The sequence below is a fragment of the Styela clava genome, chromosome 1 (genome assembly GCF_964204865.1).
Source record: "Styela clava chromosome 1, kaStyClav1.hap1.2, whole genome shotgun sequence".
Classification (NCBI taxonomy): Eukaryota; Metazoa; Chordata; class Ascidiacea; order Stolidobranchia; family Styelidae; genus Styela; species Styela clava.
This window is the reverse complement of record NC_135250.1, coordinates 11,923,910-12,068,088: the sequence shown is the minus strand read 5'-3', so window position 1 is coordinate 12,068,088 and position 144,179 is coordinate 11,923,910. Positions and strand designations below refer to the sequence as shown.

The 144,179-nt window shown below is 35.6% G+C and overlaps 6 protein-coding genes across 11 annotated transcripts in view; 4 read left to right on the top strand and 2 right to left on the bottom strand.

Moving 5' to 3' along the window:
• LOC120341931 (uncharacterized) overlaps positions 1-5,180 on the top strand; it is a 13,849-nt gene extending 8,669 nt beyond the window's left edge. The window contains exons 5-10 of one of the 2 annotated variants that reach the window (XM_039410535.2): positions 1,887-2,201; positions 2,286-2,510; positions 2,606-2,758; positions 3,188-3,318; positions 3,637-3,757; positions 4,200-5,180. In XM_039410535.2, the coding sequence (XP_039266469.2) occupies positions 1,887-2,201; positions 2,286-2,510; positions 2,606-2,758; positions 3,188-3,318; positions 3,637-3,757; positions 4,200-4,497 (1,243 nt within the window). In that variant the 3' untranslated portion in view covers positions 4,498-5,180. Of the gene's footprint in view, positions 1-1,886; positions 2,202-2,285; positions 2,511-2,605; positions 2,759-3,187; positions 3,319-3,636; positions 3,862-4,199 lie in introns of both variants that reach the window. The other variant, XM_039410545.2, reaches the window with a different exon arrangement.
• Positions 5,181-10,530: 5,350 nt separating this feature from the next.
• Positions 10,531-12,779, top strand: LOC144424941 (uncharacterized). The gene has a single exon (XM_078114140.1). It carries the CDS (start codon positions 10,770-10,772, stop codon positions 11,865-11,867), a length of 1,098 nt encoding a protein of 365 aa, XP_077970266.1. The 5' UTR covers positions 10,531-10,769; the 3' UTR covers positions 11,868-12,779.
• An 11,101-nt stretch (positions 12,780-23,880) lies between these two features.
• Positions 23,881-98,022, top strand: LOC120344003 (microtubule-associated serine/threonine-protein kinase 3-like). Of its 5 annotated transcripts, none has more exons than XM_039413087.2 (32): positions 23,881-24,037; positions 25,479-25,645; positions 27,898-28,016; positions 29,967-30,093; positions 30,862-30,978; positions 36,532-36,721; positions 37,147-37,392; positions 43,202-43,325; positions 43,415-43,525; positions 70,912-71,077; positions 71,625-71,764; positions 71,998-72,053; positions 83,550-83,644; positions 84,981-85,213; positions 85,614-85,713; positions 86,259-86,407; positions 87,192-87,371; positions 87,459-87,557; positions 87,689-87,972; positions 88,290-88,386; positions 88,948-89,198; positions 89,663-89,940; positions 90,750-90,865; positions 91,269-91,377; positions 91,718-91,827; positions 91,902-91,966; positions 92,165-93,509; positions 94,235-94,516; positions 94,709-94,843; positions 95,046-95,292; positions 95,495-96,156; positions 96,460-98,022. In XM_039413087.2, exons 2-32 carry the CDS (start codon positions 25,501-25,503, stop codon positions 96,667-96,669), a joined length of 6,588 nt encoding a protein of 2,195 aa, XP_039269021.2. In that variant the 5' UTR covers positions 23,881-24,037; positions 25,479-25,500; the 3' UTR covers positions 96,670-98,022. The 5 variants fall into 5 exon arrangements, with proteins under 5 accessions (XP_039269021.2, XP_039269013.2, XP_039269028.2 ...); XM_039413079.2 differs by having other exon boundaries at positions 86,229-86,407; XM_039413094.2 differs by lacking the exons at positions 23,881-24,037; positions 25,479-25,645; positions 27,898-28,016; ... (4 more) ...; positions 43,202-43,325; positions 43,415-43,525 and adding an exon at positions 56,094-57,296 and having other exon boundaries at positions 86,229-86,407.
• A 6,601-nt stretch (positions 98,023-104,623) lies between these two features.
• LOC120348171 (U5 small nuclear ribonucleoprotein 40 kDa protein-like) lies at positions 104,624-133,367 on the bottom strand. The gene is made up of 2 exons (XM_039418298.2): positions 133,353-133,367; positions 104,624-107,158 (listed from the first exon to the last, which is right to left on the bottom strand). The coding sequence occupies exon 2, from the start codon at positions 107,136-107,138 to the stop codon at positions 106,086-106,088; it is 1,053 nt and encodes a 350-aa protein (XP_039274232.2). The 5' UTR covers positions 107,139-107,158; positions 133,353-133,367; the 3' UTR covers positions 104,624-106,085.
• Positions 118,326-128,826, bottom strand: LOC120345924 (hepatocyte growth factor receptor-like). Its single transcript, XM_078109796.1, has 8 exons — positions 126,007-128,826; positions 125,607-125,794; positions 125,183-125,308; positions 124,326-124,454; positions 123,771-123,910; positions 122,217-122,330; positions 119,727-121,904; positions 118,326-119,487 (listed from the first exon to the last, which is right to left on the bottom strand). The coding sequence occupies exons 1-6, from the start codon at positions 128,292-128,294 to the stop codon at positions 122,220-122,222; spliced, it is 2,982 nt and encodes a 993-aa protein (XP_077965922.1). The 5' UTR covers positions 128,295-128,826; the 3' UTR covers positions 118,326-119,487; positions 119,727-121,904; positions 122,217-122,219.
• Positions 133,368-141,536: 8,169 nt separating the features above from the next.
• On the top strand, positions 141,537-143,827 carry LOC144425754 (zinc finger MYM-type protein 1-like). Its single transcript, XM_078115339.1, has 2 exons — positions 141,537-142,959; positions 143,127-143,827. The coding sequence occupies exons 1-2, from the start codon at positions 141,537-141,539 to the stop codon at positions 143,825-143,827; spliced, it is 2,124 nt and encodes a 707-aa protein (XP_077971465.1).
• The last annotated feature ends 352 nt before the right edge of the window (positions 143,828-144,179 follow it).

Here is a 144,179-nt window from a genome sequence, read left to right as displayed (position 1 = left end):
TACTTGTTTGGTGTTATTTCGTATAGTACTACAATCCAAAAAATACCTATTTCCTTTCAAACAAAAGAATGTATGGGTGGAATGCAACAGAGATAAAAAGTTTATCTCTGCTTTGGATTCCCAGTCTAAGATCATATTTACTTGAACACATGATCATTTATTCACATTCGAATAGAGATTTTGAATAAACGAGAAATTTCTGAAACTTTAAGTGCCTAGGCGCAGTCGCAGTTTAAGTTTTTTTTTTTGTTATTTGATTAGTGGGCAAGTTTTAATAGGAAGGTTATCCAAATTTTTGTCGAAAGATTTATTTAAATTCTTAAAAATTTTCGCCTTAGCAGAAATACAAAAAAAATGAGCAACTCGCACAAAAATACCGAACAAAGACGTTGTAGTCTAACCGTCTGCTTTCTATTGTCTTCCCAGTTGTTTTTTCGTGTCAGTTTACGACTGACGACAATTGGTACTCACGCCGATGTATCCTCTTCCTGCATGTTTGCTAACTTAGTAGTTTCCTTTTATTTAAAAATGTGAAAGATTCCACAATGGGTGATGTAAGAATGATAAATTTGAGTGCGATTTTTCAAAACTTATTCAGTAGGATTGAAATAGATAAACAGCAGTTGGTTACTGTTAACAAATCAGTTTTTCATTTGAATGTAAGCGAGTAATTATCAAAAGCAGGATAAGTAGTTCTTTGCTTGCATATACATTGCATGGTGGACTTTCACACTATTCAAATAAAGTAACCGCGTTTTTGAGACAAATGTACATACAGGACTGTATTTCTCTAGTTGATTTGACTGGCATGAGGTTGTCAACAAATTTCGACTACACGCTTGATAGCGAATTCCCAGTATGTGACTATATCACAACAGTTAAGCGAACTGGGCTAGCTGTTTAAGCTCGCATTGGTACATTTTTTTTAAATCTTCGACACAAGCCATCACACTAGTCAAATTGTAATATAGGCAATTGTGAATTTGAAAGATTCCGTCCCTTCCAAAACAGTAGCAACCTATGTATAAGTGACTGTTTGTACGTAAATATGTTCGACACCGTTGTGTAAATTGGTTGTTTTGGTGGGTTTTGTAAGAAAATTGTATCCGTATATCAATAATTTTACCATAAATTCGATTCCCAAAAATGACCATAGGTATTTAACCATATTATATATATATATTACCGAACACAATTCACCCACGGTACTATTTTCCAAGCCAGTTGTTCGCACACACTGTTTTCGCGTAAAATCACCTCTTAGCAGTCGACTCAGCGTAAAAGATCAATTGTGATAAACGACTGCTTATAGCTTGGAATTAAAACAAACCGAGTCGGACTAATGTTGCACAAATTTGAATTAAAGAAATGTGTCTACTAAGGATGAATGAATTATTCACATCAAGCGCGAGAAATTCAAAAGTCGAGTTAAAAGCTTTCGTTCTTCGTGAATCCGTCTTAATCCAAAGACCACTGGTTGCAGCTTTATGAATTTTTTATGTCCTTTTGGCTAATTAATTCCTGATCAATTTGGATTCTTTCACCCGAGCTAATGCCGTAACTAAAAATTCATCGAATGAAGTGAACTCTAACTTGGATTTAAACTTGCAATTTTGGTCGACAAAATTAAATTATTCAAAATACCACTGGATGACGCAACGAATGAAGTAATGTTGGAATACGTCAGAACAATTAGGCCCCCTTGCATGATTATACATGGTACAGAAGTGTGTTTATTTTGCGATAAAGCATCATTTATTTTCGCTATATTAACATTTTGATGATATATAATATATGTATATAAAGTTGAATTGACATTGATACTGTTTAAAAATGAGAATGTGAAATAATTTTACAAGAAAATTCAAATTTTATTTATTTTTTAGGTATATCCCCATTGGCATTGTTATCTACGTGTCTGAAATGTCTGCTACCAGAATCAACTGGGAAAATGTTGGTAACACACAGCAAACAACGGAGATTGCAGATTTTGGTGGAAACACTACTGCTAATTTGGGTGACGTCACAGAGATCAACATCGCCACCATGTGGTACCTTCTCGCCGTTTTGGCGAGCTTAGGATTGTATTGTCTCGTTCTTATGCCTCTAGCTGTCAGCCTGATAACGCTTTCCAATCCTTTTGCATTACTCGGATTTAGATCAATAGCCCCACTTCTCGCTGCTACCACTATAGGCTTCAGGTAACGGTTATTACTTAGAGAAACAGATTTGATTTGACAGCTAGAGAATATATTCTATGATTCTAATGCTGCCCTTTATTACAGTGACTTGTGTATACCTATCACCGTGCGTTGCCTTCTCAAAAGAAAAGGAACAACGCGTTGTTGCATGCCCCAAGAAAAAATAGACAGTCGCATATCTAGGATATCCGGTGTGATGGGTGGAATCTTTCACCGCGGAGGTTCTGCAATCGTTATCGTCTGTTCTACGATGTTTTTGTGTCAGTTGGGATATGAAGAAATAGGTGCATTCGGGATGGTCGTTATGTGGTACGTTTGTGGTGGTTATTGCGCTTGAAAATGCAATTTATAAAACTCTATGCTGTCCATTAGTTGCTGTTTTATAGATAAACGTTTTATTACAGTTTTTCTGCAACTATAACCTCTGTGACGTCGCTTGGTGGAAGATGGTTTTACGGCGGAGATCCAACGATTAGAGCAATTGTTATTGGAATGACAACTGCTGGTGTGACGTCACCTTCGGTAATTCCAAGAACAATACTCACAATGTGGCTTATGTAAGTTTTAACTAATAACTAATAAAACGAGAATATCGGTCAGAGACCAAAGACTTATCGATCGAAAGTTAGGGGATCTCCCAAAACAGCGCTTTACTCCATAGTGACACCTTGTGTCCCATCACTAATTAGTTAATAACTCGCTAATTATACGACATAATTCGCCCGAAATCAATAGGCGTCTGGTCCGAGATATGATGAATGCACATGCAAATCTGGAGCAGATTCAATTTCGCTTTCGTGAGATATTGCGTGCATCTAACAGACAAACAAACAGACAGACAGACAAATACCTATCAACATACTTACCGATTAAAATCGATACGTAAAAATACCCAGTAAGATTTGTATTAAGTTTATTTCCTCATTAATCGACAATTATTGGCTTGTAATAGTTTGCTTCCTATAATTTTGTTCTTATTTGTTCAGTTCGCGTCTTGCTGCCTTCACTGACACGATTATAGACTTTTTTGGGGCACATTTACTTCAAAGAGCCTGTACATCTGAATTAGAAAAAATTTCAACTGTGAGAGTGGAATCCAGCGACTCCGGAAGCAGTGGTAAAACTTTAGAGTTATTGGGAACTCATTCAATGCCATGAGTTAAATTCACTGAATCAGTTTTATATACAACAATATTGCACTTTATGAATTTTATAGTAGATACAATTTTTATAGTAATGAGTTACAACGTGCAGGTGTGGATTTTAAATTGGGAAAGAAATATTAAAATCTACTAGCAATTGGTTTTTCTGAAACGGAAATCCTTGTCTCAATATTGCCCCTGGCGAGTTCAACAAAAAGGCATTCACTTACGTGTCTGAGATAAATATTATTTCATAATCGACCATTGCAATCAGTTCTGCTACTTTTTTACAGATTCAAGTAACCTCGATAACAAAGTTGCCGAGATTACAAGTTCAGTGAACAAAAGTCCTCCTGTACGGACAAATAGCGGCGAAATAAGTGACTATGAAGATGCCCCTCTATTGTTTAGCAGGTTATTAAATGCTACTGTTCTGGGAAATACCGAAAATCGCCCCGGTTATGCCGTTGTGCAATATGATCAGAATGGCAATACAAGTTATAATGGGTCGGCCTAAGGTAGGAATTGTCCAAAGCTTGTCACGTCGCATGTGAGCTATTTCGTGGGTTGTTTGGAATGGTATCAATGCACGGAATTCAATTTGTTGTGGTTTGTATTAGTGCATGTTAAGAAACTTGCATGTTATGTTGTGGGGTTGAAAATTGAAATCCATTTTTATTTTTTCGGACAATAGGTGGAGGTACGTCATGAAACTTACAACTGTCACGTTTTAACTACTTCAAAATCATTTCCTCTGTCATCCCAATTTGCTGGATCAAATGCACTGGAAAATATATGTGGCATGTATACCTATTTCTGATTCAAGGTTAGAATAACTGAAACCATTTTATTTCAGAACGGAAAGGGAGGGAAACGAGTCCAGCTCCGTAAACAGTCATAATGACGACTCCGTATTTCTTCCAAGTAAATCTCATACCTCTCGAAATCATCTTCAAGCTGATACAGGCGTAACAAGCCACACTAGAAATCTGCAACAAAGGCAAATAGCGTTGGCCAATCACGGACTGCACTCATCATCTGCAGCAAACCAAAATATAGCAAACACAGCACGTGATCTAGGGCCGAGACAAAGTGAAGGTGTATCTAATCCAGCTATAAATAACAAGGATGAAATATCATTTGTTACTTTCTAACTTTTGGAAATATGAAAAAGAATTGTCCAAATATTCATTTTATCCTTCATTCTTCAACAATATTTCATTTGATATGTCGCCCTTGAGTATAATTTGATAATCCCGTGTCACAGTACCAAATGAATCTCCCAATTTCTATTTATTGATATTGAATTGTTATGTTTTTTTAACTTTTTGTATTCCTTAAAGTTTTTTCATATTTTCTGGCACTATATTGCACGAGTATAAACGACCAAGTTTTGTAGAACGATTCTCTTATTGTTTCAAAACTCGCAATTGTTGCTTGAGTCAGTCGTAGAATGTTGGAGATTGTATTCAAAAATGTTTTTATGTTCCTTCCCCACATAAATATTTAGAAAAAGTGAAATTATCGCGGACCAAAATAAGAACAAGGAAAATTCAAATTTTATACGAAAGTTATTTATAATGAAATGATAGTAGGCGTTTAGTATTTCACTTCAATGCACGTGTTATGTCTAGTCTTTCAGACAAGACTTTGGATGATTAAATCCCACATTACCGAAATTTTTATAAGCATTTTTGAATCCACAGTTGCTCTTTCGAAACTGTTACCGATTACAGCAGATCGAGAAAATAAGATTGAATCATGTTTTTTGGTTATGTTGTTATGAATTTGTTCTTGTCATTTTTTTCGCTGAAAAAGAAATTACTTGTATTTCTTGTTCCTTATCTTCGTTTCATATGCAACACCAGGAAATACCCGCAGAGATAAACTATTCAACCAGGAACGATAATTAATTTGCACATACAGGACGTGAATCATGAGAACGTAGATAATTGACTTTCCAGTAGTGTTATGGACGAATCATATCAAAATTTTAAATGTTTGTTTAAAATTGTGTGATGACTGATGAGCATTTGCCTGACTGATGAAATTTGCCCGCAGATTTCAGATGAACAATATGAGCATCTTCATATCATGCCCGGAAAATTCGCGCAGATTTCTGCGGCGAATTTTCCTAGAACCGCTTCATATACTTCGATAAAACTTCAATTCATGTGTAGTCTCAAGAAGTTAGAAATCAATGTAAAGATTTGAATGCCATCCATTTATTCGTAAATAGTGTAATATGTTAGTATAGAATTGTTAATTCGAACTGAATAATTGCGCAAAAGACTATACTTATGTTATAAGCGCTATGAAAAACATAACAACAACAACAAAATAGGCAATTGCTTCATTATATATCAGGGGTGGCCACGTCTTGAGTAGATCGCGTCGCCACTCCTGAGAATTTGGTAACATACCTCAAAATATTACCTTGAATCAGTTTCATGCAGCGTATGTTGTGTGCTTTTAAAACAGCAATAATACAGTACTGTGTACACGCAAAATACGATACAGTATACACATATAGTATTTATGCCCGGACAAGGCCAACAGAGCATAATTATAACGTAAGAAAGGCAAGTTTCGCCGCTACCAATTTTAAGAAATATCTTGTGCCTTGACCAGGGTTGCCATATTGGCTTTTTAACGCCAAATTTACCATTTTTGGCTTTTTCCAAACATGTTTGGCGTTCGAATTTCCGTTTGGCTTTTTTAAGTCTATTCTATTGTCTGTTTTTTAAATAATATGAAATAAGATATTTACTGTGCAACCATTTAGTCTATGGCTTAGCTACATAACTTTTGGATTTCCCCGAGCATTGATTTTCTTGATATTAATTTAAAGCTCAACTATAATCAATCAGAAAAATTGCGATTTCTGCAGACGCTTAGACAGACTTCCTGCAGGGTTGTAAACATTGCCTCGTTTTTATAGTTTTGCGTGTTATTTGTCAGTTTTTAGTTCTGTTTCCAAAAAATAGTTGTATAACTTAATTGTAATTATGCCTTCCGAGGAGCTTTAGTTTAGTTGCAGAAATCAAAATGTGTGATGTGATGATCAAAACGATGTGATTACTACGCTAAAATTAGCTTTCGGCTGTACGTGTCACGTGGTAGATATTTTTTTAATAAAAATGATGGTTTTAAAATTTTAAAAATTAGTACGGTACGGTATAGGAAGAACATTGCAAGACATATCGAGAGTTTAAATAGAAACGTGTAGGTATATCACATACTGTAGCGGCACCCTGTATTGTATATATTGAATTGTGAAATAATGCTGTCCGTTTGATATTTCTTTTTATTTGCTTTTTTTATTTTTTTTTATATAGATGTGTCGAATGTAGACTCTGGTTCTGCCCTTTATTTAATCCCTTTTGCTTTTAAACCCTTCATCCCGCCGAAGTGGAAATCGCCATGATAGCAACCGAAAATACAACTTTCAATGGGAAAAGACATTTGTGTGTCTCACTAAATGAACTGATGGCTCTACATAAGCATATTGAAAACTGTGCAAACCCATTATTGTGCCAATGGTTTCAAATCTGACAAATCATACATCGTCACGCTAATAACCGAATTGCGTAAGTCATTTTTAGCAGTTTTGAGAAAAACGTAAAAAACTTCCTAATGATATTGTTTTGTCATTGAGAGTCAATAATTTGCCATGGTTCAATTTTTTAATCGTAGTCGGATTTAAGTTAATTTGTATAACGCAGTTAAGTGACGTCATAATGGCGCACTGTGACTTAGGCAGAAATGTGTCTATGACTTGGCGACATACGCAATTTTGCAACTTTACTATATGCACCAGTCCTGAAAACTAAACATTCCAAAAACGACTGTAATTTTCAGTATCTACAATGTCTAATCCCCAAAATAGCAAAACAGTTTCAATTACATTATTTTTTATGTTTAAAAATATATATTTCAATAATATAACACGTTCTGCGCACCCACCGAAATAAGACTAAGATTAATTATAAAGAATAAAACAGCAATGCACCCAATATAAAAGCCTACCAAGGTGAATTGGACTCGGACAGTGAATATCACATGTGCAAGCATTCCTATACTGTAGTATAAATTCAAATTAATACGCGTTAAGCTAGAATTCGAGATGCAAAAACTCGAAAATACTTAGCCGAGGTTATTTTGCCTTCGTGACGTCACAATTGTCCCAGATAATTCATTATGACGAAACAATTGCACAAATGTGCATGTTATACTAAATCCCCATTTTTATGGGTTTCGGAATTCTTAAAATAAAATCTGAGTTAACAGACAGGTGCGCAGCATTACATAAATACCTATTTTATAAAAAACTCAAAATCGCCAAAAATGACTTACGCAATTCGGTTATTAGCGTGACGACATCATTTTGTACTTAGTAAAATTGTTGGCTTTTTCTGACTTTATTATGTCTTGATTCGGCTTTTTTTGATCGCTGGTACCCGGCAACCCTGGCCTTGACTGACGAGATTGTACAATAACTTCTGCAGTATATGCTAAAGTATTTGTCTCACTGGCAGTGGCATCAGAATGCCCATTTTTTTCTGATTCCAAGCGAGCATAGAATCGGGCTAGGAGGAAATTGTAAATTAGGAAGTTTGGACAGTCATGTAACATTTATGGCTTGGGAATATTTATTTTTTACTGTTTAAAATAGGATACGTGGATACCAGGCAAGATTTTTTGAGGATTTTTCAAAACTTACGACTAAAAATTAGGCAGATCTTAATGAATGATGAAGCATTTACTCATCAAATTAACTGGGACGTAAAAAACGCGAATTTTTATGGCGATTTCATTAAGAATGCTCCCAAAGAACCGAGCAGCGGTGGAATTTTTTGTATGCGCCTGTGCAGCTATCTGCATATTCAAATTCATTTGTTTTTGTGTATGACCTTATTACCGATCAGTCGATCTCGAGCTATTCTGGCGATTTAGTCGATCGCGGTCGCAAGTATAGGTTGGCCACCTCTGTTATATATCATGGTCGGGAATTTACACCATGAACCTGAAAGCCACTCATATATATATTATTTAAGAAAATAACAGAATGACAAAAACATGATTTACTTGTCAATTGCATTTTTATTCGGAAAAAGATTGCTCTGACGGCGGCAAAAATGTAGAAACTTCAAACAACTGCCGATTACCAGGTGCAAGGACATCGCCGACAACATTGCCCACCTTTCGGCAAGAATGAATGAAGAATAATTGAAAGTCGGGTCAAACTATTTTCGCAAGACGTAATCGGTGTTTGACATTTCTGACTCAACATAAACCAACATAGAGTTCTTAGGAATGTCTTGCAATACAACTTGTTTTCACCATAGTCTTTTCGACTCCGGTTCGACATTACTGGCTCAACACAAACCTATTGGTCTTTTTCCTATAGCATTTCCTATTTTGGCTTGCGACCTTGCTATAAACAAATTCGAATAAAAATTGCGTGCATAGATAGCTTGAAGAGAATGTAAGATTGTAGCCGGGAAATAATTTTTGAGCAACTTTTTTTTATTGGCAACTACAATTTATTTGCCTGCCTACCATTGTACTCTTATCAGTAAGATATCTGTTATACCCTAGAAAACAGTCCTCATTTTCATTTGTAATAAGTATTTTTAATTTCAAAATACCCAGAGATGAAATTATGACGAAATTAGGTGCTTTCCAGGCATCGAGAAGATCTCGGTCAAAATTCCCGGGCATTTGAGCGATTGTCGAAGGCTTGAGTTATATCACGCCAGTGCACTGTTTAAAACTATTGTTCCGCGTATGAAAATTTGACTCATTATAGTCGACGACATAACCTGAAAGTTCATTTCAGTACTTTTGAATAGTCACACATATTTGTATCGCTTTTGCATTGTCGATGTTTTTCAAAGCTGTCATATTCAGGGACATGTTTATTGGAGTATATTCATTTTTTATTAGAAATAGTGATTCATGTTATACAGACATTTAGCTAGAGTAGAGTACTGGAGCTCAGTAAAAATGTAGGGCAAATAAAAGTAAAGTTGTGAGCAATCATGAATCTTTTTTGGCTTACGCTTACGCTAAAATGTATTGTTTTCCACTTTCACAAATTAAAAACAACTTCTCAATGTTTTTATGCCTTATGTATGTTATGTGTTTCATATATTAAATTCATCCATAAACTTATGTTTCGACTAAAACTAAGTATTTTTGCGTTTTCTGTGGGGACTTCCAAAAAATACTGTTCATTCGTCTTTGGCATATCACACAATATATGACTAAATTGACCGGGAAACCACAAGTCCCACAAAACGGGTAAAAGCACGGTATATCACACAGGAAATACGTGCGGTTGCATCTCTGTTGAGAGCGCTAAAACAAAAGTAGGCTATTTCCATTCAGTCAAAAAATAAAGAACGCTGATATTGCTGCTTCATTATCTTGCTTTTTTGCTGTTTGTCACTGCCAACGCAATATATATATATATATTAGTCACGTACTCTATTCATATATATATTTATTTTATTGTGAGGCATTCACGTTACAGGGAAATGAGTTTATTGCAACCTCAGTACTTTGGCAACTATAGTTATTATATATAGCACATCTATATCCTTCATTTTTACTCAATATTATGAACTCACATGATATCTAGCGTAGCCTACAAAACACGTTACCGGTATAATGTTGATATCATTATCCCCAGAGCCTTCTGGTTAAAAATAGTTTCCAATAAAGAAGTTTTTCTTAGAAAGGTTTGAAAAATTGAACTTTGTCGAGATTAAACGCACTCTTCCTACATGGCACGACAAGCCAATCTTTAGTTTATGCCGATGTTGTGTGAGCTGCATTGAGGGTGATATTTACAAATGAGGTTAGCAAAGGTAATCTCATCAGTCTTGGTGAAACCAATGAGCAGCGCATTCATTAAATGTGCTTTCGTTACTTCGTGTCATGTCAGAATGCTCGGCGCTGTAGAATGCTTTCATTTAAAAAAATACATAATCCATTGTGAGTTTATCTGGTTTTTGACATATTTCCAAATTACTGAATCGGGAGCAAATGATCGTATCGCCATAGTAACATAGTGAGTTTGTTAACATAATACATTTCCAAAACTGCAAACTTTGCAGTGCAATCGAGAAAATCAGATTTACATAAGCAAATATTTTGCAATAATTATCTGCTGTTCAGGTAGCTTTCTGGTGATGAAATTACGCTACAAATAAATTACCTTATGCCTCATCATGTACGCGGTATTCCCGTCCCCAATTTAGTAGGTACATTCCTTTCTCCAATAGAATATTATGATGTCCAACTGCATTTGTAGAGTTGAGCACAAAAGGCATAGATGAAACGAGAAAGTTATGAATAAAATACTTAAGAACTATGTATTGTATTTTAGAGTATATTATTTTAGTACGATATATATGAGATGAATTCCACAGCGTCTCACCCGAATACTACGACCGAGATCAATGAGCCAATTCAAGCATTCCGTATACTGGGAGAAATTTTCAACCTTCTTCTTTTAACTGCCACATTATGGATATTGGGGGTTATGATAGTATATGGAACGAAGAACAAAAGATGGAAAAAATCTTCCGGCTCTTCAAGTTTGAATAGCGGTGTGGCTTATGTTTCTTGTGTCATCGTCGTTTTTGCGACCATTACAAAGCTCATATTTAGCGCAGTTTTATTCCACATGCCCGAAATGATGGATACGACTACTTATTGTGAGTTAGTTATGGACATAGACAACGGAATAACATGCGCAGTTCTTGTCTGCATATATTTTTTTCTCTGGATACGACAGAAACTTATTTATCTTCACCCTTCCGTTCTTCCTCTGGCGGGACAGTATGTGAAAGTAGCAAGCTGGCTGTCTGCATTATTTCTGGCAATAATTTTCGTAATAATTGGGTTGTATTTTACGGTTCCAGAATCATATGTACCTCAGAGTCATGGATGTGTCGGACGCCCCTTGAATGATTTGGCAATTACAAGTATTCATCTCACACGTGGCGCTGGATTTGGCCTCCTGGCCCTGGTATTTATTTTGGCCCAAGTTACACTCTTGTCCTTATATATGTATCCTATGTTTCGAAATGATGTAGTTCTGGACGAAGCAAGGAAGCAAGATGGTGGATTTGCTGAAGATTTTCACGCGACCTCGGTGTTTACAACCTGTCGGCGAATAATAGCTGGATATCCATCGAGGTTAACCATTCCAGTTACTATTATTATAAGACGTTCAGTCATAGGCTGCTTGATTACATGTGCTGCGAACTTGATTGCAACACTTTTGGCGGGCTTAGCATCGGAACACATTCCTCAATCAATGATTGATCCATTGGTCAATCTAGCTTTATTTGCTGCGCTTGTTTCTTGCATTTGGTCATTCGGCAACAATCGTGAATTTCTCATAGTGTGCTGTGTAAGTTGTAGAGTATCAATACGCACTCAAAAGATGACAAGGTATCAACGTCGCTCTCAAAGTCTACATGGAAATGAGGAGATTGCTTTGGATTAATGTTATGTTGGTGAAATGGGATAAAATCAGTGGTGGAATTCAATTTTTTTGTCAGTCGGTTCCATCACAAAAGTCATATTTTTGACCCGGTTCTATTCAAAAAATCATTGACACTCATGACAGTAACCAGTAATGCTGACCGGTTCGCTGATCCCATAAAATTGCGGTTCTATAGAACCGGTACAAACCGGCTGAATCCCACTACTGGATAAAATGTAGTCAGACTGATTTTGTAATAATTTTTTATACGCAATAGGCATATGATCTGTTACAGACAAAGTTTCTTTGTTTTATTTTGCATATATTTGACCCGGGGTTATTTCGAGAGAAATCGGTCATTGCACTTTTGTCGAATGACCGCTAATAAACTACTCCCTTCAAGGCGATAGCACCATCTGTTCGTGGGTAGGAATAGGCCTGTCGGCGGGAACAAAGTCTTTTATCGATTTTTCTTTTCTCTCGTTTTTGTGTTTGTTTATTATTTCAAATCATTGCCAGTCGGCTGTTTACAATTTATTTGTGCTAAGAGTTTGCCGGTTAGTCTGTTAGTAATGCTAATTCATATGCCGTAATGAGCGGATTTATTCGCTTGTCTTTAAGTTAAATAATAGGGTTTGATTTGTTTTCATATTGTAATGTTGCTATTGTTTGCATCTTTAGAATTAAGTATGTTATTAACCTGCCTGTTGGGTTGGTCGTAAACTTTAGCAACCCTCAACATACAGACATAACTTTATTTGGACGTCTACATTCTACAATACTGTGATCGTTTGTGTCTCTACAATACTGGAATTATTTGTTCTTATCATCACACAATTTCGTCGTTTATTTATTCGTCTATATCGTACTTGTGCATGTAGACTGGTATTTTATCGACTGCATTACATTTCGTTCATATTCAAAGTTGTGGAGTTGTTAATTATCGAGTAACCTGGCAGGTTATACATCAGGGGAAGTTAATAGCGCGAAGTGTCACCGCCCAACACGTTATAGGCTTCTTGTAGAGCCTCATCATAAGTGTTAAGTCGCTTATAATCTACATGATCTATGTATATTAGACTAATTGTTTAAATGCTAAGTGAGCACTATTTTATAATATTTACACAAATCTTGGTATTAATTGATCAAAAATATCCAGCTTATATCATTTTCGTGAGGGAACTGCCAGTCTAACGAATCCGGCGAATCAAAGACGTGTATGGAATGTGGATACATGGTTAGAGAATTTGAGATTTTCAGATACTTCATAGTAATAACAAAAAACTTGAACCGTTCATTTTGGGTATATATATATGAATTCCACCAACATACTTTTAAATCGTTTTTTGGAAAGCACGGAGCAAGTTTTGAGCGGTACTAAAGACCGTTGAAAAATACTGCAGTGTCTGTAGACGATTGCGTTTAGGTGGGAAAAAGCTCGTTGACTCCGTGACATGACAAGTACCCATATGATGATGATAGAATATTTACAGTTTAGCCGTCTTAGACGATAACTTGAACACTGTGGTCCTGCTAAAACGCTTGTTGCAAGAATTGGCCAGTGAACCATGCATTGTTAATTATATTTATTTCATCGATTCAGTGTAATCTAATGCAGTGTTTCCCAAACTTTTTTAAGCGATCCGAGGATATTTTTGCATTATGAACGGTATGTACAGGGGCGTGCTAAACTTTTCTGTTGCCCGGGGCGAGTTTCTAATAATGATGCCCCTTATCCCTAACTTCAAAAAGAATTTTAGTGATAAACAGATTATAGATGTCGTTATACTTAAATGAATAAATTAAAGGTCAAGTAAGATATAAACGTTTGTTTTATTGAAAAAAATATTTAAACAAAGCAACAAACCCACATGTATAAAATCAAACAAACACTTATTTCTAAGTCTAATCGCTACTTTGGCGGGAACAAATGTCTGAACGACAGCAACTTTCACTTCACTCGTTAGTACTTGGTTGTGTTTTCGAAATTTCTAAAGGAATCAAATAACTCAATAATCAGGTGACAGCACATTTGCACCCGAAAACTGCACCCAGGACAGTTGCACCTATAATTTCCATCCATAGATTTCACCACCCGCATATATATATATTGCACTCGCGGACATTAGAATCCATGCTTGCATCCACAAACATTTGCACCCATGGACGTTTGCCATGTCCATGGGTGCAATCTGTATGTGGGGGCTAAAATCTGCGGGTGCAATTGGTCATGGGTGCAAATGTCCGTGGGTGCAAAAGTATTAGTTTAAGCGCTAACTCGCGAAACCACCTTTAAAATGAGCACCAAAAATTCAATGGTCGGGGAAACATCCATTGTTGACTCACCATCACCACAGTCAGTCACACAAGACTAAACACATGATGTCAGCTTTTAACAAAAACACATCGGCTTTTCGCCCCCTTTGTGGCCCCTTATGTGTAATTTAATTATATGAAACAATAAACCACATAAGTGTAGTATCCATTAAAAATAATCACAACCAACAGTAAATAAAACAACTTTTACGAACATTTTTAGATTTTTTAACTGTTATATATAGCCGATATAGATATCGGCCGTTTACTGCCGATATGATATATCGGCAAACACACAACATCGGGCCAATATAACGGTTGAACTCTAATCCGGAGGAGTGTGACAATAAAGAATCATGCCTCCAGTCTCAACGTGAATCGAAATACCGAAGGATACAAGTCACAACTGTAGTTTGCAATTTTACCGGTACCTAGTAGTCTACCGCAGGGTGGTTCAAGGTTGCTAGGATGAAGGACCGCAAGTCGGAAAAAACCCCAAAAGTGATCGAAATATCGCGAGTTTACTTACTTTTAATTTAATAAACAACGAGAGTTACCGTTCTAATCAGACCATTATTATGCATGGGTGGCGTTTTTTTGAAGAAGATATAAAAAGCCTTCAATTATTTAATAATTAATATCCTGAAATTAACGTTGTAGTTTCCGCATCTCGCGTTTGATGTCGCTTCAAATTATATTCTTTCGTGATAGATATTACTTGAAATCAAACCAGACACTGTGTGACAGGCAAGGAAATACGTTTCCACCGTGTTTTCCTTATGCCGCTTTTTTGTGACGATCATTTTATTACGAATTGTTATATTTGAGTAATTTAAAAACTTGCAGCGTGAGCAAGCTTAGTGCCATCGTCAAATAACCACCAAGTTCGTCTAAGTTGGTACTTCGGGACCTTGCTGAAAAAAAAACTGGATTGCGCGGCGTTAAGTTGACTCTGCGTTTCGTCACTACTGTCACATGGCCCGCGCTTGAAAACAGAGGAGTGTTTTTACTAAAATAAAGGCACAAAGCGTTAGAAAAAGGGGTTTGAATATCGGCATTCCAACCTCAGTTGGAATATCTAAAAAAAACTCCAAAATGCTCTGCTATTAGATACAAATATACGCTAAAATTGTTCCGTGGGCCGCACGGAATGTATCAGCATGACAGGGTTTGGACCACCCTGGTCTACCTTATCAAAAAACTACCGACTTCGCTGACCACTAGATCGTTGAAATGCGATTGTGGAACCGCCAAGTTCATTGGTCCAATGGTTGAAGAGAAAATATTTTTTTTCAAAACAAAAATGCAGCAACAAGGAGAATACTAGGAAGAAAAACAATGAAAATTGAAGAAAACGACTTATGGGCCTCCGCCGTGTCCAATAAATAAGTTTCAGTGTTTATTTTTATTAAAGAAGGAAAATATGATACTTGAAGACGAAAAATAGGCGAAGATTTTGAAGTTTGAGTCGTATGGTGAACTCGTAATATTTTAAACGAGAATATCGGTCAGAGACCGAAGACTTATCGATCAGAAGTTACTTACTTACTTTTACTCCATAGCGACACCGCGTGTCACATCACTAATTAATTATAAACTCGCTAATTATACGACATAATTCATTCAAAATCAATAGCTATCTGGTCGGAGATACAATGAATGCGCATGCAAAATTTGGATGTGATTCAACCTCGCTTCCGTGAAATATCGCGTCAATCTAACACAGTGGTTCCCAACCTTTTTTATGTCGCGGCACCCTATTTAGATCTTTAAATATGCGCGGCACACCTATCATAAAACACGAACATTTTTCACTCATAAAGAGTGCGATATTCGAACTAGAGATGTACCAATACCACTTTTGTCGCCGATACCGATACCGATCCGATACCAGATAAAAACGCCGATACCGATACACCGATACTACAAAAAGGCCGATAATACCGATATTCCGATACCGATACTATGTAAATATTACTTAATTAGGTGTGTTGTGTAGGGCAGACGGGTTGAAACAATGGTCTTTGAGCGTTGTTCATAGTACAAAATATTTCAGATCGAAAAAAAAGATATATATATATGTCGCATAATATGAAATTAATGTTTGGTATCCATATGCTTTAACTCAGTGGTTCCCAAACTTTTTTGACCATCGCCCCCCTAAAGTAGTTTATACAACTTCATCGCCCCCCTGCACTACAAAAAAATATAAAGTCAGAAACGAATTTATTACAGACCAAATAAGAAGACAAATCACAGTTTATAGTGTTTTTCAATGAGATAGATGAGCTTGGTGTTCTTCAGCGAGTTTTTTTTTATATCTAAAATTACCCCATTTACTGATGGAAAGGTGATTTCATTGTTTTAATAGCAATAGTAGCACGGCTGAAAACCTCTTTTTCACCATATAATAGGTCGGAAATGAAAGAATCCAGGGTCCTACCTCCTCAAAAACCGCCGTGTACTCTTGCCTTATAGCATTTCACTTCCTAAATTCACCCCATTTCACATTAAAATAATAAGAACAAAGTTAATTTTCCAAACTTATAATAATGATTTTCGTACATTTCATTCATTCGTACAGCCTGATGACCTGCACCAAAATATTTCGGAAAAATCCCCGATTCCTCATCCTATCACGGCCTTCAGTCCATAATTAACCAGCCATTTTTTTGGATTCATGGACTCGGATGTGGAAGAAGCCGTGACTGACTATCGGCTACGGCCCAGGGGTCGGCAAATTTTATGTCGATCGCAGGACAAAATTCAGGGTTGCTAGTCTTTTGCGGGTCGCATATATTTTTTGAGAGTTAAAAACGGAACATACGCGAAAACTGCGACAATCGTGAACTCAACTCAGTCGTCTTATTAAAAAAATTTTACAATGACATTTAATGTGACACTGTCTTGTTGCTGAATCACGCTGGATAGCTTTACGACGCCAAGATTGAAACATTTTCTAAATGGGCATCACCAAACCCACTTCTTTGCTTGTTCTTTGTAATGTTCATTTTCGAAAATAATGGTTTGCACAAATATGTACTTCCAAACATCGAAGTGAATATTTTCGCACGATTTGTGAAATTTTGATAAATATATATTTTCTTTAAGAAGATACATTCTTACAAAAATCAAGCATGATGAATCTCCCGAATATGAATATGAATTTTATTTCCTTATTGCTTTGCAATATATTCGAATATTTCCTGCGCTATTGAACCCCTGCACTCAGCATCAACTTTTCTGCGTGTTTCCATTTGTCTAATTATAATTAAATTGTAGGCTCGTTAAACGAGTGGCTGTCCACTAAATTGTTAGGATATAGTATAATTTACTCTAAACGTGTCTCACGATAAATTCTGTTACGTAAAAAAATGTAATTTACTCCTCGAGCGTAGATTATAAATAAAAAATTTTCATCGTCAAAACCGCCGTTTGGATATTTCCCCGGACATAGACTTCCTTGTTTACTTCGTGACATTGGCCAATCAGCAAGATGCAAAAAACGTAACAATGCCCCCTTTCGCAGGCGCTCAGACACTCTCACTCGGACAGATTTCAGGGGTGGTCGTGAGCACTACCTCATTTTCACGTTTTTGAATTATATTCGTTAGTATTTAGTTGTTTTTCGGAAATTTAAATATAAATCAAATAAGTCAATGATTACTTTGTCTTTCTATGAGTTTCAGTTTAAATACAGCAATCAAAAATTAGTGTAGAAATAGCTGTGATAGACTAGGCTAAAATTCTTTATCGGTACTTTTAAAAAACAGATTGTTAAATGGTGTGTATTAGAATGATAGTTTGAATCAAATACCCCATTTTACAGGCCACAGCTCGCGAAACCACTCTTAAAATAAGCACCGAAAATTTTAAAATGGTAAAGTATGGAAAGAATTTTCCGCGGTCAAAGGTCGGGGAAAGGTCCATTCAGTGAATCGTCCCGGGCCAGATTATTTTACTTCGGCAGTATTTTGCCGACCACTGGGATACGCAAACTACCTTACCTTACTGCAAAGACGAGACCAGTAATCCTTTCGCGTGTGAATATCGCCCACATGATTCAAGTCTGCGAATGCACACAAAGTACAGAATTAAGTGCGCCGAACATAAAACAGCTTTCGCGAAATCGCCCCCCTATCGCCCCCTCAGACTTTTTCGCCCCCCTCTGTATCGTTTTCGCCCACTGGGGGGCGATATCGCCCACTTTGGGAATCACTGCTTTAACTGATTAAGATACATTGTACAGTAACGCTAGTAATCTCGGTGTTCAATTGAAACTCATAAGCCGGGATGTCCAATATGAATTTAATGTTAATATCGCGACCTTCAAAAATCGTTATTCGTGTTTAAAAGAATATCGAATATCACCCACACATTCTAGAGCCGCCGTCCTTCGATCAAATTAAAAGCTTTTTTCAAATATTTCATTTCGTGGCTAATCGTAATCGTCGACGCAATAAGTAAGTCCAAGCCCACATGAAAGCATATCAATCAGCACCGACCAAAAGAAGGCCTACCTATAACCGTCGAGGACGTTTTTTTACTTTACTATTTTATATTATTATACAATTGCTATCATATATTTTGTGACAAGCTAGGGCTAGGCGGTCATGTCAATATATCTATAGAGAAATTGTGTAGTTAAACAAAATTAATACCTGCGTAGAGGGATAATTGTGTCGGAATTTAGTTTATTGATGTCGACGGACTAAATGACACTCGTACTTGACGACAAACAGTCAGAATTTATAGCCGTGCCAAAAGTCCATGTGCCGTTAAGGACCCCAATTCCACTGTATGATTTAAAACTGGGCGTCTAATTGCTTTTTGTTATGTGCCGTGTTGATATATTTCTTCATGATTACTATGTAATATTAAAAATGTCAATATAAAAATTTGACAGCAAAAATAGCTAAATTAGGTGAACTGATAAATAGCTAAAAACACGTGAATCCTATTCTCTCGCGGGGGTGGGGACATGTATGGCTCATAGCTCACGATCTCTCCAGACAAAAAATAAATTAAAAAGTAGTATTCCAACTTATCTTTAAAACATTCTGGACCATATCAAAAAGGTAAATATATCGGAAATATCGGCCTTAATCTCACCGATACCGATACATGGCCGATACCGTAAAAATGGCCGATATTGCCGATTCCTATACCCGATACCGATACATCGGTACATCTCTAATTCGAACGCGAACAAATGGTCAATAGTTACCGAGATTACAACTGTTTTCTCACATCAATGTAAACGAGAGAGTCTTCGGAGCACTTCACATTATGTTAAAAGTTGCGTGGCCGCACGGGTAATACGTGGTCTTCAAACGCACGTAGAGGGATAACGCGCTTCGGTTTTGCTCGCCCTTCTCCGTTCCACGTTAGGCCCTTATTATTATCTCATGTATTCTCACTTTTTCACAACCTAATTCATTTTTGTTACAATTCAATATGTTTCTCCCATTGCCGAAATCATTCAATAGTGTTGTTGTCGGCACTTGCGAGAGAAATGAAAGAGGCAGACAAACTGTATTTCATTACAACAATTAATTATTATCGCTAAAAACACTAAATAGGTTTAAAGTTGTTATAAACAATTTTCACCACTGGACGTATCTTTTCGCGTTATGAATTTCGTGCAAGTCCAAGCATAATTTGATGACAAAGATCATAGCATTTACAATGTAGAAACACTTATTCGACTTTTCAGACCGCATAAACTATCCAAAAAAGATAACCGTTTTTGTGTTCGAGATATTAGATAATCGTCAATTCCACTACACTTTCGTGAAGTAGTGCAATTTACTATATTCATGAAGGTTTTATTAAGTTCCATTGCATCAGTGTTTGGACTACCACGCGTTTCGCCAGATTACCAATTACGCCAGATGGCGTGATTGCAGATCGCAAGGCTGGGCAAAATAGTATCTTTTCATCGAATCGAATAATTTTAACGAATTGTCGAATATCGGGTTGAATTCGGGATTTTATTCCGATTTTTATCTTTTGGATGGGCTTTGATCTTTTTTGTCGCCGTTTGTAAATTAACTGTCCCAATTTTAAACTGAAAATATTATCATTTCTGATGCCGGAATGCGGATATTTAGGAAGACGATAGTTGATTTTTAGATTTTACTTTTCTATTGTGGCTGTTTCATTTTCGTATTAAATAGTGAATAAAAACTCTGCAAAGTCATTGCGTGAATTCTGAATGCTATTTTGAGTTCAAATGAAGATTAAATAAGTCGGCAATAATGGCAATTCTACTAGTCAAACAATAATTCCTTGGTAACATGGACATCCACCGTGGACACACAAATTGGAGAATTTCCCACGGCACCCCTGACAATATCTTACGGCACACCAGTGTGCCGCGGCACCCCGGTTGAAAAACACTGATCTAACAGACATACAAACAAACAAATACCTATCAACATACTTACCGATCTTAAGATCGACTCGAAGTAATAAACGCCGATAAACTATATAAAATTCTGCTTTAACAATTTCTGTGGTGCCCCTCTTTGCTTGGTGCCCTAAGCACGTGCTCATATTTTTAATGGTTAATCCGTCGCTGGGTCGACCCAGTTTCGGATCGCGACTCATAGGTTGAGGAACACTGATATAATAAACGCATATACCGACTCGTGCCTGCGAGATAGAGCAGCTTACCAGAGACTTATTGGTTCCTCATAACCGACAATTGATAGTTAACAAAGAGCCGATTAAAGTTACCAGCTACTGGTTGGAAAATCGGGCAATATATAGTACATTGTGCGAAGTACTATGAATGGTCACATTGCAATCTCGTTCACAATGCAAACATACGCATAAATACACACAAGACTGCGAAAACAAAATGATAAATTTTTGGTCCGATCGATGCTATTCTGAAAAGAACAATCAAGATGTACAGAACGCACTTCGATCCAACCGAACCGAAAAGATTATTAAAAATCTATTATTGCTAAAAAGTTGTTGGAAAAGGCGTATGAGGCATGGCTCCCGAACCCTTTTCGAGCTTTAGAGTAACTCACGGGACACTAAACTACATGCAACATTCTATATACAGCAATTGGTTTAGTAAAATCAAAATATTTTAACCGCACTTTGCCGAGTTTCCAGTAATTACCAATATCACACTGGTATTCGATAAATATTTTGTTAAGATATCCGCCAGATCCATCGGTATAGGATATGGCTGAATAATAAAAATTGTTTGGCGACTTGAAATTATTAACTGTAAGTGGAAGGTTTTTTTGAAGGCCCTGGCAACCCGCCGATGGTTACAAGTTTACAATCATTATTGAAAAACTGAAAAAAGAGTTTTAAAGTTCTACATTATTTTTTTCATTATGAACATCTTACTGTTAAATCATAAATAAACAAGAATGCCCAGCATTTTGAACATTTAATTATCGATGACTTGTAAATCATCAATGTTTTAATCAAAGTTCACAAGACAAACCGCTGATACACGTGTGGGCGCAGAAGAACAGAGGCGCGAAGTTTTGATTGACGTTCGATGTTCAGCGTAGTAAATATTATGATTTTGCAGCCGGCATGTGAGATGTTTAGCATGCGGCTGCGCTGAAGATTTTTCGTTATAGGCCTATGTATGTACATCTTTTACAGTACCGTACTACGATACTGGAGTGGGTTAAAGAGGCAAAGCCCAATCAAGAGAAGTCGTTAGAGTTGTGGAAACCGGCACTTTGAGAAGAGGGATATACCGTGAAAGGTGTTTGTGCGTAGGCTCTAACTATGACATGTTGTAATTCTATCATTCTGGATTGAAAATATTTCCGTATTATTTACCAGTAGAACGAATGTGTGGAAAGTCTCATGAAGTTAAAAAGGGGGGGGGGGTGGTGGTAATTAGCCAATAATTATGAGCAAAAGCCATTTATTTACATTTAAATCGAAAAATGAAACTTAATAGCTAGCCTATTGAGTGAATTGAATAATGTGTCTAACTATGACTGGGTCCAAATTGATGGCCTGAACTCAGGGTCTTATGTAGTTTCGTACCTAACGTACTTCTAGTAGGTGTAGCATAAAAATTTCATGTGTCAATCCTAACCCCCACCTGACCACACCATCCAAAAATTACATCACTTCGACGTCACAGTGGCGTAATAGAGCCCTTCAAATTATGCGACTTGTCATCCAAGACGCGCAGGTGAGAACCCGAAATCGAACAGCCATTTCTCTCGTTTTCTCGTCGCAACGATCCCGATAGGAGAGAGATTTTATTTTTATACAAAATACATATCTATTATACATAATGCCGGTATACACAAGTGCAGTTTTAAGTATTCTGTGGGGTCTGCAGCTGCCGCAAAGCCATGGCGGTATTTCCATACCATGGCCGCTACAACCAAACCTATGGCGACTGACTTTTTAGCTGCCACAAACCAATGTCGAGCTGCCGTTACCACGGCAGCAAATTGAAAACCAATGGCAGGTAAAATTTTGCTGCCGTAACCGCAGCAGGTGGGCCGTAAAGATAGGGCTGTCCCTTATGGTGACAAATATTGGGTAAGTTGGAACGTTTTTCTTTTGGATACAATTTTGATGGATTTGGGGTTAGGGTTAGGGTTTAAGTAGATATAATTCCACATGATCAATTAAAATCTGCTACTTTAATTTGTGGATATACCGTTAATACTGATTACTGAATAGCGCTATAAAACCATGGCAAGAGCTGCCGCGGTTCGTTCGTGGCAGGAGCTGCCATGAAGTGGTAAGAACTGCGCCTCGGTATACAGGTATAGGTATCTGTTATATTTAGATTGCCTTTATGCATTTCACAATCAATTCTATGAAAAAATATTCAAATATTCCTGCTAATTAGTTGTTGTATATATATATAGGATATGATTTACGTATTTATTTTGGGGGAGAGGAAACCTGATAAGACGACTTAATAATAATCATGCGGTGAACCAAGTCCTCTCGTCCGGCGAGGAGTCCAGTATATCTCTCGCACATAATTACTTCACGGGGCATTCGAACCTGCGATCCCACGCAGGGCAATCTGAGCAACGGTAGTATATATATAATCTTTGAGCTCTTGGATTGTGTATTGCTGAATTAATTGTATTGTTGCTCTTCTCAAGAATATTGGATATGTTTTTTTACGAGAATCATAAAAGTAATGAGAATCAATTTGCTCTCATGAATCTTAATTTTTAAGTGTACACATTGACATTTCATGATATTCAGTAGGCTATTGAATGAAACTATAGACTTACGTACAGAGAATAAATAGGTAATTATATTTGTTACATATTGCCATTCTGGTCTCGTTGGTAGATTCTAGTATATACCAAATATAGGTATAGGCAAATCCCCCAACTGACTAAAAAGTATTCTCATAACCCAGTCAAAGATACCTCATATTTTTCTCATTTTCTGATTGTGCTACCTCTCTTGGAATAAAATGCAGCCTCATCTTTAGCTGTTTTGGTTTGACTATGGCCAATATATGGGTCACAAGTTCAATCAAGATTAGGCTTACGGTAATATATGTCAGATTGTGACACTAATTGAATTTTTGCTTCGTTTTTGTAGCCTTCCTAGATGGCAGTGAAATAGTCAAATCCTTTTATTTTACATTATATGGATGTGCATAAATAATGCTAATCAATATTACGGTACTCAATCATAAAACATCTTATTCATTTTTTTTTTATATTTCAAATTGAAGTTAGCTGATGGTTGGCGTTATTAGATGTTAGATCTGTCCCCTATCCGGTGGACAACTGGTCAGCAAAGGAAAGAAGTTTGATTCTGAAATGCACAATGGGTGTGAAATTTGTAGACATCCTTTGATATGTGGGGATTCCATTATGTGTAGAGCATAGGTAAGAAAATTGAATTTTACTATAAAAATGGACAATGCTATATTATCTCTAATAGCTCATTGGCTTAGTTTGATTTTTTGTTTTGCACTGAATTTTAATCAATAACAATAAATTAACAAATTTTGGACAAGCTGAGAGTATTGAATTGAATTCTTTTATTTCTCATGCTGGATTTTATGGCATGGATACAGTGGTGTATAGCTCTTGTATAGCTATTCAGTAGTAAGTAACACTTCTGTGTCAATCTAGTTTCGGGCATGAGGATATTCTTTCAGCAAAAATTTATCCGTCCATGCTTTATATATCAAACAAGAAAAATGCAGTAGGCTACATTATGATTTGTGTTACTCCGCATTTAATTATTTTTTTATAAAGCTTTGTTCAAAATGAATTTAGATGTGGCAAAGTGCAAATGAAACTACCAAAAAAAATTGTAGTAAACCCCACATTTTAAAGGCTCTTTGCAATGCATATATTAGGATCGGTTCCATTACATTTGAACCCACGTACATTTGAACCCATGACAATTGCACCTGTATGCTATTGCACCTATGGAATTTTTTTTGTTTTTCGGATAGTTGAACCCATACTAACCCTAACCCATGGGTTCTAGTACCCGCATATAGATTGAACCCGTGGATATCACATGGGTTCAAATGTACGTGGGTTCAAATGTACGATCACCATTAGGATCATCTATATAAAAAATCATTTGGTAAATTATGTATCAAAATTACTATATAGTTGGTAAGAAAATAAATGACATTAATCCTATTATATTTTTGCTTGCTTCATCATTTTTTACTATTTCCATAATCAATCAAAGTTATGATGTCATCGGTTAGTAAATTATGACGTAATTGTTCAATTAGAATTTAACGCAATATTACTGCTTACTGGTATATTATGTCATGACGGAATGAACATGCATTGATGCATAATAAATAGTTAGTCAAGTTACTATTGTTGGTATATTACATGCATTTTTATTATCAATCTACATAAAACTATTCAAAGCTCTATCTTTAGTTGTTTTTACATGAAAATTTCAATCAATATATACAATTCAATTCATTTACATGACCTGTTTTTGGTAGTAGAAAAAATGATACAAAATGGAAATTATTATCTACTGTTTCAAGTATAAATCAAATTATTTTTCTTCAGCTGCTTTGTAAAAAAAAATATTTTTGTTATAATAATTTCAATATTCAAAAATATTGAAAATATATCGAGTGACATGCTTGTTCACATTAGTTCCACCACTCAATGTTTCAAGTTCATCTGGTTGATCAGGGATAACTCAATTTACTAATTTACTGTTTTGATGAAGAGATATGGAATTTTTTTTCCATGCAAAAAATCTGTGACATTAGTATGGATGTTCCGATAATTTGCATACAATTTTTGGCATTAAGTCATGGCTTTTCTATTTTTTTAGATCAGGACGAATCAACACAGAAATGGCAAATGCAAAAAATGAAACTGTAAAGGTTGTCACAAAAGAGGCAGGGTCAAAGTTTATTGAAGAAAACGATTTGGATTTATTTTCACTCGAAAATGAAACGGACTGTGTTAGCAAAATGAAGCAACTGATCAAAAATAATGGTAATTCACAATAATATATCAATAATATGATAATAACAATACATTAAAGTAGATCTATCTTCATCCCCTTATCTCAATATTTTACAATTTATTGCTGTTATTTAAAACTAAAAAAGATAATAGCTTTACTGCTGCTTCATACTGTAACAAATGCAAATGCATTGTAGGTAGGCATTGCATCATTATCATATTGCAGTTCTAAAATTGACTAGGTTTTTTACTCTCTGTATTCTTGATTCAGTCACATTTGATATTGGACCTTTTTTATGTATGAAAGTTTTTTGATTCAGTTCAACTTCGTGAACATCTTTGCTTGTCCCCATCCCATGAACTGATTTGAAAAAAAATATATTCAAAATACCGGCAGTTATTACATTTTCAATATATTTTTGAGGAATTTGAAGCTGACTTTTTTGCATATATGCAAGATAATATTCTTAAAATAATATAGTATAATGCACCACTTTTCTGCGGAAAATAGTAAAAATAAATTTCGCTTTTGCAGAGAGATTGAAATCAAGCTCCGTGCATATTATATTTTCCTTTTGTTTAATAATTCATTTCGTGGCATTGTCTGTCTACCGGCATAATAGTATGAATGTCAAAAATTTGTTGCATTAGCTTATGAATATTTAAAATAGCAAAATGAATGTTTAAGATTTATTTACCAGGCGATGATAGTTTTGACATTGTAAAACATAATTTAAAGTTGAGTTTAAAAACAAAATACACAATTATAATTAGAATGATTTAGATACTTTAGAAATTAACAAATTTTGATAATCAAAATGTCTATTTAACTTGGGAAAGAAATAAAAAAAATTATGCTGCAAAAAATGGCATCCAATATTTTGATCTATAGTTTTGGACGTCAACCGTCAACAAAAATTTCATGGAAAATGACATCTGTCATCACAAATGTGCTTTTTATGCAATTAAAAATAATATAATTTATTATTTAATTATTAATAAATCATTTTTGAAATTCTTATTCAATCCAAATTTCATATCTTTATTGTTTAAAATTCTATTTTGTATTGTCGGTATCTGTATGTGTAGGCTACATATTTTTTTACACAGCTCTTATTCACTTCGAACAAGGCCCTATACAAGCTGACACTTATCTAACTGACGCTTTTCACTCCGAACAAGCCCTATACAACTGACACTTGTCTAACTTGAAGCCTTTTGCTCCGAACAAGGCCCTATACAACTTATACTTGTCTAACTCGACGCCTTTCGCTCCGAACAAGGCCCTATACAAGCTGACACTTGCCTAACTTGACGCTTTTTGCTCCGAACAAGGCCCTATACAACTGATACTTGTCTAACTTGACGCCTTTTGCTCCGAACAAGGCCCTATACAACTGACACTTGTCTAACTCGACGCCTTTCGCTCCGAACAAGGCCCTATACAAGCTGACACTTGCCTAACTTGACGCTTTTTGCTCCGAACAAGGCCCTATACAAGCTGACACTTGTCTAACTCGACGCCTTTCGCTCCGAACAAGGCCATATACAAGCTGACACTTGCCTAACTTGACGCCTTTTGCTCCGAACAAGGCCCTATACAAGCTGACACTTGTCTAACTTGACGCCTTTTGCTCCGAACAAGGCCCTATACATGCTGACACTTGTCTAACTTGACGCCCTTCGCCCCGAACAAGGCCCTATACAAGCTGACACTTATCTAACTTGACGCCTTTCGCCCCGAACAAGGCCCTATACAAGCTGACACTTGTCTAACTTGACGCCTTTCGCCCCGAACAAGGCCCTATACAAGCTGACGCCTTTCGCTCCAAACAAGGTCTATACAAGTAGACATTGAAATTTTTCAGGTTTAACCATGCCTACCCAATTTATTACGCCCTGGGTGAGGTGAGTGGCATGGGTTTTGAACCTGAGATGTGTAATCTGTTATGCCAATGCGATTACGTCTAACGCTTTAACCACTAGGCCATCATGTCGCCCAAACTACTCGTATCTTATATTATGATTAAAAAGATTGATTGCTACCTATGACTTCCTACCCTTTATATAATAATCCAAACTTTCTTCGTTGATCTGTCAATTATCCTCATTATTATTATTATAGTAGCAAATCTAACACACTGAGGTATAATTATATGGTGTTGCTTCAAGGAGTTACACATGAAATATGCTTGATCTGACATAATTAATAGCTCCTTATATAAATATACTGAAATGGTGTCTTTGCTTTGAGTTAATCTAGTTTTAATTTCATTCAACAGAAAGCAATTGTCGCGTAAGGCCGTCGTCTCTGGTTTATAGAAGTTGTTTTTCTGTTCCATGTGATCTCCCTATTCTTCATTCTATGCACGAAGAGGAAGAAGATATTGAAACATTAGAGGTTTGTGATTTGTTGTATTTAGCTTAAAGATATAATAACGAGGGTTTTAAGACAACACACTAAATACTAAAATTTAAAAAAAATTTTATTTGAAAATATTACTAAGAAATACATGCATGCATCTTTGAATTGAATGATCCAGATTTCTTATAGGTCAAGTTTAGCGAATGTTAAGGCCAAATTGATATAATATTATTCTTTATGCTGGTATCTAATCATAGTTTGAAGCAATATTTCGATAAAAAGTTACAGAGAATTAAAAATTAAGAATATATTTTTCCCCCTTTTTTTTAAAGCAGATTATTCAAGTTTTGCTATTTTGGGTTAAAAAAACCTTTAATTAGTTTTCAGAAAAAATTTTGAAAATATTGTACTCCTTTCTCAATTTGATACAAAAGCGAATATCAATTTTTGGATTCCTGCCGCAGAATATTTGCCTTTTACTGCACTAGATTTGTAATACAAATACTTGATATGTGGCAAAATTGAAAAGGGAGAGTGAATGAGAAAAAACTTTGTATGGCATAATAAGTTGCGGTATGCAAAATAAACCCAAGCAATTTGAAGCTTTCAAATACCAATGCTCATTTAGCAAAATAAATGGTCAATTAAAGGCATAACTAGACATTGCATGATAATGTAAAAAGGCTAATATTGGGAATTAGACATTTTCATAAAATTGAGCTTCTTGGTATGAAATTAAAAATGAAAAATATATATTTTTGCTATTTTCTCAAACAGCTGTTTCATTTTGTTGGTTTGCAACCTTTGTGTATACTTTTCGAATTTGTTTTTCAGATTATTAGGTAATGGTTGAGTAGAGAATTACTATTTTGATGTTCAGTTTCACGTTCATGAATTTGAATATTGATGTAATCAATATGAAGTACTTTTTTCACTTTTATTGAAATTTAAGATTGATAATAATGCGAGAGATTTAGGCATTAGGATAGGTGATAATGCATTCAATTAATATAAATTTTGATATGTTGATAAAATACCATTCATAAAACCAAAATTCTGTTTTTTTTTGAAAATCTGCTAAAAAAACTGTAACAAATTTCTGGAAGGCATTAAACTGAGAAGCACACATCCTTTTTCACCAAATTTGTAAGAATATGAATTGAATAGTGACTAAGTGATTAATGTACATTTGATAGTAACTAATATTGTATTGATTAAAACAGAAGGGATATCATTCTGTCTTATAAGCTATTTCTAGAATTGTGTAGAAAATTTTGCCTGTGGTATGTTATTAATGAGTTAATTGACCAATTATTATCGTTATTTTTGATAAATATAGGATAGCTGTAGTGTTCATATGGGTACATTCATGTTAGTTATTCATAATTAATTTGAAATTTGGACTAATTAAATTTTTGTAGTATGGTGAGTAGGGAGGAAGATTTCATATTCGATATACAAGGTGTTGTAGGCGTAGCAAGCAGTAGGGTATTAAAAATGTCAGGTAATCATACTTTTGGATTTTTGTATCTTACTTGAATGAAAAGTATGGGATTGATATTTTTTATTGCTTTGATACTCCGCTAGTCAATTAATGTCAGGAGCTTTAAAAATTCTGTTTACTCAAATTCAACATTTTTTAGTTCAAGTCAGATTTAGGATTGTGGAAAATATTTTCAATTTTTTTTTGTTAATCGAAAGGATTTTGGGGCCTTCTGACTTGAAAATGTTCAAATTTGAGATTCGTCCCAATTAGTCTATTGTTACCTGTATAGATAATATCTGCCTTTTTCAATGTTGGAAATTGACAATATGTAGAGATAGTTTTCACAATGAGTAAGTGGAATATTTTGAATTTATTTTCTGTATAACGAGTTTCATGTTTATTGTAGGAAAGTTGTGAGTTCGCTATCCATATTTGTACCGAAGGCAAATTTGGTTACATTTACTGTTATTTCGAGACAATTTTGTTAATTTTTTTTTTAGGAGAATGAAAATAGTAGTAAAATGGAAAATTGCAAACGAGAAAGCATGAATTTTTGTGGAAATATAGAAGAAGAAGGAGATGAAGAAAGTGAATTGAATGAAATTAATAAGCAGAGCACAAACAAAAGTAACTTTGAAATTACTTTGTTTTCAGTTTGCTATTATTTTTTAAAAGCCCAATCATGTATTTGTGAATTAGTTTATTATTTCAAATCAATCAATTGTTGTGACATAAAGGATATGACGAGAATGTCAGAATTTTACTCAACCATGATAATGGCTTTGTGCAATCATGTGTAAAATAAGAAGTCTTTCATCTCGGTCGCAAATATATGTAGATATCCCCAGCTACTATGAATGCAAACATATTGGCTGTTTTGATTAGTTCTCAAGTTTGGAATTGAATTGATCATTATTATTTTGAATTGAATATAACATTGAATTGATAAGTTTTGAATTTTCAAATTAAGGGAATGTTGTATGGGAAAATTACATATTAATAAATAATGTGCGGTATATTTATATAAATTATTTTGGGATGTATTGTAAATTCAAGTTGTTTTACAGCTCTAGGATATCCTTTTACCATGATCTCAGATCGTAGACATAATAATTGTTGAACATTGGTTCATTTTTTTTGAAGATACTTCTAAAATTTGTGTTATGTCGAAATGAGTCGATGAGTATAATATGTAACATTGATGTTATGTTGTTAGGAAAGAAACAGACTTTCAAATTGACTTTCTGAAATCTTTATAGAGTTAATTAATTATTCTACAGCTGTGGGAATGTGTACCTATATCAGTAAAAAAATATTACAAAATATATGTTACAATAAAACATTTTATCATCCTTATTCTATTATACTTATACTTATTCTTTCTCAATTCCAAAGAGCCAGCAGGTCATGAAAATAACGCTCTACAAGATATGACTCAGAATGAAAGTGGAAGTAGATCCTCTTCACCAACTCTGTTTGCAATGTTCCACAACTTCAGAAACAGAAGCCGGAGTGAGTGTTGTTCAGTAGCGACCATAATTTTTTTGCAGCGATTTTTTTAAAAATTCGATACTGTATATTTAGATTTTGATTGCGTGTTCTGAAAAATTGGTATTAGGATTATTGGATAGAAACCTGCACCCTAAATGCTCTTACCATAAAATGCTTCAGAACAATGGTTTTCGAACTTCATGATTCGCGACACTGACACTCTTTTAAAAAAATTTAGCACGCCAAAGTGGCATGCTCTTTTGAATAAAAAATACAATTTTTTCCCATTTTCCCATTAGTTATGTTATTTGTTGGTTTTAGTAGTAAAAAGCAAACAAACGGAAGTGAAAAAATAATGGCATTGTGGTCAAATCACAATTTACTTGGTATTTTGTCAATGACTGTGATGGTGGCCCTCGTCGAACCGTGATTCCTTTATAGGGCCAATGGCCCAGTTTGAGAAACCCAAATTGGCAGCTCAATCATAGTCAGATACGGATAAATGTCAGCATAAACTGTTCCAAAGCAGCATATGTTAAGGTTCACCAAATAGTTTTACACATATTTAAAGTATCTTGAATACTCTATAGGAACTACTACCTACTACTGTTTACATTATCTTAGTCGTTCTTACCGTAATTAATTTTTTTTAATTAATTCAAATTTTTTATTGACCAAACGTCACGCCACAAAGTTGCGTCTCAATTTTTCACTATTCAAGTATTTCCGATTGAGCAATGTCCATTCTTTCAAGTTTATTTATGGCATGATCCATAGATGGTCGGTACACTGTTTCAGAATATCTTCCTTGGTTGTGTAAGAATTGAACAACATTTATGGTTAGGATTATTAGCTCGGGAAGAAATAATTATCACAAAAAACATGGCATGGACAAGAACCGCATATAGGTCACAAAATATTTAACTATGTAGTATTTATTTTATTTTTTTGAGGTTTTACATACCACGACGTTCAGCATTCTAATTTAGAAATTTCAATTTAGCCGAGATTTAATTAACGTCATTCCCATGTAACCTTTTCCGGTATAAATGTCATAGAAAATCCCTTGTATCAACAGTGTTATGATTTTATGTGAGAAAATTGAATTGATTACGTCTAAAGAATTTATAATATTGAGAATTGAGGAATATATAATACTGTATCTGTTTTAAAGTGGCTTACCGCCACATACCTTTCAGCAGTATTTTTGACTTTTCCAATGCAAGGTACCTTTTCGATGGTATGTTTGAAAGTTGTGAACCCTTTCAAAAATCCATAGGCTACTTGTTGCTATATTCATTATAGTGTAAAATTGGTGTTTCCATGGCTTTCTCTAGCAATTCAACAGATACCGTATAATTACTGTGTTCGCGCGCTAAACTGTGTCATAAAATTAGCTGAATTGTAAAAATCACGAATTGATTCAATATTGTTAATAATGAAGTAATGTTCGTCGTGTCATATTCAGTGAATGATTACCATTTTACCATACGCTTCACCTATCCATATGCACGCAACATTATCTTCACTACTCATGCTGATTACTTTGAATTAATAAATCATTTCGTTTTTCCATTAGCGCAAATTCTTCGGTAAATGTTACATAAAATACGCCCAACTTTACATCGTAATTTTAACGGAGGGTTTATTTATTTTTTATCTTCTAGTAAGACCGGGTAACATCATAATTTGAAAATTCATAAATTTTTTTTTTGATTTTTATCAGAAATTTAATCCAAGATTGATGGGCATCTCTGTCCGATATCATATACTAATATTAGTTCAAGTAGCATTGTAATCATCGCAGATATGGAATCCATTGTGGAATTATACTTGTTTCGCATTCGAGGGTTTATCTGAGTATTACGTCTGAAATATCTCAAGTCATTTCAACTTTTATTTTTTTAAATTTCTGTTATCTTTAATCAGGCATGGGCCAATTTTAGACATAATCTACCCTAGGGAATGAAGTGTTTGAATAAACGGATGCGCTGATAACAATGTTGGTATATCCATAATTGATATTGTCATGCTACGCTGTTATTGATGGCTCCCAGTTCTATTATATATTAGTATGAGATAATGGTACGATGAAAAACGTAAAACAGATAATATACGAGTTTAATAGACATTATTACTCCAATACATACGTGAAATTTATAAAATTTTGTAACGAGAATATGCGCGGCGCATATATTTTATCGTTGTACCAATACGTCATTGATTCATTATCTTAGGGCCGTACAATTTCTATATAATTTTCCAATGACATCGACGAACTGATTACCTGATACTCCGAACTCCGGAGAACTAAATTGGTCTTCAACAGATTTTGTAGTTAACAGATCATTGTTGGCATTGTACGGCGGATGACTATTTCAGACATGACTGGGAACTTTCTGCCAAAAAGTATCCTATACGTATTAGTAATGAGGGAATGACAACCAAATAAGCAGTGAATTGTTCAATCAAAGGCGTTTAAGTTCTGTGAGACCCTCCCGACCGTTAGTCGATCGTGCCTTGGAGATAATGCAACGAGCCAAAGAATTTCATCATTCACAACCATAATATTTTAGCTAGGATCGACAGACCGAAGACACCCTGTTATTAACTAGAAACATCTGTTAACAATTTCTTTGCATGTATCGGTTATCGATTATTTTCCTCTTCATAATTTTATTTTTTCAAATTTCATCTGCAAAATATCAGAAGTGCAGTCCAAGTAGAAAATGTAGACAATGCATTGCAACAACTTCGTAAATTTCCAGAACAATAAAAACTGAAGTCATGCCCTTTCGTTTCAGGGCTGCCTTTGTTCATAAAACTACATTTACGCATATCGTACGCCATAACGCCACTGAAATATGTGGTCAACTGATCCACGTATGTTCTCTATTCAATTACCATTAAATAATGACATAATCGACAACTCCTCTCATCTTGTCTCGGGTCACCTTATGACCTCCTACTATTGTAATACAAAATGTAGATAATGTTACATATTTGTATGAATGTCGCTATACGAAATATTTCCTATTCATTGACACAAGGGACAGATGTGTTTTATACGTCATTAAGACAAGCCAGATATCGCGAATTATAAATAAGAAGGTCCTCTGCTCAAAACGTTTTCTTTCTGCTAATGTTGGATTTCTTAAATTCATACCACTATTTGCTGTGTTATGCCACTTGACTAGATAATGTTTGTTTCCATGACCGTTGACCCCATGAATATTTCTATATTTATCATCGCAAAATTTTTGATGCTTGTTTTAGAAGTGTTTTCGCGTGTTGGGGCTTAAAAACTGGTTCACGTGTTTTATAACTATCGTTTTAATTCAGAATATTCAACCAACATCCATTAAAGTACTGGTCGCCTAAATTTAGCCCTATCAGCTTGATATATTGCGGCTATTTCGCCAAGTGGAAACGCAAAACGAGCTAATTTTCACAACCATGGCTGAAAATTTACCCAAGTGAAAAAAATGTCTGAGCAGCTGCTAGAGTTTAAATTGTTAAGTCACATTTGGCATCTTGCTCTTTAGCCAATGCTAAAAAAACAAACAAGAAGACGAGGTTAGGAGAAACGTCCTTGGAGATTTACTATATGATTGACCATACTCACATATGAATTGAATTTGCGACTACTTTTCTTACCATGGTACTATTGATTTCATAGTAATCGGATTCACCGCAAAATCAAAGGATGTGCGTCTTAATTTTGCTGGCGGCCAAAGAGTTGAGATTTATAGTTTGTCAACTTTTCCTCACTTCAAAAATAGTAGTTAACCATTTCCCAATGGTGCGTTATATCAGTTTCCCACACACGGAAAAGCCGAATTGATTGTTGCTTCACTAAGTCGTTATGATTGCAACTAGAATTTTTGAAATAATAATTGCAAACACTACGCGCAAAAATTGCCAGGGATAATTATCGTTTTATCATGTGGTATCTCTATTTTGAATAAAATACCTTTTTCACCGGTTTTCATACAATTCATTTTGTACACTATAATTTCATAATGCAAATCGGTCGAGATTTCAAGTTCCATGATATTCGTTGCAGAACGATAGATTTTTATCGTATGCCGGCAAGCAAAGGGCATGCTCTTTCATTGTAATCACTCATTCTATGTCTGTAATTCTGAAATACGCCGGCGCGGTTTATCATAATGTAATCGTGAAATACATCAGTTTTGCCGTTTTCAACACTTCCATAAATTAAAAAAAAGTTTCCTATGTACCATAGATGGAATGGTATTCAAGCGCTCCGATTCATCAAACGCCCTTACACGACTATTCCCAAAACTCGGTAATATTACCATGTCGATGTTGGATATGATCAATCATTCGGTATATGTTACAAAGAGACGGCTTTTGTGTGTGTTCAATACAATGTCGGTTTCATGCTGGGTGGTTTTGTCATGGAAATGTTCAAAAAATGTCTGCTGTAAATTGTTTTCGTTCTAGTATGGGCCGACCATTATTCATTCTCGAAAACGAATAAATTTTCACCGGATTTTCAATATGTATTTTCCCCCCAAAAAAGGATATTTTGTTCTATAAGACTATAAGTTGATGCGTAATCCAACTTCTCGGGACAAAAATTATTAGAATTTTTTTTTTCAGATTTAAACGACCTAATTTAATAACTGTGGATATTCAATACTATTTACTCATTGTATATTATCTTTTCTCTTATATGAAGTTAATAAAAATTGAATATGAAAAAAGGTCACGTACAAATATACCTAATATCCCGTGGAAAGTTAAAGTTATTTCAGTTCAAAGTTAGGGCGGTGATGTCGCTTCCCAAGCGCTTTTTACCTAAACTCGCCTTGCTAAGAAAACCAAATTCAGTTGTACGGACAACAATACATCAGCTGTAAGGGATCATTTATTCACTTCTGTGTGAGTATCGTAGCTGATTAATATTACATGATTGTAAACGGCGCCTCGCGCGCATCAAGTAATTCGAGTCACTTTTTGATAATCGAAGACATGAGGTTAACCCCACGGGCTTTGGTTAACTGCTTATTGGTCACGTGGTTGATGGAATGCAAAACTAACGATTGACGAGAATTGTAATTATGACGGTCATTGTTTGTTAATTAAAAGACCACACACTGCCCGGTTATATGCACAAACCGATTATGTACCACAGATTAGGATATAGCTTGTTTAGTTACTTGTATCGTCCTTTGTGTTCTGTGTATATACCAGTATTTTAACGAAATTTTTTTTGAGGTAAAACATAACTGCAGAGCCCCACCCAAAAGCGATGGCTTCAGCTACCCACGTAGAAGAAATAAGTGGTTTAGCCCTGTTTTTAGTAGAAATATAGTATCAATTGAAAAAAAAAATCTTTCATAAAGGTAAGATGTTCTTAGTTGTCAGACAAGTCATATTTTAAACTGCGAATCATTGTTTTAGATCCTCTTGCTACAAACCAGATGTCAGGCAAATCGGGTCTCTATTCTATTTAATAATTCCAATGATTACATGCATTGATATTCCTAACCTAACATTTAGTACAACTTCTCTGTAAGAATTTAACGTATTCTTTATTTGTAGGTCGCATCACCAGTAGTCCTGACCTATCTCGTTCAATCGCTTCATTCAACATGCTGCGCCAACAACAGCAAACCTCAAATCCTATACAATCATCACTTCCAAATCGAAACCAACATGGACAAGTAGTTCGAAACACTAGAGTCAGACACAGTAGTTACGAATACTCACCTAATTCAGATAACGGTAGTAGGTTCGTATATTTAATTATTTTACCCTGTTCTGTAGTATATTGTTTAATACTGACATGGACAATCTACGACCCGCGTGCCGAATCTGGCTCGTTGGGTAATTCAATCTGGCCCACCTGATGCTGTGACAACCAAGCTAAAACTTGATGTTTTAGATAAAAATAGCTTAAGGAATTTAGTTTTGGCGCGAGGCTCATTGTTTTCCACTTTTGCTTTTGTAACAGTGTAAATATTCTTCACAAAATGTAACTTTTTACGTCACACTCACATGGCGCGCCAGTCCGTCCATGTGAGCAAAATTATTGTCTCCTATGGTCCAAAAAATTCTGCCATTCCCTGGTTTTATATACCGTTATATGGTGTTGTCATGAGACTTGCACTGTTTATCTGTACATTTACGTATATTCATAAGTTATTTATTTTTCAGTTTCAGTGGGAACGATCAAAGCCCCGTTTTCCTTCGTTCATTGCCTTACCGTAGTAAACGAATTCGACCCCGAGTTTCCGAATCTCTTCCTTTTACTCACGAACTATTTATGTTGGGAAGACGACGGAGTTCATCACCAAAACCTTTTAGTCAGTTATCGAGATTTCATGATCATCAGCATTACCATTATTATCACCAACACCACCCTCACAGGCGATCATCGGACATCAGTCCTCTTCACCAAAGGTAAAGTTTTACTCGATATTTTGCTCTAAATAATACATTGTATTTCGCTAGAGTTATACCTATAACTAGCTATTTTGGACTAGTTTTCGATAAATAGCTAGCTAACTAGAAACAATTTAGATTTGAATACTAGCACAAAACACTACAATGTTGTTTGGCTACTTACATTTCACGTCGAAACAACACGTAAATCGTCGGTATAAGGATGTTTTTATGATATTAGTATAATCGATTTTACGTATATTTTTGATGGCCAGCATTCCAATTTTCTCGTTGGTACAAATTAACTTACGCAAACGAAGTTTAACACTACCTTGTTACAGTATGGATAAACAGGGTGACACAAAAAACAAAACCCACGAATTTCTTAAATACTATAACAAAAATGATGAAAATGCATTTAACATTTGAACTTCTGTCCGTATAAGATTATATCCAAAACTTCCAGTATTCTAGGACGCTTCGTACAAAAGTTATGTTTTTTAAAAATATGTTCAAAATGAGTTGGGTTTTGTATTTTTGAGACGAAGGAACCGTTTTACTCTCTGGTGGCGTCGCACATTCGATGTCGTCTGTCGTTAAAAACTAATATGCGTCATTGTTATGTAATTTACTTTCGCACGCTATTAATATGCATTCATATGTGCATTGTCGCCTGTAAAATAGACAAGACAGTCTCAAGGGTTTAGATGGAATCGTTAACGGTTTTGGATGATATCATTAAGTTGTTTTCTTTTCAACACATTGGTACCTATAATATATGTTTGAATCCAAAATTTTTAAACATTGCATTTGAGATACACTCGTGAAATGCTATTCCAGCAAGAAACAATTTCTGTGAAAAAGCAAGTTCCTTAGGTTACAGTTGTCACAAAAGTTGCTGATTTTTGTAAATCAACATTTCATATTCCATGAAAAGTATATTCGTGATTCATCAAGATCCCTAGCGATTCAGGACCAAGCAAAACCCTGGACGCGAAATACCAACTTTAAAAATGTAGCGATTTATTGACTACTCGACTAATTTTTGTCAAACTTTTCTCCTCCGGAAGTAATCAAATCATATTGCTTATAATACTACATTATAAAAATCATACATGTTAAATGTCAAAAGACCGTTTAAATTATGCCATAAAATAAACAAGTATTTATCAGCAAACGTTACGTTGCCGACTCGCCGTCGCGTAAAATATGACCACTTTTCAATTTATCTAGCCAATTTTTGCTATTGAATTTAAAATTTGAGTTCGTCGAATAAAGTACTAGCTTAGTCCAGTCACGATCTGAACTTAACCAGGTTAAATTTAGCTGATGATATGTTGAAACACGTCAAGTATTCAGTTCCAAATTTGGATCGCACTGAAAGAGCTCTCCAGTAGTGCTTTTGTGCTGAGCTATTGTCAAACCACCCCATAATCCAATGTAAGCCGATCTAAGCCTCAACCGTTTTTGCTTAAGTCTTTCAGAACGTTAAGGACATGTCCTTAAACATGTCGAGTGTGTCTCTATTGATTCCCCACACTCAATATTTTAGCTCATTTCATATTCCCGATTGTATTTCATAAATTAAGATAAACAATCAGAAGTGTTTCAAGGCTGAATGTTGAGAAATTCAAGATCTGACATTCTAGTCGTGACTTTTGACTAATGGAAATTATCGTCTGACGATTTAGAAGAGCTATGGCCAGTAAATGAGGCAATCGCATCAATAAAGCTATTCTGCTCTTTATATTTGGTACACGATAGTATACTTACAACTGCAGGAAAAGCGATTACCATTAATATTTCCGAACTACATTTAAACAGTTGAATATTATTGATGTTTCCAATCTATTCTACTATATAAAATGAAGTCCCACTCAGGGATGGCCAATATCGAATAGTTCACTATTTCGAATACATTCGAAATTATTTTTTTCGAATATGAAATTTCGAATACTTCGAAAATAAAATCCACTAATTGAAGCTCATCTAAATGTATGTAGGAATTTCCATATAATAAGCAATGGAATAACTGCTATCTACAAGTTAAACCTAGCTATATTACCAGGCATTTCATATTTGCAGATTATTGCAGTATATATTTTATATACCACTAGTAATGTTAACGGAATTAAATTAATACGGCAATAGTGGTATCGATGATGGATTTGAATATTTGCGTAACACAAAATCATCTTAGTAAAACGCCCATACTTTTAAATACCAACCATTATCCGAATTATTTGCCAAAAAGTTGGATAAAGTATGAGTTATTTTTCCGACTTGTGACAACTTTTTCGTGAGTACAAAAATACGAATCAAAAATTAATTATATTCGGGAACTTTACCACACATTTTAAGTCCGCAGATCGCCGTTGTATGTCTGAGTAATAATACTTTTATTATTTTATAAATATGAAAATAGGAATCAAAAACTATTTATAATTGGGTAGTTTACCACACATTCTAAGTCCACAGATCGCCGTTGTATTTTGTAAATACGAAAATAGGAATCAAAAGTTAATATTAATCGTGAGTTTGCCACACAATTTATGTCCACAGATTGCCGTGATATTGTGCCGAATATATTTAGTTTTTGATTCTTATTTTACGAAAAATTGTCACAAGACGGAAAAAAAATTTATACTTTATCCTCGCTGTTGGGAACTAATTTGGATAATGGTTGCCATTGGTTTGTATTTAAAAGTATGGACTTTTTACTAGGATGATTTTGTGCTGCGCAAAATAATCGAATCCATGACCGATACCACTATTTAAAATGCCTGACCGTGTTAATTTAATTCTATTATCACAACTCAAATGTTGGTAAATCGGGCAGTTCACCACACATTTTAAGGCCACAGATCGCCGTTGCATTTTAGAATTATAACAGTTTTATTATTTTGTAAATACGAATCCGAAATTAATTATAATTGGGCAGTTTACCACGTATTTCATGTCCACAAATACCGTGGTATTTGGTATTAATACTTCCATTATTTTATCAATATAAAAATGGGAATCAATATTTAATAATATCGGTCAGTTTACCACACATTTTATGTCCACAGATTGTCGATACAACCATGAGTTACATTGAACAGAATTAAATTAATACGGCATGACATTTTAAATGCTGGTACCAGTCATTGATTGGATTATTTTGCGCAACAAAAAATCATCCTGGTAAAGGATCGATACTTTTAACTATCGTTATCAGAATTATTATGACTTGTTTTTCCAACTTGTGACAATTTATTGGATATCGTAACAATGACGGCTATAAATACCGTATTTCCCGGCTAATAAGTCCACATGGCAAATAGGACGATGTCTATTTTTAGCACTCAAAAAAGTTTTTTTTCCATACAGGCCACCAATAAGACGGGTAGAAAAATTGTGTCCCTGTTGTTCAGTTATGCTGATATGCGCTAATAATTTTATATGTTTAGAACCAGATCAAGTTAGTTTGGTAGAATCATACTTACAGAATTAACTATTTTTAACAATTGAGCGGTAAATTTAAATTGTAAAACGGTAATCATTTTGGACAAGTTGAAATAATTTTGGAATGTGATAAGTAATACACTGTACGTCCACGGGTTATTTCACAGCTGTGTTTTCCTGTCCCTGTCGTGTTCTGCTGAATCGGCAAAACGAAGGGGTCACAAATCACTTTCTCGGTGGCCGTGTTTCTCATATTAAAGTAACCATAACCGGTCTGCGATTAAATATCATGATTGGCAGACCCTAAGACCCAAATATAAGGTTACACAAATCATGCTTGAGAAGACTCATGCGAATAAAAACAGACCACATAGAACTACATACTTTCTCAATTAGACGCCCCCCTAGAAAAGCGACTTATTGCCGGGAAATACGGTAATTGTCAATTTTTCGACGTAATGGAAATGAATTTGTAAATTAAAAGCCTCGTAGACGAATGTCGGCAATGTCCACCAACGCAAACGTGCAAATGTGTCGCAACACTATGCGACGTACGGTCGCACAGAATATAAACAATCAAAGTGCCGATCGTCATTACAATACGTGAGACAGCGTAAAAAGTCGTTTAAAGATTCCCATAAAACGAAACACCACGATTACGGCGAAAAGTGGCTACTATTCGGAATTATTCGAAAAGCAGCCGAAAAGGTATTCGAATACTTTGATATTCGAATACATTCGAATATTCGATTCGTTTTGGACAACCCTACAGTCCCACATCTCCAATTGCTCTCAATCTAATAGAATTGCTTATTGCCGCGGCATGGAAATGTGTGCTAATATTGCTGCCTGTTATTGGCAATACAAAATTCAATTGGAAATCGGGCATTTCAGTTCCAGTCCATGGTATTTTAGACGCGAATATCAGACATACGTTAGGGTTCGTGCTTCTTCTTCTCGTTGCTTCGTGGTCTGACATACGCTTCTTGCTTCGTGGTCTGAAAATTATGTTGCGTCGTCTATTTAACGTCCGTGTTTATTGGCTCTACTATGTGTCGAGGTGGCAATTTTTCTTTTTTTTGAGGTAATTTTATGTATTTCATTATCATAAGATACAATATGCTATTTATTATTCAACCAAAGTTTGCAACCGACTGCCGATACTGAGTTGGAAAAAAAATCCAATGAAAGCATGTCAAACCACTTCTTCACTGCAGTCAAGTTCGCGTCGCATTCTAAACGATGTCTTTATACATTGGTTGTGTCGCCAGGGGGAGACACAGAGTCACCCTAAACCAAAGCGTATATATAATATAAGCGAGGCAACGCTCCGCCATCTTGTGCCTATTGTTCTCGGCAATTTAACTCGGCGCCTTATGAGAAGTTCCAACACAATTATTGAAACATATCTATTATTTTCACTAATATTTTAGATAGAAAAATTTTGAAGGTCGCGTTTTGAAGTAGAATCATAGCCGAACATGCTTATATCCTTTCATGCTGGCCAAATTACATTTATAGTACATCAAATTGTCTTTGAAGACATGTATACCGGTTCCGAGTTGCTTCCGAAGTAAATAGGCCATTCTAATCGTCATAATTAACCATTTGACAATGGCGTTCCTTATGACGTCACAGATGAAAAGTTGTATTTATAAGTCGAAATTACCGGCCGACCCAACTTTGCTTCAATGGCCGTTTCGATTTTCTGGTTAATATTTTTCGTCCGTCAAGCTCCATACTGCCTTAATGCTCGGCTCCGAGCTGCGCTAGAAGAACAAATGACATTGTAGGATTGTTGCGGAGACATTTTACTGCCTCAAATTAGCGTATCACTATAAAATCTTTGAAAAAAAGGCCAAAAATGGTTCTACGCTGTGTTTGGTGTCAAATTTAACGCATTAGATAGTTTTTTATTATTAATTGCGTTATATATTTAGATAGCATATATCTTATAGTTCAAAATCCACCTTTCAGTTTCATTCTAGCCTTTATAGCAGCGAACTTATTCAATTCGGTACAACAACATGACAAAAATTTCCCATAAGACTCCATTGTTTCGCGTTCACCAAATATGGCACAAGATGGCGTCCATGAACCTGTTTAACATTAGGCAAGTTGGTTGCCGGCCGTTGCCCTAAACAAGCGTTTTCAGCGTGTGGTCCTAGAAGCCTTCGCGTTGTCTGATATTACCGGATATACAACACGTTGTTTCGGTGCAAACATTATAATAACGAATGAATAACATTCCAAATTTTTTAATTAAGCATACCGGGTTTAAGCCACGATTTAGAAATTTGCGCATTTTATTTGAAATATTACTTTTCATCTTCTGTGGTTGAGCACACTTGTAGTACAGATTTTAATTCTTACTTTTTAGTATTCTTCTGTCGGACGAACTTCATGCATTCTTGACATCATGTAACTGTGCAAGACTTCGAGGAGTTTTCCCACTCAATTTTACTCTTCAGCAGTTTCGCGCACTTTCGGAGGATGATTTACAGGTCAGTTGGTATTGGTAAACCGTATATATAACGACTACGCTGTTAGTGCAATTTTGTTGAGTGCTTTCTGACGATCTTCTTCTCTACAGGAGGAGTATGGTGTGAGTGAGATAAAAGATAGAGAAGACCTCATGAGGGCGGTGGCGAGATCGAAAGAGGTTGCAGACGACGACGAGGAAGAGAAAGAGAGAGAACGGGAGGTGAGAGAAATTTAAATAAAAATTCATTGATGGAACATTATTGGTTGTTTCCATTCTTACGTTGATGTTATTGGAGCAGTAGTTTATCTCTCCCCATCTGTCTGGATAGAAAAGGGGAAATTGATTGTATTTGATGTTGGGAATGTGGTGAACGTGGATATCAATGGAATCGACCATGGTTTTTAAAACTGGGTATTCGACTTCTTACGGGGTTACGGGGAGATTCTCTGGATATCATTCATCTGAAGTAAGTTGAATGCAACTTTTTGCTTTGGAAGGACCGACAAGAGTTCATAGTATTTGAAAGATGGTCACAGATTATAAATAGAAGTTACAGAACCACTGCACTGTACTGGAGAATGGGTGGGTTGGGGCAAGTGTTGAGAGGCTTTGAGAGGGGGTCACGCACCATAGGGAGTTCGGAACCACTGCACTAGACATCTATCGTCCACTCACGTTAAAAAGAGCTGGAGAACTGGAACCATGTTTTCAATTGTGACGTGAATCCTCACTACATCTATTTTGTTAATTATTGGCGTCCCAAGGCAGAAAAAAACCCAAGGACTTTCTTTTCAGTCACTTGTTACATGGACTTTGTACTCATAGGCAACACAAGGTTCGGGGTTCCAAACGGAATCTTGTAGAGAAATATAATTTATACTTTACTTTGCTTCTTATTTCACTTTTACTGTTTTATTCTCGAACTCATGTGTAAGCTTCGATATATGTCGAGAATGTCAGACATAAAAAATAGCTGTGATCGTTCCATGATATTGACAAAAGAATGAATATCACCAAAATGCAAAACACATGACACATGCCAAGTTCAGTTCATTACAAATCATTACAAAATCGCTAAATAATCTAGTCTATTTTCGTACAAACGAAAACTAAAAAAGTGTATTGTAAGATTATTGAGTGCAAATACCAGTAGAATATTGGTTATGATGGTTTCGTGCTTTATATTAGCCTACTGAAAGGTTACAATTTCGTAACAACAATTTGATTTATTTCAAGTCGTGTTGAAATGCCTGCCAATATATCGCAATCAATCGATTGTAATGGTAGAAATGAAATCCGGTCATCGGCTGGACGATATGGGCTGAATGACATGCAAATTTATTTTTGTTGTAATACGCGTTTGATTAATTGAATGTTCGAAATATCATGTAATAAATATTAAAACACGAAAAATTTCACTTAATTTTTTGTGTGATTGTCCAATCATATTCAATTTAATAATATCCTTAGCTATCAAATGTTTGCTATTGCCGCGAGTAGGTTGCCAGCAATCCCTTTTCCTATTAGAATTGGGTTCTTATTTTTGTGTCAGGCGCCAATATTAACCGGCCAAACTTTTATTTGAAAACATTCAATAATTCAAGAGATCGTGGCTGTGTACAGTAATAAAGAAACGTTGAATTACATGGCAATTTTACAGTAAATGATTGGTTCATCTTGCATAACACAGAGATCCTATTTGAGTTAGCAATATCAAATATGGATTGGTCATGATGCACATTCTTGTTTCACAGATGTTACTAACGTAACTAACGAATATTTGACAAATACTGTCACAGCCACTACATTGGTTCGCGCCAAAATTACTGATAGATGCGAGTTAACTTTCTGATTATTTATTATGTTGTCACTTGGATATAGCAGTTTTCCTCCATCGTTCGATTAGAGTTTCGTCACGTCAGGCGAGTTGTGACTCCTAAAATAGCAATCGACATTTTATGACGACCTTAGTGATTTTGGTCACTCAAACTTTCACGCGATGTGTTGGTGCTATTTATTATATATAATTTTTGCGTTTCTTAGTTGGTTTACCACGTATATTTGAGTTGTTAGTAATTAATATGCTCAGTATTAATATATGTCTACAGACTTTATTATTAGATATATGTATCAAGATTCAGAGAGCTATCTAGAATGGTTTCACCACGCTTTCATTAGTCAAGAGTGATTTATTTGATCGCTTCGCTTTGTTTTTAATGGCGGAAGTTATCGTCGTTCTCACAAGCCACACACAAGCTGTTTTCAGGAGAAATTATTTCCCAAAGTCAGGCCAGCCTTTTAACGATATACAGGGGTTCATAAAGTTCCGTTACAATTTCAATGTTGTTATGAAATCAGTTCCCAAACCAAACCCGCGCTCGGCCATTATCTGTGTTTTGCTGTGACTGCAGTGATTTTCTTTTCACTCCCATGAATAGTCTCAAAGATTTCCATCTCATTGACGATATTTCACAGATCTAGTATTCGATGCTGCTCATATACTCGCCATTGTTGATAGATCTGTAGTCTATAATCTATATGATATACAGTCGATAAATTACTAATGCCCAGATATGATAAGTATGACGTAGCACTTTTTCTATTTTCTATCTGGTTAATATGAAAACGGAACTCGTTTCCAGCGCAGTATTTTAGATTTCCTAACTTTTTGGACGCTTATATTCATTGGATCAATTGGCCCTTCGGATCGTTTTACTATTATGTTGTTGTTGTTCTGTTGGTTATTTTTTGTCGTTGTTATGAAAAAAATCTCTATTCTCATTCTCTAAATAACCAATTGCTTTTGAAACTTTCGGTGGTTAAGTGTTTTTATCAGTTATTCCGCATTACTGATATCATTCCAGGAACCCGTCTGCAGATTCACAAACTAAATAGAAAGATTGTATTTTTCGCTAGAATGCGCTGTATAATTTTTAACTATGGGAACACGTTTTTATGACATCGTAATGGCTGTCTTCCACTTTTATGACATCGTGAGGGCTGGTATGGTAGTCTACTGTGACAGATTGCATACCCGTACTACGGCGTTTTGAACTTCGTATTGAGCATCGCTCTCGTGTTTTTTATACATAGAACATTAGCAACGAACAAGGCGCAGTACATGCAACCACAGATATCTAGCGATATGTAAATAGCTATTTTTGGAAGGACTGGGTCTTGGCTGGTGTATTCACGGTTTGAAATTGCCATCTTAAAATGTCACTGCTTATTTTATATTACCCTAGTTACCGATAATATCAATCCCCTTATCACAATCCGTCGTTTGTTAAATTTTTGTACAACTAAAACACAATTACCATAAAATTCCATTCAATTTGACTAGTGTTATTAGTATCATGTCGAAGCAACGTGCATTTTTCGTGTTTTTTTCTCGTTTTACCCAAAACCTAACAGAATTGCATGGTCGAGTTGACTGACAAACCAATGCGTTCGCTTGTGCGGAAAATACCGTTTAACTCTCTGCTGTTAGTTCCCGTTGTATGACTAAAAGTTTCAAGATGATTTTTACTCAATTTTTTGGCATCATATTATATTGTATAAAACAATAATTTTCGCTGCAAATCATTGAACGCATTTAGTATTATTCTTTCGTCATAATGCCTAATACAGGATACTCACGCATTGTAAAGGGTTAACATGCCTGCTTTGAGACTCATATCGCCCACAAGATTTAAAGATAAGCATTCATTCACGCGAATCGTACAAGCTAAATAAAGTTTTGTGAATGGTCGCGTTGTACTTTATTTACTCGGCTTCACTGGGAGACTAGTATGATTGGTTACAAGGAGAATTTAGATTGATATCATGAGCACAGGGAAGAGATTTATCGCTGGTATTTTTTCTTACTGGCATTTAGACATACAGTGGAGAATAAGATATCGCGGGAAAGCAATTGGCAGGGTAATATCTGAAACTCGATTTTTTTATAATTTAACCTACGGTACTTCGTGGCGACATATATCACGAATGTTTGGTTAAAATCGCTAATAGTAAAACTGTGCAATGTACTTTGCGAGAAATCCTCATGTGGGACCAATAATGAAATCATTGATCGAAGTTTTATACCCGTTCCGACCCAGAAAATATGATCAAATATAATTTACGGTACTTGAAAGCATTATTCTTCAAATTGACTCTTTGCGTAAAATTACTCCTTTTCCTGATACTGCAGTCGGAATGTAATGGACGCTTTGAAAGATAAATCAAATGAGCATCGCGTCCTTGGATATGGTCCATGGCACTATTACTTCAGCAACAAATTTATTGTAATACGTAATAAGTTATTTGATAGAGATTATTACCAATTAAGATCGTAAAGGCACTTTTCGAAACTAGGAAAGCCAAATACATTATCTGGGAAGTGTATAGAGAGAGTTCAATGTAATATTCAAATATTGGCAACGATTATAATGAAAAAATTCAAGTTTAGTCTGTGTGTTTTCAGTTATTCCATCGACGATTTGTCTGAAGGACTCCAACATAATCTGAAATAAAATTATATATCCGATTACGTCTCATTGTCATTTCATGATGGGGATGGGTTTTTCATGTAACTTCCATCATTAAATCGAAATTGTGAACAAAACTTTTGCACTTTTCATTTCCCGCTTATTATTCACCACGCAAATCCCAATGATATATTTTTATTTCGTTCCATGTCGCAATGGTCGTATCGTATGATATCGTACTTGATTTTTTGAGGCCGTAATGTTAAAGTGGTGGATGACCTCGGGCAACTATTTATTTGCATTTATTTGTGTATATTTTATTATCAAATTTTATTTGTCCACGTATAAGGTCGTTTTCTGGGGCGTTTTATATTTGATTTGATACCGAGGTTTTTGTTTTTTAAAACATAGTAAAACGCCATATTTCACAGGCACGAGGAGATATTTACTGAACGATGATATTTTATTTTCATCGTTGCAAATTAAAGACAGAAGATTAAATGTTATTCGTGACTAGAAATTTAAACAAAAACGGTCTTGACTAATTAGGACGAGCTATACTGTAACATTGTAGACGAAATTGTAATCAATCATTAAATATTTAAGTTCAAAATATATTACATTTGTGCAGTCGTATTATTTCGCAAATGCACATTGTAGTACGCTGCACTACAAGTAATAGATAGGCCTAAACATATAGCGATCCATTTTTTCACAAACTCTTTTATAAGAAAATCGATTGATTCTATTATATGTAACTTTTAGTATCGGTATTGATATTTACTTATATAATAGTGGAAAGTGGGCGATTTTTGACAGCTCTGTATTTTCAGTGAGTGAAAAGATGACGAATTGGTCTCTGTACATACATTTATCTGGACTTATACGGTGTATCACTTTCAATATTTTATTACCAAAGCATTCGTCCATTTTTTAATTCAGGTCAGCGATTTGTGTGGAGTAATTATATAATTTATTAATATAATAATAATAATAATACAATGTTTTTTTGTTGTTGTTGTGGTTTGAATAATTTTCAGGTGACATTCGTCGTTTTAATTAAGGTTCGAATTTTGTACTTTTTTTTTCATTTTTCCATTTTCAATTTGGCACACAATTTATCGTGGAGCTACAACAAAATGATCATAATTGGTAATATTCATTTTAAATAATAAATCTCGTTTTTGAAAGTTTTCGCAAATGGTGCATAAAATAGAGCTAGCAGTCATTGCCAATCAAATTGATTGCAGAAATTGGATGGATCGATCATTTTATATGGTTTCCCTTTCTTTGTTTGGCTAAATCGTTTCAAACAACAAGGTATCAAGCGCATTTACATTGTGACCTCCCCCAAAAAACAGAGCCCATGTCATTCGTAACATATTATAGAGTGAACATAACATTTTTGCAAAGAGTCCTAAATTTCCAAAACGTTTGGGTACAATCTGACGCAAACAGAAGATTAAGTATTAAATAAATTTTCTTCATTTTCATAGAATTACTTTTGGGTATTATTTTGGTTTCACCCTGTATTTAAATTTTGTTTGATAGCAGCTGTTAATATTAAGGTTGCTCTACAATTCAATGATACCATTCAACCCATGCCTTTAAACGGCTGTTAAAAACTATCAAATTTAAATTTAATTCCTACACGAATACCAAATTCTTTTCTTGTCCCCACTTGACCAGAGCTTGAGTGGGGTTAAGATTAGCGGTGATGATCGATTTTAATTATGTGTGGCTCAGGAGAAATGATATAAAACGCTAAAAAATGATAAGCAGGTATTACTATCCTTTATATTGAAATGTGAAACAACGTCCGGATATCTTTCGTTACTTGGTTTTTAAAGCACAAGGGAAACTCGTGTTAAATATTATGCCTACTAGGGGGAAATGCAGACCAGCGTATGTTCTTTTATATTTTCGTGGAAAATGTACCACGCTTTGAACGGACTATTAATTGCAAAACGATTTCGGATTATGCAATCTGGCTTCTGAACCAATATATATATTCAAACGAGAAGACTATTTAGTTGCGCTAAATTTGAGTGCTATAGGTTCATCTTGTTAGCAATATAATGCATTGGGGGAATGACAAACACAGTCAGTGCAATCTAGGTCAAGTTCAGGCTCTCTAAATCTTCTGGGACGTTATTGAAATATTTGGACTGATATTAATATTACCCGGAGAAAAACGCGTAGACTGACAAATTTGAGTTGAAGCGGCGCAGCGCTAAATGATATTCCATTTCGCTTGCATTGTTGCATTGTGTGAAAAAGCCTAATATTTGTAGACACAAAAAATGATAAATATAGTACATGTACATTTAGCTCCGAACGAGGCTCCGAACAAGCAGCCATTTGTAGTTAAAGATATGTAAGCAGTTACTGTTTTTGGAAAGACTGAATTCTTTATGGTTAGGCATCGTCTTCCCAGTATTTTACACCCTAGTTCAGGAATACATTATATAGTCGATTATATGTATTATGACATCTTTTACTGCTCTGTTTCATTCGTGCGATGCGCCAATTTCATACTATCTCTTTGTAGTCATGGTACGCTACGTTTGCGAACCAAACCTCAACTCGACTCTTACGCACACTTGAATTTCAAAGAGGTGAAGTAAATTTTGTCAATAAATAAACTCGATCTTTAAATAAGAACACCATTGTCGTGGTTTCGGTTTTCTTCTTTAAGGGTATTGAATTTAAATTTAATGATTTGCCCTCTGTAGCAATATATAGTGTTACCTGTAATTGTGGAGAATAATCATCCTCAGTGAAGGATATTGGATATTGATATGCAACAAAACTAGTATCATAAATTTGAATTTAATATTGACAGAAAATTCAAATTAATATACTGGTGCAAAGTCAAATTGTTGCAATTTGTTTCTGGTATTCTTCATTCTCTTATCAAAAGCGAAATTTTATCAGAATTTTCTTCGTGTTCGTAGAAATAATTGAGAAATTGATGGGCGCTGTTTTTTGGGGGATCGCGCTGTACGAGGACAGAACGCGCATACAACTATAGTGTGAGTGTTTGGATGCATTTAAATTGTGAAATCATAAAAAAAATTATGTCTTTTGCTAACATAAACGATACGGAACAGATTGTATGCATGTGCTTGTCGAAAAAAATTAATAAAAGAAAGAAAATTATTTTAATATGTATTCACGTTATTATCTTCGTCGGGATGCAAGTCATATTAAATTTCGTTTCGTTTTTTATTTCGGCTATTATTTTTAGCATGACAAAATACTGTGAAATTAAGATGAAATCGTTCGCCCGCGGGGCTTCATTTCAGTATGGAGAAATGCAAAATGACCTGCTATTTCAGCCTTATCGGATTTAAACCATCTATGCCGTTGGATATATGATATTTGTATTTTTTAAATCCTAGTGTTGTAATTGATTTTTTTTGTGCATTTATCGATAATTCACTGGTCAAGTATGATTCGTAGGTATGTCGTGTCCTAACGGCACGACTCATCAACCACGTAAACTTGGCCGAGCGTTTGTAACGATATGAAGATAAATACAGATTCGTGGAATTGTTCAGTAATTTTCCGATTACCGCCATTTTTGTGGCATTTGTGAGGTTCCGCTAAATAGAGTCGAATGAATCTAAATGATCGTCTGTCGCGCTTTTCTGCCAGTGTTTTGTTTTGTAAATAATATCCGCGAAATCAGACGTATAATTCTTGATATTTCGCTTCTTCACTTCAAAACGTGATGTATATTTGTGTTGTTCCTAAAATTTCTGTATTACTGGCTGTGATAAATTGGACAGGCTATAACTGAACCTTAAGTATGCCCTCCAAGATGCATGGTGGCTCAGCTAGGCTTTATTAGAGTAAAACTGCGGTACACATGTTTTCATCTTAGCCTCACGCGAAGTGGAATCCTTTATTTATCATTTACACCTCAACTCATTTTCTGTTACAAATGTACAGGTCAGTGACCTTTTAATTACTAATAGCAACCGCCTTAAATATAAAATGAAAGCATTGTTGTTTCTTTCTTGGCATTACCAATCATTGGTCATACGAGATCTCGCCACTTTTTATGATTCAACACGTCACGAGCTCTCGCCTACATTTTCTGTGGAAAGTCATTTATATTTTTTCTACAGTCATCGCCAATTTGCTATTTACTTCGGCTCGTAATAGACAAATACCGATCTCTGGCGAAAAGCGCTCACAATTTAAAAAAATTAAAAAAAATTGAGCTTAAATTCCGCATTTAGTTGGGTGGGGATAAATTACTGGAGGAATTATAAATTTATTGACTTATAATTCATTATTTTACGCACTATCCACCATATTAAGACTACAATTTTAGCGATCACTTGGATTTTCCAATTGTTGTATCATTACTTCAAAATTTGAAATTTTTTAAAATTTATAATCATGAAAGTGTATATCAAATTTGCTATGTAACTCGGATATAGCTCTTTATCATTCCGCAAAAAATAAATGTTAAGTTTACTTTCAATATTTGATCAGGAATTTACGAACCTGAATATGGAATTTAAACCACATCCTCCCATGTTATGTCCGGATTTACGACCAATACTAAGCTTGGGCCCATCGTTTAGTGAGAGGGGAAGAGGATATAAAACAGCGCCCTGAGGTAAACGAAATCCCGGTGCTTGTGCCATATTCCATACCTGATTTACCAAATAAAGAAACCGGTGGCTCCGTGACGTAAATTGTTGAAACTTCAGACATTTTTTTAAATCGCCAAGTGTAAACTGATATTTGGTCTTTTGTAAAACATCTGTCCATATATATTGTCCGAATATTTAATAAACGCTTGTCAAAACGTGTCAGATTTCGTATTTCATTCCGAGGTTTGTCTTTCAAGCTTGATTTATCGTAGGACTGTGTGATATGAAGAAACTCACAATGACAATGTATACATACACCTTCATTCATTACCAGATGTCGACGATATTCAATCGAAGTTTTATTTTCAGGATTCATTTCTATTCAGGAATGTAACTGAGTCTGTCGAAAACTACGGTAATCATGCTATAAACTTGATGACGTACGATTCAAAAGGTTTAGACGTTCAATCATAAATTCTAAATATATTTACTATTACATGTTTCCTGTTTTGATGGATCTATGTTGTAACAGTGACGTCATCACCCGAACCGCGGAATGCGTGAAGCGAAACGTACAAACATAATTTCAAGCTTTCATTGGGCCCATTTGAGTAATGTTAAGGTTCCAGAAAGGTTTTTAATACTGATTACGTTCTAGCTTACAATTCGCGACTGGATCAATCATGGCTTCAATTTTTAAAATTCAAATAATTTTTATTGCTTTTAAATAAGTTCTGTCGTTTTTCAATATACTAACAAAAAATTACCAAATTTTGTTGTGATACAATCACACATTATGAATAATATATTACTCTATACCGCAGGAATTTACTTCTTGGTTACTTTCCCCCCTGTTACAAAATTACGACATAGCTATAAGAAATATTTTGGCAGTCTGGTAATATTTTCTAAAAATTCTGTTAGAATTAGAGATAAGAATCATTCCAGCTCTGACTGTCATCAGCCGAGTTAGAGAGACGTTCGGGTAGTTACCGCGTTTTTCAAAATTCGACTGTCAGTTACAAATGGAATTATTTTAGCATTTGTGTATATTAATAGTCATATGCTATCGATTAGTACGTATGTAGGTGTAAAATTGAGCAAGATCGAATTGTGACGGTTTGAAATGAGGTTTCTTTTGCTTTCGCATTCACTTTCCCACTTTGAATAGTAAATTAAGTTATTATGTGACGCGCTACTTTAGGTTTAATATAAGCATTGTAGAGTAGACACACGTGCGCGGTTTCGACTTTAACGCATAAAAATGTATTCGTAAAAAAAATCATCAGTGCGTTCATTTTTATGATTTTCAAACGAGAATTCGCGAAGTAATTGTCCTTCAATACTTCTTTGAATTACAATGGATGGGTATGCATCAGAAGTTCAATTTAACGCACAGGCGTAGTATATTTTTAATTTTTAAATATTTTTGAAGGTCTGAATTTTTCTGTCTTCATCAGATTTTTTCATTTTCGCTCCCGCGTTCACCATCGAATTCATTCGGAATAATCCGAAAAAAGCTGAAGCTGTTCATTCTCTCAATTTTGGAATATATCATAATGTTATAAAAAAGTGTAGTTGGATATTTCAGATTCGACGTATCTGGCTATTTGTTTGGTTTAGACGCCATTGAATGAACGCTCTACGGGTCAAGTGCGAACTTCCTTTTTCACTTTCTGACGAAATGTTTTACTTGATGACGTATGATTCACTGCCGTCAAGAATTTCGATTTTGAAATCGCATTGAAAGTTCCAGTATCGAATTCATTTTCAAATCGTAAATCGCCTTAAAAAGACATAAATCGTTTCTTTGAAAATGCATCCCGATATGTGGTGTTCGTGACTGACTTTGACCCGTGTATGCATTACTGTATAATTTCACGATCTGAAAACGTAGGTCAATTATAAAGAGTCCAAGAACGTGGTTCGACGGCTCTTCTATGAGTGGATTATGCATGGGGAAAATAACATTTTATCGGCTTCTGGAGTAGTTTGTTTTACGAGTACGTTTTGTGTACTTTAGGCGAGTAAATTCGAATGTTAAACAAATGATTGCCTGTAGTAGTAGATGACTAACTAGGCAACAAATTGTACCAAGCTCAGAAGTCATGGTGAAATTATTATATAATAATAATGTCTACTCTAATGAGTAAAATTTTCCGTCCCATGAATCACCTACCATTTTTCTCTGCTAGAGATGAATTGAAACTCAAATTTGTCACCCAGTTACTACTGGCTTACGCATATTCACGAAAGGACACGGATCAGTCTTTGGTTTATTTGGTACTTATTTTTGGATTCATTTTGGTAGTGATTTAATTACAATTTTCACATAATTTTTCTTCAAGCATGAAATTTGAACGAAATCTATATAGTAGGTTTCTATACAGGCTTTGTTACCATATTCTTATACTAAGTACTTCATGTTAGCAAAACTCTAAAAAAAATTACGATATGGAATTTTGGTAATTTCGTGTTGGAAACATAGGGTTAGCATAAATTAGATAGAAAACCATTTTCGGTTGCTATGATGGGCTTGTTTGATGAAAAAAACGAGTAAGCCTAATATTACTTTCCCTGTTATTTTCTGTAATATTCCACGGTTTTAAGGATTAAAAAGTTTGAGCTGTTTCGCGGAGTAAATTGACAAGATAATCTCCTTGTATGTTTGCAGAGCGCTCAGACACGCTTCGCAGATAATAATACTTTATTAACATGTTAAACTCGCATCCTCAGAGCATGTAGTCTTTTCCATTGCCGAATCGGACAAGCGGAACCTTATCGTGACGTGTGTAATGGTCCACTGTCACACTGATCCTCAATTTTAGTTTTACCAGGATTCTCTATCACCCTACCTACTACCAAGTCTACTTTCCGATTAAATTTCTGAGTCGGCTTATAGACTTGTATGATTATGCAATATGGAAAATCGTCGCTTGTAATCATTTGCTTAATATCAAACCATCGCGCCATGTAGTGAAAGATCCTTGTATATTTTTATGAATGAAAATTGTTGTCAGGATGTATTTTCATATGGCGACGAGAGAGTTAACTTTCTTTGCGTAGGCTTCAACGTCTGTAAAAACACAGGTTTTTCATTTTACCATCGTTCAAGCATATGCCACACTTAAATTACATTAATACTGCTTGGCCGATGGTAATAATATCACACGTAATGTAATGCGACTAAATAGTCGATTATATCGAGTAAAAAGTTTTTTCATCCCTCTCAGGCATAATAGAGAAACTAAAAGAGTGGAGAGCCATACCACTTTTTCAAGAAGTTTGACGAGTACAGGTAGCTCAATATAGATTCGAGAATTGGCATCCTCGACAGTGTCGGTTTTACGCCTCAATCGCCGTTTCGATTTCGTTTTATGCATGGCATTAGAATGAGCTAGAAGCTCTATCGGTCTTCTTCTATAATTTCGCTTACGGAATTGACATGCTGCAGTTCATGTCTGTCCGTATAGCTGTATAGAATTATTTTAGTGATAGTACTCAGTAGTTTACTGTATTGTTTCCTCGGTGTTTGTCAAATTCAGGGTTGGGGATTTAGTACTTTCAGATTACAGTACTTTTGTTCATTTTGTAGTTTTTAGTAGAGGCTGCGATATTTCTCACATGTGTCAAAAATTTGTGATATTCTGGGGATAGCGACCGCCGGAGTTTTACAAATTGTGTATGAAAATGTTATCCATATTGATTTCATTTTCCTGCTGCAGAGTATATGTCAGAATGTAATTATATATAGTTTCAAATTCTAACTCAATTTGAGTCCTGTAGTCTGTCCGTCGTTCATGGAATCCAACTTCGACGTTCAAAATGAACAGTAATGTAACGAAGCCGTCCTTGTTTAAACGTCGTCTGTTATCACCTCATTCAAAGGATGTATACCCACATAGAAAAGGCCTTAGTTTGCCCCGTCAGGCAGCTTTTGACTGTGCTGTTGAAGACAAGATTTCATCGGGTATGGATATGAAAAAAGAACCTTCGGTTGATGAAGTGTTTTCTGATGTTGCAAATTGTGAATTAAATAACGTCCCACACGAGGCCAACAGGGCTGTTGAAATAAATAATTCGAATAGCTTTTCAAAAATCGCCTCGACAGAAAACGGGAATGATAAAGAAGTAGAGACGAGACCGAAGGCTGAAAGTAGACCGGGTACTCCAGAACGACCCCCTGCCCATCCTGATTCTGATTCGCCATCGAGACGCCGAAGACGTTTGGGATTTTCTTCGCCTGCAAATGAAGGTGTGGAAAATCGACCATTGGCATCAGAGTTTTCTAACTGCCCAAAACGTTCAGTTTCTCTCCCTGGCCGAAAAATAAAAACGTCTGAAACTAACGAAATGACTTTCCAACCGTCGGAAGATGAAGGAACAGAAGAATCTACAAGAGATATTGGTGGCAAGGTGGATTCAAATGGGAATGATTACTCGAATGATAGCAATGCAGTGCCGAAAACAAGGCGCCCTTCAGACCTACCTGCCCCATTACCCAGTTTGGGTTCACCGAAATCCACCTCTGAAAGACCAAGTCGTTCGTCTGCCACCACACCGACCCACCACCCATCTATGGTTACGGTTCAGCGTGCTTCATCACTTTTAAGTCCCAGGCATAGCGGGCCTGTGGCGCGTTTATCACGACTGAGGCGCCGGCATTCTACTGTTGGATCTACCCCTATTCATCGTGGAACTGCTATCCCTGGATGTAGAGGTCTTCCCACCTCTCCATCTCCCCTTTCATATTATCACATATTTGATTCGCCTTCTGCTCATATTAAAACTCATCGACAGAATTACAGTCTCCCGATATCACCACTTGCATCGGGCGAAGGAACTTGTTTTGTTGGCTGCAGATCGCCCAGACATTGGATGTCGGGACGAACAACGACAAATATTTTCGTAAGTAATTTTTTATTGTTATTAGTACATTTTCGAGTAACCATGAAACTTTCTTAGCTGATTCGAAAAAAAATTGTGTTAGGGCTGAAATAACAGAAGTTGGTATTGCAATAGGCCTAAGCTAAAGTTGTTGAGATAAGATGATACAAATTCGATATTTTTTCTGTGCAACCCGTAAGAATTATCGTATGCTGTATTTTAAGGTGTTGACGTAACGGCTCATACATCACACTTATACCTCTTAAATTAGATAATCTCTTAAAGGTTGGGCAGATTCCGTCCACAGCCTCTAACCTCAGCCGATGAGCGTTTTATATAATGAGCACGCTTAACGTAAATATATTCAGTCTTTTCTTGTATGGTATTTTTATTCAATTAGCAAAAATGGCGGTAAGATAAAGAATAACCTTTTCCTTTGTAGACCATGCATGCGAATGCAATGATTCGTAGTTGATAAACGTGTTTTCTAACCTAGTACCAAGTATGAAATAGTTTTAAAACGTGATTTAAACCGCAGATATTATCTCACAACAAACGGGTTTTTATTTTTGGAAAAAATAAAGCAGTAAAACCTGTTGTACAGATTCATATCTTTTGCATTATAAATGTAAAATTTCAGAAGAATTGTGCGGCTAATATTTTGTATTTTTCAATTTGTAACTCATAAAATAAACACCAAACTTACTTCAAAATATTCAATGTAGAAGAAAAAATTCCACAGAAAATTTTCTACCGGCCATACCTCACGTCGATGTCCTCAGACCATTCTGAAGCACCCTCCCTTTCTCACACTCGAAATATATTTCAACATTTGACTTCCACGTTATTGCGGTCAGTTGCAGCTGTCGGATTGCTACCTTTTGATATATCAACGCTACCTTAATTTTAAAAGTCTCACATCATCTCAAAGGATATAGATATATACGTGGTTATGTTGGTATTTAATTAAATCTGCGTAACTTGTCAGAATCTGCACGTCACTCGATTCTTGGATAGGAATGATCGCCCGGTCATTCAACGTTTAAAATGTTTTAGATGACAATTCCCTTGGCGCATTGAACGTGAGATCCAGGTTGTCCAGGCAAGATTTGAATACGGGAATGGACAATATCTAATAAATTACTTAGAATCAAATTAAAAATAAATTTTATTCCAGAAAAACATAAATAGTAGAAGATATTCTAATTAATATTTTGTCATTGGGGTCAACCTTCCAGGAAAAAAATATGTAAAGATCTGTGGTAAGACATTCAAATTAATTCCGTCACGATAATGTATTTCTAATATCACACTGTATCGGGAATATGCATTATTGCTAATAGACTCTATAAGCGTTGAAAGTTTTGACATATTCATTGACATTTTGGCTAAGAAATTGTTTATTTCTTTTATATTCCCCATCGATTTCAAACCTTGGTGAACTTCTGATTCGGGGAACGTTTTGCGCGCTTTAGATCTGAATCTGCAATTCAACCACCGATATACGGCGATAGATGTGCGAGCTACTTACATAGGCCACGCTTGACAGGCGTTGTGACCCGGAACATGTTTGTCGACTGGCAGATCACGTCGCTCGAGGCATTGAGCAGCGAAGTTTAAATAAACCGCGGCATTCGTCTGCAAAACGAGACTCGCCGTCTGTACGATACAAGGGTTACTGTATAGCGCGGGTCGCTTCGTTATTAATCCCTCGATTTTCTGGATGGAAACACTGTATAGCGCAGGTCGCTTCGTTATTAATCCCTCGATTTTCTGGATGGAAAAATGAACTGATTTATTCAGCAGTCTGTTGCCAGTTGTTGTAATGATGTAATTGTCTGTTGTAAGGATAGGAGTTGGAATCATAACTTTTGTTTTGCAGTTTGATCAATAAGTCATATTTTACCATACTCACACAGATACTGGGGTACTCACTCATTATTCACCTATCTATGTGTTATTTATCGTATTACTTTAAAATACCAGATTTATATTTCTGTGTGATAGGCGCCAACTTTTTCTGTAATTTTTACGTCATCTAGTTTTTGAGCTTTTCGCTATCACCTCATATAATTGTCATCGACATCATACTTGTTGACAGTTATCACATGCTTGTACGGGTATGCTTAACAAGTTCATGCCATGAATAAACCATGCTTGGTGACGGCAGTTTATCATCTGTAAATACTGTAAAAAAAACTAAGCCGCTACCATTAAAATATAACAATGGGCTCTTTGTTATTACACCGCACCTATCGTGTTATGCCAACTAAGCCGACATATCAAGTTTCCAAATATTTTTAAGATGTATGTGTACGGATCATATCCGACCATGAATGTTAATAATTTAAAAAGTGGTCTAGATTTAGGTATACTGTATAGTGTTAAATGCTCAATTATTGAAAAAAAATGATTTTTTGGGAGTTCTTTACGACGGTATTGGAGCTACTTCAGACTGGACTAGCTAAATTACTGAAGTGGTTTTTGAAGAAAGGTAATTCAGCGTATCAAAAAAGGAACTTTCAATAATCCGCTTCTCTAAGCCAAAATATTTAGTAATTCGTATGGGGCTTCGATTTCTAAATCAGGTAGATTGTAATTACCTGGTATAGCATAAGTAACTGTTTGACGCAGTTATCGTTGCTATAGAAAGGGGGATGTTTTGCGGTGCCGATCGTTATGGACTCATCTGAAGCAATTGCCATTACCGTACTTACAAGATAGCTCATATACGACACCTAGTGTTAAAAGTACATTTCCTCATTTTATTATTTGCATTAGTTGCGAGTTTACTTGAAGTTGTGATTTAATAAAAGTGATGTAGCCTTGTATAAAATCTGAATATCACTCTCTCATTATTTCAAATTATTTTTGGTGTTTGCCTTGTAGACGTTTTTATCTCGACGACTGTCTCTATCGTTGTGCCACAATCCAGATATAGAAAATGACACCAAATACGACTGTTAATATCATTAAATATTTTTTTCAGTTTATACCTAAGTGCATCTGATCTGATGGCTGCCATCACTGAAACTGAAGATGCAAAATTATCTTAATCAAGTGTATTATGCTTCGAGTGATGCTCATAAAACATGCCTTGTCTATTCCTCGGCATCAAGTTGACCGCGCTATTTCAAATCCGAAATATTATGTTCGATTGAATGATTTACAAGTTTTTGGGTGACATTAAAATGTAATTTGCCGCTATCGCTATCGTACAATCGATTAAGTATAACACGAACATATCTCATGGATGAAATATTCGATTTTCATTTTTGTGGTGTCTGGCTGATTCCATAACTTGTCATATTTCCATCGCGAATGCGCATTGTGATACGATACATGCACATGCATATTTTATGAGCGCTATATATTAATATATCTAAACCGTGGCATTATCTCAGCGTGCTGTGGTTGCTCCATGATTTTAAATATCAAGGCATTGAACCGCAATTCCAGCGACTGTGGATAAAAATCCAGACGGTAATATGGATTTTTTTTGCTACAACTGGAAATGTGGTTATTGCATGTTGTTTCACAAGCGTAGCTGTACATTTCACAGTTTGTTGTTTAAGCTCTAGTCATAAATATTTCTCCAATAACGGAAAAGATATTGGGTTGGTTTATGGAGAGTTACAGTATGATGACTTGAGGCAATCGAGTTTATGAGTATAGTAGTGCAAATAAGTATAGTATGCGAAATGACAGGGTGGCTCAAAAAGCATTTGGAACATATTAAAGAGAGAACATAACATTTGTACAAAGAGTCCTGGATTACTGAAACTTCCATCATACACAAACAGACGTTCAAGTGTTAAATAAATTTAAGTAATTAAGAAATTTATGGGTTCGTTTCTTTCGGGCTAACTTTACCCACCTTTATGTATATAATTAGGAAATATAATACGATCGAATGGTATTGGAAGACACCAGTTATGTTAAGTTTATAACTTGAAATTACAAATATTTTGCATAAAGTTATTGTTGTTGAATAAATGTTGGCTTACTCAAACATCTGCTGTGATATGACGTATATGGTAGTTTATTTTTGGTGCCGTATTGACTTGTTAAGCAGTTTTATTCGTGAATGCGTTTGGTCCATGCCCACGCCATGTCATGAAATATATGTCATGTATATTCAGAAGATAAATCTTACTCACAGCGGTAACATTTGTCAAAAAACTTTTATTCGAGATATGGATGTTTTCGCAAATTGGTTTACTCTTATCCTCCAACCAAATTAGGCTACCTTATTACATCGCAAGTCGTGTAACGAGTCTTCAATGTCTAATGAATGTCAGATTGTTTTATTGACTAACGAGGATGTATCAATCAAAATCATTAAGTTCTTTGAATAGTACGAAAATGTGGGACAAATTACTCAATTAATCATGTTTGAATACGTCGTGGGATGCTGCAGTCCACGCGCAACATGAAAAAAATCTAGTCAGTTTAGGGATTGACACATATTCTTGATTTTGTAGACGATAGAAGGACAGCAAATACTATCTAAAAACACATATATTTTGACTGTTATTGCGAAGGCAATCATCAGTAATAATGTGTGTAGTGTAATGATCATGCGGAGTCAAATTTTTATCAATTTTTACGAGTTTGTGTTTGCTAAACAAGATGCTACATTACCTATTTTGAACCGAGTGAAATGAAACGACGCGTGCGAATAATATCTTTGTTGGTAGTTGATCAGAAGGTTTCGGAAGTTTCTACATTAAAATACTCTGTAAAAAAATAATATGCAATTACTTGCCGAGTAGTCGTCGTCGCATATATAGGAAATAAATTCGAACAAGATTAAGTTAGATTAGATTGGTTCTTAAAAAAATTCGATTGGTTGATAAAAAGATTCCTTTTGTTTGGTTTAATTTTTTCTGCTCAATTATGTATGTATGGAGCTATGTCTATACCTCGGTGGCTACGCCAAAATGAAGGTAATAGTGGCGACAGAGTAACTTACCATGGAGCTCATGTTTGAATATCGAGATTGAATAATCATGTTTTAACGAGTATATTAGGAACTAATAACCTTCATCTAAATTCTACGTCTTATTGCTTCGCTGAAGGGATTTCTTCTTCGCATTGATTTTTTTTGGGTGCGCTCGCACTGATTCTGCAATAGGGCGCTTACCGCTAATTTGCGCATGTTTTTCCAGTACGTTTCCAAGATTGTAGTTTTAGATTTTTTCTAGTTTTGCTTATATAATTTCAATCAGTTTTTATCAGCTTTTTTATTATTCGGAGACTGATGCAACTCAGAGAGTGAACTTTTTCATTATGGTTTTGATATCACTATATTTATGGTTTTATAAACAATTGCTTAATTTATATTTAGTTATTATCTTTTCATTGTCATGACGAAAAGCGTCTGTGTATATCCATTCAAAGCGTGTTAGGAACTAATAACCTTAATCTAAATTCTACGTCTTATTGCTTCGCTGAAGGGATTTCTTCTTCGCATTGATTTTTTTGGGTGCGCTCGCACTGATTCTGTAATAGGGCGCTTACCGCTAATTTGCGCATGTCTTTCCAGTACGTTTCCGAGATTGTGGTTTTAGATTTTTTCTAGTTTTGCTTATATAATTTCAATCAGTTTTTATCAGCTTTTTTATTATTCGGAGACTGATGTAACTCAGAGAGTGAACTTTTTCATTATGGTTTTGATATCACCATATTTATGGTTTTAGAAACAATTGCTTGTTTCATATTTACTTATTATTTTTTCATTGTCATGACGAAAACCGTCTGTGTATATCCATTCAGAGCGTGTGCAAAATTTTCCATCGCTGCATCGGCATGCATTCATGAATTTTCCCCAAGACAATAACTGCCAAAGTTAGCGCATTCGATCGACAGATGACAGTTGTCTTGACGTGTGAGCCCAACACGATGACATCTTTGCGTCAATATAATTAATATTTAGTCTGTGGCGAACGGAGGTGTGAATGTATCGGATATTGGTACTTCAAATTCTATCTAGGCAAGGATTCATAGTTTGTGAGGAATTGGTCTCATTTTGATTGGTTGTTAGTCAGATGTAGTTGGCATTGTCTTGTTCAGATTTAAATATAATTTGTAACACCCTGATATATGATATTAGTGTGGGTTGGTTGCGTACATATGAGGTATATTTATTGGCAATGAGTAACATTGAATATGCGGTTCAGAAGTCTTGGCGAGATGTAACCATTCAAGTAAATAGTATTGCATATCTTATCACAGTGACCCATTGAATAATCAGGTCGTAACTCTGCATTTTGTTGTACCGTATAAACTTCTCAGAATATTTTTGGATTTGTAACGTTTTTTCAGCCCAAATAAGTTGTTGAACGGGCGATCAATAGCACACGAGTTCAAAAAGTGACAAAATTGGCGGAATGCCTATAGTTATGTACAGACATTGCCGACAATTATTGACACAAAGGCATGGTCTGGAAAGAAGAAGTTTGGCGTATAATTTTGTTCCGCTTCAAACTCTAGCTGTCCTGCGATCGATAACGAACTGAATTCATTTGATATATGTGATTGTCAGTAGTAAAATTTGTCACTAAACCAATATTTGAATATGCATGTAATTTTACATCTTTTTTTCTGGATTTTTGATCGGCCATGACTAGGAAATAGATAATCGACGTTAATAACTCACAATAAACTGGTTATGACAGAAAACCAATATTTTTGCAAGACGCTCGACGATAAATATACTAGATTACGTTATTCAGGTGGAGGCAATTGTTTCAAAAAACCACGACTCACGAGTCTTCATTTGTGTGCACAACCCTGGTTAATGTTTGCAGTTCTCTGGTCGTAAAAGTTTAGCGAAGGTCTGCCTTTAGTTAACGCAATGATAGGCAAGTTGAGAGACCACATCACGCGATAAGTTAGTTCGCTTTGCTGTGTAAGCTTTGGGTATATAAATTAACAAGTCTGCTTTTGGTGGTTTTGAAATATTGTTATCTAGTTGAAGATATATATTGATGAACAGTTAGCATTTAATTGAAATTAAGATTAGATGGAATATTTGTATAAATTCTCTCACTACTCTATTTAATATACCGGCCAGGCCAGCGGGGACGTAGAATTTAAGGTAATTTTTTACTGGACATTCAAGAAATTTCATTGTTTTGTATCTTTTCCCTTTTATTTTCAATGGTGAGTTAGATACAGGCCATAATGTTTTCCATCCATCATATTAGGCCCATATAGATTGGATGGTAAATTCATCGCCAGGCACTTGCTAAAGGCAAAATACCCTAAATTCCAGCACTCTATTATATTCACGCTTGGTGCAAATGAGGTAACAAACGGAGTCTTGTTGTGTGACGTCATAACATTTCAAAATATATTCGTTTCAACTTATCACCTATGATTACGTCAGTGAAGTGATACTCGCAATGTAACGCTCCCATGGCAATGTTTCCATTGGAACGGGATCAACTGAATCCTACGGTCAAATAGCTGCCATATAAGACCTCCTCGGATGACGTCATTCAAATGGCGATTGCGACCGTGTAGCCGTCCCCTACGCTAAACGGGAGCGACACCACTGTTTGTTTGCTCCACAGTTTTAGAAATCACCAAATATATACCTGCATTCATTGCGCCGATCAGATTTTTGACTAGATCCGTATATTTCATACCTTTCAATCGACGGTGCATTATTACTCTTTTTACATGACTAATAGACATTGCAATCGATGCGCTGGGCGAGGATGATTTATAGGCCTCATTATTTTTGGTTTATTTGCCTGTAGCATACGCATTGTACAATGTAGTTGAACAAATAATTGTTAGCGCCGGAACTCTTCCGGCCCTAATCATGTGCAATTTTCAATAGTGCATTCTTAATTCATATAATTAGTATGCAAAAGCAGTTATGAGGTTCAATTCACTTGGGAAGTATACATATAGACAGTAATTCAGTAATTTAGATATTTAGTAGGTGGTTATGCAGTTTTTATTAATTTTTCATACATGAATTGGTACTATCAGATACAGCGCAGTGCAGGCCTAAGCGGTATCAAAGTTTAAAAGATTGATATACAGGATGATCCCCCCCTAAAAAAAACAGGTCATTTGAGAATTGTCTTATAGAGAACATATCTTTAATGCTTAGCGTTCTTGTTCATTAAAACTTATGGTTGGAATCATACAAAAACAAAAGATAAAGTGTTGAATAATTTCCTAATTTTTTTCATAGAAAAAGGATAGTAATGGGTTCCCGTTCATAGGGGTTACTCTGCATATTGCTCTAAAATGAACAGTTGTACTAATTCACTATCAGAATTACAAATACCGTAGTTCTACGTGATTTTAAAAAAAACTTGTAGCTGGTTGTAGCTTATTTGATCTGACTTGACGATGTGATGTAATATGCAATTTAGTAGTCTGTGGTCCAATTTGATATATAATTAATGTTCGACGTTTCTTTTTTTTGCTCTATATTGCCTCAGCTTGGTTTAGGGATTGTTCTTTAGTAAATAACACAAACTTCCACCGGTACATGGATACATTTTTCGCTGTCTCATGCCTTACGCTTGGAATTATTATAAGCGTATTTTAGGAAAATAAATGCTGCTAGAAATGTTTTCGTGAAAATTATTCTTCTGAAATGCAATTAGACCGACCTATATGTAAAAATATAAGTTCCCTATCACACCAGTGAAAAACGAAGGATAAAGACTGATTTTAAATATGGAGGTCCCTTGCATAAGTAACCAGAACGAAATCGATTCCTCAACACTAATGATGCGAGAGCGCTTGGTCGATAACGACAGCCCTGTTGCGAGACCAACCGCTTTGGAAGTCCGCCCTATATTTGAGAACGCCATCAAGACAGAAGCAGAAAGAAATCTTTCCAGTGGCTCAGAGATGATGATGAGATCCAATAATCGCAGACATTCACTTTTTTTTGTTAATTCGTCTGGAAATTGCGACGCATGTATTGTGTCGCCTTCTGGTGTTAGACGACGGAGCACCATATTGGAAGATAGTCCTTTTCAATTCGGATCACGTGCCGTTAGAAGATGGAGCAATGCTCATTTAGCAACGTACACGGCACCCGCTAGGGGTCTTTCGCCTCAAAAACCACGTCCTCGTTCATTTCGAAGAATGATTAGTATGCCACTAGAATGCCAGGAAGATATTTCCCAAACTTCTCAAGAGAAAAAGAGTGAAAAAGAAACTATTGAAGAGTACAAGAATATTAAATCACATAGGAACAGTGCACCCGTGACATCGACGCCAAATTCATTGAGGCATCTACGAAATGCCTCGTTACCTACCATTACTGTCACACCTCATAGGGTAAGTTTGCCAGCGATACATGTTTTAGTAAATTTTTTATTTTATTCTGCCCCTCTTCTTTTTGTAATTGTGAGATAGTGAGTTAAATATATAAACTCTATGAACAAACATATAAATGATAAGAGTATAATGTATATATTTAACGCCATCTAATGATTAACTTATTGTCAAAAAGGATTTTGTTCACAAATCTACGAAGCGCCTTAGTTACTAATCTTTCTGCGAGCGGTGAATGTGAGCATAAAATTTTACTTAACTTTTTCGTGTTTTATAGATTTTAATTATGGTCAATACAAAACGACCGAACGTTGCTTAATGGCATTTTCCTTACAAGATCGTATTCTGTATTAGTGTAGACTCAAGGTTTGTGCCGTCAAGAAACTATTAAATCTTCATTGCTTTCTCACAACCTGAATTATGCTCTCCTGATTACTTGTCTTGTCGTTGTATGTTCCTGTGAAATGGTTGTGTGCTCGCCCCAATAACACTTCCCCTTCATCACAAAGGCGCGAAAACGCGACCTTGGCATTTGTGCTTCAAATGGGCTCCAATTTGATATCACTTGGATTATTTATCGTCTTACGAATAACCCGGTATTGTTTAGCCAACATTTCGTGTATTCGCTTGAAGATCAGAAAATTGCGTGTTACTTCTTTGGGTATAATCATCGTCATACATTTAGGAAATGCCGATTAATTTAGTTTTCTCTCACTTTCGTACCATTATTGATTCCGTTGGTGTTTTTAGAAGCAGTTTTCCTATTTCTTTTAGTATGATGTTTTAGAGCAAACTGCGTGTCTAATAGAACTCTATTAGATACTAAACAAACTTCTTTTCATTGACATTGCCATATCAGAACGATCTTTTTTGAATCGATATGCCGCAACGGTTTGAGGACATCATCGAAAAATCTCTTATATTCGCAAAAAAAAAAAAAAACTGCTTTTTTTTATTGGTCTTTCCGTTTCGAAACCAACATAGCCATTCATACACACTCGCAAATTCACTCTTTTTGCGCCTCTGCCAACACAAGGAAATGTATCATCGCTTTTATTTTTAGTTAACCCAGTATGCTCTTAGCAAACACCAATGAATCACTTGTGATATATCGCACATGCGCTGTACAGTTAATCTGAATCACGTCTCGCTTTGTCGTATCATTATGTTGCGCTGAACTGTGCCTCGTCTACAGCTACTTTGCTCGTTTCTGAAGCTAGGCTTTTTGAGATATTTGCCCTTGCTTTTCTGCAGTTATGTCGTGTGCTTTTGGAAAGATGCCAAGATTGTTTGGGGGAAAACTATGGATCGCCCGTCGCACAGTATTGCAGTACAGATCGATATACAGGTCGCAAATATCGTTCTCAGTATTTGCTAGCGGAAGGTTCGACTGTTGTTCTTTCTACTGTTATAGGCGGAGGTAGTATCACGCTTTCTGATTTCAAAGTAGCTCTGAAAGAAAGAGCAGTTTATTTGGTCGAATGTTCGTCAGGGTTACTCCTGGTTTATCAGGAAATTTAATATTTTTTTGAATGCCATATCTTGGCGTATGTATGTATGCGCAAAGCAAACAAAAATTCAAAAGAATAGATTAGAACTTATAACGGTGATTGGGACCATTCTGTATTTTGTTAAGATTTATTTGTAAAACCCTTATGAATTACGGTAAAAAGTTCATACATAAACATTTCATGAATTCAAACATAATAATGAAAGTGATCTAGTGTTGGGTGGGTATCATGCTATGAGGCGCAGTAACGTTATGTCTCGTACTTCAGTAGAAATTCATTAGTGATATTTAGTATTAAGTAATACCATTTTGACAAATTCACTTTGCATTAGGGGCACATAATGTGCTTAAGTCGTGGTTCAGTTTTACGTAGTGATGGAATTCTCTTACTAATCTAATTTCGCATTCAAAGGCACGTAGATTTATCCCGACGAATAACAGGAACCCTTGTAATGCTATTTTGAAAGAATTCCCAATTTTCTATTTGAATAACGACGATGTCCCACGAGACTTATGTGCATGCCAATTTCACCTAAATTGAGACGTCAAACCCGAAGACGCGACAGAGCCAGTTTGTACATTCTTGGACTTGGTAGCTTAAAAGTAAAGTTCGTTCGTCAAAGCATTTAATGATGCGTTCGATATCATCATGGCGGTTGTGATGACATGAGACTGGTTTAGTTTTTAATTTTCAGTCGCTTTCGTTTTACGTTAGTACCCGATCTTGTCCTGCTCACATGCGTCGCGTTTTTATGGTACATTCTGCCACATGTAAAAATTTCTGACCGAAAAAAAGAAAATGCATTCACCTCCTATAGCTCAATAGTGCTCAAGCCAATGCTTTTTTTGCATCGAGTACCAGCATGATATGTAAAATATTATTTCCTTCCGATTATTGTTTGATTGAATGGCGGCTGTTATGCGTAGTCTGGTGCAATAGAGCAGAATGTGTTCCATTCATTGGTATTTTAGGGGCATTCTTCACCGATATGCATGTGAAATATCACTGTTATTTGCCAGTTTGTAGGCTGGTTTTTCAATGCTTTGTGTGTGCTTATTTATTGCTCTCGAGTGCAAGAGCATATAGCAATTCCTGACGTCAAATAATGAGTACTTGACCTATAAAAGAACAGAATTGTTTGACGTTCGTTTCAAGCTTGACTTCGTTTACTTTACCTCTGGTGTAAAGTGTCGTACATTGCCGAGTTCTGAAGTGGCGTGGTTCATAAATATTACCGTTTACCAGTGAAGTTGTTAACGCAGAAACAGGCTTTGGTTGCTGTAGACTTGTCTTTTAAAACAGATTGATATCGACTACATGCACAGAGTCTCAGTCAGTTTCTTAGTAGCTAAGTGCTGTATCAATATCATGAATTAGGAAATGCTCTTAGTAATCATGTAATGATTATGATATGGCTGATTTTCGTCTCTTCTGAATAAGTTAGTTTGGCCCTAATGAAGTCGTAGGAAGTTATAATATATGAAGCATCGTTTAAGTTTGTGTTTTACGTATCATAAATGTAGTTTAGTTTGTTGGAATGTATGTATATATAGTAAAATCATACAGCATGGTGATTGCAAATACCTTACAATCTACAAAATGAAAAGACGTTGTTGAGGATGTTTTAACAAATACGTAATAATGGATCGAAAGAACCGGGTTTTCAATCGTTCAAGCTCCTCTTTGAATGTACCTTCTGGATTCAAAGATAAGCCGCCTTCTCCAACCGCGTTTCGTTTTTTTCGTTCAATTTCCGTAGACGGAGCTCCCGAAACCGACAATGTAGATTCTGGACCCACATCTCCAGTTGCTTTTTCTGCGCCACCAACAGCCTCTCGCGCATTGGATTTCTACGGAGATTTTAAAGTTGAAAATTTTAAATCAAGGCATTCACGTTCGAAGTCTTATCACCATAGGCCACGATCTAATACATTACTTAGTAATGTCTTACTGAGATCTTCTCTAGAAAGAAGCATTAACAAAGCAAAACAGAGGCGAAGCTACTCCAATAGTATGGCGGTAATGATATTCAAAATGTAATATTTGTTGTTATTAGGTCGGCGTGTACGTAACATTTCCTTTTTCATGTGTATACTAAAATATATTTTGGGTAATACAGGCTATATAAATTCTATGTTTGTGTTAATGAAAATGTTGCCGCGACCTGTGCTTAGAACTACGAGTGACATTGTTTTGGGGTGGCGTCTATCTTTCCAGAATTTCATATGCTCGTTTTTATGATGCTGCTTTGCATATAAGAATGACATGTTGTCGATGAAATGCGGACTTGACATACCGCTAGCGGAGACTTCAACAACAGAGTTTATTTTCTTAGACTGAACTCCCTTGACGCTTCAAATCGTTTCTCCTTCCACGGAGGTTTTATATCCCAACAGACATTAATTGTCTGCTTTTGTTATACCACTAAATTCCTGATTTATATCTCTGAATTTCTCCTATTTTAAATTAGATAATTCTATTTGAATAAGCACTTATTCATGTGGATTTCAATTTTTAGTTATCGTATTTTGAACGTGAGTTTAAAAACAGACAATACAAATGTTTTCTTAAACTACACTAAATTTTATATAGGTATGAAATGAATAGGGACTTTCATTCCCGACAATCGCCCAGAAACCATAATTAAAGGGTAGGGATAAAGGAGAACGAGGGCATTCAAACTGGGCAGCCAATGTCGAATGCAGTTATCACTTACATTTTCCTATTGTTTGGTAGAAATAATTGCTAATTAAATAGATTATTTCATTTGTTTGTACTTTCGTCTTATCTGTTTTGTTTGATTGCAGAGTGATCCTGAATTTATGTCTCCGCCTTCTTCGAATTTGCATCATCTGAAATCTGTTGCTGGGAGTCAAGATCTTACAGCGAGTGTTTCTAGAAGCTGCAAAATTCGTCGTCAATTGTCGGATAACGCCTTAGCTAGACGTGGAAGCATATGTGGACCTATTACAGGTGCGTTTTTGAAGATTCACAAAATTCCAATAAATTGTATTTATGTGTAAAAAGCTACAAATATGTCTAATAGGTTTTGCTATGAATCACAGCTTGGTGTCCTGCTCGACATGAGTGCTGTCTGTATTAGTACCTCTGACCCATTCTTATTCCAATGATTTTTTTTAACCCCGCCTTGAATATATACTGTACATTAAAACCACTAGATTGTCCAGTCTTTTGAAAGGTCAATAAAAGTTTTCAGCCGCCAAACTCGGTTGACTATAAACCCAAGGACTTCAATGATGTGGACTCACTACTTTTCCAGATCATATAGACACGAACTGCTCGTCAATCGGTATTTACTAACGCGCAATCCAGCACTATGATTCTTTATAGTGACAGTAGCCCTTCAAATTTTAGTGGTCGCTCATAACTTCGCGTAGGGATCATTCTCTTCAACTTCTGAGCGAGTTTCTCGCGAGCTTGCTTTGAGCAAATATCCTTGAAATTACTTATAGACGACGCCATTGTCCACTTTTAAATATCTCCTCACTTTACACAATAGGAAAATACGGGAAACGAGATTCGGTGTTCGCTAGCTATGATGGTCATCTCGGTGCTGGATTTGGAGGAGAAACAAGCAACCTCGTGCGTATGCGAAACAAGCTGATGGGAAATTCTGCCCCCTCGTTGACAACGGCTGTGGTAAGAAAACCGCGTACTTGATATGATTTCAAAACTTCCGTTGGGTTGTTGTATAACTTATACAGTCCTAACAAGATATATCATGTACAAAACAGTAAATGAGCAAATTAAGTATTTTTATATAGGTATTCATTTATAGTTGGTTGGTTAAAATATCACAGCAGTTTCGATAAATTTCCAAATTTGTTAATGTTACATTCTGATTTTATTCGTATTCATAATTATTCATACAGAAAGAACAGTTATCATCATCTTACTCGTTTTCAAGAAGAGGGAGCATAGCAACGCCGTAAGTTTGCTTTATTCATTCTCAAATATATTTGGTTCTCTGCACCGTGGGCAGAACAGTTATTTTTAGCTAAAGATGTCTACGGTAGTTCCTATAAGGCCGTGGTGGCACTAGAGAGTCGCACATTTTGTGCTGCTTTTTATTTTCAAACCATTCGTAAATTTTTAATCAATATATATTTTAGGGTGTGTGGTGGGTGGAGAACTGTATGCGTATTTCTTGTTGTATTTCGGATAATTATTCTCAGCTTTACTTTATTACAACGTTTTCCAGTCGGTCAGGAACTGGGTAGAAATTTTGTTGGTATTTGGTGTAGTATTACCAATATTCTTTAGTTCTTTATTATTACTATGATACTAATTATGCCTTGTAAACTACTTGAAACAAAAGCGGGTGTGCGACTTGCAAATAACATAGGGATAGCTGGGGATACATTGAAGATTGGACAAATAATTAATAAAGCACCTAGTTTTTATGCATGAATAGAATGAAGAGTCAAAAAAATTGGCGGAGGGGTGAATTTTAACAGAAAAAGTTGGGAAGTAGTCTCTATTATTCCACTTTATTCATTACGTCAGTGGTAAGGATGTTATTACACAAGTTATGAAAGTTAATAACTATAGTATAGTATATTTATATATGGGCCATGGTAAGAGTGGGCATAAATCAAATTAAATTGTATGTGCCGGTGAATCGCTCACTCATTTACACTTTCGCTTCACGCGCGCACACTCACTCACGCGAGTGTTCGTTTTCTTTTTATTATCCGGGAACGTGTATGAGCAGCGAATGCGTTCTCTATAACCGTATTTCACAGTCTGTTCGGTGTAGTGTAGTTTTCCAACACTGTATAACGGCATAATAAAACCCAACCGCCGCTTGCTCGCTACCATTGTAAAATTGCACTAGATTAAACAATGAAGTCTTCATAACGTTCCGATCGGCCAAAGATTTAACGACGTTTTTCATATAACCATATCATAAGAGTAATATGGCCAAGCTCAAATCATATATGTTCCGGGAAATTTTTTTTTACTGGAGGATAGTTGATTACTATACAACACTATTTATTGGCTGTTTCAGTGGGATTTTATTTTCATGTATCCCAGTAGTGGCGAGACTGACAAGATTATGATATTAGGATAGAAAAATTAGTGGAGCGGTGACGATATTTTTCTATCAAGGAGAAAGTCACTTCTGTACCGTAATGTTTGATCTAATACGAAGGCGCGACCGACGGTCGTCGGTATTCAATGCCGTCATAATAGTCTATCCAACCCCGATATATTTTCCGTAATCCCAAGACTTGTACGTTTATATTAGGAATAGCAATCTAAATATCGAGTATACGTAGAAATAGAGATGTACGCGTAACATGAAATTTCCATTTGAATATTCTGCTGAAGTGGGGCGAATGCTCGATTTGAATATTTGACTCTTGTAAAATTTTAATAAACTGCTATAACTTAAAAGAAAACGTTTTCAAATTGCGAGTATATGAAAGAAGGGGTAAATTGGAACTACCGGTAATTTAATTTCCGTCAATTTTCGCTAATACAATTTTCCATATAAGAGAGCAGACCTCTCTATCAGAAATTATATTTATTAATCCATAATGCTTTAAATTGAAAAATCGACCGATCGATGGTAAAGTTTAATTCTTTCATACCACGGAGTTTAGTTTCGCTATCGAGGCGTTTCGACATATGAAAAGGAGTATCGATTTTTTTTTCTTGAGGAATTTTACGAGCTCCAAGTAATGCAAGGTTTGACATTGCTTAGGTAGGAAGATACATCAGTTACATTGTGTAACTGTAAAACGAGTGATGAATAAAAAATAGTACCATTATAAAGACTTAGAAAATGAGGATTTCTCCAGTCTCCATTAATGCAATACGTTTTTTAGTATAATTCGTTATTTCGAAAGTATGATCGGATATATTTGGTATAACCCTTGATAAAGTCGGATAATCCACATAGTAATATTGAAAATCGAACCCAAAAATTCAAAAATTCAAGGAATCGTGTCAGTTCATAAAACGTTACAAATTAATAATATATTCGAAGTTAGTACGTTACGGAGCCCAGTTGCGTCACAAGTGCCCGCAAATGAACTTTGACGCTGTTTCGCTTACGTTTGTCGTTTTAGGCCTCCAGGCTATAAGTGTTAAAATCAGTAAACGTTATAGTGTTTTGAGGCATTTCCATTTTCGCAGTTTCTAGCGATTTTTTAAACTAAAAATGACCCACACTTAATTGTTTAGTTACTTTAGACCTTGTCTTTTTACTTCTCAAATGGATTGTAAATTTAAAGTTCTCAAAGTGACTCAAACCAGGTGCCGCAATTTGCCAAAGATTAGACAACTTTACAATGCTATCTATTCCCGCGGATTTTCCGTTTCGTATTCCATATATTTTGTTACCTTACAAGATAACGTTATAGTTTAATGGTTCCTTATAAGGGTTGAGATTATTATCTAGTTTTTTAATATCGATGTTAGTCACACCGAACTTGATCTTGACAGTAATATGACAAGCTTATATTTTGAGAGCAAAAAATGAATAAGTAATGTGGACCATATTATTGCTAATATTTTAGAAATAAAATTTTCATTGATATAACGAAGTTAGGAAATTGTAATCTCGCTGATTTTTTCAACAGTGTTTTAATGTAGTTATCGTAAACGATACATCGATATGTTTTATGTTAAATAAAGCTAAGAGCTCTATCATCCAAGTGTATATGTGCCAGCATATGCCATAGGGATTCGACTATCCATACATAATTTACACCATGTTTACGGTGTTATATACTGCCTTTGCCCTCTATCTCTTATGTCATCATCATCGTCATTAGACGGAGAAAGCTTTTTTCGTCAACTGTCTGTAATGTGAAAGATGGTATTTACAATAAAGACACCAGTTCTACGTGCTGTGGCGTAAGTTTAGTTGCTCAAAAAAGAGCATATCGTCGAAAAACGTTGTACATTTTTCATATGAAGAAATTAGAAGTTTCGTGTAGCCTCATTTGTGGAGTTTTCTGGTGACAATATTGATAAAGGAATCATGTTAACTCCCGGAGGTAATGATCCTTTTAAAATCATTCGTCAAAGCTTGAGTGTTTCGAATCTTCAAAGAAGCGTTTCGAATAATCTCCTCACAAATGAGTAAGTTATCTTATTTTTGTGGTCATCGTGACTGTGGGTTTTTGTTTGATTTTGGAACTCTTTATTTCTCCCTCCTTATGCATAAAACTACTTTTTATTTGTTTGATATTTAAAGGATCTTCTGCTGGTGTTATGCGTAGGCCGCACCCCCCATTTTTGTACAGTTTAAGTAGTCTAGTATGTGTTCATGAATAAGTATTATGATAATAAAAAAAAAACTAAAAAATTTAGAAATACTGCACCAAATACAACGCACAATTCATCACCAAAAAGGTCAAAGTTCCGATCTGGGGATGAATTCCTCGTCGATTGTGAAACGTTGGCCAAGGCGGAAGTGGATAAATAAAATGCTGACGAAAAAAGGGTTGTAAAATCGATAAAATGAGCGAACGAAATAACATTTCGTTGATGAGAAAGACAAACATGAAACCCATTTTTGGAGCAATCATTGTCGTTACTATTTTAAGATAAGGAGGTTTCCTAACAGTCGCCAGTTATAACCCAGATGTTTTTAGCCCTTTTCGAAATATTCTACCCTTTGCCTATTGGAATCTCTTTATTCCCCCCTACACTGTGCATACAACTCTGTTTCCGCTGTTTGTTCAATTTTTAAAAGATCATTAGCTCTTATTATCCAGAACTCCCACTCTTTCTTGCTTTTGTGCAGTTTGAATATTTTATGATGCGTCTATAAATATGTATTATAAATAGTACTAAATAACTTAACAATGTTTATATAACTGTTTCACACACGAGGTAATATTGCGTCTGTATTTTCTCCTCGGAAATAAGTAAATTCGTCTTTGGTGGGAATTGGTTGGTAAACGCTATTCTGGAACTCGTTATTTTCCCCTCCTTATGTCTACTTCCTCCTAGTGTGGTGAGTTAGAATAGCTGATTAGAATAGCCATGCGATTGGGGCGGAGACAGCTATGTGCATAATGCATATGAAATTTCATGATACTTCCTTGGAATGAAGAGCCCTACAAATGTTGAATGCAATATAACATGGTTTGTCTATCATTGGCGTATTGTTCCTACTCCAAGTAGAAATGGTCGTCGGGAAGATCAATTCCAAATTTTACAGCTTATCAGATTTTTACGTCGAAGTCATATTTGCCTCCAAAGGTCGTTATCCTCAAACCATAATGCTTAGGTCTGGGATAACTGATGTGAACTTTAAGCTTTACTCTAAGGTAGTAATATATCGCGGTTTCTAACGCTACCCGCAACTTTTGAATGCTCGAATGACGATAGTATATTTTTGAAGGAAGATTATCACAAACATTGTTCTTCACACTTCGCAGTCAATGCCTTGATTACACGCTGATTTATTGTGACGTCACAGTAAGACAATGTATATAGCCTTTTATTAGGTAACTTCATAATTGGTTTTGCGCGTTTTCCGCGCTTACATGAATGCAACATTTGTAGAAATACCATTCTCTCCATATTTTTGTTCTAATTGATGCGGTTCCATTATAGTTATATGCTGATTGATTAAAACGATTTGATTGATTGTGGCTTGTAAACGCGGAGGTTAGAATTTGATTGATAATTATCTATGACACAACACGTGTATCAGAAAACCTTGAAATATCGATAATAAATTTATATAGATACCACACGACTTTATAATCTCTAAACGCAATGGAATCTAGTCCTCGAATTTAGTGTTTGTTTTTGAAGTCCTGTAATCGAGCGCAGCACGTTTGCGCCCTTGCAATGAGATAAGCGGTACTAAGACGGATAGCTTTCTAGGAAATCGTAGTTTGTACAAAGAAGTTTGATAGAACATGGTGTTAATAAGTTCTTACGTGCCATTCGTGTGTAACTTATTAACTCAGCGTGACTTTATAGCATGTATCTTGATGATGCTAGCAGTCGGTCGAATATATTCAGTAATATTAATTCCAGTAACTACGTTTTCTACGTTAGCATAAGTGCTCGGTTACTATATGACGTTGTTCAAGCATTTTGAAGTTTTAAGTTGGTCTCAAGAGGGCGACAAAAGACTCTCTTCTCTAACCTTACCCCATAATTGAATCGCACATGAAAATTCAGGTTTATATGCGGTTCAAGTGCGGCTGAGTATAGTTGTGTCACTTGTTAGGTCTCGAGAGGCTTTCAAAGCTTTTATTGATTCCGGATATAACATTGGCGGACGCCTAGGCCATGTACTTTGCTCGGCATTTTGGAATTACCGTTCAAATTGTGAACAAGTTCAGAGGCTTGTTTTGTTACTGTACTTTTTTTTTTAAATAGTGCAACAAGTTCAGGTCGAATAGCGCATGATTGCCACCATTTATTTATCTTTGACAAGTTCAGGTCGATCTATGCCTGTAATTTTACGAAGGTATTCAGTTCCAGTTTAATTTACATCAACATAGTTTTTGAGAATTTGTAAGATTAAGATAATACATATCCACACGGCATCGTTAAAATTAGAAGGTAGCCAGAAATTTTGTTGTGAGCATTCGTTTACTGTGTTCTAGCATTTGAAATTATGGTCGCAATGTTGAGCAATACTTTTTGTGGTTAACACTTTCAACACGTTTTGGTGTGGTTTCACCGTAATTAAGTCGAGTAAATGTTGCCAAATTTTTGTAAAAAGTTGCCGGAGGCTCATTTTATCGTCAGGTTTGCCGACTACATTTCAAGTACTTTGTTTGCGCGGTTTACTAATTCCCTGCAACTAAACATATAATTCCGCTGCAGATACAACATTAATCTTATTTCGCAAATTTAAATTTTATGGAAATGGTGTACAGTTGATATCGCTGTAAAATCAGTGCCCCATGCACAATCGCCGATAGTGTGATTCCCCGACTTGCGATTGAATCGATTTTTGTCATCCATTTTCATTCCACCTGTCTGGTTTAATTTGATTATTGTTGCAAGCCTCCATTATTAACTAGCACCAGTTTCTGTTTTAATCAACTGACTGGTAGGCTTCTTTACGACCCGATTTATCGATAGATAAGTTTAACGTATTCTGGAATTGCGGTTGTAGATGGAGCTCCAAAAAGCTCCCTGCTTTTGTCAAAGGCCACCCCTTTAATGCAAAAACGTGAGTCAATCTGCATTCATAACCCAAACTCTAACGAGATAATTACTAATTTTCTTATTTTGAGCGTTGGCGGTTGTGTTTTTTTAGCAGGGGCTTCGTACAAAAGATCCGAGGGAAGTGGCAGAAACGTGCAAATGCTATGATAGAAATCGATTTTATTGGGTACTCGTCAATAAATTCATTCGCTTTACGTTTTCCGATATGGTGATGGGGCATTTTCTGAAATTTGTTTGTTTGCAAAAATTAGTTTTACTAGCGTGTTTCTTGCCAGCATGTCCCTCATTAACAGGTCATACATATGTCATGCGTCATGTGGGGATAAATAAGGTCAGTGGTCAAATTTTGTACCAAGTCATTTTCGTTGACCATTCTTGAGTTCTTAATCGCATTAAAGTTGTTTTTATTACTGCTAATCCGCCCTATAACCTCGTACGTGAATATAAGAATGTATTTTACTGCAGGGACAATAACATTGATGCTCGTTGGTCGTGGAGTAGGCAGGAAATATGCGGCGCGACGTACAACGTATTTGAAAACGGATGGACGGAGTATTATGTCGCGTTGTAGGATTGTTTAAGACTATGTGTAATCAATTGGAATGTCTTATTATCCTGTTTGCCTATAGTAGTCTTCTTATCAAGTTCATAATTGGATATTCTGATTGTATGCCTACTGCGCAAAACATATGAGTAACTTTAAAATCTAATTTTTGAGTCAGATTGCTAATTACTTACGTCACACGCGGAAATGTAAAATCGTTGAAATGTCAAATACCTGAAATTTCAAGGAAACTGCCTTCTATTTATGTAAGACGAGTAGCCATTGCAGTAACCTGTTGCGTGCTGTTTCGATACACCATCTCTAAGGAAATATGCACTGGGACTGGGCATTTTAGAAATTGGTGAAATATGTGAGCATAGCAGTGTAGAATTGTATTTAAAAGCATTGCGTTTTAATGAAAAAGCTAGTCGTTTTTGTCTTATGCAGTTAAGAACAGATAAAGATAAATTGTACTGATGAATATTGCACGACCCTCACATTTTGTGTAGGTAAGCGGATTCCGTTTAACACGCCTCTAACCTTCAACATATACACTTAAAGTAGAACTATTGCACAACACGCCTTTTTTCCATACCTCATTTTTCATGTTTTTCCACTGATGTTTCTTTTGTTGCTATCCGCTCTGTGCCAACCTTACCGGGCCTGTTTTGTCGCTACCACTTCACGCTATTCGTTTTTATAAAACTATTTTATTCAAGACGGATATAAGTCACATACTGGGAAATATGTATTACATCATCGCTAATCAGGTTGTGTCGTTAGTAACAATGTGTCAGAAGTTGACCTACCAGTTCTCCACATCACTCTGTTTTCTGATTAGTGGGTAGCAGAATTTTCAATTTAATGACAACATTTTTAACTATTTGCGTTTATGATATCATGTTTTCCTTAGTGATACAACGACGCTATGATAGAATTTTTCAATCGCTGCAACATTTTATGTGCTGTGAATTTGTGTGAGATTTATTCCGCATACATTATTTAAAAGTTTTAGTGCTTATGTTTCAGCCTCTCCGACTGTAATTTGACTATTTCTTCGATATTATAAATCAATTGCGTTCGGGCACTATGACCCATATTTTAGGCCGTCGTGTTATTAGCAGGATTTGTGCGCATGATGTTAGGTAGTTCTGGTGTTTTAAAATTCTCAAAAGATTTATGAATTCTGAATTGGTTTAATATGAGAACTTCTTGATCGGTAGCTATACTCTTTGAGTTGGTAGTTTATTATCAAATTTGGACAGGCCACTCGATAAATCACAAGTTCTCTCAGCACGCTCGTGTTTCACGGATATTATTGATTGATTTTCTAGGCCTTTTCAACGTCGTTTGCGCCCACGGCAAAACGGTCTTGCCTCGCATAAACACAATAGACCCATTATGAAGCGTATAATCGAAAACCGAAGGGCATATCAGTGCTTTCATTCCGCTGGGATAGGCTTTTGAAAGCATGGTGTACATTTTACCAAAGTGTGCTAAAATCGCAACGCGTTTCAAAGGCTTTTATTAATTGTTTATGGGCACTCCTTTAAAATGCGGTCAAGGCAATATAACGAACGTGCGCAAGCTTCTTTACGACCCATCAGTGCGGATTTCTATAAAAATCTGTTTTGTTGGTTGCCAAGAAAGTGTGTGTTAGGTGATAGTACATTAATATATATATATATATATATATAGATAGTGATGTTAGTTGATACTTTTAACTATATTTTCTTATGTAGGCTACTTAACTAGTTCGCTCTTGGCTAGATAACTTCAGTATAAAATATGTCTCTTCTTCATTTAGTTCTGATTTTGGTGAAATTTTTCAGTCTAGATTATTCTAAATTTTCTTCTGTTGGCCTCTTTTTTGTAATGAATTTTTAGGCAAACCATGAATATAGTTACAGAATACAGGTATCAATTTAATTCCCATGTTTTCTATCCAGAAATATTCTAACATATAAATTAGATAGATATTAATATTACAAATACTTGCTTTCAATTTGTTCCTTGGGGCAGAGTAGTTTTGTATGTTTGAGTATACTCTGATTAAAGCACTGTTTATTGAATAATCCAACTAATATAATGCCAACAAAAGTAATTAATCTTATTTTGTAATATGGAAATAATATTTTTGTTGTAACTCCTTTTTAAGCAGAGGAATTTTATTTAATTATTGCCTGTTGAGTGCTTTATGATAGCATGAAAATGTTCCATTGTGGTTGAAAAAGGACTGATGACAATTTTATATGTAAAAGCAGGGCGTGTTTGATGGCTAGTATTATAAACCTTTTTTGGATGGATTAAGTAGAATTTCTGAAAATTCAAAATGAAATACCATTTAATAAAATTTCTAAACCTTCACTCATCTTCCCCAGAGACAGAGTAAGTATTCTTTCTGTTATATATAGGAATTTTATACTTTCAGTCCTTAGCTTAGATAGACTGTTCTTCCCAGATGGGCAACATGTTTCTTTTTTATGTGATATATGATATTTTGTGATAGTTTTTTTGATAATTTACTTCAAACAAGGAGTAAAGCAACCAGTGTTATGTTAGAGAATGCTATGGGGTGACCCGAAAAACAGCACCCATAAATTTCTTATTAAATACTTTTTCAAAAATGAGGAAAATTTTTTTAACACTTGAATTATTGTTTATGTATGATTTTGCCTAACGCTTCATTAATGCTACTGCTAGAGTAACATATATTGGGTCTAGAAAAAATTTTACGAACTTAAATTTACTGAACTGCCCGAAATATTTGTTGCTCTAAACATGGCTGCCTTGAAATTTATTTTTGAAGTGGCTTGAAATTATCATGATCCTCTTCAATTTGAATTCAATTGCATAAATGGAACTGAATGCTTTCCGTAGTGGATTATCACAAAAAATGTAGGGCTTGGAAATTATAATGTGATCATAATGTTTCCCTGTATTCAAAGTGATCTGTGATAGTTTTAAACAAAAGAATGTGGCTTGCCATTTTTTTCAGTTGGCAGTTGGTGCATCATGCTAAGCGTTTGAAATACGCTTACCATCGTACCTCTGTTTGTCCAGCAGCGGTTCAAATTCAGTGGGGGAAAATCATGTGAGAGGATTCCTTGTCATCCGATGGTGGTTCATGTAACCGTTTGTTGGTTGGTTACAACTATGCCTGCCGTTAGTAACCAGACGAAAGGCTGTGTTTTTCCAAATGGTTTTCCCTCCCCCAGCCCCGTGGATAAATATGAATCCTATCCTTGTGTTACCATTAAAGAAATCATCATTTGCATGAAAATTTATATTATTTATCTAGAATGCATATTGAAAACACTCCACATCAATCACGATTTACACGCAAATTTACATCATTTAGAAGTATATATTGAACAGTAATCAGTCAGTTTAAGAAATCTATTGCTGTCAATTTAGATTGGCATTTTAACTATGCTATAGGGGCCTTTCTAAATTGATTTTGTCACAACTAATAAAAGCACAGATGTGTTGTTACTATGATAAAACAGAATATTCTTTGGCAGACATATTACTTAACCTTGAATGGGTTAGGGGGGGATTAATTTTTAAAATTGAGACTTGAGAATGACATTTGACTCTATGTAATGCATTAAAGCTCTTCTGTTGCCACAGTAACAGAGTAGTCACAAATGTATTATGAATGAGTTTTCCAAATAGTGTAAAATTGTCTCAGTTGTCTTCATTCAAGCATTGGCCTTAGATAAATTGTACCTGATTAGTATGGATTATCTATAGCTCATACTTGATTGAATTAAAGTTAAAGATTAATTATAGTCTGGTATGGCTTTCTATTATTCATTACTTTTGCTTTTTTGGATGTATCGCTGTGTTTAGACAAAATTGAGAATTCTTTTCTGAATTTTATAAATTTGCAGATGGTATGGGATATGAATTGTGAAAGTTTCCTGTGTAATTAAATGACATTTGAATCATGTTACATTGCATTTGGTTGTAATTAATACACAGATACAGGGTGACTCAAATAGAAACATAATCCGGGTCATTTGGAACATATTCTGGATGAACTTAACTTTTGAGAAAAGCATCCTAGATTACTGAAACTTTTTGGTACAATCATACACAAACATATAAGTTCAGTGGACTACAGAAGTGTTAAATAATTTTTTAATTAAGAAATTCATGGACGCTATAGTTCTGTTTTTTTCACCTTATAATTAAATTTTCATAATATGGGGATCTGATATTTCAGATATCCATGTCTTGCTTCCCGTCTTGACAATATTATCATTTTATTAAATCATTATCTAAGAAATCAAAGTGACTAATCAGATTGAGATAATGTAATGTAGTGTGATATTGATACCTTACATAAGCTTTTATTCTGTTATATTCAAATTCATTTTACGATAGTTTTTCATTTTTTTTGCATCTAGCAATTTATGTATTTCATAATCCAACTTATGCAGTTAATTTATAATTTACATATTCTAAATAAATATTTTCTGAGGCAAAATCAGGAAATAGGCCAATTTGAACACTTTAATTTTAAAATGGAAGATATGTGATATTGATTACCTAAACTCAGGAAAAAGGTTTTCTTAATAGACTCAATTTACCATGGATGAAATTAAATTATTTACAGATCTCACTGCATTATGCTATATATTGTTATGCAATGATTCACAAATGAAAATTTTTACCAAATAAAATCTCAATTCATATTCTTATTTTTAACAGGACAAGAAATTCATCAAACCGTCGCAGTCTCATTGGGCTTTCAAGCACTTCACCCACATTACCCAGGCCCCATTCACCAGGACTATCCGCTCAAGGTACAATTTCTAGGATTCTACTAAATATCTCGATACATAGGGAAATTTACTGGTACTCCAGTGGTATGTGTACCAGGTTAGGGTTAGGCCATAATTCTATTCAAACTTTCCTTATTTTAGTCCTAATACGAGTCCGGGGACTAGCCAAGTGACTGTCGTAGTATTTGTACCTGGAATTATGGCCTAACCCTAACCTGGTACACATCTTACGTTCCGTTTCCGCCATCTTGGTTCACATACTACGGGAGTACCAATTTAATTTATTATAATATCTAAAATATTTGTTACCGTGTAAAACAGGATAAAGTGGTCAAAGCGTAAGACTTTCCATGTTGAATTCTATGGCCCCTACCCAGGGTGTAATAAATTGCGTAGCCACTAGGCAGTACTGAACCAAAAAGTTCCTGACTCTTCCAAATAATATTTGCCTCTTAGGTACATATCGTGGGTTATCAATGGCTACTTGTATAGGGCCTTGTTCCGAACGAAAGACATGAATAGGCGTTTATAAAAAAAATGAATTTGTTGTCTTTCCAATTACACAGAGGCTTGTTTAGAGTAGAGCTGCAAGAACGCTCATAATAATCATTCTCCTTACATTTAATCCGACATTGGTCATGGAATTATGAGAAATAAAAATTTTTATAATTAAATTATCATGGGATTTCATTATCAGTTTCTATTCTTGCAAATGATTTAATAAACTGGAAACCATTATGCACTAATGGGAATGAATATATATTTTTAAATGGTTTTATATTGATCAATATGAAATTTGACAATTGACATTGGTTGCTTGATCATCCAAATTGAATGAATATGTAATAGTATTTCGTTGCGGAGTATTACATAAGTATATTATTTTTGGTAGAGGGTGGTTTTATTTGTTCAGTCACCAAACAGAAATATTTCCATGTGATGATTTGATTTGATGATTTCATGAACGAGCTACCGAGCATGATAAAATATAAAACTTATTGATTTTTCCTATCTTTAATATGTCTCTTGTGAATTTTATAATTTGATCCATGTTTTTGAGACAATTTCTCCATTTATTCTTAATATGGATACCAATTTGGCTAAGGATTAGAAAATAAAAAATTGTGGCAATGATGTTCTTTATCCAAAACTGCCTTCTTTAGAATTGAATTGAAATTAATTTTAAACCAGAAATGGAACTATGCTAGGAATTGAAATACCGTTATCTTCTTGCAATTCAATTTATTCTATTTTGAATAGTTTTTGTTCAAAAGAAAAGATACTGTACTAGTGCATAATAAAACTACTAAACTGATAACCTACGTAACTTTAATGTGTAAATTGATATTTTTCACAGTATGCAGCCCGATGGACAGTCCTCGGAACGTTTCACCAAATAATGCAGCTCATTTTTCATTCAACTCTGCTGCTGGAATAATACAAAGTTCCATGGTAAAAACACGATCTTCTGGCGCTCCTGCTGTATCTGTATTGGAAGGAAGGCGATGGTCAGTGGCATCCCTACCATCAAGTGGTTACGGCACAAATACACCATCTTCAACATTGTCTTCTTCTGCCTGTTCTTCTCAGGTTGGTACCCTTGTTAGCAATAGTTGTTACCAAATCTTGTCACAAAATATATATATGGTAGTTGGACAAGCATACCTATAGGGTGCCCCAAAAACAGCACCCGTAAATTTTTCAATTACTTCCATATGAAGAAACTTGTTTTGTGTATTGATTTATCCATATATATATGGTAGTTGGACAAGCATACCTACAGGGTGCCCCAAAAACAGCACCCGTAAATTTTTCAATTACTTCCATATGAAGAAACTTGTTTTGTGTATTGATTTATCCAGAAGTTTCAGTAATGTTATCTTCAGAATATGATCTAAGTGGCCTGGGTTCTGTTTTTTTTTCTGGGATCACCCTGTACATCTATAATTATAAATATGAGATATAAGCAATGTGTTGTTATATATTATAGGAAGGACTGCACCAACTGCCATATCAACCTACTCAAGAGGATATCCACTTTTTATCAAATCAATTCCATTCAAATGAAAGTATAAATGAAGATGAATCAGGTATTGTCTTGGTCTTGATTTAATTTAATAACATACCCAGAACTATTTTGTGAGATCCTTCATTTCTAGTGGTCACCGAATTGCAAATTTTACAAAGCCTTGTTCTAATGGAAGTTGTGAAATTATTTTGTTTGTTTGTGATTTTATTAACTTTACAATTTCAACTGCCTATTTATTTGACATTCCTGGGTTTAAAAAAAAAGAGTTGATGTTGAAATTTTAAGAAAAATTTATTTGAAAGTTTTAAAAGAAATAGGTATTATATTAAGTAAGTAAATAAGTAAGCTGGTATTATATTATATTTTTATCCATATACACTGCACAATGGAAAGTAAAATGTAGCAACTTTTTTGAGTTTTGCCCTTTTAGGTTAAAGCCCTCGATTTTGCAAGAATGGTATATTTCAATATTTTTGAGCGATCAGTCAACCTAGAAAAATGCTTCATTAGACATATATGCCTTATATTTAATTACACTATTGTTATACATATTTGTTTGGTATCTTATTGTAATAGAATATCTGACACGATATCAATTCTGTGAAGGTCGACGGAGCCCCTATCGACCCCGATCTCGCAGTCTAAGCCCAGGAAGGATGATGTCTCCTGCAGTTGATTCTGAAGTGATTATGATGAATAATGTATACAGAGAAAGATTTCCAAACGCCAAAGCTGAAATGGAAGAAAAATTGAAAGTATGTTTTATAATATCTTTTTTAGGGAATTGATGGTGAATTTTTATTAAGTCTTTTCACACACATGAAAGTTTTGTACCTCCTTACTTTATTATTATTTATAAACTAAAGCCTATAAAATATATTGCACATTCGGTTGTTGTATTATTGGATCGTTGAATTTGGTATTGGCACATAAAATACATTATGGTTCATGGTTAATGTGTTAGTTTACCAAACATTTTAAAATTCTCATCATCTTGTGAAAAAATTCAACTTTTTTCAATCTTTTTGCACTTTAATTTATATCGCAAAATCAATTTCATTTTTGTGATCTTAAGGTTCATTCAAAAACTGCCTTATGTGCAAATTGATTTCCTTTTATGAAATTCTCCCACATGATAAAAACCTTTTGTTATGCTGTGTTACATTCGAACTAGCTTTATTAGATCTTTGGAAGAAAATCTCTTTCTAATTTGAAATATTCAAATTGTTAGAAATTCATTTGGTTTTCATCAATTCGATTATTCTGTGAACATCTCTTTACTTATTTTGAACAAGAATTTTATCTTGGCAATATTACTTATACATGGAAAATGTCATTCTCATGGACTATGCTTGAGTTGATGTTATTCAAATTCAACCAGTTTATATTTGTAGAATTATAATTTATTTGTGTTTAATGTTTGGTTAATTGATTAAAAATAGTTTTCCAATTTTCCCTTTACCCCAGCTTTCACGCTAATTTTGAATAATTTCACGCCATTTAGTGACAAATCGACCATTGCTTATCTTTTTATTAAAGGATTTCATCGATTCGTGCTCATCGGACCAGCAAAAACCTGTTGCAGATGCAACTTGGAGTTTCGTGCACCACCAAGTATATGAAATGGCTCGTGCATGCCTCGGAAAATCGCAAGATGGCCTCATCACTGCAAATTATTTTTATGAGCTATCAGAAAAACTTGAAATGTTGATGGTCGATGTATGTTATTTATTTTAAACTGAATATTTAATTTAAATCATTAAATGGGTAATTAATTAATAAATCCTAATTAATTCTTTTCAACAGGCTCAGGAAAAATCGACGAATGGAGGAGGAAGTATTGTGAAATTAATTCGAAAACTTTTGATGATTGTTGCTCGTCCAGCTAGACTTCTCGAATGCTTGGTAAGTATCTGCTCTAAGAATATCAAAACCTCACAACTTTTATCAAAAGTTTCCCTTAATGAGGAGAATTGTTTATTCAATTATTTTTATATCTCTATCTAATATTGGCAAAAATTTACCTCAAATTTCAGGAATTCAATCCAGAGGAATTTTATTTGCTATTGGAATCTGCGGAATTTGTGGCGAAAGAAGGAAAGCATTGTATAGAAACAGACATTCCAAGATATATCGTCCAACAACTTGGTCTTAACAAAGATCCTGTTGAAGAAATGAAATCTCTGTCAAAACATAAATCATCTTCGAGTGAGAGTGAGAGCGATGCAGAGGGAAAAGGCCGAGATCAAAATCGAGATCGAATGATTGTGTCTGAAGATGACTTTGTAATTAGCAAGTTAATCAGCAATGGAGCATATGGGTAAGTTGAGGGCCCATGATGCTAATTTATATGCCTTTTGCTCTTAACAAGGCTCTGCACACTCAGGCTTTGCACGCTCACACTCAGTGACAAGTAATGAGCTATATTTTGAAAGGACCGAAATTTTTACAGTTCGTATTAAATACCCAAATTATAACTCCTCGGTTGAGGTGGTAATGGCAATTGAACCCAAGATTTTACTTGATGCTATCAAAATTAATTCTGACGCTTTAAACCACTAAACCACGAGCTCATATAAAAACCTATTCAAAATCACATTGCACAATTTATATTGGAATTATTGTTATTTTTTACAGAGCGGTGTATCTTGTGCGTCATAAAGAAACTAAACAAAGATTTGCAATGAAGAAAATTAACAAACAAAACTTGGCTTTACGAAACCAGATTGAACAGGTTTGATTTGGTTTCAAAGTTTGAATTTTGATAGTGTTAAATGAAGAAAAATTGGGCTTAGAACATTCAATTTATATGGGCTACAATAATTCATGTTTTTGTGTAATTAGTAGATACATTGAATTCATGAATGTACATACCTAAATTTATTGATTGAATGTATTGTACCAGCTTAGCTTATCCAAATAATTTTATGTTTTCTGTCTGTGGATTAATGTAAAAAGGTTAAAAACCACTAAGATATAGCTCCAGTTTTTCCGAGTGATGTCCATTGCATGCATCCATTGCATCCATTTATGACTAGTTGCAAGAATATAGTAACATTTAAATACAGGGTGTTCAATAATTTATGAAGTCAGTTCTCAATATATCTTAACCAGGTTTGTTGTGATTTATTCAGTGTTCATTAAGATTCTTTCAATTCATTCAATACACCTTTATATGGCCAAAGTCAGTTGAATGAAGCACATCAAAGTTCTTTTGAATACCCTGCCTAGTCAATTACTTTCCATACTTTGTGCTGCCACACACAATTTAACATCATTTCATACTTTTCTACAGGTATTCGCAGAACGGGACATTCTAACATTCGTAGAAAATCCTTTTGTTGTAACAATGTATTGTTCTTTTCAAACTAAACGTCACTTGTGTATGGTGATGGAATATGTAGAGGGAGGAGATGTGTCAACACTTATTAAAAATATCGGACCCCTTCCCATTGAGTTGGCTCAAATGTACTTTGCTGAAACTATAATGGCTCTGGAATATCTACATAACTATGGTGTGGTCCATCGAGACCTAAAGCCTGACAAGTAAGTGATTTCCATTTATATACATTCTATATATTATCATGAGATTATAATATGATTACTATGTGTAATTATGGGAAAGCAAAAAATTGTCATTTCAGAACATTAGTGGCTGTAGCAGTCTAATGGTTAAAGCATTAAGCAATTTTCGGGTACGAACCCCATGCCCACCATCTCACCCAGGGTGTAATAAATTGGACAGGCAGTGCCGAACCAGAAAGGTTGACTGCTTGTACAGTGCATTGTTCAGAGCAAATGCGTATAAAGGAAAATATTGATAAAGCATACTCAATGATCGTCGTGTTTGTGATACAGTACTCGAATATCTTTCCTACTGGGTCTGTTGTATCCATCGTAACTTAGGTCATATCCTGATCTTAAAAGTTACAATGAACATTGAATGCAGTGTAGTTATCCCTATCACATGACCCAGCCAAACATCTAATCATATTACATTTCCATTTTAGCTTACTAATTACCTCCATGGGACACATTAAACTTACTGATTTTGGACTTTCAAAAGTTGGCTTGATGTCTTTGACTACTAATACATACGAAACCGTGTTCATGGATCGTCAAATCCGTGGCACACCGGAATACATTGCCCCTGAAGTAATCATGCATCAAGGATATGGACCTCCAGTCGATTGGTGGTCAGCAGGAATATGCCTATATGAATTTGTAGTCGGTTGCGTGCCATTTTTCGGAGATACTCCAGATGAGCTGTTCACTCAAGTTATAAGTGGTAGGATATTACTTTTTATTTCTTGTATTTGAACGCTTCCTCAAAGCACTTTATTGATATTTTAATATCTTCGATAGTTATCAGACAATCACCATTGGTAATTATTATCGTTCAGTGCGATTCTCACTCAATTGTAAATACTTCTTGTGATGTAATTTGCACCATATTATAGTACAATTATGAGTTGGGCTTACGCTAGACCAGTGGCCGGTTAACTGCGGCCTATGGCTCTGATGCGTCCGTAATTAATTTTTGTGGCTTTCGAACGACTTCACTTTTAATGCATAGACGGAATATAGAACAAACAAAAGTTTCTTATAAATTCATTATTATCTGCGCACGGACATATGTCATAACAATGACTGTTGTATGACGTTTGTTTTGTAATAATCAGCCTGACGGGCCAACCGTTAGTTGTAATTAACACAGAAATAAAAGTTGCGGGCACATCATAATTTGAAGTTTAATGTGGCGATTGTTTGTAGGCAGCAGATAATGCGGCTTCACGCTACCGGAAATGTGTATATTTGACCTAGTAGAACCCAAAGTTTGCTGACCACTGCACCAGACCAACTCTCTATTCTATATCTTCACGCTAGTGGATCCATATGAATATAATGCAAAGATGTTGTAGCAGAAATAAAGATAATATACTATATTATAATTCCAGAATCTTATTGCATAATCCACATTTGTGTAATTGTGCAGCAAGAATCTTGACTAACACATCATAGCATATTATGTGTTTTTAAATTCGTACACTATGGAGAAAACTATATAAATATATAAATTGAACATTTTTTTTACAGAGGAGATTGTTTGGCCTGAGGGTGATGAATGCCTGCCAGAAGATGTCGTTGATTTAATTTCACAATTACTAGATCGTGAGCCTGAAAGACGACTCGGAACACAAGGCGCATTAGAGGTATAAAATTATTATATTCTTATTTGCACAAATCTTCATAGTTTCATGATTTTTTGTATAAGTTTGTGAAGTGAAGATAGTAGGCGTGTAAAGACATTTAACAAAGTTATGCTTAGTATATCTAGTATATCTCCTTTATTATATGGCTATTAAACTCAACTATGAGAGAATGACTTTTCAACTTTGAGTGGAATCACTCATTAAGTTTCTTCAAATAGTCACCTGTGATTGTAACTGATGAAAGGAGTGAAACTTTGTGTTATTCAATTAGTTATATTAATTTTTACACTGATTATGCTAATATTGTTAATTGCAAAAAAGCATCAATATATTTTCTCAATATTTACTCTTGTATCACTATGGCGGATGGTTAAAATGTAATGAATTTTTGTATTTTTTGTAGGTGAAAGAACATAATTTTTTTATAAACTTGGATTGGACAAGTCTTTTGAGACAGAAAGCTCAATTTATTCCATCTTTAGACGATGATGAAGACACAAGCTATTTTGACAGTAAGTTCGTTTGCAAAATTTTGAGTTTTATAAACGAAATAATTTGTTATAAGGGATTGCCATGCTCCCATCTTACAAAGGATGTAATAAAAATGGGTAGACAATTTCAAACTGGAATGATTTCAATCCTTCCAACTAAAATTAGCTTCTTGCATATCGTTAGGTATGGGTGTCTGTGTGGTAAGATTGTCCAATGATGATTTCACACAAGTGTAAATTTTATTAAAATACATCATAAAGTATCATTGAAACAATATTGATATATTCAAATTTGTACTTCAGTTGCCTTGATAAAACTATAACATGCTACAATTTTGACTTTACAAACAAACTGTTTTAGATCGTAGTGAGCGATATTGTCATGATATTGGAAATTCCGATGACGAGACAGCGGACGAAGAAATCATTCAACTTGCAAATTTCACATCTAGCACAAAAAGATATTCACAAGTGTGTATTTAGTCTTGTTGCTTTTTTCTGATTCGGTATGATGCAAGCTTAATTTTTTTGTTATTTTTTTTCAGACGTTCCAGACTCCGAGGAAATCATTGAACGATGATAAAACAAAGTTTCATTTACTATCAAATGCGTAAGTTTTGTTCTGCAATATACTATGGATAGGATTGGAATTTCATATTTATTCCAAGGGAAAAAGAAGCGATTAAGGCAGCTTAATCATATGCCCAACTTTAACCTCTAATATAGTTACCAAACCATGGCGCTTAGCAGCGAGGTGTGCCAACTTCTGAGCCATATTAACAACTTAATGTTATATTTCTTCGTACAGACATCGTCGTACCTCACAAGAGTCATCGAACGACAGTGATGCTTCTCCACCACTCACTGCAAGATCATCTATCTCTGCACTCGAATGTGAATCTCCACCGCTATCGGGTGTTTCCGTATCCAGTTCTCGTGTTAGCGACGTTCCAAAGTTTTTCATCTCTGGCGAGTCTGAAAGTGAATGTCTTTCTGCAACAGAAAGTGAAGTAAAAGTTGAGGTTGCGAAGTCTGACAAATCTACAAAAGAAGATAATAAAATTGGTGATGATGTCATCAATTCTATTGGAAATGATGATATCACAGAACTGAATAAAAAGAATGATAGAACGTCGAGTATAAGCAGCTCTGGGAGTGAGGCTTCTGATTCTAAATCGCCACTTCCACCTTTTCATCGCAGTACAAGTTCGGAAAGTTCAGTTGAAAGTGGTGGCAATAGCCCGCTTCCATGTTCACGGGCCGATTCTGGTACTAAAATTTTGGTGGAGGATCAAATGAAGGCAAACACGCCCCTGCCATCAAAAATAGAAACGAAAATTGAAATTCCAGGTCACAGAAAACTATGTCAAACCTTGTCTGATATCACACCACCATCCTTGCCACGTAATTCTCTGCTTGGTCATATCGGTGGCCCTAAATCACCAGAAATGGGTTCACTAAGCAGCATCAAGAAATCACGAAGTATGTCTGCAGATAGCCCTCTCGTGGTGAATGAATGTACTCCAAACAAATCAGGGAAAACTCTCACAAAGCCAGCCCACAGTCAAGGATTACTGACGCCGGTAGGCCCAATTTTCACGAAGCAAGCCCTTTCTCGATCAGTTTCCAGCACCATAGATGAGCGATCTCATTCCATTAACACACCCTCACCACTCGCGTTATCGAATGTTTCACCCACTCAAATCTTACAGAACAATCCTACTCAGCGTTTACACACCCCTGCTACTCATCCTCACCATCACCATCATAAGCACAGATATCGGCGACTGTCATCATCATCCACTCCTGGGTCAATGCCTCATCACATCGTGAACTCAGTCAAGACACCATCTCAACCTGGTGCGGGCGCTAAAATGCTAGCAGAGCGAGGTATCATGGACCAATCGTCTTTTATACCTGCGCATAGCTCCAGGTCGAGTCCCGCAAGTAGTAATAGTAGTGGAAATACAAGCCCTGATATGTCAGTACTGAGTCCAGGGACACCTCACGGTTCTCAAGCTGAAGAACCACTAAGTAGACATGTTATGTTAAGTAATATTCCTGATCTGAAACATCGACATTTAAGTGGTGATTTGAAGAGATCTCGATCATTGAAACGTTTCATGAAGTCATCGAGCTCCTCATCATTACAGGTATATAAAATTTCTATGCAATTTTATTTAGTTTAAATTGCATTTGAATCAGCGCTGTGGAATCAGACTGGAGTCAAGCCTGGGTTGTTTGATCAAACTCCTCAGAGTCTGAGGTCAGAGTCGAATTGCATACTTTCAATGGTAGTGAAATAAGTCAAAACTTTCAGCAAAAACTCAAATGTATTAGTTTTTCCAATTGTCCATTGGACTTGACAAACTTATCGTAATCAAAATCTGTTTTTCAATCCAGAATTAGAATCAATTTTTCTAATGTCGGAATTGAAGTTTTCAACTCCATAGTCCTTATTCAAATCAAGAATTTTTGGACCTCCAGAAGTATGTGCACCAAGATGGCACACAACCTGAACATTCTATGGGTAGCAGGTTATGGGTTCAGGTTGTGCGCCATCTTGGTGCACATACTTCAGGAGCGCCGAATTTTCTAATATATTGATTAATGAACTCTTCAAGTTCTAACTTTACCTCTCTTTTATCAATAAATTTGAATTATGCATGGGATGGTTTCACATTCAAATTCAATATAGCAATAACGTTTTTATCAAATTGATCATTTTAGAGTATATTGGTATATGAGGATTCAACTGGGCAAAAAATTTCGTCAATATGATGATTCAACATTATTTTATAGACTGAATATTACTAACACAGGCATTTTTATAAAACATAAAAAGTCACCATATATACTCAACCATATATATTTTCAGCTTGTTATCCCAACGAATGAAGACGGCAGCCTTCCTCCTTCACCACTTGCCAGTCCACTTGCGTTCAATACTGCTTTCAACTATAGTAACACTACTGCTGGGCCATCGATGCCGAGTTCTCGCGAGTCTTCACCAGGTCGTTCATTCTCACCTATCCCAGGGTCACCAAAACCCCAAATCGTCATCAAGCGTGCTGCACATGGGTTCGGTTTTAAAATGCAAGGTACTCCAGTGTTCTTTGGCAACAAAGGAAATTCATTCACAGTTCATCATATTGTAATGGTGAGTAAATTAATATGAAGTTCAAAATGATAGCAAGTGTAGGTATTAGCTGAATATTGAAAGTACTTATTTTTTGAAGAATTTTGTAACACTATACAACATTGAATAGCAATATGTGATTATATTCTCACAGAATCTTTGTTGTCAATATGAACAGTAAATTTTAGTTAACATTTTTTTATTCATTTTCAGTCTGTGGACGAAAAAGGACCGGCATACGAAGCAGGATTGCGTGTTGGAGATCTCATAACAAAAATTAACAACGAATTTGTCCAAGGTCTTGTCCATACAGATGTTCTTGAGATCATGTATAAATGCAAAGATAAGGTGAGATAATGATATGATGGATGTTTAATCTACTATATTCACAAATAATTCTTTCTGATTCATGTGAACTTCTCCATGGTTTCGAAACTTTGATCTATTCTCATATTGGAAAATTCTCAGCCTTAGACAAATAGTCTATCGCAAAGTTCTCTCTTTTTTAGCATTATTACATTTCTGCTAACCTGCGGACATTTTTCTTAAGGTTACTATTCAAGCAATGCCGATTGAAAGCACGAGCATCACTGTCGGAAAACGAAACAAAAAAGGCAAAGGAAAACTTGTGAGACGCCGCAAGAAAAGAGCTTCGTTTTATCCTCGAATATCAGTTTCGTCTAGTTCGAAAAATCAGGGAGGGTCAGGATCTTCTTCTGTTACCATCGCTCCTGATGGTTTTCAATACACCAGGAAGAGAAGAAGCTCGTTGCTAAGAAGAATATTACCTAGAGGAGGTTACTATCAAATTCTATATAATATTCCTCGAAACAAGGCATTTTCAAATACCCATCATTCTGGTTGAGCCTAAGGACTTTGGTCAGTCCAGTTACTGAGGGTACAGTACTACACTGCAAAGATCGGATGCTTATTTTCACTGTGAAGCCATAAATTTATAGATTACTAAACCAAACTCACCAATATTATTTTCATTTTCAGAGGTACGAGGCCACTCTCCACTTCTGACTCAAAGCCGTAGTTTGCATGCAATTCCTAAACAACACAATTCCGTATCATCTGGGGACAGTGGGCCAACATCACCCACTCGAAGTATCTCACCCCGATCGCCACCACATCGTGCTCGGGAACCAGATTTTAACGTATCATCTCAGAGTACAAGTCCGAATCCGAGTTTGCCCGAAAGTCCGGCAACAACATCCGTTGCTCCCATTATTATTTCAAAACCCATTCGCATAGACGGAACAAAAAGTCCGGGAATGTCATCAAACAGAATTACTCCGATTGGTGCTACATCAGCATCAAGACCACGATCCCTGCAGGGAATCGGTCATAAACTGCGCAATTTGAGATCGTCCTCTCGTCGGAAATCGATCGGCCACATTCCTCTCTCACCACTTGCACGGGCTTCGTCACCATCCCCACTATCCCTAACTGATTCGTCATTAGCCGTACCTGAACAAGCAGAAACAGGAAACGAGCAGGAAACACAAGAATCTCCTATCACAAAGAAAGGATTAGAGAGACATCAGAGTAATCCAGAAACTGATAAAGTTACTACTATTCACGAAGAAAACATTGTTGCAACTCCGATACCCACCAAGCATGCATCAACTTCATCGAAGGTTTTTAATCTACTAAAGGTGAGATTTCGAAAAAGTATTGGTTTCTGCTGTATTTTAGTGCATCGATCTAGCAAGATATTATCAAATTTTATAACATAATTATCTTTGTCTTTCAATGTGAAATTGTTCGTTTTTTATTTGTGTATTTCGTTTGCGCATATGGAAAATTTTGCCATGTTTCACAGCGCAAAATCTCCTATTAGTAACAAATCAGTTTAAGCAACTTAAAATATATTTTTTTGTCTGTTGAAAATTTCTTTGTCACAATTTATTTAAAATCAGTTTTTAAGTTTAATAACTCCTAACATTTTACTATTCTAGGGTTCATCAAAGCAAAAATCAAAGCCAGAAAAGCGTTCCAAAAATTTGAAGGCGGCGGCTCCAAGTCCCATCGCAGAAACAGGATGTGAGTTGACTCCTGGAACTCCCAAGGAAGGTGGGAAAGCCAACAGTGCCGTGTTGAATTCCCCAAAAGTGCAATCTAAACATAAAGATAAAACAAAGCCTGATCAAAAAGACGATAATTTATGAAATAACTGAGGAGAAACTTTAGCACAAGATCAATATAATTTTATATCAGCCTATGTTCCTTTAGTTCCAGTGGTGTTACAGCGTTAGGCGCTCCAACACACACATCGTCTTTATTTGTTTTTGCCACTGAAAGAGATTCTGATTTTTTCATCACTTGAAGGAAAATCGCGTTTACAATTATCCCGAATTATGTTTTCCTTTTTTTTTTGTTGTTATTTCTTGTCATTTTCCAATCGGAATTTATTTTTCATCGCGCGTGGTCTCTAGATTTACCGCACTTTCATATGAGTGTTACATCTATTGCCCATGCTCAACTGCCTATATGTGAGAAATAATTTTGATTCTTTTGTTTCTACACTGTGAAATGAATATCCGCATGTCTCAAATCTGGATTTTATTACGTCACGATATATAATGAATAGTTTTTGACTGATGAAGAAAAATTAATTTTTACAGAATGTATTTGATGAGGCGTACCAGATAGCTGCTTTCATGTCATATTGAAAAGTCATTTCGGATGATGCTGTTTCAGACCAGATGCGCTTTTCATTGCCTTTCTTTCAATAAACATGTTTACCGTATTGGTATGCACAAAAAAACGCTCAAATTTTTATTTCGACAAGGTTCGTTTCCATAGCTTGACAACTGTCTTTCTGTACTAATCGAAGGTGGCACAGTAATTTGCGGTTTCATAATTACATCCCGCCCAACGCTTGGGTCTGTCATGACAAATGCTTGTTACTTTATTTTTCGTATTCTTTTTTGAACAGGTGCTGCGGCCTATGCGTTTAAATTTAAAAAATCTATCATATTTTTTTTATATTATTGTGAATATTGTTGTTATGATATTATTATTATATTGTTCTATAATTGTGTATAAAACACGAAGAAAACATTATTTGCTACTTTATTTTCATATTAAGCTTCGATTTTGGGGTATGTATCATTTCTTTCCTCTCAAATCTTTTTTTTACTCGTCCGGTCCTCGGATCGAGTTTTCATCGCACCAGAATAAAACTATCATCCGTGTATCACCCTATGCTGATCCCGATTGACAACATTGAGTCATTGTTGTATCATTTTCTATTTCTATTTTTTTTTCACATCGGAGACGAATATGTAGTCAAATTAATGGTAAATCCAAATGGATTATCATGCCATTAATGGTCTGTACTAAATCATGTCACTATATTTGTCGGATCGTGCTTCATTGTTAACGTTTATTTGGTTGAAATTGATTTGACATATGTGTGCTTTGTCAGATAGTTTTGAATTCTGAAATGCAATGAACTGGTAAGTTTCTGCTATTCGAGCTCATGTGGAAATTTTTGAAATAAAAATGTTCTGAAGATATTTGCTTCGTTGATTTTGATTTTGACTCTCTGTGCGAGTTTACCGCGAGTGCGGCATTGGTGTTAAATGGAAAATTTGGGGCGCTGATCTCGAGAGGGACATTTGAGAGCCTTCATTTTAAATTTCATATTGCATGAAGACGGAGTGAAATTAGATTAGACATAAATGGCCTGAACCGCAGTATTTCATCTTCGTCGAATTCCCACTCGTCTTGTATACGTTCTAGAAGTTTTCAATACAAATTTGCTATGTCTGTAACCAATAATATATGGATAAATTCAAAACCATGTTAAAGCTGCTTTGCACGGAAAGTCCCTAAGAGGCGGTGTACATAGGTCCGGCATTTTATTTGCCAACCAAGGACAATTGGGTTAGGAAGTCCATGCGTAGGCGAGTCTAGTACGAGAATGTCAGTCGATGCTCCCGCTTCATTCTAGTCTTCTTCATTTTTTTGATATCTTTCCAACGATAAATTAATGATATATACAGCACATCATGGTCATGTTGTAAACTCTACGTTCGGTAATTGGCTTCAAAAGAGGGGGGTATACAACGTGTGTTTAAAATGGTGGTCCCAGGACTACATTTAGACCAGGGGTCGGCAACCTACGGCCCGCGGGTCAGATCCGGCCCACGGAGTAAAATAATCCGGCCCGTGACGCTTCACTGAATTATAGTAACAAAACCTCTGTTTTGAGGATTACATTCTTTCCGTAACAGAATAAATTGTGAGACACGTGTAGACTAAATTTTATATATAACCTAACAAGTATATATTTCACAAGTACTCATTTAATGAGCCTATAACAGTGTTTCCCAACCCTAGTCCGCGGTCTCAAATGAGTCCGCGAAGCGTTTGAATGAGTCCCCAACGAGCCAGAAATTCACTGCGGGCCGCAAACGTTTTTGCAAAAGTTAACTATAAGCCAAGTTACGATTTACTTTAAAATTCACATAAAACATAAAAAGCAAGTTTATTCACATAACATTAATCAAGTCAATTATTACTAGTTACTGAGGCATATGGCTGGCATACATTCGAATATTCAACTATTAAAATAGCAAAATTTGGTAACAGGTGACGCGACAGGTCAAAACGATTGGATTTGACAACTCACTTGCAAATTTCGACGAAAATCCGAGCACACGCGTGATGTTTCTCGCGAGTTCGAACAACGAGAAATAATTTTTTTTAGTAGGTGTCAATGGTGGCAACCCAAATTTTCTAAATTGAAAAGCGGCAATACAAAAAACTGAAAATAAAACGGAGAACACTATAACTTTTGCTTTATGATTGTACGCGACCGATTAACATTGCAAATCGCAATATTTCGGGTGATACTGTAGTATTATATGTACCAGAGCGTTTTCCCTTAGGCTCCCACATTGATGCGTACAGTACTGGGGCACCGTAAGTGTTGTACGAACAGCTCAGTTATGTTGAATTCACAAAAATACGAATCAAAATAAAATATAATCGGGCACATTACCACACATTTTGTGTCCACGGATTGTCATGATATTTTCAGATTAGTATTGCTTTTATTTCGTCAACACAACCGCAGATTAAAATGATTACCATTAAATTAATAATAAAGTGAGGCGGCATTTTTGATTTACAAATATACTTTAAATATATTTTTTAATAAGTACTAAATCAAGTTGTAATTTCTGGAAATTTATAGCAGATAGTAGGATTTTTCTAACGACGATAACAAATTTGCAAGATCTCTAAGAATATGTATCAAAACTAAATATAATCGGGCAATATGTTAGCAGATTGCTGTCGCATTTTAAAGAAGTAATGCTATCATCTTGGCGTAAGTCGACTCAACCGCGAGTTACCATGAACACAATTAAAATAGAAAGACATTTTAAATTCTCGTCGTTGTCATGGATTGAATATAGTGCGATAGAGAAGGTCATTATACACTAAAAAAATCGACTCTGCTTACGGACGCGTAATTGCGGCGTAATTCCGATTTTGAAATTCGTTCAAATTCCGTTGTGTTTGGTTTTATTGCTTCTTCACACAGAGTACGGTTGCAATAAACGCACCTTGAGTCCTCAAAGGTTTTCGCCGGTGAGAAATTAGTCCGCGCTGGTCTATAATTTAGTTATAACCAGACAAATGGTAACAAAACGCAGAAATGCTTGCTAAGAGCAATAGGTTCAATGGCGCAGAAAATATTCAAATGGATTTTTTTAAGATGCAATGCAATAAGGCCCGACCAACCTTTTTCTTCTCGCGGGCCACTTTCACGTGACGAAATCGGTCGCGGACCGCAAACGTTTGTACCAAACATTTAAGCAGATAAGTCCTGATTTTGGTGTAGGCAATTACATAATATATAAAAGGCGAGTTTATTAACATGAAATTAATCAAATTAATAATTGCTTACTGGTTACAGGGTAGGGCAGGCAAATTATTCAAATATTAGAATAGCGATTTACTATTCGAATTTCTGGTAAATCCGAATATCGGGCGTGGACATAACACTCTCGGGCGACCGTTTCAAAGAATCAATCATCACACAACACACTTGCGGTTTTTTGGCGACCACGCAAGGCACAGTTTTGCGAGAAATAAAAAAAAATGACGTTGATGTCCCCCAGGGTGCAAGACTTGACACATACTTACTAATAAAATCCGGCATTTGAACGTAGATAGATGGCAGGAATAATTACACCAAAATCACGAAAGATACTTATGTATAGTAAAATGTACGTAAAATTTAAAAAGTCTGCTTACAAATTTTATAGGGCGGGCCGCAAAAAACACTTCGGCGGGCCGCGGGTTGGGCAGCCTTGCAATAAGGATATAAATCTATATTCTATTCGAGAGATGTATGACTGCTTGATTTTTATAACAAGTATCTGAAGAAAAACTATATCCAAATTTGAAAAGCCATGCGAAAAAATTCACATCGATGTTCGGAAGTACATACGTACGCATGCGAACAATGATTTTCGAAAATGAACATTACAAAAAACAAGCTGAGAACTCGGATTAGTGATTCCCAATTATAAAATGTTTCAATCTCGACTTCATCCAGTGTCCAATTTAGAAAATGTTTCTCATTTAGTGATGTCAAAAACGTATCAAGCGTGAAGCAACAAAAGGTGTCACATTAAATGTAACTTGTGAATTTTTTTGTTTAATTAAGACGAAAGTAGAGTTCACGAGTTGTCGCAATCTTCGCGCGCTGCTTAAAATTTCAACTTCTGATCTGTGGGAAAAGATTGTGATTCATCGGCCATCCGTTCTGTTTTTAACTTTCTAAAAATATGAGTAGAGAGACCTTAGAGTTGAGTTAGTAATTATTGAAAACAAAAATGCGATTAGAGAAGGGGAATACAAGAGAGAAGTACAGAAAACGAACTGTTGCGGGCTTGGAATTCCATTCCTGTAAATGGCATTACTCTCCAGGCTTTCATCTACATAGCTTGTGATACCTCATTAAGTCCCGCAATAGGCGTAGACTGACTGATGAAAATAGTTCAAGGCTCTCCAAATATACATTTAAAAATATTGTAGTAAAAGTATGGTTGCCACGTGGAAGAATTTTGTCACTGAATTTGAACGATGTTATCATGCTTACCCATGCCCTATCCTAGGCTATCCCACTCGCCTCTTTTAACAATGGCGCAATGAATAATCCACTATTACGTCATCCTAGACCAGGGGTGGGCAACCTTTTTCGGCTCGCGTGCCAAAATCGGCTAAATTTAACGAAAAATTATTTCACGTGCCGACCAGAATTGAAAACAATGCTTCGCCACTATCAAAGCAGAGATACACAATAATAAACCTTTCAAACTTGTACAGACAGATTCATTAATCGGGAAAATATCAGTCTGACAAATAGATTTGATTACTTTTCTTATTCTATATCAGTGAGACTTCTGCTGCTGCATTACCGCTGATGGAGATTTTACATTGGGTTTATATTTTATAACTTCCTGAGAAATACACTAACCACTGGTTTCATCTTTCAGGCTACTCCTAATACAAAACTTGATAAAGTTCATAACCGAGAACAGAGATTCATAAGCATATATAGATAAAAACATGGAGTTGGGACACGAAAAATTATCGGGATTCGTTTTCTGCACTTCTCTCTTGTATTCCCTTCCCTAATCGCTTATATTTTTTTTCCAAATCCATTTACAGCAGTAAACTCTAGCCAACATGAGCTTTACGACTTCATAAATCAAGCATAATTGAAGGAAAAAGGTGGCACAGACGAACTATATTAACTAAGAATGTAGCAAAATGAATGCAGCGCTTTTCTCGAAAGCTCACTACTCATTTGTTACGTCATAACATATTTCTTTGTAGCCAGGCGTCATGGAAGGACAAAAAGAGACAAAAACAAATAACAGATTGTTAACAGACGATAATGAATAATCGAACACCGAGTTTCATCAGATAATTCAGAGTCTTGAAACTTTTCATCTGAAGGTGAATGATCTCGTTTCCGAGGCCTCGCTCGCGTGCCGAATGAATGGGCTCGCGTGCCAAACCTGGCACGCGTGCCAGAGGTTGCCCATCCCTGTCCTAGACGGTAATGATTTGTAAAATACATTATGGCGTCATAAATAAATGATCAAATTGAGTTAAATACAAAATTCCAGTTACGACACGATAATCACCTGAGTATGTTTAATTTAAAAAAAACTTCAAAAAACTCAAGGCTGCAAGAAAACGACATGACACCAACAAATCCGTTTGTATCCACGAGAGGTTAGGTCATGGCCCAATTACTGATAAATAAAGACAAGAATTATTAGATTTGTTGTTACTTATTTAAGTTACTATAGCTATATATCAGTATTTTCTTATCTTTTTCAAATGAATACGGTGAAAACTAGCTTGCTTTTAGGATTAAAGAGGATATATCCTCATTGCTCGACCGTCTTTAATCCTTTTAACGGTGAATATTTTTGACGAGAATAATTGGCCCGATGAAAATGTTAAACATATATCAGTTTTATGAAATTTTTACCTGGTTGTATTCTTGAACAAGCCTTTACAATTACAATTTACAAATCCGGCCCTGGGTGGTTCCATACGGTTTTATACTGCATTTTATCGCGAATCATGAGCCTTCTAAAATTGGTTGACCATAACTGTCTCTATGGGTAACTTTAAGTTTTGAGATCAACTCAGGTTGGGTGGCATTTGTTAACACATTTATTTCGTAGACCCTGAACTGATAATTAAGATAATGAAATCAAGATCAAATAGCATGCAAATTGTAGACGACAGTGAAATCGCAAATAGCCCAAGTTGCTGTGGTTAATAGATTACTGGGTATGGCATATAATTAAGCTTGTTTCAAACCTTTTATTAATTTTTTCCCGGGACTTTCACCCATTTTTTTTCGTGAATATCTGTGTTTTAAAAGGGTTGGATGAATAGCATCTGATTTTCACTCGACGTTAGGAAAATTAAAACTAATTTCAACGTCAAAAGGAAAATAAATGATCGTAAACCACACGAAAACAATTAATCCTGAGTCAAATCACCATAAATTTATATAGTCTAGTCGCAAGATAGTGGACGGGAAAAGGGAGTTTTTGTACCTCGTTTTCTTGTCGGTCCATATTATTATTATTATAAACAAAGATGAGGACTTTGTAACTCGCCAAATGTTCACGGCTCCCAATATTATTCGATAGAGGAATGTTCCTATTACATTCTATATTAAAATTATTGCACCTATGCATCGTTCTGTTATTACTTATCGATCTTAAGATCGGTAAGTATGTTGATAGGTATTTGTCTGTCTGTTGGATACACGCGATATCTCACGAAAGCGAGGTTGAATCTGTTCCAAATTTTGCATGTGCATTCTTCATAGTTCGGAACAGAAGCCAATTGATTTTCGATGAATTATGTCGTATAATTAGCGAGTTATTAATTAATTAAAGATGGGACACATGGTGTCACTATGGAGTAAGAGCGCTGTTTTGGGGGATCCCCTAACCTCCGATCGATAAGTCTTTAGTCTCCGACCGATATTCTCGTTAATTTATTGTCGATAGTATTCCTTTTCTTTTATTCTTCTTGTTGTGAAAAATGGACCACTTGCAATTTTTCAATGGTTATAGAATGTATGTTCCGCTAGAAAGCTAATACTTCTATTGATTTCAAAAAAAATTGTGTGCGATTACGTCTTTGAAAATTGCCACGTGGCGGTCACGTTTGCATTAGTTGTGAAGTTTCTCGACTATATTTTGAACATGGCTCCCTCGTTTGTCATGTCATTGATCTATTCCCTGATGTTATTTATAACTAAGAAATCAGGCCAGTAGAAGAATTTTATTTTAAGTTCAACACATATTGGATGACGTCACTGAGTTGAACAGATAGTAAGAAGTGTTGACCTATTTATGGGCTTTTCTGCAGCAGAATTTGAATCGTCGGAACAAGGAAACTATTGCAAATTATTTTTCATATGAAAAACTAATTCCAAGCGTCAATTAATATACAACGAATGTCATCTCTTTCCACCTAAGTCTTCCGAAAATCATTCTTCAATCGTTGCTCAAAAAAGTCAAGACATTTGAAGATTTCCCTCCAACTCCACGAATATTTAAGACATTCCCAATGTTTTATTGTTGAAAATCTTACCAATAAAAACAAGGATTATTTGTTTAAGCATAAGTTCTAAAAATGCAGTTATGTACATCTCTGCAATGTCAGAAGCAGAATATTTAACTTCTCATTAGGATAATTTTATATAAATTGACTGATTTATTCATCCGCATTTCAATGTATGATTGTTGGTCAGTGCATGCTGCTTATCTACTACAGTCAACAAATTTCCATATCAGTGAAACGAAATAAGTCTGGAATAAGCCAATAACCATTAAAATTGGTCATCAGTTTATATTAACATCTCCCACATGATATTGGTGAATTCAGATATAAAATTGATTTGACACTATTTTCTATGAAATGACATAAGCACCTTCATGGAAGAATTTAAGACATTTAAAAGCATTAATTCACATTTTTTGTAATTTTGGTCATCATCTATGTGGGGTACGATCTAATATCATTTATTTTCGTTGTTAGGATAGGATGTACACCAGGAAGAGGAAAATCGATACGACGACTTCATCATATGGTAATGGCCTGTCATTCAATTACCAGTCCATGTCAGGTGTGGGATTAGTTGACAGTTATTTGTTTTCAGATGCATGGACTTGTTTTATGTATTTACCAAACCATGCATTGAAAGTTGAAGAATTACATATCTAAATGCTATGGGGTAGAATAACTACAATTGAATAACAAAAATCTACAAATTTTATATGAGCGGGTAAAAAATATTTAGCCGAAAAGAAGAGACTTGGACTTAATCATATAGCGTACCATGGACTCTCATCTGGTTACCAGTCCATTAGCTACGTCTATGCAAACGGGAAATCCCCCGTTATTCGCTGCTCTTATGGCACATTTAATGCACCGTATTTTTAGTAATAATATATAACAATTGCAATTAGTTAGCTATTTAGTAAAATTTATATGGTATCTATTCGTTGAAACTCTTCTCCCCGATCTGTCAAACTAGGTGTTAGAACCTTGGGTGTCGCAGCTCGATAACCAGTTTTGGTTCCCCGCGGCTTCCCTTCCCCAGTAATTTAAATATCATTTTTTCTATATATTTTTGCATGTGTTTTTTACTGGTTGGAAAAAATAAACTTGACTTGACTTGACATTGATAGCTTATTAACAGCAATAAATTAAGGACCCTGGAAATGAAAATTGAAGGTGACTGATAAAACTGAAGACTGTTAGAGATTATATTCAAATACATTTTTAAAGTAAACCACATTTAGAAGCCTTTTCCACCCCACATATTTTATTAGTTTGAATTAATATTCAAGTCGTAGAAATATTTTGCAAATTTAATATGTGGCTTGCAGTCCATAACTTACGTAAATATTCTAAAATGGTAATGATGCATTTTCCCACTACACTCCGTCAGTCATAATATTAGTTGTGTAATAGAATACCAATATATCAGGATGGCAATGAGCCTTTTTACTCATTGCAATTCACCAAGATAAATTTGTTTATCCATGGAGCAGGACATGATGATTGGTTCTTTGGGATGAAAGGAAACTTCATTTACACATCCAGCATGGCCAGGTAATTTGTATAAAAGCTGAGATGACCTGGCATCCCATACATGAACAAATCTATTCGCAGATCCAGCTGCAATTCGACTACCATCTGGTGACCAGCTACACCTCAAAAGATTCATTTCAAAGTTATGTTGATGACCAGAAAATATTCTCATGCAGCGTTCTTGTGGAGCATAAGGCCTAACATCCCACATTCTCAATGTATTGTCCATTGAATTAGAAAGTAAAAAAGAACCATCCGCACTCAAACTCAGTCCAGTTATTGTATCCTTATGACCTCTCAAAGACATAGATGATTTTTCATTTCTTATATCCCAAACTTTTATATCGTTGTCAATTCCACCAGACATTATTTGCTGCGCTGTGTCATTGAATGTCACAGAAGTAACCTGATAAGTTGATTGTAATGATTTGACAGCACCTTTTCTTCTCACATCCCATACTTTTACTGTACAATCATCACTCCCTGATGCGACAAGCTGATCACCACGTCTTGACGATGCACATGAGTTAACAATAGAATCGTGACCTTTCATTCTTTTGATTTTTTCTCCGGTCTCTGAATCAAACATGCCAACTGTTTTATCAGTGCTTGCTGTAAAAATATACTTCCCATCTGTATTGAACTGAAGTTCTACAATAGCGCCTTTGTGTCCTCCTTTTATAACATGATAGTTATCACATTCCCCATACACAGTCCATAAAAATATAAGTCGTTCATAACCGGCAGATGCAAGTAATTCTCCTTCAGGATGAAACTTTGCACAACAAATTTCCCCCTCGTGTCCTGTAAGTAGCATAATTGGAGCAAGTAATCCAGAAGTTCTTGGTGGCCCTTTTTGCACAAGTGCTCCGGAATTGGAGGAGTTTGTCAAAGCAAGTTCTTGTTTTGCTTTTTTTGCTGGAACAAGAGCTCCCATCTGAGATTGCCGTTTAGCAGTAAGGGCAGACATTATTACTATAAGGAATATTTCTGAGAATTTTAGATAAAAATATAAAATTTCACTATAGAATATTGTGAGCAATTCTTAATATTTTATTCTGCTAAAAAAATGTTGAAAATGTGTCATATGTACTGAGAAGTGAGATATGTATATATATATTCTTATAGCTCAAATTTATAAACTTTGGACATCAACTTCACTGTATGAATAATAATCTTAAATAGAAGTTTTTTAATTTTGAGAAGTTTGGGAAAGGCCTATAAAAATTGCCACTAGCATAGTGAATTGAACATCTCAGATTATGTACTGTAGGTATAAGGACAGTCTAGAAAGACGCTAATACAGTAACAAAATTTACTACTTTCAAGGTATAGATATGATATTCTTCTCCCTCGGGATAAATATGTAAATCCTATCCTATTTTGTAGACAAGCTACTTGTGATATTTATTCAGAGCTAATAAAATAAAGAAAGATAATTGAAATGTTTGGTTGTATTATGATTTATGGAGTTTACGGAAAGTCGTATACTGGTATAAGATATGGGCTACACAAAGATAGGTATAGCCTTCTCTAAATTGAGTACTAGACTGTCTGACTGTGGTGGTCTGATAGTCTACAGGGGTGGTGACTCCTCTACGACCCATGAGCCGGGGCCATGGCCCATCTAATTGGGCCACATGGGCCATGGCCCATCAAGCTATGGGCCGCGGCCCCATCAGGAAAAATTATCTTACCAAAATTTTCAATTTTTACAAAATTCTCAATATTCAAACCAAAGAAATCGCGGGATGCCACCAAATGTTTTTATTACGATAAGCCTTACGATATAAAAATAAATCAAAATACCAAGCTACAGGAAAGGATACTCCTGTAGTATGTGTACCAGGTTAGGGTTGGGACAAAATTTTGTTCAGATTTTTTACATTATAGTTCTATTACAGTATTATGAGTTCGGGGACTGTCTGTGTTAGCCAAGTGAATAGTCCCTTCACACAATTTGATGGGCCATGGCCATAGACTGATGGGCCTCGGCCCAATTCGATGGGCCGTGGCCCCGGCCCATGGGCCGTAGAGAAGTCACCACTTCCACTCCTGATAGTTGCCCTAAAAGTCTGGTCTGGTAATTGCCTCAAAACCCGGTCTTACTACTTACTGAACAGAGCGCGGAAAAACCAGTCTTTATTTTTTCGAATAAACATTTCAGACAAGTCCGAATTTGACACTGCTGGCTTACTGCTGTACCGGTACTGGCTATAAACATACATCCTACAACAGTTTATAGGTTCGGAAGCCTACCTATCCTGGCATTGATGTTCTGTTATCTGCGAACAATGGGAACGTACCGGTACCGGTACATCCAGATATCAGAAAATAAACAATCCCTTGAACTAGAACCTGAATTACAGAATTGACAGAGTCAATCAATCAATGAGAGTGTTAGACAGCGGTACCAAATTGAAATACATCTTCCTTTCGTTCGGTAAGTAGGATCCACAAATATCCAGATCAAAATCCTGCCCGTGCGACCATCGATAAGGTACGGTACCGGTATCAATGATGTGACGAATGACGGTACCGGTACCGCAACGGTCATGGTCGTAAAATAAAGTAAGCTCACTCACGGCTGCTACGCTTGAGTGGTAATGGATCTTGAAGCTTAGCAGAGCAGCTTTGGTCTGGTATTTATGTGTATAGTTTTGAGGGATTTCATAAACGCAAATCACTAGAAGGATGTCCTGAGCCCTTCAAAATGATCATTTGAGCAATCCTGACCGAGCAGCAACCTTTATTTGAATATAAAAGTGTGCGATGGCGTGAGCTACTGGTGCCTGCTTTCACACCAAAGAGCGGCCACGCCAGCCAATTACCAACTTTCATGACATTTGACCGATGCTGCCAGCTCCGTTTTTTGTGCTGTTTAGGGGGACACTCGTTGCGTAGCACGTTTCGTCAGGTTTATACTTGTGCGTTGCTTTGACTTGTTTAAATATATCGCTGTGTGTTAGCGTTTTTTCAACAGTCTTTTTCTCATTTATAGATTGAATACAGACTAGCTTGTATATCTGTTATGAATTTGAGCTTCTCTGTTACACCAATGACATTAAACAACATGATGCGCAACTCCGGCATTTTTGGCCGAAGATCGTATCCGATAGCACGCTCCAATGCACATACTTGGCGAGACGAAAACGAGCGGATGTGTGCTGCTTTCAAGGCATAGCACGGATAGTGTTCGCGCCTGCTTTGACAGTTGTTGTCGATTTTAATGATATTTTGGAAAGTTGAGGTAAAAAGGTAAGGTAAATACTATTGTTGTATATCACACCCGGGCATCGCACTGTTAAGTACATGTGGAAAGCCAGCCTTTGTCAAATACTACGAAGTTATTAATTCAGTACGGTACGTAGTTGCCCATTTGCCAAAATTGCATATTTACTTACCCCTCATGGTTTCAAATAGTTCATGCACCTCCGTTTAGATTTTTTTAATCAGTGAGGATATATACTCATTGCTGATTGCTGTTCATTGTAACATACTACTGCACATTCACTTTTATTTGCGTATTGAATCAAAGTGTTGACAAGTTCACCTAACATTTCACTCATACCGGTCTATATTGTATAGTCTGATCTCTCAAGTATTTGGAGCCACCAATGCTTGTAGTTTTCTGACTAAACCCTTTTATTAGCTGGTTTATATACCAAATTCAGTTAAACATTTTTTACATAAAACATGAGATATTGGATTTATTAGCTTTTCCATTCTAAATCATATAGACTGCTTTATTTATTCTTAACGAAAATTAATAAATCTCCTCTCTTTCTTTAGATGTGAAAGTTGTGGACCAACCTGTCTAAGCATTGTGAGACTCCTGCAGCACAAGAGGCAATAGCAAAAATAGTAAGTATATCAATCAAGAAATTAAGCCGACATAAAGCAAAACTTTCAACTATTCGCCTAATCTCAATTTCCCATTATTTATTCACAGGACAACTATACCAGAAGGGGAGATATCAGAAATCTGGCGACATATCAGTGACAGTGTGATTCCAAGAAATATAATTAGAGTACTCCATGAATGTTTGCATTAGAAAAACAATCTATGGAAGCATGCAAAAACATTCGAGATTCGACCATCCGGTAGATTTGTGTATGGCCCCCACATCCTGCAGGGCTTGAGGAAAATAACTAAAAATTCCAAAGCGTAGGATTGCATAGGCGGTCTTCTTTGTAAAAAGGCACAAAACACGCCAGACATACTTAAAACAGCTTTGGAAAATGAGGATTACGGGTAACTCACTGCACCAGTGTTATGTGCAGTATAACTTTTGCATTTGCATTAACAGTGTAACTTTTTTGCATTACTGGAATTAATTAAACATTCGCAAAGATCCAGATTAACCCATGATCATGTGACCTCGTTAGTTAGAGTTGGTACTACAATCATTTCAGCCTGGCCTTAGTATGCTGGTGACACAAAAAAGATGCCAAACGTCAGAACAAATGTAATTAAAAAAACATTGAGTATATACTGTAGTATTTTTGTTAATTTTAGGTTCATATATTTAGATTAAGTCATTTTTAGTGTATGTATTATTTTTTCCTTATCCAAAGCTTGTTCAAAAATGATTTTGATGGCTGTACATGGAATTTTATGATTTTTTATAATAAATACTGTAACTTGCAAATGTTGCAATAATAGTGGAATGCAAATATTAATATGTAATTGCATTTGAAATTGAAGAAAATAAGAAAACTTGATCCAACTGTTTAGTTGCATCACAACATAGGTCACAAACTAAAACTATCTTAAAAATATCTTTCAAGTATACATTATCAAAAACTGTTTGCGGCCCTTTCTACAATTTCCAAAATGCAATGCGGCTCTCGAAAACCCATGAGTTTGAAACCACTGATCTATTCTAGAGGATTCAAGCATAGCTTTGGGAAAGAATATCACTTCAATTAAATTGAAAAAAACCTCGCTATATTAAATACAAAATCGTTGCTATCATAAAGGTAAACCAATTCAGCCACTCGAAATATATTGGCCTTCACAAAGTAATGGAGGCAAAATTGAGAGTTCATTAGCTATGAACATTTGTTCTTTTCGTTGTCTCGAACTTTTCATACTCCACAGCCCCTGTTCATTTTTCTAATTTTAATTACTATGTGATGGTCATACTTATCTTTAACTTGTATTTTCTGTCATGATGTATTATCTCAATGTGTCAAACCATTAATTAGTGTGCATATTTTGCTTCCAGATGACATAAATGTATTGTCTTGTTTATTACCTCAGCTTGGAGTATTGACAAGAAAAAGGTGCCAGTAAATTAGGTAAAAAAGTTTTCAACTCTTTGTTATAATCAGAATTCACAATTAATAGGAATTATAAACAGCCAACAATCAATGAGAATTATATGCGAAATCCCACAGAATAAAGTTGTCTAATATCGGAGGAAGGCAAAACATATAGGTAGTTTCCATTCACACAAGCATTTCAAGAAGACTTGCTCGAGCCAAACTAAATGAGCATCGTCAAGTGATCGGTAAGGCTGCAAGTTGAATTCAGCCCTGGAACCTCCTGCATAGAAGATAATATTAATTAGTGGGCTATGAGCTAAATTCCTAAATTTAGACACAAACCTATCTACGATGCATTATGTACCAGCAATGTTGCCTACGATAAACTGAATATGTAATATGTCTAATAAATTCACCTAGTTCGATAGGTGCAAACTTTGTGTTATAGAATTGTATCACAGCATCGTTAAGAGAAGTAAAAACAGTTTTGTACGACACCCTCTTTAAATGAAAATGCAATGTTTAAGCGCAAACATCAAAATTACTAACTTTGAACTTTGTCATTATCTGCAAAATGTTCCACACAAATCTTCTTAGATAACTTCTTCTTCACAAACTTCTTAGATATAGAGATTATTTTCTTTTGTTACAGGCGCAAAAAGGCAGATACTACACGTAAGAAAGACGCCGAGTAGCAAGAGCGAGCGGAAAACGGTCGCGAAAGGCGACGAGAAATATGTGAATTGGAGCGTATCATGAAATACAATCTTTCGCCTGCAGTCTTATGGAGTGACGTCAGAGTTGCCTATCATGTTGTTTAATGTCATTGGTTACACAGTCACACAAATCAGACGGAGCTACTTCAAAAGTGATGGTACTGGCAGACTGGATTTTCTCATTCAGTCATTGCACTGGAATACACCGAGCAGGATTTGCCTGATATTTGGGAGCTAAACTTTCCTGAGGAAAAGGATTACATACCTAAGAGCTATCTATGAAATGACGTACTTTGCAAAGTAAGAGTAATCGAAATAAAAGTGTATTGTATATTGTAATGAACGGCAAAAGAATGTAACTATATGGAGGGAGAAAGCAGCTATCAAGAAAGGAAATTTCACCCTTGATTAGGTACCAATCATGTTTTAATAAAAAGATAACAATTGAAAATTAGGAAAAGGAATGATCCCCCAAGTTGTTGGGACTCTGCATAAATGCCCTACTGGACGTGGAATTTGTTTACTAGATGATCGGGGCTGAAGCCTGGATATCATTTGGATGCATTCTCAGCACGGTAGACCAGAGGATGTCAAACTCGCACCCCTCGAACACTCAACAATAAATTATGATATTTTTTATAAAAATGAAATTTTACATAAATTGATTTGTATAAATTGCAATAATGGTGATATGCAAGAAATTAATAAGTGAATGGCATTTGAAATTTAAGGTAGACTTAATTTTTTGAAGAAAGTTATGTCTCAAATTTACAATAAATTGGGATCTAGTCTTATTACACTGGCTTTGGTTGCAACAGCATTGAAAAAGAAACAATTTCTTTATTCAAATTTGAACACAATAATATTTTGCTTAATTTAGAATCCCCAACATAAGTAGGTTCAAAATATATTGCAACAACATGAGAACACAATTCAACTTTCCCAACCAAGAATGCTTAGCAAGGGTACACTTTGTTTGAACTTCACCACAGCTCTTTTTGTGATTGTATAATCACCATCTGAAATATATTGAGAAAAACATACATGATGAATAAGGTGCAATGCAGATTTTTGAATATATTACCTATGTAGAACAGCGAACGAATCATGAATTGTATAAAATGGTGGTGATTTTGGGAATGAAAATGATAGCTTTTACAGTCGCGATGAATTTATTTTGCTTTATCAAATATGACATACCTCAATCACTTCATTCTAAATTTTCTATTACTCATGCAATCACCTTTAGACTTATAAGGCTTGAATATGTTTCTGTTCTCTGGATTTTTGATGGCCCGGCTGACATTTGTTAGTTGGTGGCAATAAGTTCACTGAGACTGTTTTTCCTATTACACAGTCAGATTTAAACTGCATCATTTTCTCTTCTCACTTTCAAATCTCATATGTTGGATGTACATGGAGTATGAATTCTGCTTTCGCATTCGTACCTAAAAGTTATAATCTTTTATTTATTTATTCTCCTGCAAATAAAAAATATAGCTCGATTTGATGTTGCAAGTGACAATATTTAATAGTTGTCATTATACAGAAGTTCAGCAAATTGATATGCTAAACCGTTTTTTTTTCTCAAAACTACTGTGTCTTATTGTATTTCCCAGACTTTTTTTCATCTCATTCTAAAATTATATGTGATGTTTCACAGGAATCTTTACCCTCCCTCCTCTTGTTGAACAATATTTTCGAATGACTAATATTCTTTACTGTTACCTTTTTTTATTATTTCAATTTTTGACTCATTTCAAATGTTGGTGTCGCAGACTTATGATGACCCCTTCTGTTTCTTGCGATGAAAGCCACCTGCTTTTAAATTGCGACTAAATCTGTTTCTGTATTGTATAAGCTGTGCCTTGAATTTGTGTATTATTTCCTGCATGACGAAATGAACCAAGATAAAAAAAAATTAATCACTGAATTTTCCCGCCTTATGTTTTTTTTCTCTCTCCCAAATGCTACCGTATATGAATATTTATATCACTCCCTGTTTTGTTGGTAATTTTTTGAAGGCTAAGTTTCTCTTTGTATCCATTGCTTTCTTTAATTGCAGTTTTTACTTTTGACTCGTCTTAAATTTAGGTGTCGCTGACTTATGATGACCATTTCTGGTCCTTCGCGATTTCCTGTCAATTGCAATGAAATCTGTTACTGTAATGCATAATTTTTTATCTGTTGTGAGCTTGTGTTGTGATTTCTGGCACGACGAAATAAACGTATTGTTTATTGTCATAGTTCATGTATTTAATGTATATAATATATAGGTTCAGATTCTAATATATAAAATCAAAAAGGCAACGAACATTATATACGTTAAACAGTAATGTCATATCGGTGTTTGAAACTTTGTGTCATTTCACCTTGTATTGAAATATATACTATAATATATGATTGTTTAGAATCAACACGTTTTGTTATTTCATGATTGGAGTCTTTAGGCCCAATGCTATATTTGAAAGGTTTGTCATACTGTATTTTTGTGAGGTTTCCGATTACAACTTATATTCACCTTATGTAGTCAAGTCAGCAACAGCAAACAGACGTCTTTCAGCCTGTGATTTCGCTCCACAAATTTGCCATCAAGTTACAATTTCTTCTAATTTAGGTATGGACTATCATTTTAAAGGGCTTATATTACTATAATTTTTATAATTCGGACAAGGTTTTATTTTCGGGGAAACGCGGTTGTAAGCAGTGGCATTGACACAACTTGAAGAACTGTATGGCAGGTACCGGTACCGGACTTCAGTGCTACCAGGTACTGCAGTACTGGTAGCCGGACATCCTATCTAATATAGTCAGCATAGTATATATAGTACGGTACCGTATTTTATACCTTCGAAAAAGATATCACGAGTTCCACCTGATCCAGTACACTCCAGGTTCAACATTGGCGCTCAAACTCGCGAATGAAAAGCGAAACCGCCGCGTCCCCCAAGAGTGAGGTAAAAACAGTGTCTGGCAGCAGCCGTCACGCTCCGATGGTTCGTATGAAAGTCCGTAATTGTTAAAACTTATAGGCTACTGCTAATTAAGGCCGCGAGACGAGGCCGTTCATCTTTCAGTTTCGTGGCGCACATAATGGAACTACCTTGAAATAATTTTAAAATGTTCCTTAGAAATCTAGTTATAAATAATACCTTGATGCGCTAAAAGTCTGGTCTGGTAATTGCCTTAAAACCTGTGTTTATTTTTTCGAATGAACATTTCAGACAAGTCCGAATTTGACACTGCTGGCTATAAACATACATCCTACAACAGTTTATAGGTTCGGTACCTATCCTAGCATTGATGTTCTGTTATCTGCGAACAATGGTTCCAACAATCCTTTTCGGTGGTAAACTTCTTGTTTGAGGAAGTCGGACTCTGGTCGGACGAATCGTTACAGAAATACATTTGTGTTAGTGTGCAGCTGGACTCTTTTAATTGGATAAAATAATACCTTGTTCCCATTTCAAAAGTTGCACGTTTTACGAAAAAGACGATTGTACTACAAGAAATATGTGCTACCACCTGTCCTATATTCTCTGCGTATCCGGCAACATTGGCCAATGATCGATCGGACTTCTGCATGACGTAACAACTAAAATTTGGTCAGCTGTTGGCCGTCAGGGTTGCCACTCTAGAGGTTTTATAGCGATATTTTTTTTTTTTCAAAGTTCTAAATATTCAGTGGGAATTGGAAATAAATAAAGAGATGTGTATATTTACATTATAACACTGTAATAAGTGTATTGTATTCGTCCATATGTACTTATAATATTTACATAACGAATTAAAGATGTTTAAAGCATGTAACGTTTTAATTAACGTTAATTAGAAAGGACGACTTTGGTCCGATGATATATTTTTGCCAAGGGGTTTTAAAATTAAGTCTATAGGTGCTATTGAATTTGTCTCTCTTCAAACATCAACCTTTCAAAATGCCAAAGTGTATACACTACCAGCAAAAATTCAGAAAAGATTGGCTTAAGGAATGGTTTGCCCTTCAGATGATAAGAACAAGGTTTCAAGTTCTGCATGTGGCAATTGAATTCTAGGTTATGATGTTAGCTTATTGGACACGTTTAGCGGCCATAACGATCGTTTCAAAATTTTGTTGTTATTGTTATTTGTGTCCGTCTCCATTTTTAAAAAATTGCTTTTCTCTTCGAATACTGGACCAATTGCTTTGATATTTTCAGTGGTTAAAGATAAAATTTTTCTCCAGAATGCTATTACTTTTTTTTTCGCTATGACGTCATCAAAATTATTGCCACTGGGTGGCGCTACGTGTCCATATATTTGAGCATAGCTCTCTTGTTCGACATCTAATATCACCGTATTATGGCTACTTTTCATTAAATTCAATGACTTCATATCTGTTTATTTTCTAGATGTTTTATTTTTCAATCTGAATGTTTCTGGAGGTAAATCTAGATCAGTGGTTCCCAAGCTTTTTAGCATAATTTCCCACTTCCGATTTAGGTCGAGTTTTCATTCCCCACAACATATCGACTCCCCTATGACCCCTAATAATCACCTAATCATTAGTTTTGAATTACACAATTAATGAACCTGCTTTATAGTTACTTACATTATAATTAATAATTCTGTATTTTACCATTTTGTCTTACTAAAAAACGTTTGTAATAAAATGAATTTTCGAAATCTGTATTATAAATATCGTAGTAGAGTTAGTATTATTCTAAATCACACTAAAATATAGAAGTTCATAAAGTAATATACCAGGGAAATTATTGCCAAACAATTTTCCCGTCAAGAGAACATTCATTTTGCCCTTCAGCATTTCAAGATAGAGACGACCCGTATAAAGAAAATCAGTGTTATTCATCGAATAGATAAACTCAATTACGAAGAACGAATCAGAGTTTGCATATTACATTACACCGTCAATTTCAATTTTGCTGTTGTTTTTTCGATATGATAGACCGGATATCGGGATCTATTTTTGAAAATGCGATAGAGTGGTGCGTTGCTCGTTTCAAAGGGCCTTCGAATGGCATTTCACTGGTGATGGCGGTATTTTCGTGCTTCTAAAGTTATAACATATTGTCAAGTGATCTATTATTAACGTTATTCCGCCTTCACATTGCCGTTATCGTATCTAACTTAGTTCCAAAAGCCTATTTAACATACAAAAATGGAATCACTCAGAGATGGCTTTTCTATGACTTGGTTCTCCTTTTCTTTGCCCCAGCTGGAGAGGGATACAAAACTTTTCATTGAAAGATGATATTTATATGGTTGAAGAATGTCAGATGACTTGGAGACCTGCGTGACTACCGGTACCACATCCCATGGTTCATAGACTAATAGGTACCGGTACCGTCCAAGTTAGGACTGAATTGGTGGGTACCGGTACCGTCCAAGTTAGGACTGAATTGGTGGGTTTAGTAAGTAGTATTCAAAAGACTTTTTAAACTGCCCCTACGTTTCATTTGATTCTATAAATGAAATGCAGGGGCAGTTTAAAAAGTCATTTGAATAAATTCTTGAAAACATTGCACAAACTACAGCAATCTGTAATTATGAACAGATGAATATTTTTTTCAGATACATTCATGATGGTTCAGTCGTCAATCTTGGTTCAACGCTAGATTTCAAAGCCAAGTGCTATAGATAAGTGTTCAGGAGTCTCTGCCACCACATCATCTTCAAATAGTGGTGTCGCTGGATAGTCACAAAGTCTCTGATGCAATTTGTACATGCTAGGAACTTAAGTTTATGTCGTATCATAGAAACACAGATTTACTAGCTCAGTAAGATGGGTGCAAATATACTATTGAAAGATTAGATTCAACAGGTTTATTTAGGTAATATAATTGATTACATACTACATAAAATTACAGGACCAATAATGTTATAGTGAAAACATGATTTAAAAATTGTTACATATTCATCAGAACTACTGGTGCTTGTTGCCATATCGTTGGACTAACCAAGACTATCCAACAGATCAAATTGATGGGAATAAAAGATTTTCTGCTGAGCCAAGCGTGTACAGGCCTTCCCCAGCATTGGTAACAACCTATATAGAGGGAACAATATAAAACATCCAACAGTTTTGTCGTCTGTAGTTGGTGCTAAGCCCACAAAGTTAGATCGAGCCAGAGTTCCAATCATACAGTTTTAACCCAAAACAGTGTGGTATCTGATAGGTTTTACAATATAGTTTATTCATTCAGTGTAGAAATAGAACATAACAGATTAGATTATAAAAAATATATGATGAAGGAACAAGCAGGTAAATCCAAGCAAATGACTAAAAATTATACAGTTTTCTAGATATTGTGTTGTATAGGATAAAAATACACACCAGATATATGATTTTAGGCACAACAAACAAAAACCATGAAAGCAATGAAACGTCAAAATATTAGAATTAAATTCATTTCAGAATTCCATTCACTGACATAATGTATCACAATGATTTTACTTCTGAGTTATTTTATTAAGCTGCCTGGTTTCATCTCCTGATAATATGGAAGAATTGCGCTCACTGAGCGCTACCTCATTGTTATATAGACAGATGGGCAAATACCCACCACTTGGTTCGGTTCTAAAGTTATCAGGTGATTATGAACAAGTTGTAATTTATATGACAGTGATGAATGCAAAACAACCTAACAAAATAATGATATTTATCACACACCACAGTTACTACCAAGTGCAGGGCCAACTTCTGGTATCAGGAGCAACTTGGTGTGACTTTGCAGTGCGCACAAAAAATTATATTGCAATCACCAGGGTCACACCGGACATGGCATACATGCGAAGCATCCTCCATAAAGTAACATCATTTTAATTCCAATGGATTGTAAAAGATTCTGCATGAAGTCATAAGTCTTAATATTAATTTTCCTTCTTTATTCATCATTTTTACAGTTAGCAAATATGACACCAATGCTGGAAGAAGTATGTGTTTTCTCATTTTGAATTATGTTAAAAGTGTTGCCCGATTCTGAATCTTGTTAATTCTTCAGTGCCCTTTTTTTATTATTATTTCTTTTTCTAGTAGGTAGCCGCGTACTTTTTGAAATCTATTTTAAGTTATGCTCGACTTCCAGTTTTCTCTGCATTTTGTTTGCATGTTGACTTTTTGTGTTGTTTTATGCCAGAGAACCATAAAAAAATGATGATGATGCTTGCTTACAATTTTCTGCTGTCTGACAAAGCGCTGTCATTTTCTTCAGTGGCACTTGAGGTAGTTTCAACTAAAGAGTCTGGGGGCAGATCTGGTTGGATCCCTGACAATCCTTTCTCACTTTCGTCAGATTCGCACGTCTCTGTATCAAATGAAGTATCTGGTGACAGATCCTGTTAAATTATGATGCAAAGGTGAATTATGGTATAAGTAATCCTTACCTCACAATTTGTCGGTGCATTTTTGTTGGGCAATAAGAATCTGATATACGGTCAGGGTATTCATCAGTTGGTCCATCGCCTCCATGAAAATGCATGATGGAACGCATTGCTTGTATGAAAATTTATTTCATATAAGAATTAACATATTGAATATATCATAGGTATCGAAAACAACATTAATGTTGGCCTACCTTGGTACACACGTATGCATTTCTGGTCAATTTTCCTAGATTGAATGGACTGTGAGGCCTGTTGCATTTCTTCATCCACCTCATTGCTTTTAAGCGGTCAATATGTAGCTTCGGAAATAGCACAAATCTTACTCCATTTGAACGGCAGGGGTACCGTACCGGTACCGGTTGTCAGACCGGCAAATACCATATGCAAAGAGTTAGTCTACCAAAATAATTCACTAGTAGATTCTGTTTAATAAAAATGCAACATCGTATCGAAGGTGAATTCTTTCGAATGGACATACGGTAGGCTACCGGTACCCTTGATTGCATCAGCATAATTGTCTACTATTTTTTGGTTCGAAATAGCAGTTGGTTGACCTGTACGGTACCGTACCTGTAAGGTGCCTGCAGCGGGTACATCCTTTTAGTATGGATATATAGATTTCGTGAACGTGATATGCAACAAGTAACATACAGTATTACCGCTTTCTAATTCTCGCAGCCCTGTGAAGAAAACAAAAAGCGAAAAAAAGGACAAAGATATCCCTAAACCGTCAGCAACATGTGCGGAACGCGTCCAAAGTTGTCTGAGCGACTTTTCAGCGGAGAATGTTTGTTTACATCTGCTCGCTTGTGATTGGTTGAAAATACGGATGTTTCGATGTCGGGGAAAGGTCCATTGGACAACGATGCATGCTTCATCTTCGATGACGCAGACTTGTACACCACAATTACTAGAATCGAAGTTAATTAAGAAAAAAACATTCGAAACGACATATCACGTTTTATTCCAACCAAATTAAAGCCTCATTTTTTTAAGCAAAACTGAATGTTTGTACGACGTTAAGCCCCTTTTAACCTCGTTGACATACTTTGCCAGTGTATAAATCAAACTAACTCGAAGTAAGTCTATCGATCACGAGCCCCAGTCAGCCGCAACAACCTCCTATCTACCTGCCTCCCTCGCAAACAAGTATGAAAAATTGGCATCGGTGGAGCGAGGCCTATTTAATAGTATAAAGTATCTCAATGTTATTGCGGTAATAGTGTTAAAAGCAGAGAATTAAAATTGGAAAATAACACCATAGTACGAAGCGCATTGCGAAAAAAAGTCATGGAAAGATAGACGATTTGTGTGAAGGGAGGTTTGAAGATATATAAAAACTAGAGGGTTAGAATGTTTGAAAATTGCCGTCTTTTTTTGAATGTTAATCACCATTGTTTTCACGACGTTTTATTTCAACCAAATTGATGCTCCCACTATTCAAATGTGCTGCCGCCGTTTTAATACTCGCATCATTTAAAAGTTCGATAGGATCGTTGTGTCAAAAGCATGTAGAACAAGTTTTGAAAAAAAATTTGAGGAGAGGTAACGAGTGCACAAAAAGTATGAGCGGATCACAGTTAAAACTATTGCAAAATAGGTTGAGCCGTGCGAGGTTTACAAATAAATTTAGAAAAATTCACGAAATGAAAGACTTTTTTTTGACATCTTCACTATTCAGCTAAGTTTGCCTAAAAAATGAAATTATTATGCACGGCAATTTAGGTTACGAATTGTAGTGCCCGGGTATTTAAAAATGTTGGACAATCATGTCAAATAAAATCGATTGTTATTTCACGACCTGAATAAGAATATTTAGTTTTTTTTTTAAATATCAATTAATATTGATTTCTCATACGTTACTAATACCTTCCGTCGTGGGAAAACTGAAGTTTATCGTTCGTTAATCTCAAACGGCTTTTTGTGGTTGGTGTTTTTTTTTCACTTACAAAAAGATAGTACTATTCTCCAGCCCCTCCCTACAAACATGCAAGAAAAAATGTAAGTACCGGTGGGTTGAGGCCTACCTAATAAAAAAAAGTACCTTGTGTGTAATAGCTTGGTATGGCAGTAATACTGTTAAGAAGAAACGAATCAGAATTAGAAAAAATAACACGATTAGAAGGTAAACGGGAGCAAAGCGAGACGTGAGAGGTGAGTTTTGTGGAAGGAGGTATAGAGATTCTCATGCTGAATGTGACACAGAGAACTGAGATCCCTGGAAATGTGTGTTGAGAATAGCAAAAGAGCAAAACAAAAAAAGTTTGCATGCTTATCAAATAACTAACACCCTTCCGGGAGGACGTCTGAAACACACTTGGTCGGGTGATCTTTTTTGATATCTCACTCAGCGTTGGTACTTTGATCATCTGTCAACAAAAAGGGTGATAAAAACATGACATAAGACTGACAAAACAAAACCTTAAATATGGTTCACAGCCCAAAAAAGTTTTAATGTAGATATGAGGATAATAGCATGTGTCCACGGATTAAGCATTATTCATATGGGAAGATACAAGCAACAACATAATAACATGAATTTTTTTTTTCATAAAGGAGCTAGCATGTGCATTATATGATAGGCTGATATCATTGTTGCTTGATAGGCAGTCCACAACATGATATAAATTGGTTAATATTATGAATAAAAAAAAAACAGGTAAATTAAAAGTAAACTATACTTGTTATGATCTGAAATGCACTCCAGGACCATTCTGATTATTGCCAAGTTTTCTCTTCATACAACACCTCCTGATGAGTATAACACATCCAATAATCAGCAGTGTCAGCAGCACCTAAAGCATAGTTTCAATGTCAAAACAACACAGGCTGAAAACTTCAAAATATCTTCAGTTGTTACTTTTTTTCTTAGGATGTACATTTTAATTTTTTTACCCTTTTATTCAGTTGGACACTCAATCAATCAACAAAACAACAGCCACACACACATTTTGATATTTATATATAAAGTTATTTTAATACCAAGTAATATTTTTGCCCCCTTTTGAAATACAGTTCAATTAGCATTGTACCTAAACTAAAGAAAGAACCGGTTAGAAGTCAGCCTGTTTTTGATCTAGTGATCTATTAGCCCCACCCAACTTTCAACTGGTATTAAATTGATACTATTAATTGAAATTCGTTGACTCAACGGGAGGCTTCAGCCTTCATTTAAACTAAGGTATGAGGAGATGAATATGAATTTAGTACTTTTAAAGCAAAGGGCCTGTTTTAAATATTTGACAATACAACATAACAACAACACATGACAACACAAATCTGATGATATTATTGAAGTTAAGATGTTTTTTCAAATCAGATTGTGAAATTTATAAAGAAGTTTGGTCAGTTATCCTTGGTGAGGGTGCAAGCTGAAAAGGAAAAGTGGATTCAGAAATATAGACGAAAATATTCTTTTTCTGATTTCTTCATAACATTTTCTCATCTCATCTATGTAGGATGTGTGAATATATATGTAAAAAATTCTGGAAGCCAAATGATTATTAGAGTCATCAATGTAGTAGGGTATAAAAATGCCCATATAAGTAATCATGATTCGACTGAAATCGCTATGCTGCTGCTATACGTGCAAAGTATTGGACAAAAATAAGGTATGATGTCAATAATCCTTAAAAAGTATTTCAACTTGTTGTTTGTTGTATGAATTATCTGTAAATGAGCATGATTATGTTGCAATCAAATGAGAAACGGGGATAAATTATATTGACTAGTCATGGTGATATGACCTGGAGCTAAAACATGTTTTAGCGGTTTGTAATTTTAAGAGAAAGTTTAAATTTTAATAGGAATGAAGAAACTAAGCTACCGGTATGTGATTGTGTTAATTTAGAAAACAATGAAACTATCATGAATAATGCCTCTTAATATAGAAGAACTTTTAAATCACATTTTTGTTTCCAAATTTCACAATCTGATTTGAAAAAACCTCTTAGCTTCAATAAGTTACGTAGGTAAAGAGAAAACTTATTTGTCTGCAGAAACAATTAAGAAACTACGTAATTGATTACAAAAACATTCAACAAATATTTAAGACAAGTTCTTTGGTTCAGCTTTTGTACAGTAAAAGTCTAAAAAGCTGAATTTAGTTGCATCAAAGGTTTGTGAATATTAATGAAAATTCAAACCAAAATGGTTAAAACCACCATCTCAACCCACCCACCCAAAAATACCAATTGTTTAGTTCAAAATATAGAGCTGTATATGGCAGTACTTACTACACAGACGACTCCAACAATTATTCCTGTCTTCGAATAAGATATATCAATTATTCCAACCTGTTTGATTATATTTTCCATATGGACAGTGACAGAAAAATCTGTATTGTCTGTGTTATTCGCAATGTATGATCGTTTAGCTGCATGAAAAAAAAAATTAAATTTTACATGTTGAATATTGTTATTAATAAAGCTATCTACTTAACCTTTCCATCTTCCAAAACATAAAGTCGTGCTCTTACTCAATTGTATTTATATTCACAAGTGGATGCACTCATATCGAACCTACTCATTATTTCGGTCACAGCTTTGGTCTGGTGAGCATATTGCGTAGAGTCCATACATGAATAATGAAGCATGAGTCTTGCATTGTTTCATACCGAGGGTTAGGGTGAGGATATATATTCGAATATCCAATGGCGAATCGAATAGCAAAATAATCAAGACTGGATAATGGATAGTATTCAATGTTAACGATTATTAAAGGTAACTTATTTTCGTGATCGACTATAAATATTTGTTTTGTCTATGATATTCTTAAAAAAGTTATCGTACCTTTACAAATCAGTGCTTGATCAGTAAACGATACATTTGGGCAGATTAAATCACCGATATATATCCGATAATCGCACTTCAAATTAGAATCTTCAACATTAGTTTCACATCCATAGTCAAGACCTTTCCCTGGAAAACAATATAATAAATTTATTTCGTGTTCTGAGAAAGAAACAAATATTTAGTATCCAGGATATAGTACGTAGTCCAGTACACAACACTGATATATTGAGTTTTCGGGATATGATTCATTTTTAGAGGGAAGCTTATAAGATGGCATAATTCTATAAAGAACTATAGATTCTCGATCAGATATCAGTTGGGTGCGGGTTGCTAACTAGGTAATGTTAACCAATAACTAATGCATAGTCGTGACTCGTGACCATTCTATAAGTCAGTAAGTGAACCACTCTGATGTAGCAAAACTCTGTTTGACTTGGAAATTGATGAATAACGATCAAAGATAAATGTAGAACCATTCTGTCAGGATTGTATCACTCATTTTTGCAATGTTCATAATGCTTGATAATGTCAATATTGCACATAACTTTTTTCGTCTGGCAACACAAGGTGTGGTTCTTTTATATCAAAGTTATTAAAATACTTTGACCAAACGTTTGAAGAGCCTAATAAATATGACTAGCCCGACCATAAACATGCTCATGGCATACAAAATCAAATTCTATATTATAGACAATACAACACACTCTTTTCACCCAACTACGGTAATTTTTTGATATACTATATTAGTAGCATTTTCTTATTCATTGATGAAATATAAAACATTACTACGATGGAACACTAAAAAATTATTAGGTGGTTGAAGAAATGTGTGATAAAGTTATGTTTAAGCTAACCTCTGATGTCTATGGTAAACACTTCCTTCGTTTCTGAATATACAAATTCTTCAAAAACTGGATCAGGATATACATGAATACCTGGTGTTTCAAGAACTTGCCCATCGAGCGTGATTGTTAAAATCCCTGATGAAATGGAAAGGATTATTCACTTTAATCATCTCTAGTGCAAGTGTATAGTTATTGTAAACTTTAAATTAATAATTTGGTTCACAAAAACTATGCAAAGTTCTTCGATACTACAGGTATAGTTAGTGGTTTTCAGTTAAACTTAGAATTCTATGGAGTGGAAACATTCACATACTACCTGCCTCCATAAACGATATCCCATTTTCTAATAACACTAGACAAGTGAAATATTGTAAAATTTAATATCAAAAATAAAATAAATTGTGGAAATAAGCTTGACATATATCTTGCATACCTTCCCTATAATTCTCCGTCACTACAGAAAATGGTGGTGTGAAAAATTCCAAATATTCCACCTCATTATTAGGATCTTTCACCACGCTACAGTCAACATTTTTAGACAATATTTTCATTGTTATTGTGACATAAGGACTTGCAACTGAATTCAGATTAGAACCAGGTATACGGATCTGAATTCCTCCACTGAAAAGATTATATTTATAATTACTAAATTATACAAATTGGCACCTATAACATTATTAAACTAGTCAATAATAACATTGTTATTAAAGTATGTGATACCAAATCAAAAATATTTCATTAACTTTTTTATGTCACTGCTTGCATAAGTTCTATGCATGGTATCATCTCATGAGGAATGCTTTTAATCTATGAATAAAAGAAGATAATCATACCTGGCTATGCTTCTAAATGGGACTTTAGGAACAGATAAATTTGGATTCGGCATATATGAAAATTGATCATCCACAGCTCTAACTGCATTATCTATTACAACTTTCACCTTGTTTTCGCTTTTTATTGCCGGTGCACCAACAATTGATTCTGTGATATTGCCTTGATGAGGAGATGTCTTGCATTGAATTTGAGATGAATTACGAGACATGACAGCACACAATGAACTTCCAATCAAGATTTTGACATTGCTACCAATGCCGAGATTTTTACCAAAAATAATAACTTTTGTACCTCCTCTCTCAGGACCTTTGGGGGGATAAAATCCAAAAACATCAACCATCATGAATGTAAATGTTCCAAGCGGTAGTGTTTCATTTATTTCAAAATCAGATTCAGCTGATGGAAGTGCAGCAAAAATATGCATTGAAATAGGTGTGGTGATATTCTCTATATCTTCAGTAGAATTAAACCTTGTTTTAGTATTGCATACTAATTTATTATAATTTTCCTTGTTCGTTGTCAAGCAACTTGCCAAACTACCCATAGAGACGCTGCGTATTGATACAATATCCGGATGCCAGGTAGTATGCCCTAATGCCTGTCCACATATGGTAATATCTGTTCCTCCCTCCACAGGTCCTGAATGTGGTTTAAAAGAGGTGACAATAGGGGGGCATAATTTGTTGCTCCAATTGCCTTTCAATTTGCTACATGCATCTTTTGTTGTGCAATTGTGACCATTGCAATATCCACAACCTAAGAAATCTGTCATAACGCACTGCCTACATGTGGGTATGACAGTACAAAAATCTTTTAGCGATATTTTATAGACAGAAGAAAATGTCATTGCATATATTTCAGATTTTTGTGCTTCCATATTCTTGGTGAAAGGTTTATCGGCAATTTTAACAACTATGTTTGGGACACCTAGTTTGTAGTAGGCACCAATATGGTAAACACCAATATCACCAGATATAAAGCTCATTGCTAATATTGTACTGCTGCCATAGACCAGTACAGCTAAAGAAGAAGGTGCCGATACAAGAGTTGACAGATCTTCGCCTTTACTATTTAATAAAATATCTTTCCCCACAAATTTTTCCTGAGAATGGATATGGTCAGTACCCGACAAAACCTTCGGACAAACATCACCAATAGTACTACTTCCTCCTATTCCGCAGTAATTTTCATCACCAGTAGAAAAAAATTCCAGTCCACGATTGCCATGCTCAGACTTGCATTTAGCAAAAGCTTTATCAAAAGCTGCATTTAATTCGCTCATGGAATATTTACAAACGGCATATTTATTTGATTTTCCGTCGTCATCCAATCCACAGAGCAAGAAAAGTACAGTGTTCGAATCAGAATTGCTCATGTTATTTCGAGTTATGAAATCAGTTGAAACATTTGCTAAGTAACCATCTATTAGATTGCGGAATTCTCTGCTATCGGATTCGCAAATCAGTGTTATCTCCATATAGCTGAAGTAACCGATATCATTTTGGCAAACACGAACAAGTCGAATTTCGTTTGTTTTCGAGTTAATCTCCCTAGGTTGTTTGGTTACAAAATATGAAAATCCATCATAGAGAAAAGCATATATATAATCTATAACATAAGTGTTTACAAACTTTTCAGATACTGATAACTCTGATCGTGTTGTGAATTCTGAATCATCAGTTTGGTTATAAAGTAACTTAAAACCAGTGAGATCTTGATCCCAAACTTTAGTTGAGATTGATTGCTGATACTGATAATCAAAACCTGCATCGAGTGTTCGAGCAATGTAAAATCTTGTTTGATTCTGATAACTTGAAACTAGACCAACAGTCGATCCATTTATGCTCATAATATACGAGGCTGTCTCTCCAGAATCCTTCAATAAGGTAACATTGTGCCTTACATTGTCCAAAGCATGACGAAAGCACAATCCCTTGTGCATATCCCCACAAGCAATGAGAACATTGTTAACATCATCTATGAGCAGGAACCTAATATCGACAGCACCCTCATAGAAGTCATAAAAGAAAGTCTTTACATGGGATAAATTTCTTGCAAGGTGATGTATTGAGTTGAAGGCCCCAAGATAAACAGAGCCGTTATCATCGTTTATAACCATAGATTTTAGTCCTTCACGGCTGCTAAAGCTCTCAAAATGAGCGATATACCGGTAAGTCTGGGCATAATCTACATTTGTCAGATCAGGACATTCCACATTTGTTGATCTCGAAACATGGTATAAATATAACTCCAAATAAAGAACAAAATAAATAATGCACTTTCCCATCTATTATTGCACTAATTAAATATGTAATGACTCTTTTCAGAAAAATAAGTTTGTTATAATACAGTAATACTAATGACTACTATAATTACAATGATTTTGAAATTACGGTAGTCCGTAGAAACGATTAACTTTTTTTGTTGATAAGATCTCGATGCCCCGATAACCTTTTTTTCCTCCGGTAAATGGATAGTTATTTCTGAATTACCGTCACAGTACACTGAGTACAGGGTGTTCATGAGGTCTTATATTATATTAAGTAACATTAAAAGAGCAATGTGCTTCGTGCAACTAATGGTTTGGGAAATTACCAGTCTGGATTCCGTGGTGAGTAAACGTCTAAGCGTGCTATCGCTTTCTAAAAGTGCACGCATGCACGCAATGGTTTTGAACGCTAGGAAATTCAGAAATTCGTGATTGCTCACAATCAATAATATATGACAGTCTGAAGCATGTTCAATGCCGTTAATAAAGAGTGCTGACGAATTCCAACATCGAAAACTGACTAATTTAAAAAAAAAACTTCCCACAAGCAAGCCAAAGCCCCGACAATGTAGAACAAATCACGCGTGCATCTCTGACCTTTATTTACTTGGTTAATCGGGGAATACCCTACGAGTTCCAATTTAATCTTTGTATTGGTATTTATCAACGGTTCAGTGGATGCTTTTGGTGGTTCAGCCGCCAAAGCCGCAATAACACAAACAAGAATATCGGTCAGAGACCGAAGACTTATCGATCGAAAGTTAGGGGCGCTTCTACTCCATAGTGACACCTTGTGTCCCATCACTAATCAATTTATAACTCGCTAATTATACGACATAATTCATTCAAAATCAATATGCTTTTGGTCCAACATATGATGAATACACATGCAAAATCTGGAGCAGATTCAATCTCGTATTCGTGAGATATCGCGTGCATCCAACAGACAGACATACAGACAAATACCTATCAACATACTTACCGATTAGAATCGATAAGTAATGATAACACTGTTCTGAAAACTCAACTTCCCAGCTTACAAATTGAACTATATTTTGAATAGACCTTATTCATTAAAAACCCATCCTACGCGCAAAAAGAAAAGTGATGTAAAATTTTTTTCGGTACCATAAGTTATCGAAGTGGACTAGGGGCAGAGTAATTCTGCTATTATGTGATTGCATTCATTGGATAGTGATAAAAGGGCTATGCCAGAATTATAGCGCAAAAGTTAGAATTCAGTTACTCCCAGGTAGGGATGGACGACATACAAATACCGAATCCAGAGGATTCGAATCCCTATGACTCGGTTTCCACCTCTTCGGGTCGTGCATCCAAATTTCTATTTTTGATTTCTATTTTGTTAAACAGGGACGAGCGTTTTTTTCTCGCGACGAAATATGTCTTGTGTGACTTATGTTTATTGAAAAGAGCCTGCAAAAGCGTTTGCGACAGACATCAAAGAAGGCGTTATTGCACCATTTTATCATGACGCATCACTCAAGCGTAACGAGAGAACTGTGTAACTTAAATAAACAAAGACAAAAAAATCGCGAGCGAACTATATTAAGTTAACTATGATATCACTGGTGTTGTTTCTACATGTGCTTCCAACGACTTCAGACTTTATATATTTCTATTGTAACTTATGAGACGTGCAACATTGTTTTTGTTTTCTTTGAATAAGGCAAAATTAAATAACTAGTATTTTATTCAGTGAATTAGTATTTATGCTGTTTCTTAGTTAGTTTTTTGCACAATTCATTGCACTAAAATACTTTCAACATTAGCATTTGAATGAGGCACTATCATTGCTTGTGTGACGACCCTTGTTTTATCTGTTAAACCTAACACAGCCGGATGACATATACTCATTATTATTATGCCTAGTCTAGCTCTAAAAATTAATAATGATGTTTTACAGTCAATGTTCAATAGTAGAGTCGTATAATTCACGAAAAAGAGACTCCAGCCGTGACGCAAAGTGCGAATCGTATAAATAGCGTTGATTTCAAAATCGCCATTCAGATGTGTAAAATTGTTGACGCGACTCAGACAGAAAATCAATAGCATTAACTCCTTTATAATGACTTATTATTGGTTTAGCATGTATTTTCAGTCAGACATATCATCCCTGGCGCTGTGATATTTTGATAAATATGATTTTGACTGCACCATACTTGGCAGAGGTATCCAGAATTTTCAAACGCGAAAAAAACGTAAAATTAATGGTAATTTTCACGCGTAACGGCGCACATTATAATGTTTACGGCTTTCTACGCGCATTTCCGTCGGAAAAAGTAACATTTTTTGCATTGAGGGGGGCGTGTGCACTAATAATTAGAGGTGTGGCGTCATCAAAATTGTCAATTGAAGCCTTGAACTTAAAAATTTAGTAAATACAATCGTGAATTTTAGAGTGACCATCCTTGCTATAATAGTGGTTTTGGTGCTGTTCTGTTGAAAAATAACACAAAAAAAGGTTAAAATAAAAATTAATTAACTAGGAATAATTATTAACCTTCTACTAGACACAAAATCTTGCAAGTTCAATAGAAATTTTTGAATTTTGGCGTAAAAAAATTTTTTTTTAGATGAGTGCGTTTTACATATATTGCTGAATAGAGCTCTATCACACGCTAATAAAAAGCCATGAGTGAAGCTTTGGGGGCCTAATGGTTGACAAAAAATAACCCATGTAAAATGGCACCAGACAGATCGGTTGGGGAAGGTTTTAAATGCTGTCATGTGAAATTATTGTCTTATTTGGTATTTTGACAATGGGGACACTGGGAGGACACACGCTGTGACACTGTCGGTTCTGTTCTTTTTGGGTGTGGCTGTTAGCGTGTGCTGTGCTGTGGTGTGATGTGGTTGGTACCGGTACAGTGTGGTTGGATTCTGGTCATGAGTGTCGGTGGGAGTGCCTCTGGTCTCAGGTGGGTTATCAGGGATCTTTGTTTGTGGTTTTGTGACTGCGGGATGGAGATTTGTTGGATGTTTTTATGCTAGACAGTAGGCTGATATTATTGTTCCAGTACAGTGCCATTGCAGTTATTTTATCGTTGTATTTTTGATTGTTGTCAGGGAATTAGCTATCATCAGTACTGTTCAAAGTGTTTTTATTGTGTATATTCTGTTTTCTTGCATTGTGCTACCTGGTACTTGTCGCTTTATTGTATGCTTGTCTTTTGTTTGAAGTATTTGGTTGTATTAAGATTGATGAATAATAAATAGAATAAAATAACATTACTTGAAGTGAATATTGAGAAGAAACTTGACGTCAGACCATATTGGAAGATATTTTGAACTTGGATAATTATTTCATCGTCTGTCGGTACGCTACACTTGCTTAGCGAACTCAAAGTATTCTGAAAATGAAGTCAGGGAATTTTTTGCATATCCTTCAGCCCAAAACTTCCCTGATTCTGTGTTGTTGTTCCACTTTACAAGGTTGAATATTTTTTTGAAGCCTCTGTTCCAGCTAGTTTATAACGGGAGATAAGATAATAAATAAGCCTGGAATTTATATAATCTTCGATTGTACAAGTGAGTAGTGGATCAGCTTTTAAGTGGGCGGGACTAATTTAGTAAAAATAGTTTTGAAGAGCTAGAGATTATTGGTATTTCTATCTACAACAGCCTGAATGTACAGCCATCGGGTTTTGCAGTCAGATGGTATTTTCAATGAATGTAGCCCTTGATTAATTAATAAAGTTGATTGTCTTTGTAATAATTTAGCAAACAAATTATGAGTTTCAGCAATTAAAAACGGATATAAATTTACAATGCGCATCTGGTAATGACATATTTAAATAAATTCGTTGAATGGAAAATGTAAGTAATTCGGAGACTTATCGTGTAAGGCATTTTGAGATGTTACATAAAACGTACCAGGGTGATCGTCTGCGCCAACACATCTATGGCTATGCCATTGTTCAACTACGGTAAGAACTACTTTCGCGGAATAATTGAAATCATCCCTAACGTCGTTTGTGCAACCAGTTATGGTTTACGGATATATATATATCTTCTTTTTTGAGTATCGTGAAGAAATAAATTACTGACTGATGAAAATGACTATTTGACAATATATTTCTTACCACGTTAACCTGTTGGCTGTCAAATCCCTTCTCCACGACCATTGATAGGCCCTCGGGAATCTCGATGTGGATTGCCCACAAATTTAGGGAGATTTATCGCTTGATTGGAGTGGCACTGTAAGAGGGCGGCGATGGCACTGGAGCCGTTGGCTCTATTGCTTTAACCGCTGCGTACGCTGGCTGCGCATTTGCCGAATCCTCCAATAAGGATTCCATGTACAATTTCCCAGCCTGGTATTCGTCTTGAATACCTTTTGGAAATCTTCTACATTAACTTTCGTACTGGTCTTTTTTGCCCCCTTTTCTACAGTTGCGAGATTAATTTCGGCTTTCTTGACCTCTTTCTTTGCCTGTTCCAATTCCTTTTTTTAGCACTCGATAGTTCGCGTTGCATTTCGGCAAAAAGTCTTATCAAGTCTTTGCAGAGTTTCTTTTCCGTCCCGCTAACATTCTTGTGTCTCTCTATGGCCTGTTTGATTAGACTCATTATTTCCCGAAGTTTCTCTTCCCCCTTGTAAGGCGCGCCCTCCCCTTCTTGAACCAATTTAGCACCATCTCCTATAAATGTCTTGGAAAAGTATTAACGTGCAAGCATGCAATTCTCAGCTCTTCTTTTAAAATTTCTCTCGTAAAGGCTGGTATTCTGGACTGGTGTTGCCGTTTTGTTGGCGACGCTGGGAATCAGTAGTCCTGTCCCTTACTAATGCTGATTAAATTAGTCAATTAGATTAGGAAACGATTAAAGCTACTTGCAGTTTGCGTCTTCTCGCAGGGCTGCCTCTCCACGGCGATTTTCTTGATGTGGTGCTGTCTCGTTCGGTTCTCTTGCAGATCTTACAGACGTACAACAGCGACACTCAGATGTTCATCGGTAAATTGTTTATCGTTTCGACGACAGAGGTCTTCGTCCACACCAACTCGAGTCTCAGAGCGACCCGAATCTGCCGATCTTATTTAATTTTATGGTCTAAGCCTTAATACAACCAAACACTCCAATATTAGTTCGGTTAATACAAAAAAAACATAATATACCCAAACTAATATAAACATTTAACATATTGAAACGTTGTCTACACGAAATTTCAAAACACCAACTTGATCACTGAAATATACATTTATCAGTGATCATAATCGTCACTACTTTTCACATAATATTTTGCTAAATATTCGATATTTATGCATGAAAATATCATTACACACACAAAAGATAATTGGCATACGATATGAAATATTGTAACAAAATCACATTGTTCATTGAATAATTCCATAGACACATCAGCTCTATGTTTAACCATCCACAATCGACCGTAGATCGCCAAGGACCCTTGATACCGAAGTTAATCTTTCATTAGAAACACCTAATATGGTGCGTTGGTCATGACAATGTAATCTGCCGTGACAATTGCCCTCAAATCAATCCCAGTGGTGCCTCCATTTTTTTCGAGTGTTTTTCTCTGCTCAGTCATATTTACTCATTTATAAAGTATGTATATAACTTACAGATAATTACTCCGCCGAGGTGAAATTGTTCAAATACACTGAAACCGGAATATATGTTACATTCATCAGCAATTTAGTTTTTGCATGGTGGCCCCGATTTTGTTCCTAAGTCTGGTGGGTGAAAGTATTGGTTATATTAAGAGTTTTCAACTGTTCCGTTTTATAGTTTTTTTATGAGTTTTAAAATACAAGTTGGAACAATCCCAATAAATAATCGCATTCAGTATGCGGTATAACTTTACTATGCAATATAACAAAATAAAAACATGAAATTACGACTTACATTCTCCATTCGGATGCGCCCGATTAATCAATAATGAACAATTTAATCAAAAATAAATTGAACATTAAACTCAAAAATAATAATAAAATAAAGTTTCAAGTCATTTAGTCGTACGAGTAAGCAAGATTACCTAAAAGATTAAAAATGAGTAGTGCATAAACCAAATACATACACGATATAAATATATGCGTATTAATTCCTTAAGCCCTAATAAAAATTCAGATATAAGCACAAAAATGAAAATACATACATACACGCTAAGTTTAAATCAATGAGAAATTCCAAAGTCTTATAACATGCTTGATCCCACATGACCTATTCATACAATAATTACATTTCATAACGTGGGTGAATTGATTGACAGGTGGGATAAACTTCATGTCGAACATTTTCAGAAATCGTTTGCGGTTCAATTACAAGTCAACAACATGTGTTTTTTGTGAGAACATTTGAATATTCAACATTTGATCAACAATATTCCCAATCACTACATCATGTTGCAATTTCCAGAATGAAAGACATTTAAACTTTACAATTGGCAAAAAAAATTAAAATACAAAACTCAAAGACATTTAACGTTAACAACTTTGTAACTAATTCTAAACTAAAATAATAGTAATAAATTACGAACATTTTCTTACAATATAACTTAACTTAGAATCCCATTTCTAATTTTTGAGATCAAGATTACGTGAATAATACAAATAATTAACATAAACCCTTTTTATAATATCAAAAGCGACAGTCCAGGTTTAATTGTGAGTCATAAGTGCCCAATTTACGTAAAACCTTTTTGCAATATATACGAATGCGACGTTTTGCTAAAAAACCACAAGTCATAGACTTTTCAACATATGTGACCTCATTTCGCAGAGAATTTCCTGTTTTCAAGACTCACTGCTAAAATAGGAATAGTTTCTTGATATGCAGTGCGCGGACAAGACCACGCTAGCATTTAATGACTCCCTGTTCACAGAAAATTAGTTCCATGACTCTACCAAAATAAGAGTTCATATTTCCCAACTATGCCAAAATAATAATAACCCAATTTCGACTGTAAAAATTTTGCTCTATTATCCTATTCGTATTTTGTGCTATTAAATTGAGCTTTAGACAGAAATCATTTTTCTAAATATTCCAATTAGCTTAGGCATACGGTGCGTACGGCACTTTTACTCGGATGCCCCGATATGTTATTCGTACAACAAAATATACGCTAACACAAATTTTTTAACAATAATAAATATCTTTGTACACTGCCACATCGCTCTACACGAGTCAACGCCGCACTTTTCGCTTAGTTGCACTTCTCCACCCTCTAATCGCAGTGTTCATCCGGGGTGTTACTCGATTACTCGAAAGTAAACCCCTCAGCAAAACTTTACAACTTCCCTCCAATATGAATTTTGTCACGTCATTGGATATACGAAGTGCATCTGCTTCGGAGCGGTCATTATCTCGGCCAGCTTCTGGCATATCCCGAAACGAGTGATCAGCAGTCGTCATTTTGGGTTTCGCATCATGATTTTGCTTTTCAACTGCATTTGGACGTTTCCTCGGATTTCATCCATTTTGATATTAACATATTCTTCACTATTCTGCTGGCTGGTTCTCACAGAAGGTTGATCAATGAAGACTTTTTTCTCTTTAGCCACTCGGGCAGATGCTTTGCTGTTGTTTCTAGATTCTGGCAGCTTGCTCATACTTTCAGTATTGACCAGCTGTATCGTCGCCTCATCTGGGTCCCATTCAGGTGTTTTTTCAGGGCATACCTTGGCCATTTTCGCCGAACATTCATCTTTGTTGTTACTAATATATATCATTCCGAATTTGCGTTTTACCAAATCTGGGCTCTTTCCAGATTTTATCCAAGGGCCCTCGTTGGCAAGCTTCATTTGTCAGATTTGTCTTGGCCGGGAATTTTGTCGTCTTTCCTACTCTGTACCTTCATTGAATTTGCATAATACCGACTCTGCATACGGGTTACTTTATCAGGTTCATTGTCGTTCATGATTATCGGTTCATCGTTAATTGCAGTTAGTACTACGGAAAATTTTGATGGCATTCTGGACGCGACTAATATTTTTGTTACTTCATCAACGGGCGTTACACTGCATTGGGGCCCGATCATGGCCCTAATCCTGGTTATATTAGTGCGCGTTCCCCACTGTGAAGGAGTTGATACAATGAATTGCGATGTCTGCATCCTTCTCTTATTGAAATTAATGATAATACCAAGAATTTTTAGAGTCGTGAGAACTGGTAATCTGGACCGGTTATGTCGGTTTTTTGATGACGTTGTGGATTAGTAGTTCTGTCCCTAACTAATGCTTGTTAAATTAGTCCGTTAGATTAGGAAACGATTGAAGCTACTTGCAGTTTGCGTCTCCCGAAAGGATGTGGTGTTGTCTCGTTCGGTTCCCTTGCAGACGTAAGACAGCGACACTCAGGTGTTCACTGGTTAGTTGTTGTTTATCGCTTCGACGAAATAGGTCTATATATTTCTGCCTATCTTATTGACTTTAATGGTTCAAAATTAATACTCCAAAACCAGATACTCAATATTAGGTCGGTCAATATAATATAATAAAACATAATATAACATAAAATAACAATAAAACATAATATAACCAATATAATATAAACCTTTAACATATTAAACCATTGTCTACACGCAACTTTAACACTTATCACTCAATATTTTGACAAATGTATTAAATAGTTGATGTGAATGGAAATATCAGTACACACGCGAAAGATATTCGGTATACGATATAAAATACTGTAACAAAATCACATTGGTCATCGATGCTAGTATTACAATAAAAACATCAGACCTAATGCAGGGTGCTTTGTCCGGAGATATCGGGGCAAAATTGTCTTGCGACGATTATTTCAATAATAGGGCTGGAAATGGTTAACCGATCAATCGGTTAACCGATTTTACATGGTTAACGGTTACGATTTATTTTAACCGTTAACTGACATCTCAGGTACAAATCATCTTTATAATGTACAATTAAGGTACATAAAAAATGATTAGTTCATCGCAAATTCATCACCTGGGGTGTTTAATTCAAAAGAACATCACTAACTGTATTGGTGAGGTCCCAACAATTGTAAAAATAATTGAAGTACAAATATTACTGATTATAAAAATTTGAAAACGATAAATTCAGAATAATTTTTTTGCCAAAATATACTGTTCCCGATTTCATTGCAAAATCGTATATTCGATGTCATCCAAAAAGTGCGCAGTTGATGCTGTTTTTCTTTATGATATCTCAAAGTAGAAATTGCTCATCGAACACTGAGAATTTGTCTGTTTAATACCGGAATCGGGTCTTATTGAAGTATGTTCGAACCACGCTACATATCCCTTGCAGTAGCGCGATTATGGAACTATCTCGATTCGTAAATAATTTTAAGGCGATACCGGGATAAGATCAATCGAAATGAATTTGTAACGATTGTGACGTACCAATCTAAAATTATAAATTATTGCGTGAAACGTCAATCCGCAGGTAACCGGTTGAATCTACCCGGTTAACGATTAAATTGTTTTACCTGAAATTACCAGCCCTATTCAAAAACCTTCAGCGGTAAACACCTTAATATACGGTCACATTCATAAATCAATATTCCATTCAGTATGCGGAATAACTTAATCATGCAATACAATAAAACACAATACAGTACACCATAGGTTCTCAAAGTGCTCCATACGGAGCCCCAAGGCTCCGCGAGAGAAACCCAGGGGCTCCGCGAGCTATTCGATTACTTTTCAAAATACTGACCTGGCTAATTTAAAACTGTTCCTAGAAGCAATAACAGCTTTGATAAAATTTAACAACAATATAGCCTCGAAATATGGCAAAGTGGCGGACTTAAAAAATGACATTATTTATAAGCAGGAGCGCAGCCAGGATTCTTAAGAGGGAGGAGGTTCAAATTTGGAATCGGAAATTTATGCGCAACATTCTTGGCGATTCAAAAACAACGGATAACGAGATTTCTGTTGCGTAAAATATTCAATTCATGACCGATGTGAGCGTGTCTTGTCGTAATAATTTAATTGTGCTCATCGTTACTCACGTTCGATTCCAGATTACTATTAGGATTACTAAAATGAAAGAATACTATTCTAAAATAACATAAACTGCCAACTATAAATAAATTGGAGTCGTATTTTTGCGATCTTGGGATTTGTTAAACTTGATTTGTTCTCCGTCGGTAGTTTTAGAGTGGAAAAATTTTATTCTGGCGTGAGTCTGCTGAAACAAAACGTATAGTGTTATCTTCCATTTTGAGTTTTAGTTCTAATATTTTAGAATGACGCTTTTTAATCAAGAAATTTGAATTGCGGATTTACCTCTTTATTAACTATTATTTTTAGCATTTCGTCGCCGATGATTATAATATGGTAACATGTTTTTCACATTGAACTTGTTATTCCCCACGAGAACGAAAAAGCAATTATCGTCGTCATTGTGGAACAATACATGTATATGCCGAAGGAAATTTTTGATTTAGTGAGAATAAACACCGGCGTAAAGATGTTTGAGGTTTAAAAACACGCCATGCTGACGAAAACAATCGGCGATTGTAACAAAATGCAATCGCGCACGTTATTAGCGACCTTTTAAGTCTTCCAAAAATGTCAAGAGGGGAAAAGATTCGTCGCCTAATTTATTAATATGTTTGTCATGTGTCAAATTTACAGCTTTAGTATTATACAATTTATCTTTGAAATTTAGATTTATTTATGACTTTTATTAACCCTATTAAAATGGTTTAGTATTTAAATTGAGTAAAGTACGTTTAACTTACTCAGGAATATTAATCGGAAAGTAACAATTTTAACATTTATTTTGGGGCTCCGTGAATAATAGTCAACCTTTTCAAGGGCTCCGCAACGCCAAAAGTTTGAGAACCCATGCAGTACACAATTACAACTTACAATCTCCATCCCGAATATGTAAAAAAGTTTTATAAAATTGACCTTATAGGCCAGGGATGGCGAACCACTGACCCGCGGGTCACAAAGTGACCTACCGCGTTTTATTTGTGACCCGCCAAGCGGAGGCACGAATGAAATAAAAAAATGCTAACATATCAGTGATAAAAAATGATAAAACCGGCTTTAAATTAATCTAACAATTACTAAACTATTATAATGTACCGTCAGTTGTACAGTCAGGGAGGGCTGCGATCGCTCATGTTCGAAATGTTGATTTTCGGGCCGGTATGGTGATTTTCAAAACCCCTAATCTTGTACGCATGTATGCACCGCTGTGTACCGTTATTCAGCAATTGGGCCTGACATCGTTTATGACATAACAATGCAATTGATCCGTTCATTTTTCGCAACGCCTGTCTTTTTTGGAAGTGCATCTGCAGACTGTTTTAGGGGTTATACGAGAACTAGATGCTACTTTGCATTTTATTAGTTTCTCCCTACTATGCCGTTGTGAAAACAAAAACTTTCAGACTTGAAATAAAAATCTACCGAGTGCCATAAAAAGTCCCTGATAGAAGTGCTGCATAAGTAAAGCCCAAAACTTCACCAACACCAGCTTATAAGATTTGTTTCAGAAGTTTCTTATAGATACAAACGTGAATTAAATATCTGTGACCCACTCTCTTCTGTTCCGCGATAAAATTATAGTTTTTGACCCATTCATTGAAAAAGGTTCGCCATCCCTGTAATATAGGCCGTGAGACGAGGCCCTGAAAATCGCCTAGAAAGTGAGTTTTGTAGCGTACATCTGGGAACTATATAAATTTTTTAGTTTTGCATAAAAATGAATATACTTAACGCAGTACAGTTTGTTTCAACTAACGAAAGTTGCACATTTTCTGTAAAACATGCTTAAAAATTCTGATGCAAAAATTGGATTTAAGGGGATTCTCCGAAAATCAATAACCATAGGTTTACAACAACACAGCATAAGAACTATGCAATTCAAGAGTCCTGCTGCGCACTTAAACACAAATGTATTTCTGAAACGTTTCGTCTGACCAAAATTAGATTTCTTTAGACAAGCAGTTCAGAACATAGAACAGCATAAGAAGTTGCATTTATTCTATAGAAGCCATCGAACGCATTTTTTTTTATGCAATGAAGTCACAAATTAACATTGTAAGCACAAAAACTCAAATAAATTGGCTATTTTTCACTGAGAAACAAAATGTCAAGAAGTAAGTTAAATGAATACAATGGGGTACATATGCCCCCGGGCGCCAAGGTACAGGGGCGCCAAAATGGGGCTTGCAAAAATTTCACAACAAGGGTAAAAAAACGGTCACAAGCAAGATTGCACCGGCGTCAGACGTCTAGTCTTACTTAGTACATGGCCAACCGCACACTTGGCCAGACCACTTACCGTGTTTCCCCGAAAATAAGACCTAGCCTGAATTTTAAAAATTCTCTTAATATACGCCCTCCCCTGAAAATAAGACCTAGTCAATAGCGCGAATTTTTTTAGCTATTCGATAGCGTGAAATCTCTCTCCTATACGTTTTAAATGAATAATAATATATGTTTTGCAGATATTTTGAATAAAAACGTGTTATCTATAAGTAAATAGATATCGGTTTTCTGATTATGTATATTTGAAATCTTGTAATTCTTTAATTTGTGATTTTGTTTTCGATAAATGAAAATATAAGACATCCCCCGAAAATAAGCCCTAGTGTTATTTTTCGGAAGAAATTTGAAGTAAGACCCGGTCTTATTTTCGGGGAAACACGGTACATATTAGAATGCAAACCAAGTACACATTCAACTCAAACAGCTCCTTGAAATGCGACACCGGTGACCGGCCATCACTGACATTGTAGGATCGGCTAATAATTATTATAATAGTCGGTTCCAGATGATTCCAGAGTAATCAAAGTACTTGGACGTAACAGACACATGCGTGACATCACAATGAAGACTTTCGTAACTGACACGTATGTGACATCACAATGAACAGTGTGGCAAACTACACGTAAAATAAAGAACGGACAGCTAGAAGTTAGAAAATATGAGTCGGAGGGTTGCCAGTGCGCGAGAATGATATTTTACTGCGCGAATGGTCTGGTGGCAGTGCGCAATGGCGCAGTTGTTCACATTAGAGGGAACCTGGGCGTTATATTTATAACAATAACTTGCAACGGCGTCGCAACAACTCAATTTGATGCATCGGTTTCACCTCAACATTAGGCTACCACGTACCGGTACGATACTCAGTGGCCTAATTCAGAGCTTACCCGTAGTTTCATTACCACGGACCTGCAGAATTTAAATTTTGTTTCAGCAATTCAGTTTAGTGCACTCAGTCATATAGATCTAATAAGATATATTTTATATTTGAATTTTTTGAAGCTATGTCAGGAAGAAAAAGAAGTGGAGCTCAAAACCGCAAAAGAAAAAGGGAAGCCGAAATAGCATTCAAAAAATCGAGTGTATTACTTGCTGCAAACATCAGTTCTTTAGAATCAGAAGATGGCGGCTATCAACCATCTGTTTTAGAGCATGATGTCGGCGCTAATGTTGAAAACATTGCGGTCTCGGAGGAAAACATTATTCAAACAGATATTTCTGTATGTGCAGAAAGAAACTCCGATAACACTGAAGACCGTGAGACCCAACATAGTGACGAATCTGTTGAAAGTAACGAGGAAGATAACATTTCTGGCAGAGAAGCTGCAAATAATAAAACTCATTACGATGTCCAATCGGATGCGGTTCCTGATGTACTAAAGTTTCACGATGTTGGTTACCTAGATTTTGACGAAGTGACAAAATTACCAAAAGTACCACAATCTCTTCGCGATGAACTGATTACTCTCGGGCCCATACTTTTTCAGCACACAGACAATCTACCATCATTACATGGAGAACGTTCGATTACGTCGGCATGGTTTAAACGTCGATTAGCGAATGGAGAAGAAGTAAATCGTTTATGGTTGTTGTATTCACCAATCAATAAAGCCGCTTACTGTTTCTGTTGTCTACTATTTACATCATCGCCTTCAAACTCGCGAGCTTCGTTTGAGTTAAAAAACGGTTTAAACAAGTGGAGAAAGCCAGAAAAACTAAAATGTCACGAAAACAATCTCAGCCATCGCAGGGCTTTTACTACATGGAAGGAAGCCGAAAGACGGTTAATTGACGGTACAGGAATTGCCGCAATTGCTCAAGCGCAGATTCATTCGGAAAAACAACGTTGGCGAGATATATTGCAAAGAATACTCACCTGTATTAAATTTTCGGTTTCACAAAATTTGGCACTACGTGGTCACGAGGAAAACTTGAATCCCAGAACTGATGAAAATGTTGGAAACTTTCTCGCGCTGATCAAACTCATTGCTCAATTTGATCCGGTACTGGCAAAACACGTCCAACATGCTGAACAGAATCCGGGATCAGTTTCCTATTTGTCACCCGAAATTCAGAATGAATTTATCCACATACTTGCATCAACTGTAAAGAGCCAATTGCTGCAGGATATAAGGAAAAGCAAATACTACGGCATCTTACTTGACTCAACTCCTGATTTAGGACATCGGGAACAGCTGTCTCAGATTATAAGATTTGTGGATGTTAATTTTCAAACTAAACAAGTAACTATCAAAGAATCTTTTTTGGGGTATATCGAGATACATTCAAAAGATGCAGCAAGCCTAGAAAAAGTCATCGTCGAGAGACTAAAGTCTGACGCCATATCTTTAGCCGACTGTCGAGCACAATGTTATGACAATGCTGCTGTTATGGCAGGGCATATTTCTGGCCTTCAACAACGAATATGTGAAAGAAATAACAAAGCGCTGTTTGTCAACTGTGACAACCACAGCTTAAATTTAGCAGGAGTACACTCATCTAAGCATTTTTTGGGACACTTGAAAATATATATTTGTTTTTCTCTCATTCAACGGTTCGTTGGGAAGAGTTAAAACGAGTTCTTCCTATTACAGTAAAACGAGAGTCTGCAACACGCTGGAGTGCACGATTAGAAGCTGTTAGAGCTATTTTTGAAGGGCTGAATGAACTGGTACAACTCCTAGAAAAATTATCAGAAGACTCAACTATGACACCTGAAACTAGAAGTGGTGCAGAGCAGTTACAAGCCTGCATATTGAAGTTTAACTTCATAGTTTTATTACAATTCTGGAATACCGTGCTTGGAAAAATTGATCGTGTACAGAAGCGCTTACAGGATCCTACGATGAACTTCAAGGAAGCTGCAACTGATATTGAATCTTTGGAACAAGAATTTGTTAAGCTGCGTGATGATTTGAGCCAAGCTGCTGTAGAAAATGCCAAAACAAAATGCACAGTCTGGGGGGTTCAGGTGAATAGACGAATTAGGCAACGTAAGAGAATGCCTGGAGAACTGGAGAAAGATGCAGGACTTTCACCAGAAGAAGAAATTGTGCGCGTTATGAAGAATGTATTTGATCGGCTTCAACAGGAGATGTCAACACGTTTTTCACGACTAAAAGACTTAAACACAAAATTTGGATTTCTGCTCGATGTTAAGACTCTTCTATCCGACACAGACGAGGATGCAATTCGGCGAGATTGCACAGATTTTGCAAATTTCTACGACATCAATAGCCATCAATGGCCACGAACTTTTCACCAAAATTGGAGATTGCAAAATGCTGCTCAGTAACAGAACTGAAAGTCGACCAGAAACTCCTTTGGCTCTTCTTGGTTTCATTGTGTCTTTTGGAGACGACGTTTTCCCCAATCTGCGAATTTCTTTACAAATTTTGTTAACAATACCAGTTTCAATTGCAAGCTGTGAACGGTCTTTCAGCAAATTGAAACTTATTTTGTCGTATTCGCGTGCATCAATGGGACAGGATCGTCTCAGTGATCTTGCTCTTCTAAGTGTCGAAAGAAAAAACATTGGAAAAAACAGATTTTGATGACGTGATTAACCAGTTTGCGACAGTGAAATCAAGAAAAATAAATTTATTGTAGAGTGTAGACCAGTGATTCTCAAACTGGGTTTTGTCAAC

What these genes read in the sequence shown, in the direction of transcription:
- LOC120345924 (XM_078109796.1), bottom strand. Translation starts at nt 128,294, where the DNA reads ATGGGAAAGTGCATTATTTATTTTGTTCTTTATTTGGAGTTATATTTA. An exon ending in CCATTTAGAAGCATAGCCAG is followed by an intron (nt 125,795 to 126,006) that starts GTATGATTATCT and finishes TAATCTTTTCAG; the next exon opens with TGGAGGAATTCAGATCCGTA. An exon ending in TCAAGCACTGATTTGTAAAG is followed by an intron (nt 123,911 to 124,325) that starts GTACGATAACTT and finishes TTTTTCATGCAG; the next exon opens with CTAAACGATCATACATTGCG.
- LOC120348171 (XM_039418298.2), bottom strand. Translation starts at nt 107,138, where the DNA reads ATGTCTGCCCTTACTGCTAAACGGCAATCTCAGATGGGAGCTCTTGTT.
- LOC120344003 (XM_039413079.2), top strand. Translation starts at nt 25,501, where the DNA reads ATGGCAAATGCAAAAAATGAAACTGTAAAGGTTGTCACAAAAGAGGCA. An exon ending in TAAGCAGAGCACAAACAAAA is followed by an intron (nt 30,094 to 30,861) that starts GTAACTTTGAAA and finishes TCAATTCCAAAG; the next exon opens with AGCCAGCAGGTCATGAAAAT. An exon ending in CGAGACCTAAAGCCTGACAA is followed by an intron (nt 89,199 to 89,662) that starts GTAAGTGATTTC and finishes TTTCCATTTTAG; the next exon opens with CTTACTAATTACCTCCATGG.
- LOC144425754 (XM_078115339.1), top strand. Translation starts at nt 141,537, where the DNA reads ATGTCAGGAAGAAAAAGAAGTGGAGCTCAAAACCGCAAAAGAAAAAGG. An exon ending in TGGCCTTCAACAACGAATAT is followed by an intron (nt 142,960 to 143,126) that starts GTGAAAGAAATA and finishes TTCCTATTACAG; the next exon opens with TAAAACGAGAGTCTGCAACA.
- LOC144424941 (XM_078114140.1), top strand. Translation starts at nt 10,770, where the DNA reads ATGAATTCCACAGCGTCTCACCCGAATACTACGACCGAGATCAATGAG.